Genomic DNA, 141,618 nt, shown 5'->3' on the forward strand with positions numbered 1-141,618 from the left:
CCAAAATCTCACATGAAGTAAGCCAGTTTGAGTTTCACTTCGCGCATGAGCAGAAAGAAGGTCATTATTCGTACTATGTTGTTTTTTTTTTTAATCCCTGGGATAAGCATTAGTGATGTAATGATTATTCATGTAAATAATATCAATAGAAAGAAATTGTCAATACATTCAATGCAAAATAATGAAATGGATGCTTTCCCAAGTAATTATTTATTGACGGATCATTCTGGTCATCTGGTCTACGCAGGTTCATTCTTTGTTTGAACAGGACTGATGGATCCATAAGTCATTGTTACTTAAAGCTTATGCATTCTTACATGCCACTCTGAAAACGAATAAAGTGTCCCTATCCGACTGAGAAAAAAAAAAACCCACAGAGGTAATTCGTACCAATTTGCCCATGAGCTAACTCCGAACTGGCTTATAAATATAAACTCATTAAAGAACGGTGCATACCGAGGTCACTGATGATATTCAACTCTGTGCCAGTGTGCACAACTGATACAGCTGATGAATTATCACACAATGGATATTAACCCCGAGCGCATTCCTTGTCTAGAAACCATTCGCGTGACACGTCATGTTTTGTCTCTTCTCCCAACATTCAAGAACTATGCAACCATCCATAGCAAGTTGTCTCTTTTTGCGTCCTAGTGGTTTGTTTGTTCGTTGGTTTGTTTTTCTTTGATTAGCTCTACAAAAACTAAACACTGAAGAACATGAAAATCGAAATTTTGAGAAGGCTAGATCTAGTTGTCAAAGGAAACCACACTTGACAGATTTTTTAGCTTGAAAGGTACAAAGGTATGTCATATTGCAACTGCATGTCTTCAGTCTTAATAACATTGCAGCTTTATCGAAGCTGCATGAGTGAAGTATACACATCTCTATGCAATGCATATAAACGAGCGGCCAACGAGGATAGAAACTGTCCCATGAGCGTGGGTTGCATCCAGTCAGCATTGGCTCGGGAAGCTACTCGTGAGCAGGAGAGTATAGACCTACACACAGTATCACAGGCGAGCTACCATGCAACGGGGCAGATGTAATAGTCTATTAATTCTGGTCCTCTAATAATACCTCATTTTGTTCAAATTTCGGAAGCATTCTGCTTGTTTTGTTTTGTTTTGTTTTGTTTTATCTTTGTCTCTCTGTCTGTGCTTTTATGCAAAGCAAAAAAAAAAAAATAATAATTGTAACGTTGTTATTTTTTTGGTAATGCTCGTTATTCCGAGGGCTCGTTCATCTGATTATGAAATGAGGTTCGTTATTCCGAAGGTTCATTATTCCGTAACGTGCAATTTCCCTATACCTATCTCATGGGTTCGTTAATCCGAAAATAAAAAGGGCTTCATTGGTCCGAAAATTTCGACTTTATTCCAAAGTTTTGTGATTAAAAAAAAAAGAATGAAATGAGAATCGTCTTTCCGAGGGTTCGTTAATCCAGAAGTGAAATAAGGGTCGTTAATCCAGAGGTTCGTTAATCGATCCGAAACTGAAATAAGGTTTGTTATTTCGAAGGTTCGTTATACCGAAAATTCAAAGACAGTGCTGTTCTAATGAACCTTCGGAATTACAAACCTTATTTCGTTTTTGGATGAACGAACCTCGGGAATGACCACTCATATTTCATTTTTCGAATCACGAAACTTCGGAAAAAGGGACCTTATTTTATTTTCGGATTAACGAGCTTTCGGAATAACGAGCCTTCGGAGTAACGAGCTGAAACCGTTATTCTTGCCCAGGCGGAACAATATAGGGGACCTACACCTAATGACGCTGGACGATGACCGGAAATGAGGGACAAAGAGGGCTCAAGTTCTTGAAGGAGTAAGACAGCAGACTTTCAGGCACTTCTATCGAAACCTCTTGACAAGCATCAGCAACATTGTCAGAAGAGCAGAGACGAAGGCGAACACTCCAATGGAAATGAAGGCTGTATCGAATGATTCCGTAACATCGTACACAGTACCTTTGGAAAAAAAAAGAGAACAGATGAGATAAATGGTGATGTGTGTTAGTATGATAATGAAATCGTTACAACATTTTAGCCAAAGTTAATCTGCATTGTGCTCGACCTTTGGCAAAGTTGCAGCACTCACCTGTTACGTATCCGGAAATGAGAAGCCCTGACCCCGTGGCGAAAAGAAAATAGGAGAGCATTCGCGGAAAATTTGTTTCCGACACATAGACATCCAGAACGGCAAAGCTGGCAGGTAAGCTACCGAAGACGCCGAATCCGACGAAGAAGGAGCACGTCACAAGATGTGCTAAAGACGATCCGGTAGAATAGAGAATAAGGCCAAGTCCTGCAAGGCTGCAGTTGATGACGTAGAGTACGGCGGCTGACTCTCGTTTGCAGTGCAATATGAGAGCAGAGAGTGCCTGATTCACCAGTCCTCCAGCAGCACCGGCGAAGGGAAGATAGGCCGAAGTAGTTTCATCTAGTCCTTTGGATACGGCGCAGGACACCATGAAGAGAGACCAACCAGACAGCGCTAACTCTATAAGGAATTTGCATGGCAAGAAAAGTACGATAAATGGCCATTCCTCAATCACTGCGTGCAAGCACGATTTGTACCGCGAGTTTTGTTCACCCCTGTTTTTCGGTACAGCGAGATCGACTGATTCCGATGAGCTCTGGTGAAACACCACGGAATTCGCGGGTCGGTCATTTTTCGTCAGCCTCCTGAAAGATCTGTGGGTCCGTTCCACGTCAGGAGGAGTTTTGAAAGTCTCCGCCGCGGGCACGGTGTGTAGGAAGATGGCTCCGAGAATCAGCAAGGTGCCTTCGAGTCCGTAGGATTTCAAGGTGTGTGCTACAATCAACGGAAGGATCATACCACCGACCGAGCTGCATGCCATGCACAGCGAGTTCATGCTGCCGAATCGCTCACCAAAATACTGCTGGAGTGTTTCGGTTCCAACTTGAGTTATGGGTGAACCGAAGATACCTTGGAGAAGCAACGAAGAGAGAGAGAGAAAAAAAAAATCTGAAACGCGTTTGTTAGATTTCAATAGAGTTTTTTTTTTTTTAAACCACAGTGTATTTACGACAGTATAGACCTTCTCTTTTAGTTGTCATTGACAAAAAAAAACTTATATGTAGCTAGTTTGCTCTTTGTGTTCAAACGTTTTTCTTTAATCATCTTATCTTCTGAATAGCATATTTTCCTTACTTCTAGCAACAGAAGTGACCTGTGGCAAGACACCAAAAGATGCATGCTCCTTTTAGTATAGACCAGCTCAGTGTGTAAATACAATGTACAACGTTTTGCAAATACCAATGAATGGCATGTTTCCACGTATCATTTGGTCAGGGAAGACGGACTTACTAAACAAGCTTATAACTTACACAGGGAAGGAAATTCACGCGGAACTTACCAACGACAACCATCGCGACGCCGAACCACAGAGCCGAATGAACGAAGGCAGAGATCATGATGGCAAGACCTGCTAAGAGACTGCTGGTCATGGCCAACGCCCTTCGATTCACTCGACGTGCAAGAGCAAACACGAGTGGACCTTGATGAGAGAAAAAAAGTAACATTCTCCATAAAGAGTGACAAGGGCAGGACCAAGTTAAAATTTCGGCATGTCATGCGCTCGACACTCACGAGTCATAACTGCCCAAGAGTCATATAGCCCACGAGTCATATAGCCCATGAGCTAGATACTAAGTGAACAAGGTCCTCTAGCTCGACAACAAATAAGATAGACCCATGAGCTAGGCACTATAGGCAAATAAGGCCCGCGAGCTAGACGCTAGGCAAATAAGGCCTACGAGCTCGACTTCGGCAAAAGGGGCTCATGAGCTCGACAGAGGCAAAATGGCATATGACCTCGACATTACATTAGTGCATATTCGAGCCCATGGACCCCTTTTGCATGGTGTCGTTTGCAATACATCCTTGATTACACTATAAGTAACTGATAGCGAAATTTCGTCAATTTCCCGACGCGAAATTTTGTTACAATATATTGCTGTACGAAATGAAAACAAATGAAGACAATTGCAGTGACACCGATGCTAAATTTGAAATTAATTTGAATGCATCTTTTGTTCTTTTGACTAATTCTTACTCAAATTAGTTTATTCTGTTTCAAATGAATGTGCACAATTTTCATTTTAAAAATGAATCAAAATGATGTATGATAGGTCTCTATTCTTTTTTGATAATGAAATTGCCTGTTATTTTTAAATAATGTACCTACTTTACCTAACCTGCTGCCAAAAGCATTTAATGTGAACCGTGGAGTTGGCCTATATAATGTAAGTAGAAATCATCGCTTCGAATATATGTACAGTACTTATAAAGCAACATGTACAATTACACACTCACACACACACACACACACACACCCTACATATTCCATGTCTTTTGTTTTCCTTTCTTCGTATCATCTAAAGCCCGTCGCACACTATGCGACTCATGACTATTCGGCTGAAAGATTTTGGATCTGAAATAAACAAGCGTGTTTATTCTGAGGCTATTGTGTTTACTTTCGGATCGAAAGTCTGTCAGTTGTATAGTCGTGAGTCGTATAGTGTGCGGCGGGCTTAATGGGCCAGTCACAAATCAGTTGCGATGCGTCGGCGATGGGGAAAAGCCGGGAAATTTTAACAAAATCTTCAGACAGATCTCACGATTCTGCGCCCGTCGGAGGCGCTCTCCGGACGCCTGTGGCTTGTCGCAGATTTTTTAGGCATCGCCACACCCGTCGCGGTCCCTAACTTTGAACTTAAGATTGCAAGATTGCTCGCAAGATTTCTCACCCATTTTTGGCATCCCAGACACAATATCCGATGACCTACGATGCCCTCCGATTAATCGGAGGCGTCCTCCGAATAATCTGAGACTAGTCGCAAGATTCTGTGTGGGATTGGAAATTCAGGTTGAGATTCAATGTCTGCGAGTAGTCTCCGGCGCCCTCCGACTGAATCGGAGGCGCCCTGCGACGATTCGTACGCTTTCTGTGATCGTCTCCGACGATTCGTACGGTGGAATCGTAGTAAATCGCCATGTATATAAGGGCGCCTCCGACCGGATCGCTAAAAGTTTGAGACGCTCTTGCTGCAGGAGGCTGTGACAGAAGATTTTGAAGATGTCAAGGGGAGCACCAAAAGAAGATCGCAGATATCGTCTCCGATCGCGTCCGATGCAATCGGAGGCGATCGGAGGCTAATCCCACGATTTTTCGACAAAACCGGATCAAAATCCTTGAAAAAAAATGAGACAATGTGACTGCTCCACTTTTATTAGGATTGTTGCTAGGATTGTTCAAGGATTCTTTATTTTCTACGGCGACCCCCGGCCAAAACTAATCCCCGACAGATCGCCGAAATTGTGACTGGGCCATAACTCTTCCCAGTGACGAGTTAAAATCTAGTTGCCTCGTGTCTGGCTCGTGGACCTGCTTTACTTGGTGTCTGTGTGACGCGTCGGCTGTATGACTCGTGGGTGCAAATCTCACGAACCTTTTCTTCAATGTCCAGCTCGTGGGATGACTCTATTAAAATCCATGTTACATTTACTTAGACCAATCCAATCAAATTTGTCTTCAATGTTTTTTAAAGTTTTGAATGTTTTTTAATAAGTTACTCCCAATGAGAGGAGACTCTTAAATAAGGAAAATTCCGGAACAGATAAACGTTAGTTTGAACATTTTATTAAGGAACCCCAGGTACAATCTTACAAGCACAAAGGCGAAACTTTGATCAAAGTCGAATACAAATCACAGAAGTTATGAAATTATATGAAGTTTCGCTGATTTTCGCCGAGCAGTTTTTGAGATAGAAAGATATAAATATGTTAATGAGTGAGTTCATGCATGATGTCATCGCCTCATACAGTAATTTGTATACGTATAATTGAAATCCACTTTCTTTTGTTCAAACAACTATGCCATTAGAAGTCTCAAATCTTGTCTCTTCTGACTAATTTATTTAATAACTTCAAAGTAAAGTTGAACCTACATGTCATGAAGCCCAGAGAAGTTGCCAGGGATAGGATGAATCCGATGGTCCCGTACTTTGTCCCGAAGAGAGCGGCAAGGTGAGGGACCAAAACGCCGTAAGCTTTCTGCATGCCGAGGTTCAGAAAGTCTCCTCCTCCTTTTCCCGCCAGAACCAAGTACCGCCACCTGTCTCGAGACACTCCCCGACGTGATCTTACGGACGCTGCCATCATTTCATTCGGTTAGACAAACTTAATATAAGAACGAGAGAACGAGACATGAAGCCTAAGAAAAGAGAAAGAAATGAGATATATGCATGAAAGTGACCGAGTTTCAAATTCAGAAACGGGACAATGTACTACTTCTACTCCCACATGACACATACAGGAAGGGAAAAAAACATAAGAAAGAAAGAGAGAGGGGGAGGGAGGTGATAACAATGGTAATCTAAACTAGAGCAACATAAGAACAAAAGTATTGTGCGCTTGTTCGTGTCCGCTCCGGAATTTGTCCCATTTTATGCAGGAATAAATGGATGTTTGTTTAAAAGAAATCAAAACCCAAAGAGAAAAGTGGATTGAGTGAAAGCAGCAATATTGGTAGAACACGTCATAAAAAGTTTAGGGAAAATCGGACAATCGTTGCAAAAGTTATGATTTTTTAAAGTTTTGGTGTTGGAACCACGGATAAGAAGACTACTAAGGTTCATGACATCATGTGTGGACAAAGAAATAAGAAAATAATTCATCATACTTTAACTTTTCTAGCGTAATGAATGAGTACTTGACTAACCGCTTTCAAAAGCAGGGGAATATACTACCCTCAACATATATGTCAGTATCAAGTTGATGGAATGTGTAATTTTCACGAAAAATGAATTTTTGTGGAATTCTCCTTACATTTCATTGTTGTCCACACATGACGTCATGAACTCTATTAGTCTCCTTTTGAGTCGATTGTCCGATTTTCTTCAAACTTTGAATGATGTGTTCTACTAATGTTGCTGCTTTCACCCAATCCACGATGCTCTGAGTTTGGACTTCCTTCAAGATTGTGACCCCCATATTGTTCGTATACGCGCGAAGGCACGGTTCAGTGCTGTACAACGCTCTCAGAGCATTCATATGGCTTGAGAAAAACTAGTGTTCAAACGCAACTCTCACCCCCTCCCAATGCACTACCAGGACGGCATCACAACCACCACTGACATCGGGGTCAAAGTGAAATTTGAAGTGAAAAAAGTTCTTGTATGGCTATGATAGAACTGTTGATTTTCACTCAGAGATATACACAAGACGTAAGTGCATAAGAAAATGTGTAAAATAATGCTGTAATATCACGATTCCCCTTATAATCGGGAATGAAGAAATTGCTAAATATTAGCCCCAAAAGCTTCGTCGGAAGTCCTGCTATCTCAGAGGTTGCGCAATCATGGTTGCTATTGAGTTTCATAATGCTTGGACGCGATTCGATCATTAGTATTGGGCAGCGTTCTGGGTGTCCACTTAGATTTTATACTGGCAGGGAGGGCGCGTTCTGTATGGGAGAGAGCTCCAGGATTAAAAGTCCGTATACCGAATTGTTGACATTGGAAACACCTTGTGAGGGGAGCTACCGGGTTCATAATTATTCATAAACTCTTTACTTCTGATAATTATTCATAAACTCTTTATTTCTGATACAGAAATGTGACAGATACAGGTACATAGGCATCTGTTGTGAGTCAAATAACAATAGTCTCGAAGGGGTGGGACATAGTACTCCATGTATCTATTTCTTTTTTTTTAAATTATTGCTTCACCTGAATGACTTCTTTCAACAATTCTTAGCAATTCTTCGGTGATCCGACCATGAACTCTGTGCGTATGGCTCGCTTGCATTCACTACCTTTGATCGTATTCTCTCTACTTTGACGGAGATCCCTGGGGCCAGCTCACTGATAATAATACCTATTTTTCCCTCCTGTTTTTCGTCTTTACACGCTATTTTCAACAGCTTTTTCTCATTCACTTTGAACATATTTTCCACTTCCCCAATTGCTCTGTGTAAATGCTGCACTAATTTGACCGACTAATCTGACACCGACATTTTTCCCTTTACGGCCATCGTCATAGTACTTGCTCTTTGCTTCTAACTCGTTTTGGAGAGGATTTAGTTGATATATCTGTCTCATTACGGACACTACCTTTTCTCATTTTTTTTTCTTCCTGACTGTCAACTGTAGATTTAGATCGAGGTCTAACCTTTCTCTTTTTCTTTTTTACTCTCCAACCAGTCTTCATCTTCTGATGCTATCTTCTAATCCTTTCCTTTTCAAACATATACTTACATATAGGTGAGTTTAATACGCACATCCATGGCAGCCTGAGATATAGGTCTCTTAGGCAGATGTATGATGAAGCTTCGTCTGTAAACATACTCAAGCATTCATTTGGCTCTTCTTTTAACAAAGAATATTGCTTATACACTGTCAGTATTGGTATTGATAAAATTGTGCTGAAAGTTGTTACCAACAGGCTTACCTTGACCTTTCCAGAAATTCCAGTAACGGACCAAACCATAATTGAACTGCCAGTCCGTCCACTAGCCTACATCTCTCCACAAGTGTATCAACAGAATCAACAGAAATATCCACTTCATTATTTTATGAAGTTCACTCCGATGGTACTCATTCATCCATTCAAGTATAGTGTACGGCACAATAATGTGCTAATATGGTTGATACCGTTCAAACCTCGAGGGGTATATTAGGCACCATGCGCTTGTTTTCTTGTGTGGGTTGTGGGTGAGAGGGAACACTAGTTCGCTCGGTTCGCACCATGCTTTTTTGCGATGTCAATTGGCTATCATCATCGTCCATGGGCCCCTCATGGGCGAGTTGTCGACCAATACTGAAGGGCAATTCCGTAAAATAGTAAACCTCAACGTCGAAATTTCAAAATCGTCAAATCACTGCAAGTAAGATACCATATCAATTGTCATAGATTATATTTTCATGGACTTTTGTTGATTTCAATTTGTCATGTGTATTTCAAAAATTATGGGTATTGAAGTCGGAGGCTAATTTTCCTCTCATTATTAGTAGAAAAAATAACCAAAATATACTTTTGATGTATCTCTTGAAGAATTCAAAACTATACACACCTCTTATATCTTGTCAATAAGGTTGAAAGGCACACTTTTCAATTACTAATGAAAGAAAACCCCCAGTCTTTTTGTTTTTTAGTAACAGTTTTCCCAGGTTCGACCACTTTGCTGATGTACGTCCGACACCGCGAACATACATTTTTTTAATATTCACATTAATCTGAAGCGAGATAAAACATATCACTTAGGATGCAAAGTAAGTTTGTCATAGGCAATGTAACCAACATCAAAGGTCACTTGTATGCTTTGTCAAAACTGAGATATCATGGTGTTGGACGTGCACTTTGAATGTACGTCCGACACTGTGTACGTCCGACACCATATTGTCACTCCAGTATCTCCTACAATTTCAATTTTATCAGACATGGCACAGCTAAGTTCTTCACTTCAGAGTATTCTGCAATGAATTCATTATAAAATCAAAGCAAATGATCGCACTATACATATTCTATGAGGAATTTTTGAACAGTCAAGTCATAAAAGAGATTTGGAGCATGCAGTTCAATACAGTTACAGCATGCCTGGCAACAAGGGTCTGTGTCGCTAAAAATAGATCAAGCTGAACAAGGTACTTTGATTTTTTAAATTTTAGTACCCCACTTAAGGGCACCAGTATTCAACAGAATGCAGAATTCAGCACCTGATTTGTGGAAAAGCTTGAATTGCTGAAGATTTTTTTTCTGTATAAACAATCTTTAGAATATTTTACACAAAAGATTTTACTGTATGGCTAGCCCTTTGAATCAAGGAGGTGAGAGCAAATTTTAGTCTCACTTCCCTGCTTGAATCCAGCATTTTGTATTTGAAAGTTATTGATTGCATTGCTCTGTTCTTTAAAGGACAAGTTCACCTCCATGCATGGGTATTAGTGAAAGTTTGAGGAAAATCGGACAATCCATTCAAAAATGTATGGATTTTTGAAGTTTCTATGCAGTCACTGCTGGATGACAAGACTACTTTGGTTATGATGTCACATGCATAGAAGGATATAAAGAAAATACAAAGAGAATTCACAAAATTTCATTTTTTTTTATCAGTACACATTCTCCCAAAGGGATGGTCCCAGTTTTGGTTGACATTGGGGATTCAGATTTCAACTTTTTGTGAGATGATTAGAAACCACTTACAGTGTATGAACTATCAAAGAGCATATAATTCTAAAAGAAAATCAAAGTCTTTTGATGAAAATTGGTTATTTGAAGTAGCTTGGATACAAAAAAAACAAAGAAAAGCAAAATTGGTCCTAATAAAAGGTGGGTCCCAACTTTTACTATCAAAAATACATTTTTGTTTTTGGATATCTCTGCCATTTCAAATCCAATTTCCATCAAATAAACTTAAATTCTTTGTAGAATTGAATGCTATTTGATATTTCATAAAAGGTTTCTTGTTATCTCACAAAATAGTTGAAAACCTGAACCTCATCTCAACGAAAACTCAGTGTATTACCATCCCTTCAAGTGTGATATTCCCTCTTCCCTCTCAGAGAGACAAGTCAAGCGCTCTTTTTTATTATGTGAGAAAGGTGGAAACATGTTCAATTTCCTTCATATTTTCTTGTTTAACACATCATAAGCTGTACATAGTAGTCTTCCCATCCAGCGATAACAGCACGAAACATGTTCAATTTCCTTCATATTTTCTTGTTTAACACATCATAAGCTGTACATAGTAGTCTTCCCATCCAGCAATAACAGCACTGAAACTTCAAAAATTCATAACTTTTCAATAGATTGTCTGATTTTCCTCAAACTTTCACTGATGTGGAGTGTTCTATTGATATTGCCACATTTTCTCAATTCACATGAAGGTGAACTTGCCTTTTGATAGTGCCGAAAACTGGTGCCCTAGAAACACAGACTGACAAAGTATGTTTGTAAGTTGTATTATTTAACTTTCTTCTCTTGAAATTCAGCACATACATGAATGTTGCTGGTTAGGAAAGAAAAGGGCATGATCCACTGAGTATATCATACTGTATATATATATTTTTTTTCCAGAATTGATGGAAAGAAAAGCATGTGTGCAATGTGTTAAAGAGTGACACTTTTTTATAAATATCTTATTACTGTAGAATCTGGGTACATGTACATGTGCATGCAATATGATATGGGGTATTAAAAGCAGCCTTGTTCAAATCATTTTTTTATAATATTCTGTGTAAGTCACACGTAGGTGTAATGTAATAATTGCATATTCTGGAAATTCTTTCAGCTATACTATTAAACTCATCTTAAATTTGAACAAATATTGAGGCGTGATTCATAATTACTGTTGCTCAAAAATATAACATTTGAATTCTTATGCGTACATGATGATGCACCTATCTACACACACTTAAGTGCTATGGTTGCAATTCAAATAAACAGAGTTTCATCAATCACTGGAATGATAGGAAGTGTTTGTTAATCTCTCCTACAAGTTGTGTATATGTAAGCTAGGCAGATCTACAATTTGTATTTCTACTAAATGGCAACATTACATTGATCACGCAGTGTCTCTCCAAATACATTGGAGAGTATACATGTACTTACATTGCAACTTGTTGAATTTACATTTTATAGCATCCAATATAAAACATTCTCTGAAGCATGGATAAGTAGAATTTATCTGTTCATGGAGTTTATGATTTTGGGTCTTTACAAGGGCTGTACAATATGTATAGTACATTATGTACATAGTAGGCCTATTAAGTTCAGTTACATTGATCCCAAATAACTTAGTTTTATTGCTGTATTTTGGCATTTAAAACACAAAGAACACAAGTTTTATTTTGAATGTTGAGCTGTGATTTTTTTTCAAAGATTTTGAAGTTGGCTTGATATCAAATTAGACTGTTCACTTGTTCTTTTATGTTTTGACCATTGTTAATCTTTGATAATGCAAAGAAATTTTCAAAATTGTGGATTTTTGATACTTTTTTTGGGGTAATTTACATCAATGTGCATTTGGAAAAATAAGTAAGAATAAAAAGATAAAAGAGTTCATCATTGCTTTTCAATGAATTCAATTTGTTATGAGTACAAATGCTTTTGATACAAGAAAAATTTGACCATTTTTTCTTCAAAATGAGAAATTACATTTTGGTGTTGGACGTACGTTTCTGATTTTCTCAATTTTGTGTGCTGGTTGAAATGAAGATAGTAAATTCCAGTGAACGTTCAATATACATGTCTGCATGGAGTATTACCTTATGTGTCTGAAATATGAATCATTACTTGAATATTCTTTGTACTTCCGAAAATACGGAGTGCCGAAGCGGTGTCGGACGTACTCTCTGAAAATTTCACACGAGTACGTCCAACACCATAAAATGTACGTCCGACACCGACATACTTTGATGATTTACACAACTTTCATAGCAGATTTATATATAATGCTGGTATATGTTATAAAGCTCAATTCTTCATACAATCAAAACTAGTATCAGTTTTACTGTAAGCCCTCACACTTCACAGACTTTTGAACATGAATCTTCAATGTTGAAAAAGTCATTTCGTGCGCGTACGTCCGACACCATGGTATTTTTAACATATAACTGCATAATGAAACGAGGTAACACCATGATAATAAGTGAGTTTATAGTACTAGCACCTTTACACATCTTGCACACTTAGAAACATAGATGCCCCCTTTGACAATAAAAATCCAGGCCTTCAAAGTGTCCGAAATGTACGTCCGACTTTACGGAACTGCCCTGAAGTAAACGCAATGCACTTCCAATAACATTAAAAGACTTAAACCTTTGGGAAGGTCACTAATCGAACTTCATTCCGTTAAAAACAACAATAAATAAGTAAATAATTCACCGAGACATCCAGTGTATATAGTACCGAGTCTATTCAGCATTGTTCAGTCTGCACTGCGTTTGCTCAAGTCATCAAAACTTGCAAAGGTCATTTTTAGTGTGCTTTTATCGTGGTGTTATAAAAAGAAACATAAATAATGTGTCAACAATACCTCCTCCATGATAATAATGTCAGTCGCACGTCCTTGTCAATTCAATCTCATCTCTTGCTTGAAAGCTTTTGTGGAAGTGTCCACTAGCGTCTGATGTATACAGTCATCCAGTGATATTATGGACGGTCAAGGGCACAACACGCCGACTCAGACCATCTCATTATATAGCAAAATGGGTAATGATCATCAAACTCAATCTGAATTGCTCATCCGCTCAAACTATCTCATGATGAAATCAATCACTTGAATTTACCTGTATCATAGTCCGCAGTGATTTCGACAAGACTAGCAATTCCATTGACAGCACGTTCGGGGAATATACCAGTACTGATCACGAAGTCGAGACAGCACATTGATATACACGCAAGTACGTATACGTTCATGAGCGGGTTGGCCTATTTAACACCAACTTGCGGTCAAGACCCTGCTATTGACCCCATCTACCTCCGGTGTTTTCTGTTGGACTTTGTAACCTCGTACACTTTTCCCAACCTCACATACTTCAGTAACTTAATCCTGTAGAGAAGTGCCGCGACATCCACAATGGCACATTGACGTATTATTATGAAGATGCAACGGAGCATGCATCACTGAGCATCACATTGTGTTCTTGTTGAAAGCTTTGAACCTTGAGATGAGGACCTCCCAATTAGCCTAGATGATAGGCTATACCTAAGGTATAGCTATGGAAAACAACAAATAAACACTCGAAGACTCTCCCCTCCCCAACACGTAGGGCTACATATACCGGATTGAATGAAATCAGACATATCCTTGAAGAGTGTAAATCAACGCCATATTCAAGTTGACTTTTTTTTTTTTTAATAGGCCTACATAAAATTAAAACCAGACAAACAGAAGTGTAAGTGTTTTATTAAAATCTTGTGCGAAGTGTATGGCATTATCTAATGAAAATTCCAAGATTTAGATTTTTTTCCCCAATATGATGACATTGTTCGGTTGCAACCACGTAGGCCTATACATGTATATACGTAAGAACACTACTGCAGGTTCTGACGTTATATTTTAATAAAGTCACTAAGACACTCCCATTTCGTGTGGTTATGGGCACTGATCATTGGAATTTCGGGGGTTGCTCCATTGACACAAGCTTGATAAAACTCGTGCATGCATTCCTTTTAGAATTTATGTCAAAATTTCGCGAAAACTCTGGTGTCCATAAAGTGAAAGTCAATGGGAGGTTTTATGAGGCCATCATCTCATCATTGTTGTCTAATATTCTGGTCGCTGCCATCTCTTCGTCAAAACTTGATGCGACTTTTTTGTTGTTGTTGTTGCTAAATTGTCTTTGTACGGTCAAAATAAAGATGAAAAGTTTACAATTCTGCTTGTTTTACTTCATTCCCAACTCAGACATAACAAAATCATGGTGAGGAATTTGCACTTTGATCAGACACCTTTCGTAAACTAATGATATAATGATATAATTATTATAGAATAAAGTTGGTGATGAGGAAATTTCGGCATCCATCAACACGTTGCACAACACAATGTTACACACTGTATGCATGCCTATACAATGCAGTAGGGTAATAGTGATATTATCCATTATTTTGATGTATTATGCCACTAAAGATTGATGAACAAATGTTAGAGGTATACAAGACACACATTCATGATGCTATACTCACATACGTAATTATCGTTTTATATTCACCTAGGTCGACATTAATTTACATATAGGGCCTACATATATTTTATGCATGCAAAAAATACGTAATACATACATTAATACAGATGCATACATACAATGTAGGCTACATGATATAACACAGTCATTACCGATCCATTTTATGTGACTCTGACTAAAACTGCTCCGGGGAAATTTGTGAAACTATTCAGTCCCATGACTTTCTTATGCGTATCTAAATTAAAGGAAACTTCCATATAGTTTTGTTTTGTTTTGTTATATTCTCGTCAAAATCAACTCTGGATGTTTCTTTTTGCAAACATATAAATGCAGTGAATGCAGAACAATGAAACATTCATTAAAAGTGTAAGGGTGTAAGAAAATTCAATAATCTGTGGAGAATTACATGTCTGAAAACTTTAGGTATCATAACAGTGAGGAGTTTTTTTCTTTTCTGAAGGCAAAACAACCATACTTGATACTTGAAATGGTCTGCTTCACATCCAAGACTTAGTGGACCCCACCATGGAAGACGAGGTATAGTGCAGCTGAATATGGACTACCAGCCAAATTTCTCAAATGAAAATGAATAACAAATAAACTATTCCAAAGTAAACGTCAGAGGGCGTAGTACCTCCTCTCTGGCAGCGTTTCATGAAACTTGTCAGTGACTGGTCAAACGACTGAGAAGTTTTAAGCTGCACTGAATCCTTGCTTCTGATTGTCTGAGAGCAAAAATATTGTCAGTGAAAGTCACGGACGAAACACTTGATGAAATTCCCCGAGGGCTTTATCATTCATTAAATAAAAGGAGATTTACTGCAACAACAAAAAAAAAGAAAAAAAGAAGAAGAAAAGATGTCCCTTTTGCGTGTGCTTGAATTTAGGTTTTTTGTTTTTTTTTTAAATGTCTTTCCCACGAATTATGTTTCATTACAATTTAGATACTTGCGCTAAAACATGCATATTTTAAAGCAAAAACCATCGCTAATTGTAGTCTAAGAACAGATTATAATTATGCATGTATGATAATTGCATACATACATACACTGTACATACGAAGAGCTTGTTTGCAAAAACCGATAAGTCCATATTTGCCAAATGGAGATATTTGCGATTAAAGGTCAAGAAAAATAAAGAGAAGTATAAGAAAATTTTTGCTTCTTTTGACCATAACTTAAAAAATGTGCCTTCTGTATAATGTAGTGACCATAATTTAAAAGGTATTATTTTGTACTTTATGACAGAGACCGTACTTCAAAATCTTCAAAATGGACTTATCGGTTTTTGCGAACAAAGTCTTCATCACATGCATGCATGTTATCTGTTATAAAGTGTTGTAGAAGAAGTTGGTCTTGGCGCAAAGAGCTTATAATGTGTAGTGAGAAAAATCTCTTTGACTTGGCGCTTTATCGAGCACAGCTCGTAAGTTATCTCCCTTGGTGAAGTCTCGAATGTGCCGCCCTCTTTAGACGGAACCCGGCAACACCAACTGTCTATTCCTTCACAGAAATCAGGAGATTCAAGGAGGTTCTGCAGGAGTTGGAGTCAGGAGTTCCAACTGGCTGTTAGGCCCTACTAAAACAACATCAGTTCGCTATGACTGCACACACACACACACACACACACACACACACACACACACACACACACACACACACACACACACACACACACACACACACACACACACACACACACAATCCACTGGTGCATGCGTGCCTTTGATCTTGGCATTATTTTGATGTCTCCTTCTTTCTGAGCAATCTGAAAATTCATCTTGAACTCTAATAAAATCGGGTATATTTTGCTTGTTTATTCACAAAGTGAAATGAAATTTCCGAGGATAATGTTAGATCATAAATATATGAGACAGAGGTCGATAACGTCCAGAAAATCTATGCAAAAGTGTAAATCAGTGCTGTATGTTGTGAAAGTGTTTGAAACTGTGCCCTTCTGGGAAAGAGCTCAGGACTATAGAAAGCCGATTTTTATGACTTTTCCGCTTAATTATTATTATTATTATTACTATTTATTCGGCTTTCAATCACAAATACATTTTCGGAAATCAGAAAATTGTACATTGGAGTGGTAAGGGGGCACCAGGTTGGGTAGCCCGGGTCTGGAAAGAGCCAACTAAATGACTTAGGCCCTCAGGCCATCCTCCCCAACCCACCTGGTGCACTCAAAACAGTCAGTTTACAATATAAAAAATACAAATTCCGAAATAATTTCGACAATAATATTGATATGGTAATCAATCTTCGAGTATTCGAGTTCTTGATAAATCAGTGTGTCAGATTAGTGAGTTGTCGAGTAACTATAATTCTTACTTCATCAATGTTAAGCTGTAAACATTATATTAGTCTTATATTTCAGGCATCATAGTCTCTTTACGATTGAGCACATCTCTTAAAGGTATATAGGGATAGCGAAAAGTAGGCCTAATTATACATCACAAAAACACCTTCCTTAGAGAGTGGCTGGTCATTAGGCGATGATGAATCAATCGTCTTCTTATCTGCGTGGTGCAGACCCAGTGTGGCACTTTTTTACTGTACTTCAAATATTTTGAGTAGTGGCATCGAACATGGGTGCAACGTGGAATGAGTCAGTTGTAAGTCCAATCTCCTCGGTCATACTGTAAATGGTCATGAAAGATCGTAGATGATGGCAATATTTTGAGGATCGAACTAAAGCTGTATCATCTGAACTATTCATTGGTCATACAAAAAGTAACAGAGAAAACACGTGCGTGTTGTTTTTTTTTTTGTCAATCCGTATAATTGTGCATCTCGTACAAATTCCAATAACTTGACACGCAAAGGATAGCCTATCACTGATTCTGAGGTGTTTTTTTTTTCTATAAACAACAATAACACGTCCATTTACACTATTTTACCTCTTCCATTAATCTGTCTATGATAAACTGATTATCACAAACTCGACATTTATTCCTACGCCTGTCCTACTCAATACACAGTAGCACAGGTATTTCGTGCGTTAGGTTATACCTAAGATAATGACTGTCGAGGGAGTTGTGTCATCTCCCTTGGTTATCGAACTCGGTGCAACGGAACAATTCATGTATGTACAGACGAAAGACTACATCTTAAGTAGCACTTTTAGTTGCAACCAAAATGGTTTACAGTGGTTACGCAGTGCAGTTGCAGGCGACGTTTCGTACTTTCTGCAATCCTGAAATATTATAAATCTCGAGTGAGTGAGTGGGTTCTCTCCGAATTGATCGTGGCGCAAAGAGGAGGATCAATGGGCACAACTATGGTATAAAGGAGTGCATATACCAAAAGTAAGTAATTGTCTGAAGTGACTCTTTTAACACGATCCGTTTCAAGACGGACGTTCGCGTTAGCGTCTGTTTGCTATGCCCGACGATCCTATTCCTATGCATGCTATGGCTTCCTGGCGGGCGTAGGCCGGCTGGCTGGCTCCGTACTTTAGCGGTGCGGTGCAGTGAACACTCGCACACCTCCACACACGGAACTCATAACAAACGTTTTTTATGCGGTTTTATATTGATATACCAGCTAATTTTGAGCGCGTCTGCTTCACAATCTTACCATAAACATTACTTTGTACTAAAGATTGTAGTATACATTGTAGTAAAGACTAGGGGCTCTAGTATGGCCATGACTTTTGATATTGATGCCAAATGATGGTGGCCTGAGAATAAGCCGTAGAAACTAGAATTTTCAAAAATGACAATAATTAACATTTTGATGTGCAGCAACAGAAGTGGAACACATATCCACACTCCACAGTTTTGATGTCACATAACTAAAGTCATAGCCATATATACTGTAGACTAGGCCTAATCATCATTTATCATAATTACACATTCTGAAAGCCTGTACAAGAATACTTAGGAGTTGTGGAGATGAAGCCTAGATATTAACGATGTTTAGTGACAATAACATACAGTGTAAGTGTATCATTGTTCTTATTTTTTTTTCTTAATCATGTTAATCAAAATCAAACACGTGTCGTAGTGTGAGAAACCCACTCCAAATAAACTTCAAAGTTTGACCTCCTGTGCTAAAATTTAACCACTTGCTAAAGCATAGATTTCTACATGTAGCAGGTGTTCAAATTTTGGACGGCATTATGGTCAAATTATGGGCGGTTTGCTTTTGATTTGGGGGCCCATCTGGGCCAGTAAAGATTTATAAGTGTGTACTGTACTGTAGGGCCTTACTGTTTGTATTGTTTTATGTGTTTTTCTCATCCAGAAAAGGAGAGAATAAATTGCTGCTCATGTATGTATGTTTTTCTTCTTCTTCATGGTACATGTACATGCATCATTGGTAGTTCAGCTTCAAGCACTTTGTCTTCATTGTACCTGACAAGTTTCACATGTAGGTCTACGCGTTATTATCATGATTCTATCATTTTATCTGGTATATGGATGTTTTATGAGATGACTTTATTTTGTTATATTTTTAATTCCTTCCGACCACTAAATCCCTTGTCGCCCCCCCCCCCCCCCAAAAAAAAATAAATAAATTTGATGATTTAGGTGGCCCAAATGGGTCACACTCACACACACCAAAAAAGTTAGTGTGGAGCCTTGGTATAGCAAGTCATGAAGAGTAACTGACAGGGGGCATTTCCATTAATTAAGAAAATTCCATGAGCCATTCAATGTCTTAGTTTATGATCCGCAGTGCATCTGTTCCTCTCCTTCACCAGAGAGGAGGAGTGGGCATAGAGATCATGGCCTCTGTTGGATCTGGCCAGGGGGCCAGCCATTTTGAGAAGGGGCGGATACAGGCACTACAGGAGGAGCGCATCACCATCCAGAAGAAGACCTTCACCAAGTGGATCAACTCACACTTGTCCAAGGTACTCCTGCAATTGAATGTCTTGCTGTGTTTCTTGAAGAATTTACCCAAAGAGATAAGGAGAGAAAGCTGTTTTGGATTGCAGTGGCATGATGGCATATTTAAAGCAGCAGATATGTGAAAGTCTTGGCGAAGCCGAGAAACATCATTGGTTTATCAATTTAACTACCATCAGCCTGTTCAGACCCACTGTGGCAAAATGACGCTTAATGGCAGTGGTGTTACTTTGTATTTTATTATAGCTGTTACTTTTACAATAGTGCAACAAAACATTGTCTTGACTGAGATATCAATGTTGTAGTAACTAGTATGAATGTTTCTGCTCATAACATTTCACGATGACCATGTATGATGTTGATCATGTGACTGACATCTCTTGCATGATTTTATATCATAATCATGATTGTATGTTTCTGTCATTTGTTTTGCACACAAAATTACCTGCTGAGTTTGTTTGAAATCTCTTGACTTTTCATAAAGAGTCTTGTCTCTCTGGTTTTAGGTTCAAGATATAAAAGAATGCAACATCCTAGATGTATCTTAACAGAGTGGGTAGAAGATTGATGATTCTGTGGAGAAAGTGTAGTGTTATATTATTATACAAACAGTTTGTCAATGAAATGAGGAGTCATGGTGCAATAATTTTACAACAGTGACATCAGGACTCAAAGTTTTTTTTTCACAATTACTGGCTTGGAGTTTGCCCAGTTTCTCTTATCTGCAGTTTTGTAAGTAGTGTCCACTAAACAAGCAGACCATTAGGTGTTCATGCAGAGAAGGGTTTGCTGAGTTGAAATGTTCACTTGCTTTAGAAGCCTGTGCAGCCTTGTCTGATCGAACACTTGTTGTTACTGAATCAGGACCTAAATCTTGTGGTACAGGCTTTGCCAATGTGGGAGTCATTAGGGCATTATACATATGTATCTCATATCAAAATGTGGTTTGTAGCTCGAGAGGATTTGAATGAGTGGGAACGGATTGGTGTGTTTAAATAGTTACATGCTAGTATTCTTCTCTCACAAAGTTTCATTTACCCTTGGGTTTTTTCCACTTCCATCTGAGAAGATGGCTGGATAGCTCATATTCAGCTGCAATACCCTTCCATGGGGTCCAGTTGGTCCAGGTGTAGTCTCTTCAATGGTATTAAAAAAAAAATATGCACATTGTTCTATTCTTCCCTTGCTTACCCAGGCAAACCTCCACATTAGTAATCTGTTTGAAGATCTCCATGATGGCAAGATCCTGATGAGACTCCTAGAGGTGCTGTCCGGGGAGTCGGTCGGCAGACCCAACCATGGCAAACTTAGGGTGCAGAAGATGGAAAACATCAACAAGGCACTCAAGTTTTTGTCATCCAAGGTAAATGATCCAATCACAAGACTTTTTTTTTTTATCCCCCAAGTCCTAGAAGCGGCATTTTTTTTCTGGTTTGTTGTTGTTTCTTTCTATTATAAATATTTAGTCTTTATTATAAGTGCTTAAAAACTTTATTAAGAATTTATTTTTCATTTTTAGCCATATTTTGGTAATATGCCATCATTCAGTTTGGTTGCAGGATTATCAAAAGCCTCTAAATTGCCAGATTTTAAAGTGATCCTTAAATTGGCTACAGAAGAGTTGAATCACTGTTTCTGTGTCAAATGACTGGCGTGTTTTGTTTTTGTATTTTTTTTTGTTCTGTTCAGATTTAACTTGTTTTTATCAGTTAAAAGAAATAAAATCTCTGATATCAAGATATGCAAAGGTGCCAGTTAAATATTTCTTTTTTCCAGCAAAATTCCTCCATGAATGATGGATGAGCAGATTTCTATTGCATTGATGCATTGATTGTATGTGTATATCTTTTAGGGTATTTGCTAATTCATACACTATTTTTAGCATACCTGGTACTTATGTATAAGGAATGGCAAGTCATATGTTGTCTCAAAATGTACAATATAGTGTTACACTAAAGATTTATGTTAGTGCTGTGACATATACTGTGCTTTCTGCTGTATATGATATAATCCTTCCATTATTCACGACCATTTGCTAAAATTCTGTAGCCAGCAGACTGTATCTTTTCAACTATTACTTGTGTGACACTGGGAGTATGTTCTGTATTTTTCATTTTATTGGCAATTTTTTTCTGGAATATTTTGTAAAAGCTTTAAAACCTACTGTTTTGAACTAAAGATTGAAACAGTAAATGTATGCCACAGGGTATGCTGTAATCTGTTTGATCGAAATTTTATAAAATTTAGATCGCTGGATGGATTTCAAATCTGAAATGTTCAGGATGTATGCATTAATGAGATCAGTGGACATTGTACTCCTTTAGTTTGTTCACAAGTAACATGTACTGGACAATTTATGTTTCAAATGAGTTTACATATTAAAGAGAGTGGTAGTACAGTGAATGTCTCTTCTCAACCTGACAATCTACATAATGTAGAATGACAGCAATTAGAAATGTAAAACTTTCACCCCTAAACTCAGTTTGTGTGTAGTTCATGATTTGTTAGTACATGTATATTCTGCCTACAATACACTTACGAGTACAAGTATCATCGTAAATTTCAGAACCATTCTACCAGCTGCAGTTTTCCTAAGAGCTATGCCCAGTGTACTGTGTGCATGTTACATTTACTAGTGCTGTTACAATGCACTAGTAGGGTTCAGAGTCCACTTAGTTGTGTCACTAGCAGTCTAGAACTGTGACTGAATCATATAAAACTCATCATTATCTATATTTTATGGGACCTTATCATCGTCTGAAGATTGTGATGCACATTTTATTTATTCTGGTGCACTGTCACAGTTTGATGGGGGCAGAAGGTCAGAGTTGCGGAAACAATTGATCTCTTCCAAGAGTGTGATATTGTATAGCCTGTTCCTTGACCCGTTGAGGACAGACTGATTTTGTTACAACACGCATTTCCCATAGACACTTGCCCAAGTATACTCGGGACTCGTCCTCAAGGGGTTAAGCCATTAAGTCCTGTGGTTATTTTGTCACAGAATTTTGTTGCACAGAGCAACATATTTATGCTGCTGTCCTTTGGATTGTTCTTTAAAAAAAAAAATAAAGAATCCAGAATTGCACTGTGTTGATACATTATGTATGTAAGTGCAATTTTAACCAGAAACTCTAAATAATGAGAAATAAGTTAACAGCAATCTGGTTTTGTTTTGTTATGTTGTTGTTGTTATTTTTTAATTGAAAAAATTGAGAATGAAGTTGAATTCAGTATCTTGCACAATTCGGGCATATTTGGAAGTCTGCTACAATTGTATTTGTGTAGATTTCAATTTAACAACTGCTGAAAATGTAAACTCTCTTGTTTGTTAAAAAAACAAACAAACAAACAAACAAACAAACAAACAAGTAAAGATCTGTGCTAAAAAATGTTGCCACAAAAAATAACAGCATTCTGTGACTGTCAGAACCTGGGGCCAATAATCCCATGGACCAAGTAGTTCTGAAAGTGAAAAACTGCAGTCTGTGGTTGTACAGGCCAGTGTGCCATACGTAATGGGTGTCCATGGTTGGAAAGATCAATGACCGTGATCACTCAAACTGTGGGAACCTTTTAGAGATGAAGTGAGAAATTATCTTGTGTGTGCAAACAAGACAACAGTGTTAGCTGGGAAATGTCTGTGTGTTTCACAATCCCCTCAGAGATTTTCCCTGACAAATCTGGCACTCTTTCTGGAAGCAGACACACAACAGACATTCAAGTGGTTCATTTTGATTGCCATGGCATTGCATGGTTGATTTTATTGATGCTTGAATGTGTTTTAAGGGAGGGGGTGTGGGGGGGGGGGGGGGGGCTGGTTGTGAAGAGATATACAACAGCTTGTGTTGCAGGGTAAACAGAAAAAAAGTGTTGACATTAGCCATTAGGTGTACAGCTTGCTCTGTCTGTAGACATGAATTACAGTACTTTGTATTGAGACCCTGACTTTACTATCAGGGCGCTGTACTCTTTATAGACACATTTAATAGTGATATTGGTCACAGAATTGCAGTGGTACCGTACGTGAAGACATTTGTGATGTCATCTTGTAAAATGTGAAATGGTATCATTCCTCTTTGGATTGAAAAAAAAAAGTGGGATATGCATGAGTGCATTTTCTTCTTCCAGACATGCCTTTTGAAAAAGTGTATTATTTTTAATTGTCTGTATTCACACCACACATCTCTCAAGAAGATACACTGAACACCTTGATATAACTTACAGCAAATGATGTAAACATGCAAATTTGTATCAGGCAAGCTGTCAGTTATATCTTTTACAATATGAGGCAGTACATACAGTTTTCTGTCCTTGAAAAAATATAGTTATGAGCTGCCTTAAAATCAGATATTTTATTAGATTATGATGGAATGATGAAAATGATTTGGTCATTGTATATGTTATTATGTGCGCTGCTTGAACATCATGCAAATACTAGATGACTTTTTTCCATAATTCAAGTGAAGTACATGTACACCAGTTTAGGGAAAACTGAATGTTAATTTTTTCTCTCTGTGGGAAAAGAAAGCATACATGCACATTGATATTGTACATGTTCAACTTTCTAAAAAACAAACAAACACACATTAAGGTGTAATGTAGGCTTCAATTGAGTTGTGTGAAGTAGTGGGTTTTTCAATTCAGTGCAGATCAAATTTTCTCCAATGTGACATGACACAAGCTGAGGCATACATCATGAAACATGCTGTGTATAAATGAGCAGTGTGACACATAGATTTAGATGTTGGGAACAAAGGAAAATGTGTGGAAATGCATATATGCTCTCTGTAAAAGCATATCACGAATGTGTCTATACTTTGACCTTTGACCTGCACAGAAGGTACGCCTGGAGAGCATAGGAGCAGAGGATGTGTGTGATGGCAATCCTCGCCTTATTCTGGGTCTTATCTGGACTGTCATTCTCAGGTTTCAGATCCAGGACATTCAAGTTGAGGTAAGTGTACATACACTTGTACATGATTTGAAGTTGGAACGTTGAACAACAGATTTACTCAATTGCAATTTTACCATGTATTGAAAAAGCATGCCAGGAGATGTAAAAATTGTACTTGAGTGACAGGAAAATATATTAATTACAATTCTTGCTTACATATTGTACATCATTATGTATCAGAAAGAGTTTTTTGCACTAATTGATAGATGACACACATAGACAGTTGTACATGCTCTGCACTGATGCATTCCCTTACACATACACATCCACAGACACATACACTGATGCACACACATAATACAATTACTAGATAGTTACCTTGTTTATGTAATTCACAGTCATATGCTTTCATCATACAAAGTATTGTTAACATGTTCATTAGGTATATATCTGTCCAGTGCTGTGATGGATCCTGGCTTTGAGAGTTGGAGTGTGATCATATGGCATGTGATTATGAAAACAATGTGATATAAGTGAATTTTGATATTTTCAGGATGACGGGACATCTGAAACAAAGTCTGCAAAGGAAGCACTGCTGCTCTGGTGTCAGAGGAAAACAGCAGGGTGAGTTTTATATGTGTTCGTCTTTGTTAAATTTTCAAATCATAAATGATGATAATATTCAATTTGTAGAGACGCATGCCTGGTAATACTGTCATATAGTCTACAGTAAGGTCATTTAACATTTTTTGTACATGAAGGTTTGGATGTTGTTAAAACATAAGTGTACGAATAACGTATACTGTAAACATATGATATAGTATTTCAGAGATGATAATTTTGATAGTTTTGACTTTGAACATAGATTACGTTCAGTCTTATATGGCTCTGTATAATTCCCTAAGGTAGGCAGAGGCATTTCCATGGATCGTAGGCATTTAGTTGAAACTTAATAAAAACTTTTATCAGCAACCAATGTACTGTATGCAGGAAAGGAGTTACGCGTTCAGATTTGCTTTTGCATGTTGCAAGCATTGCAGCTGAATTCTGTTAGCATTGCAATCCTTTGAGAAGAGAATTTGGCACTCCTATGAGCAGAGCATCGTTATTATCTAAGTGACAACTAGAGTAAATGCATGTACCAGCTTCTCAGGACTTGATCTATCCAGAAAGTTTTGTAATTTGTCCATTCATGTGTATACTCGGGGCTGACGATTTATTCATGTTATTAATGTAAGTTTTTATCTGAGGTCATCGTGAACAATCACCCCAAAATCACATGACTTCATGAGGAACTGTCAATATAGCATTTATTTGAAACTTGAACATACAGAGATTTGAATGATTTGTCACGAGATCTCATATGCAAAATTCCAGTATTCCCCAAGATTCAATTTTAGGCTGTTTTTGCAATGACCATTCCTGGATTTTATGTAAGTATGATTTGATTTGAGCAATCTCTGTAGCATGATTGGTACTGCTCTTTGGCAGTGAAACATGAATCTGAGTGAAATTGGTGTTTCAGCATCATATGTCTGAGAGTGTAAGTGGTTCATATGTCAGTATGTGAAGAATGTCATGATTTGCTGGCACTAGATGACACTTTTTGTTCTGCTGAAGTAGGTACTTGATCGAACTCACAACCATGCACAAAATTTCTCATTCTTTAACTGATGGCATCAATGTCATATTTTCTCATCAGATACCAAGGAGTGGACGTCCACAATTTCACATCGAGTTGGCGATCGGGTCTGGCTTTCAATGCCTTGATCCATGCTCACAGGTATTGTTCAAACTCTCTGGAAAACGTCTTTCTCTGTCACAGTTGAAGACTTGTTTGTAGTTGTTCATAAGTTTGATATATATGATATTTTCAGTTTTGATCGTATAAGTGTTTTTTGTCACAAGTCATCTTGTTACGAACTGTTATTTTCGCTCAATTTCTTTATTTGGGATTTTATATGTCCCTCGTGGGCTTTGATTCTCTGACAATCTTTGAATATGTAACTGCCATAGCATCTGTGTCAGAAGTGCAATAGTCCTTCTTTGTCTTTCAAATAGAAGTATAAAATCAAATGACGGTACATGTTTTGGGTACATTGATTATTCAGTATTTGTCTTGTGAATTTCTGTGTATTGCAATCAGTAAGAGGCTTTGTGTAATTAGTATACTTTTATTATTTTTACCTGTTTGTTTTGTCCACATACCTCATTTGTCATTATCTCACATGATTTATTGGCTATCATGCTTCAAAATATATCTAGGTAATTATTATTACTTTTCTCCAATATGATATTATCAGCCAATGCAAGGAAATTTACACCGTAAACATGTTATTTAATGCATCAATCGATGTTGATGTGTTTTGCTTGTACTTTCTCGCTTTTCAGGCCTGAGCTGATCAAATACGAGCTACTCAAGCATCGCACCAATGAGCAGAACTTGAACAATGCATTCAACATCGCCTTTGACAAGCTTGGCATTGCTAAACTCTTGGATGCTGAAGGTAAGTCACCATTTTCCTTCCCAGTGCACCATTATCATCTTGTATTTCAATGTTTAAAATTTGCAATGTGCATATGATTTCATTTCTATTCAATGACTTTACGGTACATTCTATTTTGACAAACCTCTGGCTTTCACTGATTTGTACCTGTTACACTTTGTAAACATTTTATACTGTCTATCCAAACAACTTTATTTCTGAATTCAACCTTCAAGTCCAGTGCTTAACACTTTTTGTTAGTAATGTTTACTACAATGCATTCCTGTTTACTGTTACTGCTAGATCATCAGCCAGATATGGGAGATATATAGCATTCAAATCATTTATTTCTGCATTGATAGAGCAGTTTCTTCTGTATTTCTGCTAATAATTCAAGCATTTCTTTCTCAGGGATGTAATCTCCATGGAGTTTATTGCTTTTTTCAGTGATTAATGTCTTGTGTATGTTCAATTGCTTCCAGAGTTAATTGTCGTGACAAGTACTGTCTTGTTTTTAATGTACAGATGTCGATGTTGATCGACCAGATGAGAAATCTGTAATGACCTATGTGTCGGCTTACTACCATTATTTTGCCAAGATGAAGTCAGAGAAGACGGGTGGCAAGAGGATCGCAAAGGTAATCAACTGTCAGTCCATTTCTTTGTGTAGCTGTTGTTTTGTAAAGAAATGTTTGAAATACCTGAGTAATTTCAACTTAAAGTATGTAGATGTGTTATATTTGATTAATGGTTGATTTTGTAGTCAAAGATCAGATGCATATCTTATAGAAGATTCACATTGATACTAGGTCTTCCATAGCTACAGCCATTCGGCTTTTTATTGCTTGACAGTGGCAGCTGCAGTATGTTTGGGTGCTGTTAAAAGAGCGTTGTTAATACCAGGCCTAGACACCTTTAGTACACAGATGGATATGCAATTGCAGAAAAAAGAACAACTGCATAAACAACAGTTGATGCCCCATGTGAATTTCATGAGGTGATGGTACTCTCATCCGTTCCATGTTTGTCAGTTTAAGTTCATCCATGTCCAGTTTGTCAGCATGACGGTTGATGCCATGAATGCTGCCACATTGGCAACATTTCGTCACCTGTTCCTCCGTCCATCTCAATCACTTGTCCTTCCCCTTGTGCCAGATCATCAGCCAGATACGGGAGATTGACAACCTGCAGGAGGAGTACGAGCGGCTGGTCACCGATCTCCTGGAGTGGATCCACAGCACCACCAGGAAGCTGAGTGACATGGACCTGCCCAACTCCCTTGCAGGCATCCAGGCAGAGATGGCTCGATTCAAGCAGTACAGGATGGTGGAGAAACCACCCAAGTGAGTGTCATTAGACTCAGCCTACTTGTTTGTTTGTAATTCTGTGTTTGTTTGTTTGTTGTTTTTTTTTCATTGGGGAAAGAGGATATGTGAGGGCCTTCAGACATTTACAGGAAGAAAGTTTGGTCCTTATTACCAATTGCTTTCTCAAACTGATATCTTTTTTGCTCATCTCCTGTTATGCAAAGTAAATGATGACATTGCAAGTATGTTGAATTCAAATGCCCCCCGAGTGTGATCGAACCTGAATGTGCTTTAACAGTCATTTTAATTTGTATATTCCCTTCCTTACCTATGTATTATAATTCACTGTTGGGGCAACAAACCCTTGTATCTCAACAATGTCAATTGTTCAGACGATAAAATGGGCAGCCTAGGCATTATAATAAATGGGATTGCCTTTCTGTTGACATGCCACGGTGGCCTCATTTTAGGGGGTTAGACAGCTAGGATTTGGACATTACATCACGTAACTGATTATCTGACAATTAACCCCGCCCCGAAAAATTATTTTCCCCAAAATTTGAGATACAGGGTCTTGTACCTCAGTGATGACATGTACTTTCTACTATGGTATTTCATTGACTGAGTGTGCATGTGTGTCTGCGTGGAAGTTTGTAAGAGAATGGTTATGCCTAAGTTTCTATATCGTCTTTATCCTTGCTGATTGAACTACAAATACACTTTGTATGATATGACAAAGGATTTCAGTGTGACTCTGGCTCATACAGTGCTAAAGTGATTCCCCATTTGCCCACATAGGTACGTTGAGCGCGGTAACATCGAAGCAACATTGTTCAGCATACAGACAAAGGCGAGAGTGTGCCGCAGGAAAATGTACACTCCGCCTGAGGGCAAACTGGTCCACGACATCGAGAAGAACTGGGACCTCCTGGAGAAGGCTGAGCACAAGAGGGAGACTGCTTTGCGCAACGAACTCGCCAGGCAGGAGAAGTTGGAGCGGTTGGCAGAAAAGTTTGAGAGGAAGGTACATCAACACTTGTCAGTGAGATGCTGCGAGTGAAAAAGTGGACAATTTCTTCTCTGCCTAAACATCTGTGTCAAAGTTTTGTGAAAACACTCAATTTTGAGGCAGATATTGTTCTTGGTTCATTTTCAGATATAGAACTACATGCTGCATGTTTGCTGCTATGGGAAGACGTGTATAATGCTTTTTGAAATTGAAGTTTTGATAATCATATTTTGTAAATATGGTGTGTCTCATCACTGGAAAAAAAAGAGAGAATAAGTCTGTATGTGCATCTGCCCCCTCACTTCTACTTGCGTGGTATATTTCATGATTGTGTAAAGTCTCATACACATACAATGTAGTTGTAATATTGTACACTCTTGGGCAGTCACTACTACACAAGGATTTAGACATGCTGCTCAGAGTAAACCTCAGTAAAAAATTCATACAGGTTCTCTGTATAAATCATTGCTGCAAGTACCAACTTTTCAACAGCATTTGAACATATGCACAGAATGGCACAATACGTATGCGTATGTGAGCAGCCGGGGTGTAGCTTCATAAGTTTTAGTCATATTTCGGCAAAGTCACAGAGATTTTATGCCAGACAAAGATGCTATAGTTATTAAGCCCAGCATCTTGTGAGGGGAATCTCAGTATTGTCAGACAGTGAGTTGTGACATCTTGTCAAAGGACCCCTGGAGGTAAGCAGCTTTATGCTATGCTCCGCTGGACCAGAAATAAGAACTTAATGCTAACACTTGTTACAATGGGATTATAAAGTTTGTTCTCTAAGATTAACACAATTCTTTTCAATCTTGTGTTTACATTAAATAGTAAGGATGCCAAAGCCTCTGTATTACAAAGTTCTGTTGCTAGCTTTTGTCTCTTATGTACTGCTGTATCTGCTGGAATGACTGACCGTATATGTTTTATGTTTACTGTAGGCCCTGCTGCGAGAGTCCTGGCTAGTGGACATGACCAGCGTCCTGAAGGACAGTGTGACGCCCAGCAGCGATGTCCACGCTGTGGATGCAGCCACCAAGAGGCATGAGGCTATCACAGCTGACGTCATGGCAAGGGTGGGTCCACGAATATACTTCAAAATCCCTTGAAAGACTCTCTTGTGTCTGCATTTGTGTCTGTGATCTTGGTATATGCAACATTCTGTGACAATGTTCACGTTGTTAGTATTACCTTAAAGGACAAGTCCACCTTCATATACATAAGGATTGAGAGAATGCAGCAATATTAGAAGAACACATCAGTGAAAGTTTGAGGAAAATTGACCAATCCGTTCAAAAGTTATGAATTAATATTTTAAGTATCTGCGCAGTCACTGCTGGAAGTGAAGACTACTACAGTGTATGATGTCACATGCATACAACTATATAAGGAAAATAAAAAGAGAATTTCATAAAACTTTACTTTTTGAATAAAGTGCACATTTCTTCGACTTGCTACTGACGTATGTTAAGGGTAATATTATTCCCCCTGCCTTCTGAAAGAGAGAAGTCAAGTGTTCTTTTGTTATGTGAGAAAAATGGAAATATGTTGAATTTTCTTTATTCTTTCTTTATATCGTTATACTCATGTGACATCACAAACTATAGTAGTCTTTTCATCCAGCCGTGACCGAGCAGAAACTTCAAAAATTCGTAACTTTTTAACGGATTATCCGATTTTGCTCAAACTCTCAATGATGTGTTCTACTAATATTGCTGCATTCACTCAATCCACATGTCTATGAAGGTGAACTTGTCCTTTAATATGGACAACTGCAGGAAAATAGTTCATTCCATTTCTATCATGTAAGAAACTTACAAATGAATCAATCTGTGAAATCGGCCTTAAGTGTTTTTCTTTGAAGTTTCGTATCACACTTCTCCCGTCAGCCAAGATTTGAATAGACTGAGGGCGCACCCTAATGGTATTACTGTTGTGAATAGATCTCCTTGTGTGGTTGTCTTGATTGTAAGATGCAAGTGTAATGAAATGTGAGACATGCCAACTGTGGATATCTCACAAAGTTGTGGCATCGATATGTGAGTTCATTCATGTTACAATTGCGGAGCTGCCAAATCTACCCCATTCTGCAGGAGGCTTCCTGAAAAGTTCAATATCTCTTCATGTCTGGACAAGAGAATACAAGAATCGTCCAGATTTGAGAATCATATTTTTGCCAAGTGAGATACATGTAACATATAAGCATCTCCCTGATTGCTATTTGGAATCTCCTTGTATTATGTTGGGTGAATGTTGGTAGCCCTGCTTGTGTAGATAGCATATGTAAAATTTATGTCTGAAATGTCGCTCAGACACTGCAGTGTTGTTTGACCTCAGAATAGAATGAAGGAAACCACACCATACATATGTGTGTTTTCTCCCTCACTCCTTTGCTATCGATCTATTCACTTCCTCTCTGTCTGTCCATGATGCATGATAACTGCAGAAAGAGCGATTTGCTGACCTGGAGTCCATGGCTAGGGAGCTGGCGTCGGAAGGGTACCACAGGGAACCGGAGATCTCACTGCGGTCGAGGAAGGTGAGCCAGAAGTGGACGGAACTCCTGCGTCTCCTGGACAAGAGGCAGATCGTGCTGAGAGGGGTCAACGAACTCATGGGCATGTTTCGCGAGTCGGACGGCATCATGGCGGAACTGAAGGAAATACAGGTGGGTGTAATTGCCTAGCATGCAAACTCTATCGTACAGTAGTCACATCGTCTCCTAACACTTCAAAGCATAGTACCAGTTTGACTCCCACATTGCTCTTTCCTGTCTATGCCTGTGATGCTATGCCTGTTTTCCTGCAAATTTATGCATTCATTATCTGTCTCATTCTCCTTTTCTTCCTTCCAACTATCATTTTTTTTTTCTCACCACATCACTGTGTTTACATTTATACAGTGTTGATTTCTTAGATTTTGATACTTTCTCACTAAGGACTGTTTGTTCAAGACACACCAGTGTCTATAACTGTATCTCTATTTGATACATCCATGCTGTCCTTCATACTTCATTCATTTGTACATATGATAGTTTTACAATGATCTTCAGAATCTTCTTTTTTTGGTGCTCTAAATCATACTGTACCAACATAAAATCACCATGAGCCGTGTAAACAACAACAAAAAAACAACCCAAAACATCTTTGGACACAATCAGTTACTTAATATGTAAAGCATGAAAGCATTCACTTACAGATGTCCTGTTCACTGGCAACATCTTTAAAATCCCAACATCTCTCCCCCCAACACAGGTCAGCCTACAGTCGGATGAGAGGGGGAAGCACCTGCAGGCCGTTGAGGCCCTACTCCAGAAACAGAGCCTGGTGGAGACCCAGATCTTGACCCAGGGGGAGCGCATCAACCAGGTCAACCAGATTGCTGACCGCTGCCTCCGCCAGGAGCACGCCGAGAGTGCCTCCATCAAGAAGAGAACAGTGGAGCTCAACATCACTTTCAATGCGTGAGCCGAATCTCTGAGCTTTTTTTCCCTCTCACTCCTGCTTTTGTGTCATTTTAGATAATTAACGATAATGATATGGTATGATATGTTCAGGTGAACTCAAGACCCCCGGGCTTCTTGTTAGCACAACTCCACGATATTTACCAGTGAACTTGGTTTGTTTTGCATGTGAGATAAGAGTGATTTTTTTTTTACCCTGTGATGTGTATATCAAGCCATTTTCTTCTGCAAATAGAAGAAGAAAAAAATGATTCATGTTTGGCAAACCCACCACACCTCACTTGCAGGATAAAGGAGGCAAGCAACCTGAGGAAGACGTGCCTTGAGGACTCCCTCAAGTTCTTCCAGTTCATGCGAGACAGTGAGGAGGAGGAGTCCTGGCTGCTGGAGAAGCAGCGCATTGCCAAGTCGGCTGTTACTGGGCGAGACCTGCGCAGCGTCATCAGCATGAAGCAGAAGCATGCTGTGAGTGAGGGATTCTATGGCTGTGCTTGTTGTGCTGGTATCCCCAAGTTGCATTTGTGGAGTGCAAGTTTTGACATTTATTTTCCAGGCATCATCCAACCTAATAGTAAAAACTTTTGCACCCACAAGGGGAGTGATCAAGTATTTTTCGTATCCATTCTACTAGTATGAATGAGAATTCTTCTTGTGGCACAACAAATCTAATTGGTTATACAGGCAGCCAATATTTCACACAGCAAAGTAAACCGTAAAAGGTTTTCATGTCTTCTTTATTAGAATGCATACATTTCTAGTGCGGTCATTTGTTTTATAGTCATTACGATAAGATTCCTTTCATATGTCATTTTAGTTTCCTGGTGTATAAACCTATTATATGCCAGTCTTCAGCGCTGTTGAAGAAATATTGAAGAAAAAAAAGAATGACAATAGTACTTCATTGTCCTGGAAGTGTTTGCTAGATGCAAAAAGTAAGAAATCTTAATCATGCATGAGTAAATTAGTTCATCTGAACAGAAATGAGTTTTGAGAATGTGATGTCGTCAGTAAACAGAAAGAAATGGAGCATGTTTCTATCCGTATAGGTTCTGGAGGCAGAGGTGAATGCCCGGCAGCAGACTGTCCAAGGGGTGGTGGACACCGGTCAGGAGCTGATTGACACTGGTCACCCGTCCAAGAGGAAGATTCAGACCAGGATGGGGAGCCTGAGGGAGAAACTGGAGCAGCTGAAGGAGTACGTGGACATCAGGAGATGGCGGCTCCAGGTGGCTGCCGAGTCTCACCAGGTACAGCATAAACAAACAAACAAACAAAAAGACAGACAAACTAAGAAGGAAAGAAATGCGCAAACAGACCACCTTGTGATCTTTTGTCTTCATTTGCTTGCCAACTATCATCTGCCTTTGGGTAGCCTCTTCCATCTTACCCCATTCCAGAGAGATTTTGTTATCGTCAGTCACTCATTAGAGGCTAAGTTTATCACTTCCTGCCACCCACCGAAGTGTATCGAATCGAAATTTGATGAATCCGATGAGGATCATGTGCGACATGTCTGACACTCACTTGATATTTGACCAACCAAGTCGGATTCATCAGACTGTGATCCGATACACTTCGATGGGTGACCAGAAGCAACAATCTTTGTTTCTGATGAGTGACCAATAAGAAAAAAATCTCTTTGGAATGGGGGTATATGACAAACTGCTCTTGCAGAAGGCTTCCCTGCTGTCGTTATCACAGAAATCGCCAGATGCCCCTGTTCAGACGTGGGTAATGAAAGACAGACATTGTTGATGAAATATCTTGTCCAGATCTTCATAGATGTTTGCACTTGCCAAGATTTGAACTTGGTATTTCAGTTATAAGAGTTTAAATCTGTGTTCACTATAGCACAGTCTTCACACTGTGCTAGATAATGTTTATGTCTAGTCTATGTGAAATGCAAATAGCATGTTACCTGGTCTTGTCAGTGTGGTTGCTAATGCAGGCCCACTAATCTGGTGTAGGTCGTATATAAAAAAGTTGTCTAAGGCTGTGAAAACTTGCAACCGATGCTACCATGAAACAGTTTTCAATATCTTTCCTTTTGCTTTTTTTACCCTCTAGAAGCTCTTATCATAGGGTATTAAACTGGACTTTAATTGTGAAGCACTCTACCTCTGAATGTAAACTGAAATTATTGAAGAAGAAACAGTGGCATATATGCACCTCAGCATTAAGTGAGATGGTCATATGTGTTTTGTTCATGAGTTCACCACCAATATTATCAGAACTACCGTATTACTTTCCATCAGTACTACATTGATGCCAATGAGGCGGAGTCTTGGATGCGGGAGAAGATGCCCCTGGTGTGCAGTGATGACTACGGAAGGGATGCAGACTCCGCCAAGAGCCTCCTCCAGAAACACACTGTCCTCCATGAGGAGATCAATGCCTACGAGAGCGAGGTCATCCAGCTCCGTGACAACGGGATGAAGATGATGACTACTATCAAGTCCAACCAGGTATGAATGAGGAGAGAGCGTAAATAAGGGAATTACCTTGACACAGTGGTTTTAGTGACCTACCTTTATCATTATGTTTTATAGTATTGGCAGAAAAATTGAATGCACAACTGGAAATGTGAATAATACATATGTTGTAGTCTTATTTGGTACCCGCAGGGTAGCCTCTACATCATGAACACTGCTTTTTTTAGAGAGGCCCTGCTAAGATAATTAGTGAGCTTTTGATCAAAGGACGGTAGACAAAGAGGATGGTAGGTAGAGCATTAAAGTGATCTGCGCGTGCACAAAAGTGAACGTCTCTCCATCCTGTTGATTTTCAGGACAGTTGTCAGTAGAAATAGCACTCAGTGTGTTTTTATGCCTCCGCAACGAAGTGGCCGGAGGCATTATGTTTTCGGGTCGTCCGTCCGTCCGTCCGTCCGTCCGTCCGTACGTCCGTACGTCCGTCCGTCCCGTTTTGTTTTTGTCGATATCTCAAGAACCGTGTGGTGGTTTTACATCAAACTTGGTATGAGGGTATATCCTTGGGGGATAATACTTTGTGTGGATTTTAGGGTCACAGGGTCAAAGGTCAAAGGTCACAGGTTATTTTGTGAAAAAAAGAATTGAAATTTCATGTTTTTCTCCATATCTCGCAAATGGTTCAAGGTATCTTCATGGAACTTAGTATATATGCTTGTACCGATGGGCAGTGATTATCTAGGGAAGTTGGGGGTCATGGGTCAAAGGTCAGGGGTCAAAGGTCAAGGTCAACTCCTCAAAATATCACTACTTTCCTTAAAATGCAATATGCCTGAAGGTTTTTTTTTTTTTTAACTTGATGTATGGCATGTATTACCCAATATATATTTTTGGGAAGTTTCTTGCCAAAAGGTCAAAGGTCAAAAGGTAAAAGGTCAAGTGAAAGTGCTAAATTGCACTTTTTCCTCCATATCTCGAAAGTAACTCAAGGTATCATCATGAAACTTACATATTTATGCATGTTCTACCTAACAGTGATTCTCTGTGGAACTGTGAGGTCAAAGGTCAAACGAAAGGTTTAGATAATGCTATTTTCCCATTTGATACTGAAATTATACTTTTTCTCAATACCTTGAAAATTACTCAATGCATAAACTTATAAAAGGGTCAAAAGTCAAGTAAAAATCATCAGTTCCCCAAATACCTGCACTCTGACATTTTAATCATTCATCCAATTGAACCTAGTTCTAGGAAAGTGAACATTAAGCACATTTGTGTCAAACCTGTCATTTTAATATTTTGCCAATTGTGTGAAACTGTCATCACACATTGTCAAGACATTGTACTATACACCAATTAGGAGAACCATGCATTATGGCGGAGGCATATCAGTCGCCGTAGCGATATATCTAGTTTACTCAAAGTTCTTGTTATTGTGTATCAAGTTCCCACGCATCTATCTTCTGCCATGTCCATGCCACCAGGCAAAGATGCAGGACCGGTCATCGCCTCCCACAGATGAGGAGGAATACACGGAGGAGGTGGTGGACGTGCCCTACGAAGTGGAGGAGGAGGAGATCGTGGAACGCGTGGTCGTCAAGGAGATGATCGAGGAGAGGAAGTATCCTCAGGTCAGAGCCATGTACAACTACAAAGGTCAAGACATGAAAGTGGCCAAGGGAGAGGTAAGCTGTAGGTTAATAAACCAAGTGATGAGTATGATCGCAGAAGTGCCATCCGTAAACATTTTAAAGTAAGTCCATCATCAGAGCAAAATAGCACCTTTCCAATAATACGTTTGTTGTTAGATAACAATGAATATTCTTGGAGTTATGATTGAAAATATCCCATATTTTTGTATTTTTACCTAGTTTTCAATAGGTTTAATTGCAAGTATCTCAAATTGAGAAGAAAGCTGGTAGAAAGCCTAACCCTCACACTACTATTGCTAAAGAGTTCAGTATTGCATAATTTAGTTAGTCGCTGCATGGGACCAATGCAATGATTAGATACTCCCAGCGGCCATCATGTTTAGCTTGACCTGCTTGGAATAGAGCTTTACTGATTGGTTGTGATTTTTGCTTCCTTATTCTGGTAGCAATAGAGAGATAAGTTAACACCACACATTCTTTTGCTATCACATTACTTAAAAATTGTGAGCTTGGGAATATCAGACTTCTTAAATGTTTGATATGCCACTGTTTTTGTTTTGTTTTTTTTGCAGCTGATGATTCTCATCGGAAAGACCAACAGTGATTGGTGGAGTGTGAGGCGTGCCAACGCCCAGGAGGGTTTCGTCCCCGCAAACTACGTGAAGGAGGTGGACCCGAAGATTGTCAAGAAGAAGGTCAGGAGGAAGGTCAAGGTTCCTGAGAAGGTTATGGTCAAGAAGACAAAGGTCAGGCAGGAGGTGGTCAAGAAGAGGAAGGACAAAAGTCGGAAGGGAGTACTGTCCAGATCTGGAAGCGGTGAGATTTGAAAGTTTGATGTACCTGTAAAGAAAACTTTTTTTCATTTTTTTTTCTTTTTTTCTGGATTCAACTCTCTGGCTTAGTGCAGTCATGTGATATTATTGTGTACTTTTTATGACTGCCATGATGATGGTTGATACCTGCTCATCATCATCTACACAAATTTTTTTGTAATCTGCTAGTTTACCAATATGTTACTGCATATGTATCACCAGTGCCAAATTATCAGAAAGGGATACATATGCAACCAGGAAATATCTTAATGAAAGAAAGATATTTTTCAGGGGTGAGTTTCTTCAGTTTGTCTCCCTCTACAAATTAAATCTGTTAGATATTTTGCAGGCCAGTTATCGGGACATTTTACAGAAACCTATGCCATCTAAAATCAGTCCATCCATACTCTGTCACTTTGTATCACATGAAGTTAAGTGAGAAATAAAGAGTCATTTCTTGTATTACAATGTGTTAAAAATGTCAGCATATCTGTGAAAAGACGAGTTTGGCATTATATTATCTTTTGTGGTTGATCTGTTTCCTACTTTAGCCATACTCTGTATTTCTTCTTTTTTTTTCAGTGAGGAGACAGAGTCATCACTTTGATGAAGACAACATAGAGATGCGGCTAGCCAGCATCAACAGCACTTACAAGAGGTTGCGGAAGCTGAGTGAGGCTCGCTGTAGGTACCTGGAAGATGCCATCAAGCTCTTCACCTTCTACCATGACTGCGATGAATTCCAGGACTGGATGAGAGAAAAGGTTACTCTTTTTTCCTTCCCCTTCTTTTTTTTTTTCCTTGTATGTTAATCAAGCACTGAATGGATGCACACCGTGTTTTCCAATTGCTGTTCAGAAATTCGTACTTTTCAGATGTACGCAAAAGATCAGCTGGTGTGATCCAAATAAATCTTGAAGATGAATTACTTATGGAATATTGCAGTGTCTGAGCAGACTTTGTGTGCTTACATTTTGGAATGGTGAATGAAGAGCTATTTTTTACTGACATCAAATATACAAAGCCAAACAAAAACAACAAAAATTTAGCAACCTGCTTATGGTAAAGTAATCTCCACAGCTGTATTCAAGGTGTTTTACACTGTAGGTGTTGCTTTGTTTGTTTGTTTGTTTGTTTTGTTTTGTTTTTTTAAGAGATGTATTTCAGAGGTTTGTTGTAACATTATCTTTATTCTCTTCATGCAACTGCTAACTGGTTGACAGGCATGGATGCAGTCATGGAATCAATGACAATTTAAATTAAGTTCTTGTTTATCTCAAATGTACATACACGTAGATTCCATTGTCCCAATCTTAAGTTGTAATAATTTGTATGTATAAATGTGTCTCTGTGTATTTGATTGTATGGTTAGATGACTTGCTTTAATGGGAATGTTACAAAATCTACTTACACCCAATTTGTTTTATTATGTTAGATAATTGATTAATTTGATCATTGATCATTGCATCATTTTAAGAACATGGTGAGGAAAATAAGATATTACTTTTTGATTAACAGGAAAAAGTCCTCAAGAAGAAAGAGAGCTTCTCTGAGAATGTGGAGGCCACAAGGAGGAAGTTTGAAAACCTGCTAACTGACCTGGTGGCTAACCAGGGTCGCGTGGAGCGCATCAACAAGCTAGCAGACCGGTTCGTGGAGACAGGCCACAGCAAGCAGGCGGACGTCAGGAGCAGACAGAAAGAGATCAACGACCAGTGGAAGAGGCTGCTGGAGCTGAAGGCAGAGAAGGAGAAAATGCTGGAAGGAGCATCTAGGTAGGATGGAGGATAGTGATGATGGAATGACCTATACCATTGATGTTGAAGGCAGTGATGATGATGATGGTGATGATGGTAATGGTGATGATGATGATGGTGATGATAGTGATGATGATGGTGATGATGATGATGTCAAATGATGATGATGATAATGATGATAACGATGATGGAATGACTGATAGAATTGATGTTGAAGACAGTGATTGTGGTGATGGTAATGATGGTGATGATAATGATGATGATAATGATGATGATGGGATGGATAGAGTTGATGGTGAAGACATTGATTGTGAGGATTATGATGATGATGATGATTACAGACATGAGAGAGTGATGGTAAAGTTGATCGTGAAGACAGGGATTTTGAGGATTGTGATGACAATGACGATGATGATGATGATGATGATTATGATGAGTGCTGAGAATGCTTCCAATACAATGAGAAGCAATATAGTAGAATTGTTCTCATGCACACAATGGTGATGGTGACGTTACTGATGATGATAATGATTGTTACAATGTTTAATGAACCAATTGATAAGAGAGCTTTGAAAACTACGTGCCAGTGCTACCAATTCAAGCTGGCCTGATATGCATGTGTCTCCAATCCACACAGTATTGAGCTGTACAACCACTCTTGGGGGGAGACCAAGGAGTGGATCATGGATAAGTTCAAGGCCCTGACGGCCGATGACCCCGGCAAGCAAGCCCTGCCCGCTGAAGCCCTGCAGAGGAAGTATGAAAACCTGGAGAGGGAACTCACACCTGTCATGGACAAGCTCAGGAAACTAGGACTCCTCGCCAAGGCGTAAGTCAATGAACCAAAAAACAACAACAGCAGAAGCACAAAGAAACTGCTCAATACTAAAGACAGGATGAAAAACAAAGAAAAACAAAGTGTCTACTGATGTTCATTTCACTTTGGCAGTTACGACAGCAGGACCCCGTTTTATCAAAAGATAAAATCGATTTTAAATTTCCTTACCACACAGGCTGCCATAGACTTACAGTTGAAATCAACTTTAAAATCAATTTTAACTCTTCATAAAACAGGGCCCTGCACAACTATGCATCTGATTGACAAATTGCCTTTCATTCACGCAAAGAAGCCCCAGTGTTGGTTCTGATCCCTTACAGTTGCTGGTACTGTGTACAAAATCAAACTAACGAAATCTTATGTCCAGATGTTTTTGTTGCAACTGATTAACAAATTGCCCTTCATCAACAGCTTTTCAAAGGTTGACAATTCTTTTTTTTTAATGAATTGAACAGTGGTATTGCAGTTACGAACATGGCATCATGAACCAGTGTTGAATATGTTTTGATAACTCAATGATCACAGCGTGCCAAGTGATGCTGCACTGTAGTCAGTTGAATCATGCCATGTGTGTCTTTTGTTTTGCTGGCACAGAGTGAAGACGTCCTACCCGGACGAGGGGGACCATATCAGCGGTAGACAGGATGAGATCCAAAAGCTGTGGGACAGCCTGGAAGACAAAGCCTCTGAGAGGAGAGACCAGCTGGCTCAGTCCAGGGACATCACCACATTCCACAATGACTCCAAGGAACTGGTAGGCACACTGGGAACAGACAAACCCTAGCCCTGTTGCAGTCAGAAAATCAAACCTAAGTCAGATATCAGCAAATTGAAATTGAGTGTTCACAGACTTATGTTTGATTTCTGACTTACATTTAATGTCAGCCTTTATGCAACAGGGCCGTGAGGACCTAAAGGGTTCCTACAGGTTAAAGTCAATATCAGCAAAGGTTACTTAGGATTTGATTCATGAAAATTTTTTCGGACACGGTGTGTATAGTGGATGGAGAATTTCTCCGATAGCACCATGTAGTCTAGTCCTTCAAAGGACTTAAGGACTCATGAGATATCAAACTCACCTAACCTTTGTCATCGAAAACTTCTGATCTAAATTTACTCATAGTGTTTGGGAAGCATGAATTTCATTACCTTTGTGTCATGTCGACAGTGACTAATTTCAAAGATTCTGATTATGCTTTGATGAAAACAAAGTAAAATAAACACTGTGCAGTGCTGCACATTTTTAGAGAAGAAAGATGAAAGCATTTGATGATTATGCATGAAATGATAATAATGATGGTTATAACAATAATGGTGATGATCATGATGATGATAGTATCAATGATAACACATTAATGATGTGTGGCTTATACCCACTAACACACATTCTAACTCGTGAGTATGCTGCTCTTATCTTGATGCTGTGTCTGCAGTTGGCATGGTGCAATGAGATGAACGGCAAGCTCCTGGACACAGAGCAAGCAAAGGATGTAGCAGGATCTGAGGACTTGCAGAAAAGGCATCAGGACCTCCTACAGGACATCCATGCACACAATGAGAAGTAAGGACTGATTTATTTCATTTTTTAGCTAAGCTGAGCTAAAGGCTCAAGTCAATTGTTATGATATTTCATTGCCAGATGTGCTTTGTCCATTGTGCCTGTTGTGTAAACTTTGTTCAATTTCAGCTTCTTCTTGAAAACCCCATGATGTATTTTCACTGAACTTGGCAGATAGAATCCATAGAGTGTTAGGATCTCAATCTGTTCATTGGCTGGCACCATGCCCACCTTGATCTTGATCAAATTTCTTGTAACAATGTAGATAACAGATTCAGGTAGCTCTTAGAAGTGTACAGATTGAACAAGACCCAACTAAGATCAAATTACTTTGTGACAATTCCCAGATTCACAACTCTGATAGTACTCGGTGAGAAGCTGCTGAAGACGCTGCCGGAGTCTGTGACCATCGCACACAAGGTGGAGAAGCTGGCCTCCATGAAGGAGAGTCTGGTCAGCCGTTGGGACAAGAGGAACAAGCAGCTGGAGGATGCCCTAGATCTAGCTGTGAGTAAACCTCTAATATACAAATGAACAGACACTGGTAAGAGGGCGTTCAGTGAAAATGCTGTGCACTTGAGGGTTTTTGCAAAGATGCATGCCACATGCATGACATCGTGAATATACCTGAGAGTGTGCTGCATCTCCACTGACACTGCAAATTTAAACCTGTGCATTATTTGTTTCGTAAAAATGGGTCTGTGAACTATGATATCAGCTAGTAAGGCTTTGTATTGCAATACTCTAGGGGCTGCTCTTCGTTCGGCCATGCAGACAACCATTTGAATCAAAGCATTATGGTTTTGGTTCGTTCTGCATTTACAGCTGCACAGAGCAATTGGTGGTATGCGGCAAGATAACATGCAGTGTTGTTATACTTTTTTTGCTGTGAATTTTTTCCATTCCTGTGCAGTTTTTGAACTTCTGTGCATTCACAGAAAAACAAATTAAGAGAGCACACGTTACTCATTTCAGCACTTCTGACTGGCTTCATTCTTAAAAACCCATTTTATAAAATCCTCTCTTAGTCAGAGAAAGGAGTAGATGTCACACTAATCTACATTGGTTAAGATGAATGGATTGCTTCATTCATGGGGATCAAAGTGCAGGTTAGGCTGATGAAATGGGAATGATGTGAACCAGGCCCTGAAACATGCACATTCTCACACACAAAACATACACACATAGAAGGATAGCTACTGGCAGTTCAGTGATTTCCGAGTGTGTTATCGTACTGATTTTCAGCTTGATTTGAATGCACACAGATGTTCAACAGGGAGGCAGATCAGATTGATGCAACTACAAGTGGTCACGAGGACTTCTTGGATTTTGAAGCCCTTGGGGTAAGTTGGACAGCATGAAGTTTTGGTTGAATCTTATGCCTCTGTGCTGTAGCAGAATGTATGTCAGTTGGGCGTGTATAGTGATTATTCTGTGGAGATCTCAAAAGTGCCATCTTTGTCATTTGACTGTAATGTTTCTTTAAAATACCTTCAATTATTTGTGACAGAAAGTTCCACAAAATTTGACTTGTCTTGACCACTTAAATAAAAAAATGATGATGTGTGTCATTGCTGGATGTTGGAGAACATATAATGTCCTTGATAACATTTTAGCGTAGTCACAATAAAAAAGAGGGAGATACATCTCTCATTGTTTACAAAATGAGAAATCAGTTCCATTTCACAAAAAAAAAACCAAACAAACAAAAAAAGAACAAGAGGAGTCATGGAATGCTGTGAATGATGACAATTTGTTTGTTGCACTGTGTTGTAAAGCATTTCCTAGGACATGAAGGATACTTACAGTGTTACTAGTTGCTAGATGTTGGACATATCGCACACTGATCAAAGCATAGGACACATTAAAGTTATTTTCACTAAGGTTGGGAAAGGGATAACCTCGCCATGGTCGTGGCACGCAAAAAATGTATGCAGTTGCAGTCAGTCACGTTTTTAATTGAACAGTCTCGCTTCGTCACTGCAAGTGCTGTAGCGAGAATGAATTTGACAGACCCACTTCGGTGCAGTTTTATGTATATGTGCATGTGTAATGATGGACTACAATGTTAGATAACTTTGGACAGTATGCATATTGATAAGGTGGTATATTTTTGCAGAATGTAATATTATATATCGTTCTTTGGATTGCCATCTCCCATCCTGCAATCTCTTCCTGTAGAGTACTGTGGAGAGTGTCCTCTCCCTGCTGAAGAGGCACGAAGACTTCACCAAGAAGCTGCATCTACAAGAGGAGAAAATTCAGGGACTGAGAGATATGGCTGCAGCTCTCCTGGCTAAGCAGCACCATGCTAAGAATTTGTGAGCCCTTCCCTGAAATAATATCAGATAATGACGCTCGATAGTAACCTTTTTGTCGCCTAAGCAGAGAATGCAGTGACCAAGGGCCACTTAGCACTCTTTATGCAACACCTACAAAGATTCTTGCTATCCATTTGATCAATTGCTCATCATGTGACATTCCCTGAAAAGAACCATTGCACACTGTCACTATTGAGTGTGCAATTTTTGTTGAGCAGTTTTAGATATCGCACTCTGACATAATCCCTTTTCATTTACTCCCAGTTCGTCTCTCAATCAACCCAAATTTTTGCACTATCACGCTTAGTGAATAGTGTTTCATCTTTCACTTCATGCGAAATCTTGTGCCATCACAAATGTGACACTTCACTATTTATATTCTATATTGAAAGATGGTAATTGTTGATAGGTTATCTATATGTACATTCTATCACAGAAGAGATTAGGCAAACAAAAAGAAACCAAAAATTGAGCATGAGGTATCAAGGTGTGCTTCATAATTTGATTATTCCTTTGAAACAGTTGTATAACAACTGGAGGATAACTGCATATTAGGCTTTCATCTATTTCTTGAAATTGAGAGCATAGGAATCAGTGCTTAGACATCTACTTAAGACACATATATGCCAAAGTGTGGAATAGGGACCATATCATAATGTGAATTTTGTTTTTATTTGTCTAGGAGCTTCGTTTTAGCTGTTTGTATTCTTAAAATTCTTCATTAAGGCTTCATTTTTTAATATTTTTTATTTCATTATTATTGTTAATATTTTTACCTATTTAGTTTTTTATATTTTTAATTTCATTATTATTGTTATTATTTTTATCTATTAATTTATCCATTTTTTATTTTTTATTATTTTTGCTTAAGCATTCCTCTAGTATTTCTATCATGGCATGGTTTTCTAATATTGATTTTAACCTTACTTGGATGCTCTTGAGTGAGGTATATTTTGTTTTTTCGTATTACCAGATCTTCTCAATACGTACACTTCTGTATGATGTCCGACTTAAGAAAAAATAAATGACGGCCACAAGGAAGAGTTACTGCATAAAGCTCAGTTTTGTCTCATTAGTGCACGTACTGTCAGTGTTCATACATTTGCGTTATCAAGGGTATTTGTTTATTGCTTTTTTTAAAATTTTCATTTCTCCTGAAAAATTCTGCAGTATCATCACCCGTAGGGATGAGGTTATTGACCGGAGGAATAAGGTCAAGGAGAAAAGCAAGCAGAGACTGCACTCTCTCAAGGAATCTAAAGAGTACCTTGAGTTTGTTAGGGATGCAGATGAAGTAAGTTTTTTTTATGTGTGTGTTGATTATTTGTGCTAAAAGCTAACCATAGGTGCATATACCTAGATTTCCTCTTGTTTGTTTTTTTCTCTAATTTAATTATGAGGGAGACAATAAGCAATACACAATGCTTCAAACAATTATTTCATAGCTCTATTTCTAGTGGAAGAATAAGAAATGCAAGAGTTAAGTAGCATGACGTAAAAAAGAATTGTCCGAAACCCCCAATTTATGAGCCAAACTTATATTTCATTGTCTTGATCAGCTCAGTCTTCTTAATTGGCTATACATTCAAAGGTTTCTTCTACATGGTTTTATATAATGATGATAATAAGAATGATAATAGTGGCTTCTTTTAGAGCACATGTTCATTCAAACAAAGTTGCTTATGATGCTAGAGAGGATAGATGACACCAGACACAGTGAAATAGGACAGTATTAATAGCAGCAAACAAACATTGACAGGTAGGTCCTACATATGAGATAATTACAGAAGAAGAAGATTATGTACCATGCTACAAATCATACAGATAGGTCTTCAGCTGCTGCTTGAATATGAGCAAGGAAGGTGCATAACATAAAGAGATAGGGAGATTATTCCACAGTGTGGAACTGGTGTGATAGAAAGCTCTGTCCCCCAAGAATAAGTGGTTCCAGGATTTTCAAAGAACAAAGAATTAAATGGTCTTATCTTTAATACATGAAGGACTACACCTTATCAGTAAAACTTGCATGTAAGTGGGAGCTACTGGTGACTGTAGTTGATGGATGGCATGGTAAACTACTATCATCAGTATCTTGACTCTAATTTATATCAAGGCACTACAGCCCTTTTCAACAGAAAGTCTCACCCGTTGTCTCTTTAGATTTCGTCCTGGATAGCTGAGAAATTCGCCATCGCTGACGATGAGTCGTACCGAGAGCTGACCAACCTCCCTGGCAAGGTGAAGAAGCATGAGGCATTTGAGGCAGAGATCGCGGCCAACAAGGACAGCCTGGATAAACTCAATGAGGTAAGGTTGAGTAGAGATGGAGAAAGAGGATAAGGAGGAGGGAAAGCTATGAGGTCTGCTCTTGTAATGTGAAATCAAAATTGTCAGCGCTAGGACCCAAGAGTCATGGAAATGAAGATATATGCAATAATGATTTGATTATTTCCGAGATGTGATAATGATTTATCCAACATATAACCCTGAAGACATAGAAATGAGGATATCAGTGATAATAAATTTGAAAAAAAAAGAAGAATTTCTTGCCTTGGCTGCACTGTATTGTGAAAGGTGAAATATAATTTCTTTTAGCTAGTTTGCAATTCTGAAACTTTCTGTAGTGTATATTAACCCGTTGAGGACGGACTGATTTTGTTACAACACACATTTCCCATAGACGCCTGCCCGAGTATACTAAGGACTCATCCTTAACGGGCTAAGGGTTTTTTATATCTTGACTATTTCAAGGCTGTGATGTGAGATTACAGTAGACTAGTCGATTGGCCTCATATACATTTACACAAAAAGCAATAGTAAAAATAAATCCTACTTATGTGTTATGTTTCCTTAAGGCAGATAAGTACATGAGATAGTAACTCACTCATAGACTAGTTATGCCATAAACTCTGCCTAATCCTCTCCATCATTTCCATTGAAAGAGGAATGTATGACTACCAGGTACTTAAGTTTATTAGATATCTGCATGTTATAATGTGTTTGTACTAGTTTGTATATGTGTGTAGTTCAATAGATCAAAGATATCATCCTCTTGGTTTTGTCTGTCCATTTGTTTCAAATATAACGCTTTTGTATAAAGACATTTATTGAGGATATCTTGCTTTGTTTTTTGTAAGTATACATACAGTAAACATGAAATGTGTTAAGAGCAGCCATCAAAATATGAACATGAATGTCACAAATAATAACTATGTTTCTCTGTGCACCAAGGCGGGGAATGCCCTGATAAAGACAAAGAACTCCAGGTGGGAAGAAGTCCAGATCCTGTTACATGCCATCAACGACCGGTGGGCGGAGCTGGCTGCCAGGGCCACTGACCGCGGCAGGAAGCTGAACCAGGCGGTGCAGGAGCAGGAGCTCATACGGGGAGTGGAGAATGCGGCAGCCAGCATCCAGGAAATGGAGGTTGCCATGGCAGCACAGGACGTTGGCCAGAGTCTGAGGAGCGTCAAGAGCCTGCTCAAAAAACAGCAGGTGAATGTCTGTCTTGTTTTGCCTATACATGCTTTGTTGACATTGTATGAGTTCAGCCCAGAAGTGTAGTAACCGCACTCAATAAAGGTTTATGGAGGCAATGCTCCTCCAATTCTCAGGTAACAATGGGTTTGCATTGCCGCGCGCTTACTGTGTTGAGCAATATTTCAGCTTCAGCTACCAGCAACATATTGCAATTAATTTTGAAATGGCACTATGATTAACACATGCAAGGGATGTATGAAAATGATGTCACTTTTGATATTAACATTTTACCGCTAATTTGCTAGTGCCACTCCAGTAGTGAGATATCTTATCATTTTTGGAAGTGAGTTTGTTGCAGGAGAGAAACGACAAGAAACTGCCATTAGCTGGCCAGCATTTTGCTCTCTTTCTGTTTTGTTTTGTCTTTTTGATCAACCTTACCATGTGACAAAGAGTTTTACATCACTATTTTCTTCTGTGCATCGTGTAGATTCTGGAAACTGAGATGGCAATGCAGGCAGAGAAATTGCAGAAGATTGCCAAAGAGTCGCAGGAGCTAGCCGACCAGGGGCACTTTGACTCCGACAAGATCAAATCGGAGACAGCTTATATCACACAAAGGTAAATTGTTACTTGCAGATTTGCCTGTGTGCCCATTGATTGTAGTTCACGTCCTGGACTTCAGATTATTTTTACTCAATTTTAGATATTATTGTGTTTGTGTGTGTGTGTGTGTTTGTGTGTGTGTGTGTGTGTATTTTTGTATGATCGTTTGTGTTTGTGTGAATGTGAAATTCAGGTCTCTTCAGTTGAGCAACAAGGTGTAATCATAGTTTTGATTGGAATGAAGTTGTCCTGGTTTAGTAGAGATTTAATGATGATTGTGTGGGAAGCTCTAAAAAATATATGAAATCTATGTACATTTTTATGCCAGATCGCAGATGTTTGTTGTGCATGTCCAGCTTTATACGCAATTTCAATTCTGTCATTCATAAAGATACTGGGATCACAATCAGTTCTTACAAACTTGAGTTTCGTTGAATGAGATAAGCAGCTGATGAGCAGTTTCATTAGGGAAAGCCATCTGTTCACGGATCAGATCATTTATAGAATTCACGTTCTCCAAACCACTCATCGCTTCTGTTCCATGATAGGTTCAGCGAACTTCAGGCTCCTGCCAAGAAGCGGCACAAGAGGCTGGAAGAGTCGCTGTGTGTCCAGCAGTTCTACCATGACGTCGACACGGAGCTGCAGTGGATCAGGGATCACCTACCAGCAGCCAGCTCTACCAACTATGGCAGAGACTTCACTTCAACTCAGAGCATGGTCAAGAAACATCAGGTGGGATTTAGCAATGATATCTATATTTGCCAGCAATAAGGCTGCAACACTGTACCTGCTACCTCCCAATTTTGGTGACTAAAAAAAAGAAATGAAAATAAGTAATGAACAAACAAGCAATAAAAGGCTGTAGAATTCTTTTTAGATAAAGAAATTTTCATCACTTTTCTAAATTTTGATAATAAACTTAATTTGTTCTGCATGTCTTTGCATGCTAATGACAATATTTTGGAGTTTGTTGCATTTTAATGTTTACAAGTACATCGATGACTGTATGTACCACTGGCAGCTATGTTTACAAATGTTGTAAACTCTTTTGCTTACTAGGATTTGATAACTGGAAGCTGTTTACAAATTGCCACTCTTGGCACTGCACAATAACATGGAATGAATACTTTGATTGTAAATCGCCAAATTGTGTTCTCTAAAGGTGGATTCATACCTTTGTGTTCCATAGAAACTGCATGCTGAAATCAGTGGCCATCAGCCCGTCATTGACCAAGTCCTCAAGACCGGTCAGCAGCTCATCGACTCTGGTCACTTTGCCCTGGAGGAAGTCCAGGAGCGGTGCCAAGACCTGTCCCTGTCCTGGGACGAGCTGCTTGACCAGGCCGAGGCCAGGAAGAAACAGCTGGACATGGCGTTTGAGGCCCAGCAGGTATGTACCAAATATGTGACCATCCAGCTCAAAACCCACAAAAACTAGGCTACAATGAATTTCCGCTTTTTACATAGTTTAAGAGAATAAGCTCGACGTTAATGATATATAAATTGTTGAAATCTGATCACCGTAACCCATTCAAAAAGTGATCAAAATAAAAGAGAGGTAGGAGGTGCAATTTCACAGAAAAGGGAGAAATGAGGATTTAAAGATTAGGGTCACCCAAGTATATCAAAGCATATCAATTTCCCAGTGAAACAGCTCCTGTCCCAAAAATATGGTCCAGAAAAACTGCTTATGTCTCGATTTCAATTTTGTCTTAAACTGCCAAAGTTTGACCATAGGTAGAGAAAGGATTACTCTCTCAGGTAAGACAAACTCAAAAAATTTGATTCGGTCAACTCAAGTGAAATAGTTTGGTTCATTACAGAGAATCCCATTCTGTGACTTTTTGTGGGTTTTATGCTGGGCGGTCAAATATATTCAAATACATTGGCTCATTTTTGTTGTTGTAAGACATTGACATTGACCACGAGATGTGCATTTTGCTGACACAATTTATTGATTTGACCAATTGATGCTGGCACAGGAATGTTCACAAACCTGCATTGCACTGTTCTTCTTAATCTAGTCTAGACTAGTCAACGGTACATTTGAAGAATGTGTCTCAAAGCAAGATTGATCCATCTTCAGTGGATTTAATTGCATCCTCCTCCACACACCAATGTCTGGCCCAATGTTGGGAAAGAGCATTGTGGATTTACTGTGTGACTGGTTTCCTCTCTGTGTGTGCATCTGTCAGTATTACTCTGAGGTGGCCGAGGCTGAAACGTGGATGAGTGAAAAGATGTCACTGGCCAGTCTGGAGGACTACGGCAAGGACGAGGATGCCACGGAGAAGATGACCGCCAAGAACAGGGTGAGTCGGATCGAAAAAGGCCATATCGCTAATATGAGGAGGACTTCTCCCAAGTGTGAGTTTAGTCAGAGCGAGTGTGATCGAGAAAGCCGTATAATTTGATTAATTGTGACCCATTTTGAATACTGTCGCAGGTTTCCAAAAGTTAGTTTGCATTCCTAGCAATGAGGTTTAGATGTGCGTAACCCAGCACTGCTTCTGCTCCATGAACAGGCACTAGAACTGGACATCACCAACTACGAGGGTGTGCTTGATAGACTGGAAGACCAAGTCAGCGAGATGGCTTCGACTGGAAACCCGGAGGCAGAGAATGCTTGTGAAGCACAGGTCAGTTTTTGTATGTGGCTAGTAGTACCATGTGCCTCATTTTGTCATTGTCATTGTTTCCTCTGTTGTTTATCAGTCACATCTCTCAAATGGTAGATTTTTTATTTCAATGTCAATTGCAATAAGCATGATTGTCAAGCTCATTGTAAAGAAATTCAAGATATGCTGTCTGTTTGGCCAGCTTAAAAAACAAAAAACAAACATGCAAAAAAACACAAAAAAACAGATTGTCAGATGCTGAGCCAATGTTTGATAATGCAAGATATCATGCTCCTTTGTATGATGATCAGTTGGAGGGGGGACCCCCACCCCCTTTCCCCCTTTTCTCGCTGATGCTGCTGCCCCGCAAAATCTTACACCTAGCTGCTCTCTGGACATTTCTGCCCCCACTCCCCATGGTTTTTCTGATCAGGTTGAGCTGAGGCAGCAGTACAAGAACCTGGTGGATCAGGTCACTCACCGCACCCTGAAGCTGGAACAGGCCAAGCTCATGCACCAGTACGTGAGGGAAAGTGACGAGCTGGGGGAGTGGATCGAGGAGCAGTACCAGGTGGCCAGCTCTGAAGAGTACGGCCAGGACTATGAGCACCTTGAGGTGAGCTGTCTTCCAGAGATGATCCTGTCTATAAGAAATAGATCAACTAAAAAAACTGCACGTATGTGATACGTCATCACGAAAGCCGTATAATGTCGGGAAAATACATTGTAATTTTTTGGTTTTGGGCAGATAGAAATTCATTAGATACTAAGCTTGTATATATAATTTTCCCTACTTTATTACGAGGAAAATAATTTAAATTGAAAGTTACAAAACTCTAAAGGGTATACTGCCAAAGTTGGCTTACATAAATTTTTCTTCCTTTTATGATCCTGTCTGTCTGTCTGTCTGTCTCTTTCTCTTCTTTTGTTATGTTGTCACGCTCATAGACCTTTGATCTATCCATGCTCTCTCTGAACATTGATCCATTGTATTCGCAGGAGCTGAGCAAGAAATTTGAGGAATTCTGCCGCCGTGTGGACGCTGGTCTGGAACAGTTCAACCGATGTGAGCAGCAAGTCCAGCGGCTGGTGTCTGAGAGACACGAACAGAGTGACTCCCTGATAGAGAAACAGGACAGCCTCAAGTGAGTGTTAGCTGATCGAGACTCCAGTGACAAAGTCTCCTCTAGTTTTTATTGAATTAGTTTCTCGTTTATGTCAGTAGTAATAATGCCACCATGGGTACTGCTTAAACATATGAAGTTAAACTACAACTTTCAAACTGTGATTTTGAAATAAGTGAGAGAGAAAGAGAGCTTTTTGTAAACTGATTTTTGAAATAGTGAGAAAGAGAGCTTTTTTTTACTGTAAAAGGGGAAATTTTCACTGTGAAAATTTTCATGTGACCAGAAACTCGCATGAAAATGAAAACACAAGTATTTTTGTTTGCTACATATACCACTAATTAATGTCTTGATTCCTTGGAATTAAAAAATGTTAAACTCATCTTACCTGGCTGAGTGCAAAAAAAAAAAAAAGAAGAAAAAATATTACTCACAGGACAATATCCACTCTAGTACATGAATAATTTGACCTACACTTCCAAATACTTTTTTTTTTGGGGGGGCCATTTTCATTTACTTTAATTTAGCTGAGGTGCTAAGGCATGTAAGTTAGGTAATTGTCCGTAGAGATCAAGGAATTGTGGGTTCGACGCTCATCAACACCTGTTACCTTGAACCTACAGCAAGACAACTTTGAATATGGTAGTTACATTGATGTTATCTGCTCAGGGGTATGAATGAATACTTTGATATTAAACAAGGGTAAGTGTGACTTGGGGCCCTTTTGATAAAGATAGATTATAAGATTGATCTTAGGATTGATGCAATTCAAAAAAGTTATGCACTCCATCTGCTAGAAACTAGTACTTGAAATCAAGCGTAAGTATTTTCATAAAACTGAATTTCAATCAATATTGATCTTACGTTCGATTCACAGAGTTAGGCTTGATGAATTCAGCATGAGATTAGTCATAAATATTTATGAAACTGGCCCTAGATTTGCCACATAAAGCCATGATAAGCACATTGGCAGAGGAAGCTCCGAAGAAAGGAGAGAAGATTGGTCATCAAGTCTAACATATAAGTTTCATCCAGAGAGCTGGCCTACGTCTTGTTCTCAGAGACGTCTTGTATGGAAGTGCTCTGAAAAACTTTGACTGTTGATGATCGCATCTGTCACCCTCTGTGGTTTTACAGGCAAGCACTTGACATGCTGATGGAAAAGATAAACAGCAGGAGAGAGAAGCTGGATGCTGCCAGGCAAATCCACAGCTTTAACAGGGACTATGAAGAGGCCATGTCAAGAATTCAGGTGAGAGGCACAACCTACACACTGTATTTCTTTTGATTCTTACTACCGGATCCCAAATATAGGGTGATCACTTCTAAAACCCTACCACAGGGAGTGCAGCGGTACACTTGTAACTAAGGGTTTATCAGCATGTGGGTGTCAGAGTTCTACTGAGGCACTGGAATGGTATATTTCCACAATCTTTCCTAATTTGAATGCTACAAACATCTGGGGATAGAGCTGTGTTAATAAACCACTGAAATTTGTCTGTTAAGAATTTAACAGCAAGAATGTGACAAACTCTGGAGGTATGCAGATGCACATATATGTACAAACAGCGTTTTAGGAAGTAGAAAGTCGGAAGCCAGAATATATGCATCTTTGTTAACCCTTTCTGTGCATGAGACTGTGGCGAGAGTGTACAACTCTATGGGGTTATCTGTGCCAATGGGCACTCAAAGCACACAAATTATGATCATATCATAATGATGATATAACCATATTATAATTATAATGAAATTATGATCATATTACAACAATGACAGTGGCAATGAAAGTGTGTCTAGATACAGACTTCATGTACATCAACGTAGCTTCCCATCTTTTTTTGAGCAAAGCCAAGTACAATGAGCGAAATGTCCCGTACTATTCGTTTTCCTCCGTAGGAGAAGTATGCCATCATCCCAGCGGACTTGGGAAAGGATGTCAACTCAGTCCTGTCTCTGGTCAGGAAACATGAAACCTTTGAAAACGACCTGGTAGCACTCGAAGGCCAGGTAAGAACTTTCATCCCCTTTTAAATAACATTTCACCTTGTTTTCAAATGTAAATATCATCTCTCTCATGCAGCAATTACCTTCTGCCTTTTTCCCTCTCTCTCTCTCTCTTTCTCTGTGTAGAAGATAGGAAGCTAACATGTGCAAATGTGTGCATGAAGGAAAAATATTAAGTTCAGGCATGAGATTTCTCCGCGGATCCGCGGATTTCCGCGGATTTTGAAATTCTGGGGAGAAAATACACAGTCGGGAAAATTTCTGTGATTTTCCTCTTTTTGTTTTTTTTGTTTTTTTGCAGCCACCATATCTCGCCGTGTGTGAATGGTGATGAGTGCATTTTGTCAGCGGGCAGCTGTGCGATGTTGCATGTTTCATGCGTGGTTAACGTGCGTGTCGATCAACTTGTAGCTACTATACTGTAGCTTGCAGTGTGGTGTGATATGATGCACACGTGTGTTACGCTGTAACTGCGTATTACCAGCACCTCCCTGGTATTACATGTATCATTACTATCAAGGAGCTTCGGCATGCATGCTGCCGCAGCATTCAGCGCGATGCGTTGACCGAAAGATCGGTCTGTCCGTCGGGGAATGTTCCACGGAGACTGCGTCTGGCTTCACGGATCTCCTCCGTATACGGAGGACAGCGTTATGGCAAAATATAAAAGAGTCCTCCGGACAGACAGATCTTTCTACGCGATGCGCTGCTTTTGTATCCCGCTGATTACGTTGGCATGACCTAACGTTACATTTGTCATCGTGACTTTGTGGACCGGTGAGAATATTTCTTTCTTCAACGAGAAGATGAAGACCCTCGATAAGGATGACCCTCGTGTAGTGGATATTGACACAGATGTCTCCAATACTGTAAGTTCAAGTGGCAGTAGTTGGAATATGAAGTTGATCTCCCAGAACCAGTTTCGTCTTCTAACCAAGTTAGGCCAGCGAGTCAATCGACTTCCTCGGGACCTGGAACTTGTGATACATCATCCGCCGCAAGGATTCGCTTTACATTCTGGACTTCATCCAACAATACTTCATTTGCTTGGTCTACCGTTACATTAGCTGTTTATGGACTTAACCGGGTCTACAAATTTTTGTACCTCCTGTAAGGTATTTATAGGCAGTCTAAGTTAGCTGAACATTGCATGGACGTAGAGACAGTCAACAATGCTGAGCTGCATGTATGATTTATTTCCAGCTGTCTTACATACATGATTCTCTACTAGACTACATGGACCAAGTACAAGATCAGCAATACTTTGCCTGGTCTGCGCACTGTAAACTGTTAATGGACTAAGGTAAAGACAGCCAACAATGGCAATGCTAAGCTGTGATTTATTTTATTTTTTTTTTGTACCCGTATGAACTGAATCCAGCAAGACGTCACCTGGGTGTACATTACTGTGATTTATTATGGCCTCACATTTGAGTAGGTCCTAGGTATTCAACAGTTAAGCATACTATTCCTTCCTTTAGATTTTGCAAGTGTCATTCATGAGTTCAATTATCACAATGTTTCTCTGTAAAATGTACCTCATAACAATAATAAAAATAGTAAATTTCAGTTGTAAAATACATTAAAATGAGTTTTTTCATACCTTGAATTTCAAAAAGTCCTCACCGTGGCACACCCTCCCCCCACACCCTCCCCCCGCTCGGTTGCTACGCTCCCTCGCAAACTCTCTCCTCTTTTTTCAACTTTCCTCAGTCTCATGCCTGTAAGTTTGTAAGAGGACATAATTTTCATTTCATTTCAATTTGTGCATTACGGGAAAAACAGAATTACATGGGTATAGCTTTGATTTCTTTTGTAAACTGTTCAATTTAAACAAATTTGGCTATTTCAATTAAAACTTGTATATTGAAATATGGTTTGTAATTTAATTGAATTTTGTCTTGGAGTTGAGCTGTGTCAAAGCTGTCTTCATAGTGTTGACGAACATTTACAACCCATTTTAATGCTTTTTAACCCAAACATGCTTGCATGGATTGTGAGGAGTTACCACTCCATCTATAACACTCCCCTGCCACCATGTAGGGTCAAAAATAACTGCAAACTTTTGCACCCTTGGTGTTGCTTGTTTTGTCTTGTTTTGTTTTTGTTTTTAAATGGAGCAATTTTGGAGGAATACAATACTCTAATCCAAGTATTTGTATAGAACAATACACCCAAGGAAGCACGAATACAGTTTGCCACTTAGTGTTGACTGAACTCACCTGAAGTATTGAATGATACAGAAACAGAATGCCCAGACTGTGGAACAATGAACCAAAAGCAAACCAATTGATACCCCCTCCCCCATCCTCTCCTCAGCTTCAAAGCTTGGTGAACGAGGCGGCCCGGTTGCAAGAGGAGTACCCCGGGGAGAACGCCGTGCAGCTAGAGGAGCAGCAGTCAGTCATGGTGTCCGACTGGAACCTCCTCCAGGAGAGGGCTACGGAGAGGAGGCAGTCCCTCCAGGCAGCAAATGACTTCCACCGCCTCATGGCAACGGTACGTATGACATGCCTCCTCCATTCTCATAGCCCCCTTTCTATTTTTCTCTGCTTGTGACTGAGACAGATGACTTGTGATGGGCAGATCCAAAAAAACAGTGGTCTCCATTCTGAGGATATTTTATATTGTGTGATCAATACATAAAGTCGTTATAAAGGTAGGACAGTGCACTCCAGTTATAGCGAACAGGGTCAGAACAAAATTTCATTGCAACAAAGTAAAAATCCAGGTCCCAGAATTATTATCTATATGTCTTTATCTGCTGTAATTGTTCGGCTATAACACTATTACGATTTAACAAAAACAAAACAAAAAATTGCTGGTCCCAAGGACTTCATCATAATGGGAGTCACCTGTATTCTAGCTCCAAAGCTGTTGATATCAGTACAATTAGTACACAAGATTACATAGATCAACACATACATACCAAGGTACTTGAGTCCCTGCAAAGTTTTACATCAGTAAACATTTATGTCCATTCTAGGCCACTGCCAGTGACACTCAGCATAAATAGATAGTAGAGGGAACTTTCAGTCCGTAAGTTGTCAGTTCCTGTGGTCGCTTACTTACATACATACAAGCAATCAATCGCCTCTGTAGCAGTCTCATAAAAGCAAGTCACAATTCAAATTCAAAAGACACATGCAAGAATGACACCTTGCAAAAGAGCAGTAGCCAACGATGAAAAAATCTTATCAGATTGATGACAACGTACGTCCCACAGTGTACTAGTATAGCAATGATTATTATTTTTCAATATTACTGACAACAGATCATATTATAAACAGAGCTTGCAAATTCGTTATCAACAAAGATTAATCAATATCAAATAAAAGGAATATTTATGAAGAGAAAAATGCAGCAGACTGCATATCGTAAGCCTTTGCCTGAAGTGATGGCGGCCTGGGAATGGGGTATTGAAGAGAGGGTAAACAAGAAAAACAGTTTTAACATATGTATGAATATGAAAGGACATATTATACAAATGATATACAAAACAATATACAAAAACATGTGTAGGAATTTTTTTTTTTCTTGACACCATCTTTGGCAGTGCAAGGACCTGATCAAGTGGTCTGAGGAGATGAACGTTGAGATGGAGGCAGAGGAGGAGAAGGGGCAAGAGAAAGATGTCTACACCACCATCAGCATGATAGACGATCACCACCAGCTGAGGTCAGAGATAGAGGCCCGGGAGGACAACTTCAGCTCCTTGGTCCAGGCCGGAGAGATCCTCATTGAGCAGCAACACTTTGCCAGTGCTGAGGTACTTACTAGCAATTCCTCTCATCTTCATCCCCCATACCCCCCCCCCCCCCCCCCCCATTGACTGTGTTTATAATGAGCAATAGTTTCTCCATATTCAAAATTGAACACTGGCATTCGTTAGATTTGTAGAAAGCAGACACCAGCAAACAAAGCTTTATGTGATTTTGTCTTCTCAGTTGCTGTAATGATTTGTCCCCCTGAGTCTGTCAAGAGTAGACCATTTCCTGTTATTTCCTCCCTATCTCATTTTTGTTATATTTTGCTCCAACCCATCTCAGCTCCTGCAAAACGAGGAATGTTCACTTGCATTTTAATATTGGGAATTTCGCGAGAGCCAAGAATCGCAAAATTGAAATGCATGCGGAAGTTCTTGTCTGCACTATATGTATTGAATGCGGCAATTCATGAAAATTTCATGCCGCAAAAGAGGCCGTGGGCTCCAATTAGCGAAAATTTCATACCATGAATCTATTATCATGTTTTACAGTATTCCTCTTTTTTTTATATACACCAGATGAATGAGGTTTTTGTTGTCCTGTTGTTTTTTTAAGAATGAATGGCCCTTTTACTTTGAGTCAACAATATATTCATGGAAACATCCCGCATGAAAGCTTTGACTGTAAAATAAAGAAGAAAGTATTGTCCATGAGGTGATATCTTTAAATACATGTCAGTACAAGTATCAATTAACCATACCAACACAGAACTGGAAGGCAAGTGACTCTTAACCAATGTGCGTTTTGCAAGTATCAAAACCGTTGCTATTTAAAATGCATTTTTTTTTTTCAATCAGGACTATGGGTAAGATAAACAGCTTGCAGATTGTGTTTGACAAATGTTGCACAAACATTTAAAAGTGCTGCTACTATTGTAAAGCAAACAGGATGTCAAGTTGTCACATTTAGGAACAGGTAACTTAAGAAAAAAATGTGTTTGTTACATTACCACTGGTATTTCAGCTATTGCATATATACACACCATTCTCACCACTAGATCCAGGAGAGGATTGAGGCGGTGCTACAGGCGAGGGAGGAGCTTCACGCTGGCTGGCAGACCAAACAGGAGAGGCTAGACCAGTGCCACCGCCAGCAGCAGTTCTACCGAGAGGCCAAGACCTTGGAGACCCTCAGCAGTCAACAGGAGGTGAGTTGGGCCACGGCTGTCCCCTTCCTACACTGGACGCCCACAGTGATATTTGCTTACTGTAAACGTGGAAATTTTCGCGGTGTTGAAATTTTTGCGCATTTCGCACGGCCAGAAATTAGCATGAAAATAAAAGCATGCAAATACTTTTGCTTGCTACATGTTCCTGTGGTTGATGTCTTGATTCTGTGGAATCAAAAGCATGCAAAACTTATCTTACCTGGCTGAGTGCGAAAAATAAGTCGTGCGAAAATTCCACTTTTACAGTACATTTGTCATGTGATGTACGGATGCCACTGATTTGATTGACCAACTGACCCACATTGACGTAATTAAGCACTGAATTGATTGGTGTTTTAGTAGTAGCCAAGACTAGAGAAATCATGGGCATACATGTTTGAACAGGATTCGAACCTGTAACCTCCTGATCTGTACAACCTTCAGCTTCTGGTTCTTGGATGATAATGTGCTTCATGAGTATTACTTACAACTAACCTGTACAGAGTAATAAGTGCATTAATGCTGTTAACTGTAGCATAGATTTAATGGACAAGTGCACCTTTATATACGCATGGATTGAGAGAATGCAGCTATATTAGTAGAATGGTTCAGTAAAAGTTTGAGGAAAATTAGACAATCTGTTCAAAGGTTATGAATTTTTGAAGTTTTGGTGCCACTGTATAAGGTTTCTGTACAGCTTTATGGGAACAAGATTTTGATATTATGTATTGTCACCAGATGCATGCCAGTAACTACACTGTAAGTTCCCAGTCAGAGATATTTCCCATTGCTAAAAATCACACCCAAACCTAAAACCACACAGAGTAATGTGTGGTTCACAGACACAACTTACAATGTATGCTATAAAACTAAGTGATGAAAAAAAGTATTAAACATTCACAAGTTTAATGCATTTTGGATGGATTCCAAACATTTTCACAACAGGTGCAAGAATGATTAATCAGTTAACAGCGGTCTGTCTTTGTTGTGTTATGCAGGTCTACCTTCAGAGCAGTGATATGGGATTAACAGTGGAGGAAGTGGAGGCACAGATAAAGAAGCATGAAGCATTTGAGAAGATCCTTGCAACACAGGAAGAAAAGGTGAGCTTTCCTCAAATTGTCAAATTGAGATGATATCATAAGCTCACTCATTTACGTATTAATATCAACACTTCAAGAGCTGTTTTGCGAAAGTTAGCAGATCTTTGAATGTCCTTACTTTTGATCCAATATGAACAAATTTTCACTATTGTGCTCATCATATTTCACCCTTTCTTTTCAGACTAACTTTGAACTAGCCTGGAGTTTCCCTTTAAAAACATATGATGCCAGTTAGACATCATGTTGCCATCAAGGCTTTGTAAGATGATAAGTGCTGTATGTCCGCTGACAGCAGCAGTTGTGCCCCTCAGGTAAAGCACTTTTTCCTTGTTGCCAAGTCCTTTAGAGGGGACTTGAAGCCCTTGGTCCTGTAGTTGCTTCCCTGCTCACGAGTATCTATTGCTTAAATAGCAGCCACGTAAAGAAAATTCTCATGAATCAGTTCATGATTGCATGTGATGACCTGTTATTTGCAGGTGATGATCTGTTAGTTGGCAGGTGATTGAGTTCTAACATGTTTTGTAATTGCACTACATGTTTCAATTTCCTCCCAAGACTAATGCCCTGCAGGCTTTTGGTAATCAGCTGGCAGTTGATGGACACTTTGATGCTCCTGCCATTCAAGAGAAGCTGAAGGAAGTCACCAAAAGGTGAAGGTTTCTTGCACTCTTTACTTTGTGTACTCATACTGTTGTTTTATAGTTGTTACAAACTGAACAGGTGCAATGCCAGTCGCAGTCTAAAGACATACATTGTTATGAGTAAAATAATGACTCAATTTACCAAAGATTGTGCATAATTAGCACGTTTTATAGTGGACTTGAATATATAGGTACAGTGTCTTACCTATATATTCACTGATGTGACTATTGTATTCGTGTTTGCAAATCGTGTGCTATTGTCAATGTGTACCGGTGTTTGTATTATTTTTTTTTATATCCTGGAGATGAAGTGAAAGTATTCACATATTCTTTACTGCCAACCACAAGTAGCATATGACTCAAATTATAGCCAGGAGTTATTTGTTATGGGTTTTGTTGTTGTTTTTGTAGATTGTGTTGCAGTTGAAGTAGTATAGAAACTGAAGTTTCCACTGTGCAAATGTGAAAAGATTTGCATTAGTATGTCCTTTGCCAGGTGTCTCTCTTCATAAGAGCTAATTGTATCTGACAGTGGAGGTTGGGATAGCTAGATTTTTACTAGCAAATTCAAAGATTTGGAATCTGCTAGGGTGAGTACTATACACATTTGTGGCATTTTGTTTTCTTGCTCTTACTGAGTGACTTTACAGAATACAAATGAGAAAAGATGGTATCTAGGCTGGTGGTTATTTCATCAAATTCTTTATTTATCATTTTTGCAGGCGTGCCAGACTGAGGGACTTGAGTGCAGAGAGGAGGCAAAAATTATCGACTGCTAAGTTGTATGCCCAGTTCTGCAGAGATATCGCTGAGGTACAATTCTTTAACCATTCGTTCATTGCATGTATACCTTGCTCAAGATTGCAATGTTATATCATGTGGTGCAGTTTCTGAAAAATGGAAGGTAATGAATTGTAAATGTAATTACACAAGATTTATCTAATGACTGTATGTTACAGTATAAAAGCGTGAAGGTTTGCTGGACAGACAGTTTGATTTTGTTTGCTTTAAATGTGTCTCCCTGTCTTTACAAGAGTAATTGAATTACTTTCTATACATGTATATAGCTTGTGGTTTTGATGTACTAAACTAAGAGCAAGAGTGTTTTCTCACTATCCATGCACTTATGCATTGAAACAGGCATCATTGGGATCTCCTCTTTTGTGAAGCGTGAAATATTTTGTGTCCTACGCGCATTAATTTAAGAAAATATTGTTTTCCCTTTCCATAAAATGGTATTTTCAGTAGCTCTTCGGGTTTGGGCAAGACAGTAAAAATCTTCTGAAACCAGATTTTGCTGGAATATCCTCCTCCATAAAAGAGTAGGTGTATTGCTATCATGGATGATTCTAAACCATGTTCTTTCACAACCATTGATTGCAGGCCCAGGCCTGGATTGGCGAGAAGTGGAAGACGTTCGGTGATGACTCCTTAGACGCCATCACCAATCTTAAGGAGAAGATGAAGAAGCTGCAGAAACACCAAGCCTTTGAGGCAGAGATCAAGGCCAATGAGAAGCTCATTTCAGACGTCAAAAAGGTAGAGTGTGTTTCCTTTGGTGTAGGGAAAGTTTGAACTCCTGCCCTTGATTGAAGGGGAGCCCTTCACATCAGTCTCTTCACAAATCTTGGTTTTGTTTTAAGTCCTTGGAACACAGCACTTACAAGCACTACTCACATAGGTATATTTGTTTTTGTATGAAGTCTGCATACCTTATTAAGAATCAAAAGATTGAAAGTACACGAGGTATTTTGTCATACTTACTAATTCGAACTGCCAAGGAATGTTTTGAGAGTTTTCCATGATAAAGATCCTCATCTACAGTGTAGTATGCCCTTTCTAAATGTAGCATATTGTCAAGATATGTTAAAATATATACTGGTTTGTATGTATGTGTGCGTATACATTTATATTAGTGCATTTACATGTGCACATACACATATTTCAAAGATTAATTCTGAGTTTTGCATGAATGCAGTACAATGAGGGAGCTATTACAGTTTTTGACTAAATCGTTCAATTTTGCATTCCTTGAAGGAGGGTGAATCCCTCGTGAAACAGAACCACCCGGACTCGACCAACATCAAGCAGAGGATGTCCGAGATGATGACCTCTTGGAGCGACCTCTGTCAGGCATCCGCCAGACGAGGGCAGCATCTGGAGGAAGTGCGGGATCTCCTCGAGTTCAACCAGAGGGCGGAGAAAGTGGAAAAGTGGATCAGGGAGAAGGCAAGTGTCATTTTTTTCTCTTCTGTGTCTGTCATGCTTGTTGTCAGATGTATTCTCTGATACCAAATCAGGGGTGCATTTCATGAAGGAACTTGTCGGATAAAATATCTGACAAGTCAATTATATCCGACAAGTTTTGAGAAATTCTTGAGTCTGATTGGCTGATTTCTCTGAACTTGTCGGATATAATTGACTTGTCGGACATTTTATCCGACAAGTTCCTTCTTGAAACGCCCCCCAGATCATCGTGTATGTGGGGACATATGCAGGAAAAGTTGAGGGTAGCTGGGCTGTTGCCCCCTCCCCTTCCCCCCCCACCTCCCAAAAAAAAAATATATATATATATAACTTTCAGAGTTTCCCAATTATGCTGCAAATATTGTACTCTTCTTCAAATTAAGTTGAAGTTATCTTAAAGAAAACAATATATCAAATAAAGAATGTGAGATTGCAAAAATATTTGAGCATAGAAGGAATAGGGGAGTGCCTTTTCCCCTCCACCTTACAAAACTCTGTTTTACACAAAACCTTGCCTCTGTGTTATATGAGTTGGCGTAGATTTATAAGTGGTGAGCTGTACTTAACTGTCTCTGTTGCCTTTTCTCTTCTATCATTATACACAGGAGGTGATGGTGTCAGCTCATGACGTGGGGACCGACTACGAGCATTGCACAGAACTGATGAAGAAACTGAACGACATTGGCTCCGTAAGTTTCATCAATATACCAGAACTGAGACAGAGGGTCAGACGCCGTTGTGCATCATTTTGTAGTGTAGCTCTCAGAGGGTTATGCAATTATGTCATATGAATTAAGGCCAAAAGTTAATATATTCCATCCATTTTCTTGTGATGAAGTATATCCTCTTTGTGTATTTTCATTGTCTAATCTGGTGCTTGTTGTTGCTCCTATTCTTTTCAAGTGTTAGGTAATATTACATCTCACATCAGTAAAATGCTGTTCATTGATTCTACATACTGTCATGTGACCAAACGTAACAGTGCTATGGTGTTGATGGTGTTGAAAACGAAATGCTGATGGAAATAAAAGTGCTACTATGTAGTATCACCCTCATAGACCCTGTGTAAATTCCATCTGGGGCAGTACACTGCCTGTTTGCACTGCAATGTGTAAACATTTTTATTTGAGTAATCATATTTATTTCTTCAAAGATTCGTGAAAGGGATGTAAAATTAACATTCATCCATTACTTCAAGCCACTATGGATTCCTCTCTTACAGATATGGCATTATTTCCTTCAGGGTTGTACCCCTCAGCTACATTCATTCTATAGTCTCTCAGTGCATGGTCTATTTACTAAGTATACACTGCAGTTTTGTTTGTAGTCCCTACATGTGTGCATGGTATATTTTGTAATGATACTGTCAAGCATGGAGCATTCCCAAGTGAGATGTCTGGCAGTGTGATGTAGGGACTCAACAAATCTTTTGCATCTGAACCGAAGACCTATCTTTTCCAGCAACTTTGTGATTGATGTGTGACAAATTGTGGGAGCTGGGCACCTTTTAATGTATCTACAGATGAACGGTGCTACATGAATGCTGTTTGGTCATCATTATGGGTTTTTGCGTGCTTTCACTATCAAATCACATGCTCTTTTTGGTCTATTCTATTTATACAGGATCTGTCTGTAGATGACTCCTTTGTGACTGCTCTGTGCAAGATGGGAGACAAACTGATCAGGGAAGGGAGCCCCGAACAGAAGAGTAACATTGAGAAGAGAGCCAGAGATGTTAAAGCAAGGTATGTCATTCACAGTTAGCAGTATCACGAGGAAAGTTTTGTTTATCCTTTTTATTTCTCGTACTATTGTTTACATATCAAATGTTTTACAGCTCATTCCCAGGTCATGACAAAATTGGCTACCCAGTGTAAATTTTAAAACAGAATGAAATTTTGAATTCGAACGCCATATCATCCACGTCATGAATACAATTAGTTTGTGTATTTATCGGTATTGTATTCTTTATCTAATTCTGTCATAACATGCTGATCTGTGAGTTGCACAGTAAATCGAGCAAGTGGAGACTGGACTTGGTGATTGAGTTTTTGCATGAACTTTACAGTGTCCTGTATGTCTCAGGGCTCCTAATTCTATTTTAAATCTTGCGCTCCTAAGGGAGGATGATAATGAAGAAGAGATGGATGTGTTGCATTGTTATTCATAATCTTCACTTTGATTCCTGTCATAACCGCAGCTGGCAGAACCTGCAATCTGGCCTGTCAAAGTACCAGAAAGAACTGGTCGATGCGGCCGAGATCCACGCCTTCAACAGAGATGTTGACGACATCAAGGAGAGGATGAGCGAAAAGGTAAACAAACAAAACAAACTAACAAGCCCATGACTCAGACAAGCTCAGACAATCGACACCCATCAATATATGTGTGATATGATCGGTATCGATCAACAGCATGCGTCCATTGATGTATTACTCAATCTTGTGATTTGCACAGAATTTGAAAAATTGTCACTGCGATGGTACTGTGATATTGTCATGTTAGAAGCTGAGAGATTTTGGTCTTGATACAGAGTGACTGTTGTTGGCACCTGTATGCCACTTTATCTATTCCATTCACACTGAATTAAACTAGAATTTCTATTGTTTTTTTTTTTATTGTTATGGAAATTGAAAATGAAATTAAATATCAATGAAGTCATTCATTTCCTATGTATAAAAATCTTGGTGAAGTAGATTATAAAATTTTCTTCCTCTCTCTCTGTATATCGCACATGAAATATCATTAGTAATAAGTGTAAGTTCTGTTGGTGTTCAGATGAATCTGTGATTCTCCTGGTAATATTCAGTCTCATGATATTTATGTCTTAACAATGGAGACACAATGTGCATGTGTGCAAGTTGTGATGAAGGAGTAAATGTATGAGTGAAGTAATAAGGAGTGAAAGATGAAGTGGGATGTATAGTCCATAAAAGAGATGGAAAAATTTGATTTACAGACTTTCCTGTCACTTTCCGCAATTGTTTTCCTGACAGAGAAATGCCATGGACAGTGAGGAGCTGGGTAAAGATGTTAGCTCGGTGGAGTCTTTGCTCAGACGGCATGGAGAGTTAATCCGAGATACAACGGCTGTTGAGACCAGGCTAGAGGCAAGTGTCTGGAGAACTTGTCAACATTTATTTTGTCATCAATTTTAGAGACAAACACACAAACAATTCTGACCAGACTGAGTCGAGTTATAGGTAGAGAAGATCAATGTACAACTGTGCACTGCCAAAGACTTAAAATTAAAGCTTGTACATGCAGGTTGCTTAGCACATATTTCATTTTGGATCAAAATTTATCTTCTTGTGACTGGTTGAGAGAGCTTCATGTGATTATAGGTATTTTCAGCTATGTCGGAATGTTGGCATGTTTGACACTCCATGGCGTACCATTTGCAAAATGACATCACTTTTATGAAGACATTTTCCAAAGTATGTACTATTTGGAAATGATGTCACAAAGCAATTGTGACATCACAATGCAATTCTGACATGGCACGCTGCTTCGTACCGTCACTGCTTTGTACCGCCACTCTATGAATCTTCCCCCCTCATTGCAGGAACTGAAGAGTGAAGCCAAAGCCCTGGGCAAGAAGCAGCCCTCCAAGAGAGCTGCCATCCTGGCCACTGAGAAACAGGCCACTGAACAGTGGGAGGCTCTCTGTCAGCTCAGCCATCATCGGCAGGAGAAAATCAATGACTCTCTTAACCTGCAGAAGTTCTATAGGGACTACAGGGAGATGGTTAGTGACATATTCACTTTCAGCTTTTCTGTTCCGTGTTAAAAAAATGTTCTACACCAATGCAATATCCCAATTACATGATTTCATTCAATTGTAGAGTTTATTACAAAGCTATAGTTTTAATGTCTGTTCATGGATTTTCAATTACTCTAGATAATTCCACAGGCAAAATTTTGGTGATTGTAAATCATGAAGCAATATATGTCATGTCTTTGATATTCATATGCACATACGGACTTGCTAGAGTAGCTTCATAACCAGCATTTATCTGAGCCACATATGCACATTCATCAATGGACAATATTTCTCTCTATTGCTGAAAGAGATTTGATTGTTAACACTAGCCATATTTTCATTTTACGAATGTACGCAGATGTAGAGAGCAATCTTCCTTTTCTTTGTGCACCAGGCAAACAGTATGATCATGTTAATTCTGTATTTTGTGTTGCGTTCAATCAGTTTTATCAATTCAATCTTTCTCATCAAGATGTCCTGGACTGGTCAAGTGATGACCCAGATGACCACCGGAGAGTTGGCTAAGACTTTAACTGAGGCCGAGAGCCTTTGTGAGTTGCACAAAGAAAGAAAGGTATGAACTCTATGCTTGCACTTGTTGAATTTATTGTAAAATATCTTATCCTACCAACTTTTATTTGCATTCTCATAAGATAAGATGAAGACTCTTTGTGAACTGATGTTTAAGGGAAATATGACTAAAGGGACAAAATTCCACCACAGTGTATATCATATCTTCTTGATCAAAGTTCTAGAAATGCTTTTTATCCTTTTCAGAGACTTTTGAAAATGGTATCAGATAGAGCTTGGGAGAGATTGATACTTCAACAAAACGTTTCATCTCCAGATTTTAGAAATGCATAATAAGCGTATATCTCCCATTTTCCTATATCTCTCATTTTCTTATTCTGGAATCTTGATGCGTATGCTTGAATTTTATCAACAAGAATATCTGTCATACTAGAGAATATCTAGAATATCTATCATACTAGAGAATAGTGCATCCATAACATTGAAGCACTAATGACAATTGTTCACCATCAAAATGCTTTACCTGTTACGTCTGTAAAAACCACTAATGAGAAATATGAAATATGGTCAGTTTGAACACTCGGGTGATCTTTAGACATAAGTCTAACTACATGCACAGAGTCTCATTATTTAGGTGGTCCTGACATTCCTTTGTTGATGAAATGGGTTTAAAATTGTCTCCATGCCCACTGGCATACTATCTGCATCCCCAACAGGCGGAGATAGACGGCCGCAGCACCAAGTTCGACTCGCTGCAGGAGATGGGGATGGAGCTGATCCGGCAGGGCCACTACGCCGCTGGCGACATCCAGCAGAGCCTGGAGCAGCTGGAAGAGAGCCGGATCCAAGTGGATGCCGGGTGGGAGGAGCGCAAGAACGTCCTGGCCCAGTGTCTGGACCTACAGGTCTTCAGTGAGTACATGGAGCAGGCAGAGAGTTGGCTAACCTCCAAGGAAGCCTTCCTATCCCAGGAGGACACTGGGGTGAGTGTTCTTGACCTTGACCCTTACTTTGCTATGTTTACTACTCGGCATGCATGCCAGAGCTTTTTCTTCATGGATTGGCACATTTGTCTGGAAACTAATTGAAGAGTTTGATCACAAAATGGGCTGAGTGTCATTTTTAAAAGTGTTTAACTAACTCCATCATCATATAAAGCAAAATAGAACCGTTTAAAGTGATACCTCATTTGTAGCATTATAAAGAATGTACTTGAAGTTGTGATTAGAAATATCCCATATTTCCTTTATGTTTCCTCTGTTTTTTATCAGCTTTAATTGCAAATATCTCAACTTAACTAGACTGGAGTTATCTCGTTTTATGATAAAAGTCTTTAATTATCAGTGAAAAGATATTACTTGATTCCCCCCTAATTTCTACTGTGTCATCGCCATGCCCTTTTGGTTGGACTGAAGTACATTGCTACACCGGAGTGGGCTTGTTTATCTATGACTATTTCAAGTTTGGATGCAATAATGAATGCTGATGAATATGCTTTGGCAGGTTAAGCTAAGTGCATAGGCATATAAATGGCAAACAAGGCTCTGGCTTTTATCCCCCTTTTTAAAGAATCAATAATACTCGAAGCGTGTATTCATTTATATCCATATGTGTAGGTACAGTAGGTACCTTTTACATTTTGCTGTCCTGAAAGATATTGCTGTAGTCTTGCACGATGGGGTAGTTAGAACTTATGCTTGGATTCTTTCCTCTCTTTTATTTATCTTTACATTTTACTCTCAAATAAACACAGGATTCTCTGACCACAGTGGATTCCCTAGCCAGGAAGCACGAGGGATTCGAGAAGACGTTGGAAACTCAGGTGGAGAAGATCACAGAGCTCCAGACCTTTGCCTCCCAGCTCGTCTCGGGAGGACACTACAACTCTGATGAGGTGCAGGCAAAGTGCCAGAACATTATAGACAGGTAAACATTGATGAATTTTCTGTGTGTCTCTCTCACATCTGTCATATCTTACCCCAAAACAGAAGCCTCCATTCCCAGTCGCTTTCAATTTTAATGTCAACCCAACTACAATGTAATCCTCCCCTCCACCCCACCCCCCCCCCCCCAAAAAAAGGGAATGAAAAAAAAAATAAGATGAAAAACAAATGCTAAGAAAATTGCTTAGTTAGTGGACATGATTGTGATGGTGATCAAATTATGCATATGTACCTATTGCAAATGTTGTTGCTGTTGCACATACTGTTGGTATTTCTTGATCAATGAAAATTTGGGATGTAAGAGTCAAGATGAGGCTCCAAATGATATTGCTCATTCACAGTTTTGCAAACGTTATAAGTTGAGTCACACAGGACACTTTTTTTCTGTGCATAATGTATTATTGATCATACTATAAAAAGAGCTCAGTGCAATACACAGTGGAACTTCCATCATAACGTAGTTACAGGTTAGTATCCATAGGCACTAGAGTGGTGCCTACATGCAGCTGTATGTAGGTGATCTGTTAAATCCACAAATTGCTGAAAATGTTATGATTTCTATCAAGATACTCTGGGGACATCTTCAGCAACTAGAAGTGCAAAAGAAATGTACAGAAAACTGTTAGATGGTAATTACACCGTAGTTTTCATCAGGCATAACCAATCAGTACTTAACAGATGTTGAATATCTTTAAAGGGTCACCAAATTTTCTTCAAGGAGAGTTCAGCCATGAAAACTATATACACCATATGCTTTACAGGGTTTTGATTTTCTTGAATTTCACGATATGAGTGTTATTTTTGAATTTTTTAACAGTACGCAAAAATATTAACTCCAATCCTGATATTAATGCATTCTCATACCAGTACACAGTACACTGCATATCAACAAGATGTGTGATAATACAGTTTTGTAGGCCTAATCCTTTACGTGCCTGCTGTGTGAATAGATGCACACACTTCTCGATTTTTCCATCCATTGCTGTACTCGATGGTCATGAATTCAACTACTTGTGAAATTGTCGAAAAGTCCCGATTCGCAAAAAAAGTAGACTTGCCAAATATATAGCATACAGTCTATACAGTAGTTCAATAGCATATAACTCATTCCTGCTGGTGTTCTCTCTATATTTTGCTCCACCTGAAGACGAGACAAACTGAGGACAGAGACTGAGAGCAGGAGGCGTCGGCTGGCGGAGTCCCGCGAGATGCACCAGTTCCTCCAGGATATCTACGAGGTGGGTTCCTGGATTGGCGAGAAGACCCAGGTGGCCTCGGACGAGTCCTTCCGGGACCAGAGCAATCTGACCCACAAGCTGCAGAAGCACCAGGCCTTTGAGGCAGAGCTGGTCTCCAACCGAGGCAGGGTGGACGCTTGCAAGCAGGTAGGGTTCAAAGTTCAAATTCATGACGGCGATGGCACTGTGACACTAAAATAGATTTTACTAGATGAGACACTTTAAATAATCGAAGGACAGATTTACGATGTCGATGACAATAATATGCCAAAACAGATTTTACAAGATGGGAGACTGTCAACATTTCCTGAAGTTTTTCTGTCCCTCAAAGTTATATTCTTGAGCAAACTGGTAGCAGTGTATTTGACATGACGTCCAAAGAGAAGGGAAATTTACGATGAACTGAGCTGAGTGTGCATTCATATACCCAAGTTTGTTAAGGAAGAGATATATCACCTTTTCATTGCGGTTAGAAGTGAAAACATGAACAGGCACAATATTGTGAACATTGTTGTAGATAGATATATGGATCAGTGTGCAAAAAAGAAAAAAAAAATGAATTAAAGGTCTATTCTATATGATGAAGGACGTAGACAATAGTTTACCATGAACATTTACTGTTGACTTGGTCTTGTTGGCAATTGAATGGCTAATATGGGATACCTATCACATGTCTATTTTTTGGTTTTGATGGATGCTAGCTTACTTCAAGCACAAACAAGCAGGAGAAGTTTGTTTTGCAAACATTCAGTGTATGGCTGATGATTCTATTTTGTTTTGTTTTTCTATAAATCAGCTTTAATGTATAGGTGGTCCCAGATCATCTTAAAAACTGTGTGTTGACTTGAATGAACAGAAACAGTGTCTATGTGTACTTTAGCTTTGAAACAGTGTGTGGGAAATATAGATAATATGATATGTATTAAATGGTCTACATAAATACCTGTGGGTGATTGATCATTATGCAATCATGTGACCAATGTAGGGAGGGTCGAAATTATTCTATTGTAAGCTGTGATGTCACATCAGTTAATGTAATTCCAGAATTTGACTGGCTGCTGATGCGACATAAAATATGCAGTTTTGCAACCATATGAACTGGTGCGACTCCACGCTAAATATGCAGTTTTGCAACCATGAGAACTGGTACAACTCCACACTACCATGAAATGATATGTATTTATGTAAACCATGTATTATAACAAATGTTGTCATGTCTATTGTTGTAATCTAATGTTCGACAATCCCTTGGGAGTGATATTTTTCCTGTAGAAACAGTAGTTTTCCTCAGCGCTGTGTGCTTCGGGAAATTATAATCTCTTGGTGAAAATATAACTCTCGCAGGGATGTCAAGTGTTGTATTACACCTCTAAAAAGGTGATATTTATAAAATGATGTATGTCTGACAGCAAGGGGAGGCCATGATTGAGCAGGAGCACCACGCCTCGGAGGAGATCAAGGAGAAGCTTGGTGAGCTGGAACAGAGGTGGCAGTACCTCATGGACCGGTGTGCCTGGAAGCAGGACCATCTCCAGCAAGCATACAAGGTGAATAATGAGGACCGTATCACATTTGAGGGAGAGGGGGTTGCTTAGTGATGATTGCTTTAACATTAAGCGAGAGGGAAGAAGTAAAAGAGGAGTAGGAATGTGAAGAGTTAGACAACCTTTTTTAGGTTAAAACCTCCAGCAAGCCTACAAGGTGAATGAGGACCCTATTACACAGGAGGGGGAGGGGTCACCAGAGGTAATTGCTAACTAAAAGAGAAGGAAGGAAGGAAGGAAGGAGGAGGGGAGTTTAGATGACCATTTTTAAGTTAAGAACCACAAGCCTACAAGGTAAATGAGGGCCGTAATGGATATGAGGGAGAGTGGTCACCAGAGATAACTTACTGAAAGATAGGGAAGAAAGGAAGGAGGGCATTGGGGAGTGAGAAGTTAGATGACCTTTTTCAGTTATAGCCATCTTTAACAATTCTACAAGATGAATGAGGGTGTATATGAGTAGAAGGAGGTAGGTCGCTGAAGGTGAAAATAGAAGGAGAGGGAAAAACGAAGGGGTAGTAGGTGCCCTTCTGAGTTAAGACCATCTCTGACAAGCCTACAAGATGAGCATCTATCAGATTAGAGAGAGCTGGGCCACCAAAGATGATTGCTTGATAATGGGAGAGGGAAGAAAGTATGGGGGAGAGGGAGCGGTAGATGCTCTCCTATGTTAAAGAATTTTTCCAGGAAGCCTACGAGGGGTTATCTATCAGATAAGAGGAGGGGGAGGAGGAGGGGGTAGGCTAGGGGGAATGGATGGGGGAGAATTTGCAAGGGAACCAGTGACCAATGTTTGACATAAAACTGACTGAATATTTTCAATATTCATTTTCATGTCTATTATGTCTCTCCCTTGTACTGTCTTTTATGAATCCACCAAATCATGTTTCCCCTCCTCACTGCTACTTAGTTCCAGTCACTTAAGGTTCATGTTTCAGGTGATCTATCAACGTGTTGCACACATTTCACATAGAGGTAGTCTACTTCTTCTTTGGATGCGATATATATCTAAACTGGCTTTCCTCTGCTGTGGATGATAAAGACATACCTTTGTTTACATTAATTTATTTTATTCATTAATTTTCCCAGGCCCATGTGCTCCAACGCACGCATGATGACATCTGTGACTGGCTGAGTGAGGTTGAGAATCAGCTTCAGTCTATGGACACAGGCAAGGACATGGCCAGCGTCAAACAACTCCTGAAGAAACAGCAGGTATGGTGATGTTACTGAGACCTTGGCCCCGTTGCTTAAAACTGACTGGTAACTTTATTATTAATGGTGACTACCATGCCGACACTAGCTATTCCACAGCCACTCGAAGCTAAGAAATCACCGACGGTTGTCCTTGATTGCAGAGCTATTGATTGTAAAGCAGCCATAGTTTAATACAACAGGCCGATAGAAGAATTGGGCAGGAAATCAAAGTTAGTATCTTAAGACCAAGATACAAGGAGCTCATTGGTCTTGCGGTGACTTGGTTCTTCCTGAGCTAATACCGGTTCTCCATGTGCTTGCGAGATGAGAGCGGTAAAGACACCAAATTAACAGAGATTGACTCACTTCAGCAGCTTTAGACATGTTTGGAAATGTGGCATATGATCATGTACTTTGGCTGTTCGATTCTGAACAAGCAATTTTTGATGTGATATTTGGCTTCATGACAGGCTCTTGAGATGGAGGTAGAGGCATATGAGGAGAAAGTGATCGAGATCAAGCAGACTGCAGAGACCTTGAGATCAGAGGAAAATTTCCTGGCACACGAGATGATCAGCAAAACTGATGCAACTTACGTGAGGTGAGTGTTTGTGTTTGTGTCTGAGTCTGTGTCTGTGTCTGTGTATGTGTTTGTGCTTGTATGCTTTCACATTTGTTTCAACTTTCATATCTGTTTAGTCCTCCTATCTGTGTATATATGTGCTTGTAAAATATGATCTTAGTGTTTTGTGTGGTTCCCCCGTCTTTCCTATTTTCGTTGAGGATTGTGAGTGTACATTATGATTTTGTATGTTCAGTGTACCTGTGTATGCAGTTATGCCATTCAATTGTGTACATTTATGGGATCTGTGATTTCTCAACATAAAGCCAAATGGTTGGTCAAACCATCCGTTAACATTTAAGTGTGATATTTCACAAGTCAAATCTGACCAGCAATTAAAAAAAAAAATCAGATATTATGCATTGAACACAGAATTTTACATGATAGCTGCAAGTCATATTTTGTTGCCATTTGTGCATGGAGTCATGCACTTGATGCATGGGATCTTAGTTTGATGATGGACAAGAGCACAAATCTAATGTGTATGTGTAATTTTCTCTTGCAGATACGACGCTGTTACAGAGCTGGCAAGGAAACGCCACACTCAACTTGAAGATGCCTTCGCCTTCTACAAATTCCTGAGGGACGTTGATGATGAGTTGTCATGGATACAAGAAAAGATGGCTTTAGCCTCTTCCACTGACTATGGTCAGTCACTCAGTTCTGTCCAGAGCCTCCTCAAACGTCATCAGGTAAGTCTGCGTTCATAAAATCCGGACAGTTAGATTTGTATGTCTTGCAATCATCCACAAGTCCATATAGCGGATGTATTCCACTGTTGTCATGTGTACGTGTAGTGGGGTGAGAGCCAGTTGAATGTCAGAAGAAATATACTCCAGAAAATTTGCGTTCCTACTTTATGTTAATATTTGCGAGTCCCTCTGACCTATCTGAAATTAAATGAAGTCATTTGCAACTGAGAATAGTAAGGGAGAAAGACTTTTGTCTATACATTTGCTAAGTTTTGTGGAAATGAATGCTACTGAAACACACAACTTTGCAGGTGACATATACCAGTGAGCTCCTTTGGTCATAAAATGAAGTTGAGATTCCACAGGTGGGCAGTAATATCAACATTGTCCTGTAGAGCAGTCCATATAAAGCATCTGTACGATCAATGTACATATTTACTGTGGTGGCTTGATGTAGAGATTGACATGTCACATCACCTGCCCGTGTCTTCCAGCTGCTAGAGACGGAGGTGACTGCCCACGAGCCCCTGATAGCAGCAGCGTCCAACGTGGCCCACCAGCTCCTGGACGCTGGCCACTACGCAGGGCAGGACATCAGGGAGCAGGAGGCCAAACTGAACACGAGGTGGAGCCAGCTGAAGGCAGCGGCTGCTGAGAGGAAGGAGAAGCTCTTGGCTGCACTGGAGATCCAGAAGGTATTTCCCTGTCTGCACTCTCTCAAAGAAAAATGCAACTCAAATATATACATTCTGACCTTGATTATCTGGCCCTCTTTTATCTAGACTTCTCTGTTATCCAGACACCTCCAAGCAGTGAAGATCGAGAAACAGAAAAAAAAGAAGAAGAAGTGATTTCAAACACAATTAAAGCTGCAAGAGAATATTAAGTGGAGGGGTGACAGTTGAGGTTTGAATTTTCTTCAATATGTCTTTGTTAGAGGGAGACAAATGTAACGTTACAGATCAGCAGTTGCGATCTTACAAATTTCATTTGTTAGAGGGAGACAAATTGAAGAAAATTCAAACCTCACAATTAAAACTCCTACAAAACTCACACACTTTGCCTGTGATATTCCCTGTTGAAAATTGTTATGGAATTTACGGTAAACTGTTCAATTTTAATGCATTGAGTTACTGTCCTGTATGTTTGCAGCCATTGCCACAATAAGACACAATATCGTCAGCTGAGAACCAGAAGGGTGTTATTGCGTTCTAAGATTTTAGTGTAAATAAAAATGAAACAGTTGATTTTCAGAGAATGAAAAGTTTATTTAATCAAAAGTGGGTAGATTTATGTGCATTGTCTTAAATATAGGGTAAAACAATACCCTTGTAGTTTTGATTTTTAACATTCTACTAGAAATGAAAATAATTCAAAATTGACACCATAATGTAGTGAAAATTGTGCTCTATAAAATGATACCAATAACTCAATGCCTCCAAAAATTGTGATAAAGTCCTTTTGGCTCTCAGCTGATGATATGCATGTGTAGTTGCTATTCTACATGCTGAATAGAAAATTATGTGTGACTGGCGATGCAAGGTCATATCCGTCTTTCTGCACTTATTTGCCCAGTTCTTTTCCGAGCTCGCTGAGGCGGAGTCGTGGATGGACGACAAGCGCCCCCTGCTGACCAGCGCCGACTTTGGGAGGAACGAGGACTCGGTGGTGTCGCTGCTGAAGAAGCTGGACGGGCTGGAGCTTGACCTGGAGAGCTACGTGGCCACCATCCAGGCTCTGGCTACCTCGGCCAGCAACCTGGCGGACTCTGGGAACCAGGAGGCCAAGAACATCCCAGTGAGAAGGGTAAGGGAGGCTTCGACATCTGGGCAGTGTTTCATGGAACTTGTCAGTCAGTGACAAGTGTTTTAAGCTACTGAAATCCTTGCATCTGATTGGCTGAGAGCAGATTTTTCAGTGAAAATCTCTGACAAAACTTTTGATGAAATGCTCCCCTGATGAGGGAAGAAGAAGCAGTTTGGAAGATCATCATTTGAACACAGGGATGATGGTCTCAACAGTTGTTGAGAACCTACCTGCATAGCATCCTCCTTCAAGTTTACCATTTTTGGTTCATGTAACGAGCAGGGATTTATGTCATGTAAGGTAAACTTGCCCATGGAATCTTTATATTTATGATATGATTGAGTTGTATTTTGGTCACTTTTTATCTGCATATAGCAATGCAATATTCATTCGCTGTTTTTTATTTTTTTTTCTAATACTTTCTATGCATGATATGAGGACAATGACACTAACAGTCATATAATGATGATGTTGATGATGATAATGGTCGTGGCAGGTGGTGATGATGATGATGATGTGTGTCAGTATCAATTACTCTTAATGATAGGGGTGACAATGTTATTGTAGTAGAAGTAGTAGTAGTTCACTGTAGTAGTTTGTAGTAGTAGGAGTAGGTATAGTAGTACTAGTAGTAGTAGTAGTAGCAGGAGCAGTAGTAAAAGTAATATTGTTTGTTTGTTTGTTTGTTTGTTTGTTTGTTTGTTTGTTTGTTTGTTTGTTTGTTTGTTTGTTTGTTTGTTTGTTTTTATTTCCGAAACAATGAAATCATATAGAAGATAAACAATGTTGAACATGACATAACTGAAACATGAATCAAGATTGAAGTATCAAAACACAATGAAAACAAGTTGACATGTGACAATGATCATAACATGTAACGGTGAACGGTGGATAACATGTAATGGTGGATATATTAATATTATTAATAGTAGTAGGAGTTACTGTATTATCATTATCGTTACTAGCTGTACTAGAAGTAGCAGTTTGTAAAAGCGATAACAATATTGCAGTTGAAGTAGCAATAGTAGTAGTTGTCAGTAAGACAAGCTGCACAATGGCAGTTTGAAGCAGTACCATTGCAAGGTATCTCATCTTTATTGTCCAGTTTGATTTGCAATCGCACCTGAAAGCCAATGAGGCGTTTATCCATTGTTTCATTCCGTCCCTCTTTACTGCAGGCTGAAGTGGAGAGTAAGTACCAGGAGCTCTTAGAGCTTCTGGCTGCCAGGAAACACGCCCTGACAGACCACCTGAAACGGTTTGAGTTCCTACGGGAGATTGGCGAGATGATGGACTGGATCCAGGAGAAGGAAGTCCTGGCACTGTCCGAGGACCTCGGCAAGGACTTGGAACACGTTGAGGTGACTTGTTGCCTAATGATTGTGTAATAGTGCTAACATGCTTTGAGATACAGTCAAACCTGCCTCAGCAGCCACCTGCCGTGTGCGACCACTGAAAAATCCGCTCGAGAGAAAAGCCATGTTAAAGGCCCTGTGTGTAGTGGGCAGCTGTCTAACGCAGCCAGCAGCCACCAATATTGTTTCCCGTGGGAGATAACCTGCGGATAGCGGCAGCAGACCCATATGGAACTACAGGAGAGCCAGTAATTCAGTAGTTCAGTGATAGCCACCACTGCATTCACCTGCCATTTAAGCACATTGTGAAGCATGTAGAGCTGCTGTAAGATAAGAGTTAACCCATTCCTTACGGGAACCTGGTATACCAGGTTCCCGTGGCATCAACCGATATACAAAACCTGGTATATCACGTTCCCAAAATGTCCTGAAAGCACTAAATCATGGCCCTAGCTCGATGTAAGACGAAGTTTCCAGCCTATCTGTTATAGAAGTTGTACAGAGCTTGTAGAAGAGGACATGTTCTGAATGATTAGGCTGGACTCTTGTAGAATTAATCGCTCTTGGGAATGAGTTAGCGTATCGCCGTTAGAAGTTCTATCTAGCTCTAGCTCTCCATCTGGAAAATGTCCGTCTTCAAGTGCAATTGAAGACTGTGGACAATTGGGGAAGAGAGATGTAGATCTGGATCTGATGTTTGAGTTGTTAGACCGAACGATTAGACCGAGAGACCCTAGTCCATCTTCAGATCCTGATGTCGAGGTGCTGAACTTTGTCCCTTGTAGTTTCTTTGAGATATTGGCACTATTCTTTTTCTTGTCACTGGTTCTGGCATAGCTTTTCAGAGATGATTCAGGTTTGTGCCCCGTCACTGCCATGATATTGCGACTCACGAAACCTGCATGATCTAGCGTTGTTACTGTCGTTCCTCTTAAGCTGTGATTTGTGTAGCTGTTGACACATCCAGCAGTCTCGCAGATCTTCTTCATCTTATTTCCCAAAGTACTAATCCCCAATGGGACATTGCCATACTAATGTCCTTCAGATGAAGTTGAAGACTTGGGTCGCTGACAAAAGATGGTTGTTTTGGGGTTCAAGGAAGATAGGTACTTGAGCAATGAAGTGACTGGGCATCTCGAAGAGCCAGGTATTTCATAGATGCGACCACAAAATTCTTCGTCTTTATTTTCATGACGGGACTTTGTAAGCGTATCGCGATGTTCGAAGTAAAGATGCCTGTCTTTGTCAATGTGTAGGACATAGCCGTGAACTTTCATATCACGAAGATTTTCATGGCCTCTTTGTCCAAAATATGTCATGACATCTAGAAACACCTTGTTTTTGAGACTAAGTGGTGTCTCTGTGTTGACGGCATTGAAAATCTTCACCATGTCACTGTCAGTCACTGCTGTCTTGTGGTTAGCAAACCCCTTCCCTTTCTTCTTAAGCTTGACCGTCATGGCTCTGAAGACACTGTTACTTTCCGGAAATTTCACTTGGTCTGTAATGTCTTCTTGCTTTGCGGATTGAAAATGACGACGCACCCCATACTTGATTGAATGCATCAATTACTTGGTGTGTAGACTCCCGTCTTCCGTACGTACAAGTAGACGGGCGTAAAATTGGGAGAGAAACCGATCCAGTTCTGGCTGAGCAAACTTTCTATTTCAGGTTGTGAGGTTGATGCACATCATGCGAAAGATTCTAACCGACTCATGGCAAACTTGATGTTTCTCTAAGTATTATGGACATTAAAGTCAGAGAGGAGGTCCTCCAATTCTTGGTCTGTTAACAAAACAAAACTTGGTCCTGCCACAATGACAAAAAAGAAAACCGAGGTGAATGTACATTGTCTGCTTACACACGCCGATTAATAAGTTAAATGAGATCTGTGTGCTGCTGTGCTGCATAAATGCATGCACTGATCTTCTGTACGTACAATGTACACACTACACGTATGTTTGATTTCTTTCTATCGATATATCTGCTTCGCACTCGCTACTAGAGTCAAAACACTGCATGACGTAGAAGTACAAAGTGTATGTGTGTGATGTCAGAGCTGTACGGTGGAACAAAAACTTGGGAGTTGAGTTAACGTGGGAGTCAATGGAAATTGGTGACATCAGTCATGCACTATCCATTTCTGCTCAAACAAAATTGCATGGCTGGTAGCAACAGCCTGTGAAGGAACTTTTAACTGAATGTCACATGATGGGCAATCGACCAATTGGATAGCTACATTCTTTTTAGGTGTTGTATAAACGTTGTTAATGCCCATATGCATACTTTGTAATGCTGTGATATAATTGTATCTAACCAAGTAATGATGAAATTATGCTGTATTAAGTTTATCTTTACGCTGTGATGTGACTTCCCCATGAGCAGATTCTTCAGACGAGATTCAACAGTTTCACCCGCGACATCTTGGCAAACGAAGGGCGCATCCAAGCCATCGGGGCCAAGGGGGAATCCCTCGTCAAGAGTGGCATCGACGGAGACGGTTGCATAGCAACCAAATGTCAGGAGCTTGAGGTCAGATGGGATGAGCTCAAGGAGGCCTCTAATGCCAGAGCTCAGGTGAGATTATGCTTTCTAACTACAAATTTTTGTCTCTTCTGATATCAATCATGCCTGGTTGTAGTAACAAATGTTATCTTTTGTTTGATATGGCCTAGAGCTCCGCTTGTCAACCAGTAGGCCACAAAGCCCTCTCAGGTGGGCGATGTTGTCAGCCAAAAAATAGATAAAAGATATTTGTTGTCTATCTAACTGGGCCTCGAAAAAACTTATAGGTGCCAAAGTGGGCCTCCGCTTAAAAAATGTTGAGATGCATTGGACTAGAAGACAATTCATTTCCAGCACTCATTGTAGTGACAATGACATTTTATAGGTCACCATGAGTGAAAAAATGAATTCAAGTACAATTTCTTCATCATATCATGAAGAAAAAATAACTAATGGAAACAGATTGAGGGTCCTAGCTTGTACTGGTAATCATGTCTCAGCAGTTGCTTTGATTGATTTTTACATTTTATTTACCATTAAATATAATGGTTCATTGTGAAATTTCAGGCCCTTGCTGATGTGCGTGTTGTGCATGCGTTCGATCGCGACATCGCCGAGACCCTGGCATGGATCCAGGAGAAGAAGCAGGCAGTGACCAGCGAGGATTACGGCCATGATCTGCCCAGCGTCCAGGCATTGGCCAGGAGACACACAGGTTTTGAGGTACGATGTCATTCAGGGGGTTGATTCCTTCATCATTTCATTCTATTCCCTCCTCTCTTACCATCTTCCCATATCTTTCCAATATCTTTCTTTGTTTCTGCAATCTAACAGAGTCACTCCATGCAGTGTATGGTGTACATTTTTTCCCCCCACTCCTGTTCTGATTTTTTTACTCTGTGGAAGCTGAAGCAAATAACATATCAATATTGCGCACCACAAATGTTCAAAAAAGAATGCCTACTTGGCATATAGGCGCGGTATGCCTATATTTCCTTACCTTCATGCTTGATGTACATTTAGAGTGTCTCTAGCCTTGCCTCCCTTTTCCGTTCTTGCAGTGTGCCAGTTTTGATGACAGAAAATATTGCCTGCTAAGCTACTTTGTCTGTGCTTGTCTCATATTATACGAAAAAGAGACTTGCCCTGTGCTGTAAGAAGACCAAATTCAAGCAGAAACAGCATGAAGGGACATTAGAAACGTGTGTGATCTGCAGGGGATCCATTATGGTTTAGGTTTTGAGCTTTCTTTTTGAGATGCAAAGTTTACCCATGAGGAACAGCAAGAGTATACTCAGTGTTGTATCCTGCATCTCAAAGAATTTGTGAAGCATGATTGGTTTAGAACTTCTCATGTGACTTCAAATAATTTCACCATGAAAAAAACAAAACAAAAACAATGCATTATGGCGTGATATCAGACCTCGGCATATTTTTTGTAATGCCAATATTTTGATGTCATTTTTTATTTAGCTATTGATATCTCAGCAAAGTGAATCATGAGCGCGATGAGGCTAAGCCAGCGGCAAGCGCCTGTGCTGCACTAGCAGTGCCATTTACTTTGTATATGATCTGCTGTGCACTTTGCAGTGATATTCTGCAGGCGACCCTGGACCACTCTGAGTTGGATGAAATGTTGTCATCATTCCATGCTGGCACTCAGAGTTAGAAAGTCAAACTATTCAGCGAAGACATTTTATCTAGATCAAAATTTTTCTGCTATAGGATGTGAATCAAATATGCAATGCACTCTTTTTGAGGTACCAGCTGAAATTATTGAGTCTTTGGTGACTGGCATACATGTAGTTACTATTTTTGTCTCGCCCACCGGAGGTGAAGGCGAGACTAAGGGATCCAAATGGCGTCCGTCCGTCGTCCGTCCGCGTCCGTCGTCCGTCCGTCGTCCGTCACAAATGTTAAAGTTTACCTGCAAGACTCTCTTATGATGCATAACTTGACAACTGTTACAGCAATGGTAGCCACACTTGGGTGATAGAAGCACTAGGGGTATCTTCATGTTATGGTGTTGTCAGAGGTCATGTGATGATGTCAAAGGTCATTTGAGGTCATATATTAAAGAGTATGTGCAAGACTCTCTTTTCTGTGTTAAAGTTTACCTGCAAGACTCTCTTTTGACAAATAACTTCACATAAGTTGCTTGGATTACAACCTAACTTGGGTCATAGATGCACTGGGGGTACCTTCATGTCATGGTGCCGTTGGAGGTCACTGGATAAGGTCAAAGGTCATTTGAGGTTATACGTTAAAGTTTACTTGCAAGACTCTTATCACACGTAACTCGACACATGTTGCTACAATGGCAATCAAACTTGGGTGATGGATGCACTGGGGGTACCTTCATGTTATGGTGCCGTAAGAGGTCACATGATAAGGTCAAAGGTCATTTGAGGTCATACATTAAAGTTTACTTGCAAGACTCTCTTATCACACGTAACTCAGCACATGTTGCTACAATGGCAATCAAACTTGGGTGATGGTAGATGTCTCTTGGGAAGTTAAAGGTAGCCACAAGGTCAAAGGTTACAGACGGGGGTCAACGAACTTTTAGGGCCCAATGTTAAGTTTTTAGGGCGCATTTCATTTATGGCTCATAACTTTTGATCCCTTTGTCCGTTTGTGACCAAACTTGGATAGAAGATGTCCCTTGGGGAGGTGATGGTCATCACAAGGTCAAAGGTCACAGACAGGGGTCAACAAACTTTTAGGGCCCAATGTTATGTTTTTAGGGTGCGTTTTGATTGTGGCTCATAACTTTTGATCCCTATGTCCGCTTGTGACCAAACTTGGACGGTAGATGTCCCTTGGGGAGTTAAAGGTCATCAAAAGGTCAAAGGTCACAGAAAGGGGTCAACAAATTTTTAGGGCCAAATGTTAAGTTTTTATGGCGCGTTTCGATTATGGCTCATTACTTTTGATCCCTTTGTTCGTTTGTGACCAAACTTGGATGGTAAATGTCCCTTAGGGTGTTGAAGGTCACCACAAGGTCAAAGGTCATAAGCAGGTCAATTAACTTCTGGGAGTTATAAAAATATTAATTCCTTGTACGCGAATGGGCGAGACACAATTTGGCGATTGCCTTGTACTCTGGAGCTGTGCCCCGCAGAAAATAGTGCTATTCCAGTTACCTCAGAATCTATGATTTCATCTGGAACCTCTCAGTGCATCGTATATTTAATCATAAATGTTTTTTGTTTTTGTTTTTTCTCCCACTCACTTTCTCTCTTTGTAGAGAGATCTGGCTGCTGTGGAAGAGAAGGTAAACTCCATGTCGACCATGGCGGCTGAGTTGGTGGAGCGGTACCCAGACGCCTACCAGCACATCAGCAATGAGAACAACTCCATGGTGACTGCCTGGAACGTGCTGCTGGAGCAGGCGGCTGTCAGGAAGGAGAGACTGAGCCAGGCTGAGCAGCTGCAGCTCTACTTTGACGAGTTCAGGGAGCTCAGGTAGGGATCGTCGGTTATTGGTGCAAACTCTTCTTACCCAGCCAAGTGCAAAAAATTAGTCGCGCGAAAATATCCACTTTTACAGTAAGTGGTCATGTTGCACTTTTTTAACATTAAGTCACATAATATGATGATTTGACTATTAGATGCAACATTGACCGAAACTGTTATATTGCAAGCAGTGACGTCACATCAATGAATATAATACCAGAAATTGACATGGCTGCCAACAGGGCTAGAATGAAATAATGTATATTCATGCAGGCCATGTAATATAACAAATCTTGCCTTGTGTATCGTTGTAGTATATCATTTGACAGTCCCTTGGGAGTTACATTTCCTCTCAACACAATATATTCCCTCGGCACTGCACACTTCAGGAAAATATAATCAATCTCTGGGAGAAAACATAACTCCATGGGGATTTGAAGTGTTATATTACACCTCTAAAAAAGCAACCCTGATCGCGGCGATATGAAGTGATATATCACACCTCTAAAAAGGCAACCCTGATAAAATGTCGCTATAAATCTCTGCCCTGCCCCCCCCCCCCCTTCACCCATTTAGCACATGGATCAACGAGATGAACGCTCTGCTGTCGACGGAGGAGAAGCCTCATGATGTGACCAGCGCGGAGGCCCTGGTGAACAAGAACTCAGAGCACCAGCTAGAGATTTCCCTCCACGCCATTACTGTGAGCAACTTCATTGATGCAGGCAAGAAGCTGATCGAGGAGGATCACTTTTTGGCGAGCGAGGTGAGAGGGCCTTCATGAACCTTTGCCTGCAAAATATTGTTGAGCATGTTCAAAGGATGTAGTAATGTCATAGAAACTCAACCAATTTTCCTTAAAATTTCATGGATGATGTTCAGTAACAGTCACATGGCATGCATACTTGTGTTGTTATCAAAGTCCTGTGTTGTTGTTATGAGAAAAACAAGGATCTTCGATGACCATCCTTTTCTCTTTTCAAACTAAATTGATATCACTGTCACAGTTAGAAAAATATATCATCTAATTTTGCATTCAAATTTGACAACCTGGGTCATCAAAGACATTTTGTTGGTATACATTGTATGAATATTATCATGTAAGTACTGGTAATAACCTTAAATGCCTGTGCAGTCACTTACTAGTTTGGATCTTTCAAAGTGGCCAAAGTATTTAAACAGCCCAAGGAGTTTGGATAGTATTCTAAATCTTGAATATGCATATATGGATTAGAATTCTGTCTTAAAGCTGGGATAACAGTGAAAGTGCCAAGAAGGTGACACATGAAAATACAAGAAAAACCTAGATGCCTGAATACTGTAGTTCATTCAAAGCAAAATTGATTTCAGCAAAAAATCAAAGATGTGTGAACTGATGAACATACACACAGAAACACACAAACACACTCAAAGCAATCCTAACATGCGAACTTATGTTTTCTGCCACACTGTATTACTAAACTGAGCAGGCAATTATTGCTATGCCATGGACTCCCCAGAACATTGTAGTCCTGATTATTTATGACGAGATTCTCTCACTCTCACTGTCTGTTGATCTGTCTGTGTGTCTGTCTCTGTCTGTCTGTCTGTCTGTCTGTCTGTCTGTTTGTCTGCCTGTCTGTCTGTCTGTCTGTCTCTGCCTCGCTCCGTCTCTCAGGTCCAGACCAAAGTGGACCAGCTGGACCAGGCCTGGAACGACCTGCTGAGCCGATCGGAGGAGAAGCAGACCAGCCTGGAGGCCAAGCTGGATGCTCTCCTCCTCCAGCGAGACCTGGATGCTGCCGAGTCGTGGCTTAGCAACCGGGATGCCATCCTGAAGGACCAGTCCTTCTTGGTGAGATGCTGTGGCAAAAGGTTGCATAATGCCAGTAACAAACCCACATGTATTTAAAATGATAAACAAAACAACAACAACAAAAACAACAACAACAACAAACCAAACAAAACCCCAAACAACACAAATGTTTCTCTGAATATGAGCATTTAGATTCATATGTGCATGATGATATTAACCCAAGAGTGCCATGTGGTATGTTAACCCATTGAAGACCAATCCTGAGTATACTCTGGCAGGTGTGTATGGAAATGCATGTTAAAGCAAAATCAGCTAACGTTTACCCTTTGGTATGTGGAGGTGCATACATGTACACATTCCAGTAGTTTAAGACCAAGCCAGCTCTAAAATTCCCCTTCAGAGAAGTCCCCCTCCTCTTCCTGTGTATACCTACAAGTGTACCGGTCATCCACTGCAGGATGTCAACACATGGATTTCACGCTTGAGTACACCCATTCAGATCCCTCAGATTGCAATGGACAGAAGCCTTTATAGTCTCTGTAGAGTATTGTAGCCCAAGTGTTTGCTAAGCTCTGTCATTACCATAACAAGGATGACCTGTAACAAAGAATGGAATGTGTCTGGTTGAACCAAAATTGAGGTCACTTAGCCAACACCTAGAGCGAGTGAGTTTTTAGGATTTCATGACATCTACACTTTCAGTGAATTCCTCTACCCTGTTTTAGTTTATTGCATGTCATGTTTGTAAAGGCATTGGTTTATTTCTGCTGTGATATTGTCGTCATTTGCAGGGATGCTTACTTTTTTTTGTGTTGGAGGTAAACTATTCACTAAGTTACAAAGACTTGAACAGTAACAAAAGAGTCAGCCAAATCCTTAACGTGTCAAACTATTCAAATGCCACCAACAGTGCTCACAATTGGTACTGCAATTTCCCTTCATTGTATTCGTGTGAAAGAGAGAAACAAAAATAGCTTTATCACAAAAAGTGCTAACATGAAAGTTGTCAAAGTGATCCTGTGCAAGACGTTAAGGTTCATTATGTAGTCAAGACCCTGAACTGATGGTGGATTAGTGCAGTGGCATTACAAAGGAAAGATGTCACACCTTCATGAATAGCACACCCATCAGGGAGACAGAAATAACATTGGAAAGTCAGCCCATTGTTATCCAAGCCATTGCTAATCCATCTATAAGTCTCACTCTTGAAGGGGGGGGGGGGGGGGGGGGAGGGGAGGAGGACAAAACGAGGAAAATTCTTCTCTCATTTGTTCAAGTGAAACAATTTTCACAATACCAATGAGGTAAGAGAGAGAGAGAGAGCAAGCCAGAGAACCTCCTGGTAGGCAGCTGTGTGCTAGCTATGCAGGAGCTAAAATGTGTTGTGGATAGGTTCTTTCCCCCCTCTCCGTGCTGTGGGACAAATCTGTGCCAAGATGGATGAGGCTGTCATCCTGATGAGTTCTCTCCTCCGTTTGCTCTCCCAGGACGACTCCTGCGACATCGAGGAGCTCCTGAAGAAGCAGGAGGACTTTGAGAAGATGATTGAGGCCCAGGAGGAGAGGTTTGCCGCCCTCACGAGGCTCACGAAGGTCAGTGCGCAAACCCAGACTGTTACCTCAACCAAACCATACAGATATACATTGTATTTGTTACGCCCAGTCATATTTTGCTCTGCGGCTGTTAACTTGTGTTAATGAAGCTCCTCAGTGATAGAATTCAGGTAATCTCTGTTATCACAGTGATACCCAATGCTTCTCACTTGTTCTGTTTTATAAATGACTAAGATTCTACATTTTACAGGCACATCAAAAGGTATTGTAACACTTGCCATTTGAATGCTGTAGTTTGCAAACGATTCCAATTCATTAGGCATATTGTTAATATTTTCTAACCTGTTATTAAAGAAAAAAAAATATATATATATGTCTCAGATTCACAGCAGGAAGATTTGTGTTCATTCCACTGTAAGGCCTAATGAGATGTGGAATTGGTTGCTTAGTGATTTTAGTGTTCATTGTAAAAGAAATCTGAATAGTTTGTTCAGTGCATTGTATGAGGGTATTTTAGTTCAGCAACTCTGTCTCATTTAAAAAAAAAAAAAAGTTTCATGTATGAAAACGGGGTATATTACTGCCATACTCCATAATGTATTTTCATATGCTATAAAGTGACAGTATTATTCACAATAACTTTATTATGTCACTTGAGTCATACCAGTCTCTTTGTATCATTTGTCTCCTGAGGGGTCATTACAAAGTGCTCTCAAGGATAACTCTGTAATGGGCCACAGCATTGTAGCCCCATGTGTATCTTTACTTGTTTGTTTCCCTCCCTACCTTCCCCCTTTCATCTCAGTGCGAGACCCTGTCCAATGCCAACCACACCACCCTGGACGATGTTCTGCGGGAGTTTGACAAGGTGGAGCAGATGGGGGCGCCAGGCGGTGGGCGGGGCCTCCTCGCCAGTCAGTTCACCATTGAGGAGGAAGATGAGGAGGATGCTGAGGTGATGGAGGAGAGGCGTCACATGATGGAAGTCCAGAAAGAGGTCAGATGGGTTTCCCTTTAAGAAACAGTAATATTAGACAGGTTTCCTCTTATGAGAGCAAAATACAATGACTTCGTTATGTTTGACCTTGAATTTATGTAGTGTATAAGCATAAGTTGCAGCTTTCTTTCATTCTGATTACTGGCATCCCTGCAAAAAATATTAGTTGCCTCCTGATATGTGTCCACAAAACAGTGCAGTTTACCTGTATCAGTCTGTCTTCAATATTGATCTTCCTCATTACAGGGATAAAGTGTCGACAACAAGAATACCATTTTTCTGGCAGAAGCCTGAATTCAGCCCATTTCGTACACAAATCTGCTTCTTGTAAACAATTTTCAGGTCCCTTCTTTCATTCTTACTGGCATCCTTGAAAAAAGAGGTACTACCACATAGTTTTCTTCAGATACCCATCTGTGCACGGAATAGTGGAGTTTACCTCTGTCAAATTGTGAAGTCATGTCTGCCCTCAGCACAGTATATTTTCCTTTTGGGGGGCAAGTAGTTACAGCCTTTTGTGCTCTGTTGGAAGAGGGTTAATACCCTTTCTTAAATTCCTCATTTCAGATGCTGCAGAATCCAGACCTCGGTGACATGCTGGAGGAGATGTCTTCCCCAGCATCAGTTAGTGTGGATACAGACAGAGGAGGAAGCGTGGAAGGTGAAGAGAATCAAGAAGTTGATGAGGATGTACTGTCTGCTGCTCAAGCAGCTCTTAGCAAAGCCACACCAACAACTACAACCACACACAGGACTCCAAACATGTCTCCAATATCAATGAATGGGACCAAGACCTCTGCATCCATTTCTGTTGATGAGCGGCGACAGATTTCATCTCCCTCGGTGAACAGAACTTCTCTGCCCTCCCGAAGTGATCACAAACCAGTGGGCGGAGCCAGCGATGAATCGTCAGGAAGACACCCAGCGAGCGTGCACGCCGCACTGAGAAATGGAAGTCGAGGTGATGAGGACGAGGTCGCGCCCAAACTGCCTGGGACCACTCCCACCATCCCAAGCATCAGCGTCACCATGTTTGAGGAGGAGGAGGAAGAAGAGGGGAAAGAAGACAACTCACTGCAAACCGTTGCCATGGCAATGGATGATGACAGCCAGGATTGGAAGATGGCACAGAGTGACAAGGTTGCCGAGCAGAGGACAGCTGAGAAGGAACGTGAGAAGAAGGAGGAGGAGGAAGAAGAAGGTGAGATTATTGACAAATATCCACCCTTAAATAGAAACTGTTGTAGTTTGCTTATTTTCATCTGTATTTGGAAGATGAACAATTCGTCTGGCCTCAATAACTGTAGAAAATTACAGCCATTTAATTATTTGATTATTCTCAAAGAGTGTCATCGGAATTATGCAGATGGCCAAAATATAAGTTGCATACAAAAAGTATACTTGCCCTTACAGTTCACAGAAATGCTTTTCTGAATATCTGAATTACAATTGTAACATTCAATGAAGTAGAGATACATCTAAGTGTTGAAGTTAAAATATCAGATGTAGGCACTGAAGAGTTGTTTTTTTTTTTTCACTTTTGCACACAGATGAACTCCTTGACGACTGTCCACTTGATGATGACTACCCACTCGACGATGATGATCTGGCTTTCCAGGATGGTGACGATAGCTTTGGTGATGATGAGGAGGAAGAGGATGTGGATTTTGATGATGATGATATTGATTTGCCAGGTAGTGGAATCAATCTTTTGCTTCAAGAAAAAAGAAAACCAGTTCAAGAGAGAAATACCAAATATTTGTCATCTTTCTTGCATGGGGTAAAAAAAGTAAATCTTCATAAGACAAACTACTGTCAGTGTTATATTGGCAAGTAAGTTAAAATAATAATAGTGATGTCCCATTATCATAATGCAAGTCAAGTCATAGTGTATCATGTTTTTGATGAGCTGTCAGCAGAAAATGTAAATGGATATAGCAACATCCACAACTCTGTATAGTCCTGCCCTTGATATCTTTCTGTTCTTTGTGCTACGTAACAAAAACTGAAGAGTGCTTGTTTTGGAGACAATTTTTCCATGACTATACCTGTTTTTCTTCCTCTTCTTCTGTTTTAGATTTGCCTGTTTCAGCACCGCCACCAAACTTGAGCAGGGACAAGGAGGTAAATCTATATGTTTTGACACAAAATCAAAGATAGTTTTTTTTTCCTTCTTTTTCTAAACAGCTTATTGATGTGCCTCAGGTATAAATTCAGCATTCTGACACACTGCTGCATCATATTAATATATGCACCGCATCATCTTAGCTTATTCTCCATGTTCATTCATGCTGTCATGCAATCTGCCATTTCTTTTTATCCATCCAGACAAGACTTTCAAATGCTCCAAATGTTTGCGGGATGTTTTGTGAAAGAGTGGAGCTGGGGGGGGGGGGGGGCAGGAAACCCATCTGCCTTTAATCAATGAATGGGGAAGTTATTTCATCTGCTAAAGTGGATATATTTTTGTCGGCATTGGTTTGTTTGTTTGTTTGTCTGTCTATTTGCAAAATAACTCAAAAAGTTGTAAATGGATTTGGATGAAACTTCAAGGGAAGTTGATTATGACCCAAGGAATGGATGATTAAATTTTGATAGTGCTCTGGACCCCTGTCTGGGTCCAATATTAACTATATTTGGATTTTTTTAAATGATTATCATTGGCAAATAGGGCTGACAAATGAGGGTGTTCAAGGTGCGCTTACTTAATAGGTGTGTATACGCGCACTGAGCACACACTTTAGGCACACCTCAAGAACCTGAGGTACTACCGGTAGGTCATTCCCAGTGCCCTTGATGGGTAACACAAATGCTGTCAAACTGTCAAATGACTTTACTTTAAGGTATACTCTCCCAATGGCTAGTACAGTAGAAGGCAAAGCTTCTTTATCATTGAGAAACAGGGCAATTTTCAGCATGTGTGCATGGTTGAAAATGAGCTGCCTGTATGTTCTCTCTGAGTGCTTTTCTAGTTACCATGTGTAATCTTGATTTTATAAACATGAGAAATAATTTTTGTGTGTATGGAAATGTGTGGTAGCCTCATGCATGCTTTACGGTTGCTCATGTCTATCCATACATCCTACATTGACATCCTTGCTTTTTCATCACAATGGATATTTAAGAATATTACATTTATCCATGATTAAAGATCTGGAAGGCCTACCAGGAACTTATCCCCCCAAAATACCCCCCCCCCCAAAAAAAAAAAAAGAAAAAAGAAAAAAAAAAAGGGTTTCATGTGCATAAAATCAACAAGATTGAAACTCAATATTTCATTTGTGAAAATATATTTGTTGGATATCTGGCTGACATTAGTGAAGACATGACCACTTGCATTTCAGTTTGTAATGAAACAGCACCAGAAAATAATGGCCAAATTTAAGTGACATCTCCATACATCTCATTTGTTTTGCTCACATCTACAAGTGTATTTTTGTACAGAGAGGCCTAAAATGTTGATTCTCACTGATATTGTCTTTAAAAAATTGGACTTCCTTTATAATCCCATGTAGAGGATATGTGAGAAAGAATACAATGTCCTCTCCTTTGTCTCGACTCAAATTGAAAAGAAAATGTTTTCGGGGGGGGGGGGGGGGGGGGGGGTGAAAATGCAGTTTACCATAACTTGTCCCTGCCCTCACATTTAATCTAATCTGAATTGCAATGTAAAATATTGGCCTACCAATCATTGTGATAAAACTGATAAAACCACCTGTAAACCATGCTTTTTCATGTTTCTTTGTTAAATGTGATCACACAAGTGCAGCCCCTTTCATTGCTTATGGCAGAGTCATAGTCTCCTAGCAAGCATTTCATATTTTCACAATGCTGATTGCTTAATCATGATTCCTTCACTACATTGCTTGCCATTGCTGCTCCACATCGAACAGGCTTCATCATCCGCTCACACCGCATCATCACCATCATCAGCATCAGCATCACCAGCATCATCAGGAAGAGCCTTGGGGTCTCAGTTCTCCGCCCCTTCCGTTTCCCCACACAGGGCAAGTCCAGTGGCGTCTGGTGGCGGCAGCATCAACGGTAGCCCCTCGGCCGCGTCCGGTCCCACCAACGTCCCCACGGCTCCCCCTCGCAGGCCACAGGTAATGAAGGTCACGGCCGCCCCTCCACCGCCAATCCACGTCGTTGGCCTCAGTAAGGGACGACCGCCAGCTGTGGGCAAGGAGAGCGGAGCAAAGGAGAAGAAGATATCTTTTGGAAGCATCTTTAAAAAGAAGAAGTGAGGGAGAAAAGAAGTGAGAGGATCGGTTCCTTCTTTTTACTTTTCAGTGACGGTTCAAGTATCACCTTGGGCAAAAAGTGCCGATGAAGAATCAAGTTGTGTGTTCGAAAATTGGTCTGCCATATTGCCTATACATACTGGGTGAAATGTAATGTGTATACACACAGAGTGCTTTATGAGTGCAAATGTCAATGCTGTATGTAGTCTCGCCAAACTATTACTGTGCACTGACACTGGACTGTTTCTATGGCTGATGATTTTCATTGTTTTCTATGCTGCAAATGTGTCATGTAGTATCTCCTGTTGATTTGAAATAGTGAATGAGGGAGGGATACACTGTAGGTCAAGGTGTAGTGTTTGACTTTGTAGAAACAAAATGCCTGAAAGTGGAAGAGAAAGTGTACATGCCATCCCCATAGATTATGTCATGTTTGTACATTATCACATGTATCTGGATGCATCCCAAGGGCGTCATGGTTTGTCTCAAAGAGGTTGTGACATTCTGCAGAATGAGCTGCAGAGTTAAAACAGATGATTCTTCTCGCAATACAAAAGTAACGCAGTTTTTCTTCTCTTTCTTTTCTTTCCTTCTTGTTGCAAAAAAAAATGCATACTAAGAAGTTTGTGCCATTCGCTATCTACTACAATTTACAAACTACTTGTACATTGTAGCTTCCACAGACAACCTAATTTGCTTCAGTCTGCCTTTTTTTCACACTTGTGTGAAGTGGATTCCTTGTTTGAAAAAAAAAAGAAGAAAATATCTGCATGCTCAGGCTATTCTCCATTGGTACTACAGTGTTTCTTGCCAGGTTGAAGGGATTTTTTTAAACATTTCGTGTGTCTTGTGCACAGACATGATCTCCTTTATGCACTACTGCCTGGTCAGCACAACAAAAAGTTGCCTTTTACCCTGTTTAAAAAAAATGTTCATGTATCAGGTGCATTCATATGACAAGTGGGCAGGGGGCTTACCACTGTGACAGAAATAGTTATTATCACCTCATCAGTGCTGATTTTACAATGTGCACAGTATGAATCGTGTGGAGCTTCCAAAACTATGGCACGAGTAGCCACACAGGAGAAGTCGGCAATCAGCTGTAAATATGTCTTGCAGGCACATTCTAGTATGCCCAGCTCTAACTGTGTGACACATATGTTTGTAGCAAGGGCTTCTAACACTGAGAGGAAGAATGTGTAAACTCATGGGGAGCATGTACTACCAGTATTTCATACAGTCACAACAGAGAGTTTACCCAGTACTAATTTTGCAACGACAGACTAAAGCTAGAGTCAGCCATCCTGTTCAGTGTTTGCTCTGTTTGGAAAGGCGATATGCATGAGAGTGGTTATATATTGAATGAGAGTTGAAGTTTGTTATGATAATGAGATTTGTAACATGACATGTAGGTTAGTTTAATAGGTTGAATGTGAAGGAGTTTTAGTACCTGTTTGATACAGTAAAACTCTCTGCAGAGATTTGCAGTGTGTATTGGAGGTTTTTGATGAATAGATTATTTGAAATGAGTGCCTCTGAGATAAATATTGAAATTCTGAACCAGACATCTTGAGCAGGCAGTACTAAAATTTCTTCTGGCAAAGTGTGGTGAGCATTACTACCCACTCCACTCCTTCATACGCAAAATGAAATTTGGCCAAATTGTTCATTTCTTTTTAAACCACAGTTCATAGAAATATTTGTTGGTACAATCGCTGATAGGCACATTTAGGTGTTTTTAATATTTAAAAGTAGTACATCAAGTCTGAGATGAAGTATGCACTGTCATGGGAATTTGTTGTTCTCAACACTGAGTAAATCTTATGATATGATTGCATCACAGTTTTTCTTTTGATATTTCTATTTATTGAATCAAAATGTTTCTTGTATCCATCCCTGCTTAGTGTGTGAATTCTTCCTACATTTGAGCCTGAAAAGTCATGTACTGCATACCATCCTTGATGTTAATGTCTGATGCCATCAAACATGATAATGATACTACTTCTGCTGCTGTATATTGTAATGGTGATGAAGATGTTAATGATGATGATGATGATGATGATGATGATGATGATGATGATGATGATGATGATGATGATGATGATTGTAATGTAAATGATAATAATGATAATAATGATAGCTGTAAAGGATAGGTAGTATAAGCTACGCATATTCCAAGTTCTGAAGGAAAGCTATTTTTCCCTTTTTTCCCTCTTTAGCACCAGTATGGATTTTGGAGAAAAAAAAAATGTTTTCAATTTCAACATCACTCATGCATGTATTTCAGCTCATTGTGATTATTATTCAGTGCTGTGAGATTTTTTTTCTCTGTTTCCAAAATTCATTGATTTCCATGTTCTTTCAACTTTTGTACTGAAATATATTCCAGCTATTTTCATTTCCAACTTCCATCTTTTTTTTTTACTATAACATTGTTGACTTCTATATCAATTTTGTGATAATGTGTGGTTATTTGTTGTTTTCATTTTTACAAAAAGCATAAAGTTGCTTTATAAAAAAATCAATTATATATCCAATATTTCATTTACATGTACACCATATTGTCTAATAATGAAAATCACAATTACCTGTATCATAAGTGGAAAGTAAAAAGAGATATCCTCATGAAAAAAAGTTATAATCATCTTTCCCCGAGTAAGTATTCAGTGGCAACAGAATGTACTACATTTTTTATTTTAAATGTGATTTGGTGAAGCAATAGTCGTACAGGGTCTTTTTTTTTTCTTCAATCCTCTTGCTTCCTTTGACAACTCATCATTTTTCAAGTATAAAGATGAGAAATATCCTATGCCTTTTTGTCATCAGTGCATATTTGACATCTATTTTACAGTCTTTCAGAGTGAGATTAAATGTTTGGTAGATGAACATGTGACTGACCCATTTCAGGCTATTATGCAGTGGCACTAATCAAGTTAAATTTGCCCTGTCAATTTTGAACTTTTGGAGCAGATATTGAGCAAATCAGCATTTGTATTGTTTCATCATTTTTTTTTTCATACATTTTATAAAGTCAGTATGTTAAGTCTGTATATGCATCGGAAACATACTAAATTGACTTGAAACCTATAATGGATCTGGTAAACAAATATCACTGTTTGTGTATTGATCAGGCCGTTATATTTGCAGTTACAATTAATACTACAACCTTATCGTAAAAACTTTCTTCAAAAAGTATCAATATTGCGTACTAGGATGTGTATGAAAGTGACCATATATAGACCTTGTAAATTATGAAACTGAAATGGAGTGAGATGTTTTGTATATATTTTGTTTGAAACCGATAAATGACTGTCTAATATTTAGCGTGTTGTAGCATCGTTATCATATGTATCCCACTTTTTGCTTTGAGTTGTGTATTTGATTCGTGTTCAGCAGGAAGATATTCGAACAGTATACTAGTAGATGGCTTTTGTAAGTGGCTTTTACCCTCTACTGCTAGCTTTTCTTCTACACTGGCATTCTTTGATCAATGTTCAATAATCAGTAATAATAGTCATGGCATTACTGTTTGATGATTAGCTATAGTTTGTGACAGTGGCAATAATGATATACAGCAATTCTGTTTTTGTTTGTTCTTCTGACAATTCATGAGTATGTGTAGATGAAGAGTGCATATATTTGTTGTTTTTTTGTAGTCATCGAGTATATTTATTTGTGTATTTCTCTGTAAGCCATGTGTTCAATTCATGCAAAGACATCAAAATTGTGATGCCATTCACTGTGAGCGATGGATCCAGTAATTCATTAGAAGGGGTTATTACATTAGCTTGCAGTGGTTTGTTACAGCTAGACTATTTTATAGAGCTTGGGTAGTATTGTTGGAAAATTTGTTAACTTACACACTTCTGTGTGACGGCTGGTAAGAGTAGAAAAGGTTTGAAGTGAGCCCTCCTGTGCTCAGATATAGTGTGCTAATAATTCCCGCAAATAGGTGTGGTTTTAATGTGGTGGCGTCCTATCTTGCAGTTGTACTGGGCCAAAGAAATTGCTTCTGCCAAACTGGTCACCTTGACAGATGGAAACACAAGGTCCAATTTGAGTCTTTTGTGTGCCTTTCTCCGTCCTTTCTGAGATGCATTCCAGTGAAAAACAGTGCTGTGACCATTTTTGGTACTGCCTGTGTTTTGTAATTGTGTGAGATAATCCAAGATCTTCTTTACCAGCTTGAATGGTCATGGATTTGAAAAGTGTTGTCTCTATTCTACTAGAAGAAGAAAAAGAAAAAAATTCTGGCGAGCTAATCTCTTATGTGATTGACAAAATAGATGAAGAGGATTGCTGCAGTGCTTACACTTGAATTTGGGTAGGAATTTTAGTACATGTACATCTGTAATGCCCAGACCGTTAGCAAAACTTTTGTTTTGTTCTAGTTTTTGAATTGTGTAAATTTAATGTGAAAATGACACTTATCTTTTCTGTCAAATGTTCTTCGATACACAAGTGAGGACAAAGTCGGATTGTACACAGTTGATATATACGTTTACTAAATCGTGCCTCATTTCTTGAACGAAGGGCCTAAAATTCATAAATGACCAAATAAAGCCTGTGACAAATGTGACTGTTAATAAAAGTTAGATCCTACACAAATTGTGCAATCTGTTAAAGAGAAAGGTTTATGAATCATGACTTAAAAATATAAGAAAGATAAAAGTTAGCCATAAAGATAGAATCTTGTGAGAGATGGTTAAAATTTCCCTCTTTCAATGGTGTATCATTTGATTCAATTTGTCATCAAGTTGAAACCCCCCCCCCACAAACAAACAAAAAGAGGGAAAAAATATCAAAAAATGACCCAAACTCTATTGTGTAGAGCGCAGAGTCGTTGAGTTTTATTAACATACATTGCTTATAACATTATTATGCACCTAAAGTTCATGTTGATATGGATTGTTAAGTCTCTGCTTTGATAAGAGCTTACTACAGTCACTCTAATGATAAATAGGCGATTGTCTGACTTGGCCTTCCATAACTGTACGAGGCAGTCAATTAAATTTCTCTTCGCTAAAACCATGACTGAATGATGAACATGTATAGGCTTTTTGACAAGACCAGTCTGTAAGGAAAGCTGTTACTGACGTTGGCCCATGTTTTGACCAACATTTCACCCATGGATAACAGAACACATATATTTGTATTGTAAGAGTACTTGTTCAGGGGTGGATCCAGGGATTCTGTAGAGGGGGGGGGGGGGGGATGTGCAACTAATATTTCTGGTGCCAGTTCCGGGTTTCATTCCATTTTTTTTTCTTTTTATCTCTTTTGTTTTACTCGTAGCGAAAGATAAAGGGGGGGGGGGCATGCGCCGGTTGCGCCCCCCTCTAGATCCGCCACTGCTTGTTGGTAGTGTGTGTTGAACACGGTTCAATGTCAGAATGACATCTCTGTAGAGAGAAAACTCACATAATGTACTGCATGTTTTATGTACCTTGAATTTTGTACTGAGCCCTATTGTTGGTCAATTGATAATGTATTCCATGATGAATTTGAATTCCAATCAAAGAAGGGAGGAAATTACCGAAGTGATTTACGCAACAAAAGTAGTTCCCTATGTGATTCAGAGATTTGATGAAATTAAATTCTAATGTTTGAAATGTGTAAAACACATTATTGTATTCCAAGAAACATGAATGTATTCAGTTGAAAAATAATAAATTATTCTCTATCATTCTTTTGGCTGCTGCGTCACTCTTTTTGTTCTTTTGTTAGTGTGTGTGTGTGTGTGTGTGCGTTCATTTTTTAATTCTATTTTGAATGACCCATTGACTGTTGTCTGGGTGCCAAGAGGCTGAACCTAGTTTTACAGTTCACCTGATGTATTTTGATGGTTTTACCCTATTGGCCAGGGGCGGATCCAGGAATTCCTTAAAGGGGAAGCGCCTTTACAATATCAAAGGGGGAGCACACCCCCTATGTGCTCATCTTGAATATATCTAAACCCTCAACGCTACAAGATCCCCATCATCCAGATTTGGATTCAACACCTCTATGACCATGTAACACACACACACACACACACACACACACACACACACACACAAATAGGGCAGATGGTAAAACAAAGTTTGTGCTCTTTTCTCAGGATACAGTCTGTACCAAAAGAAGTGGATATGAGTGCCTTCCATTATGAATGTGTGTATCTCTATCTCACACACACACATACACGTTGCACACACACACACACACGCATACACACGCACTGATGCACACATGCACACACAAACACACACATACACATAAAGGCAGGTCTTGAGACAGAGACACTTGTGTATATGTTTCAGACAAGATTGACATGGTTTGGTTAAAAAAAGTAATGTGTTTGGAGGAAATAAAAGACATTTTTTTTTTTTTACACTTTGATGAAAGTCCCACATCACTGAATCTGTCCTGGTTGTCTTCAGTGACTATTGTTTTGCTCTGAAAAAATTGTTAGGAAGTTTTGCTGCTCTGTATGACTGTGATTATGTGGACACCGTACATGAAGGACCATGTGTGGAGCAAAGCTGAACAGTTTTCCTTGGAATATTGTGTATCACATTTGACATTACAAACACTATGGGGTTGATGTAATATTTGGGTGCCCCACTGGTGTATCCAAAAAACAACAAACAAACAAACAAACAAACAAACAAACAAACAAACAAACGAACCTGTTCCTTGTCTTTTCTTCCAACTCTGTGAATAACTTCACACATAACACTGACACAATTATCTAACAGCAATTATGCAATAGCCAGAGATAGCTCAATACCCCTCCTCATCGTTGCAATAAGCAATGCAAGGTACACTGCAATAAGTTTGAGCAATATGTGAAGCAAAGTTTATTACGAAAATAATAATCCATGCTTTGCAATAAACAAACATTTTCCACATGTGTTAAGAATGAGTGATTACCTTGTGTCTCACAGACTGGTCCATTTAATTTGATTTCACTCTTGCAGAATGGGTTTTAACCCTATTGAAATAAAGCACACACAGTGACACTGTCTACCAGGCTAAGTAGCTTTACATTTTCTATAAAAAACACAAGACAATTAACCACTACCACACCCTGGAAAATGAAAAATGTATTTAGTCCATTCTTAATTTTGGATGATACCATCAGCAATTATTCAAACACAATTTATGCAAATGCATGCGACATGATTACAAATATATTGCAAAAGTAGGCACTAGTACAAACATATGGTACATACTCAAATATGAGTGGATAGAGAAAGAAACCAATCCTTATCTCAAATTCAAACTCATTAAACACGCACGGAGTTTGATTTCTAGGTAAACAACATGTAAATTCATACTTATGCTTTCAAAAAGATAAATAACTTTATTGTTAACACCTTTCATCATTTCAGTGTAGTATATCTCTTGTTGGTCTGATACACAGAATTTCTGCACTTTCTCATTCATGGTTTTGACAAGCAAGTCAACAACTCTACTATACATGCTGAAACTAGTAGCAAGGTTCTGTAAAAGTGAAGGTCACATTAACTCGCACAATGTCAGAAATGAAAATATCATTACCACAGACACTTATCCAGATAGTCATATCACAAATAGTTACTTAAAATTCCTTTTTTGGTTGATTCATTAATTTGTAAATTATTGTGAACCATTATTATTAAATATTCTTTGAATTGAAGGGGTCCCCCCAAGCACATTAACTGGATTCATTGATGCTCCGAGAAACACACTGGATGAATGACTTGCGAAAATGTGAATTACATCACAATAATCCACTTTACGAGGGTCAAGAATGAGAAGAATTTAGGACGTATGATGGACTTCTTGTAAGAAGCGTTTACTCAACAGCCACCAGCGTCACATAAAGTTGTGGAAGGCTCACAAAATAACCAACAAATTCTTACTCGTATTGTGGAATTCACTTCTATCTACAGTTTTATCAAAAAAGCAAATGAAATATAAAAGTGCAAGTCTAATAGCAAGTCCGCTCTGTCCGCATCAATCAAATAATTATCACGTAACATGACGCACACTGGTGGGGGAATATATGAGAATATCAGTTCTCTTGACTATGACTTACAGTGCCAGTGAATTGCAGTCTTACTGGAGCAATATTGGTTAGTATGCCCTGAAAATACACCCTGCTGATAAATAGAGTACCGATACTATTCATTTTTTTTCTCCTGCAAGAAGAGAAAATTTTGTTGGCACTTTTGCAAATAAGTGTAACGCCTGTGATTAAAAAAAAAAAAATCCATTGCAAAGTCAACTTATATCCTTCCAGAGCAGTGTTAGCAAGTCTTGGTCTGGAAAAAAAAAAAATTTTAGGAAAGAAAGGGCTTCTTCAGCTTCACCATCTTCACTGGGTTGATATCATGGACGAGGATTAAATTCTTTGCTCACGTACAGCCAACCTGAAAGTATCTTACAGATAGTGAGCCCTCACTAACACATCAACCATTTAGCTGGCTGTTGTGTGGGCCAATACCAACGTGCAATACATCATACCTTGCTAAAGATGTCAAAAGGTTGCAAATGCAGTACGTATAGGGTGCAGAGCATAAAGACAATATGATGTTTATGTGTTGTCTGAAATATATGATGATAATTGTAAGAGATTTAGCTTGCACATAATTTCATCAGAGCACAGAGCATAAAAACAACACAGTGATAAGAAAATTATGTCGCACACACTTGCATTAGAGCGCAGAGCATATGAACGGCACGATGATGAGAAATTCCAGTGCATGTGCATGAAGTCAAACCAAGCTTTTGACTGCCTGAAGCTCTGGTCACATTTTTATGTGTTCCATGGCTCTCGTGCTGCAAAACATACCAAACATAATCAGCCAGAATATAACAATGACACCCTTATCTTGCATTTAAAAAAAAAAAGAATAAAAATCATGCTTCAAATGAGAAAGACACCATAATATGGATCAGATTTATCTTATCATGACATGAAATGTATTAATTTTGGAGCTTAGCTACTGGAGGAAAGATTACGCATGACGGTCAACACTTGATTGGCATGAACACACAATGCTTTCAATTCAGGCAAGATGTACAAGATTTTAGTTTTCTCTTTGATAATGAATTTGCGAGCACTTGGCTGCTCATAAACAATATGCATGCACTTTGGAAAACATGCCTTCAGCACCCTTTGGGCCTGAAGCATAAAAACAACTATCAATAAATCAATGAAGTATAACTGAAATGAAATCTCTGTACACTTCACTTTTACCATCAAGTATTGGAACTTACAGTCCCTTGTCAAAAATCAATTTATCAATAATGAAAACCAAAGCTTTCATAAAATTCTGCCACCTACCCATATGGTATACTGTTCCACTATTGTAGATACTGTATATATGAACATAGTTGCTGCATGTACCACTCATTAGATTTAATCGGAGTCCATGACCATGTCATAACCATTAAAAAAATAAAAATATATCTTTACTCTCAAATGAACAATACGAACAGGTCTGAAAGAGTTGATATTACACCATACACATGGAAAAATTAATGAATACTTAATTCTAAGGAGCCAGTGTAGTCATCCTGGTGATATTCCCTAACAATGTGGTCTGAATAAATATAAAAACAAATATTCAAAACCAAATTTCAAAAATTAAGACAATTGCTGCCACCTTAAACTACTGCATGTTTTGTCTTAATCTCGATAAGCATGCAGATACCTGTACCGCTATTGATGTGCTCTATCAGCTTAATCAAGCATGGTCTGTTACAAAACAGACAAACGTTGAACATCATATTGCCGTAATTGATTGCGACTCTTTGTGGATAACACATAGTGACCCACATGGTGAAAAGAATACTCTTCTCTCCTGTGCACAAAAATGTTGCAAGAAATCCTTCCACAAAGCCGGAAACTTTTCGGTGGTGATTAGACGAGTAGGTTTGCAAGCTTTAGATGGAAGTCTGCGCAGAGACGACAGAGAACTCTACGTTGTGTTTGTTGAGGCGCTCGAGCAGCGAAGTTTTGGCAAATGCCGCACCAGGGGTGAAGACACCACCACTGAAAGAATAACAAGGAAAAGTAGAAATTACGCGGTGCGTAATATATGTCCCTGCCGGAAGTAGCATTTTGTAGCAAAATGTACAATATAGGTCAAAAATCAAAGTCAAAGGTCAAAGAAGTCAAAGGTCAAAATTCTGTGTAGAAGTTTTAAAGCCCTCACCTGGTGCCATCACATAAAGCAAACGGAATCGAAATCGGGTTAGAAATGGCGAAGGAGTAGCTCATTTTGTAGCAAAATGTACAATACAGGTCAAAAATCAAGGTCAAAGGTCAAATAAGTCAAAGGTCAAAATTCTGTGTAGAAGTTTTGAAGCCCTCACCTAGAGCCATCACATAAAGCAAACGGAATCGAAATCGGGTTAGAAATGGCAAAGGAGTAGCATTTTGTAGCCAATGTACAATATAGGTAAAAAATCAAGGTCAAAGGTCAAAGAAGTCAAAGGTCAAAATTCTGTGTAGAAGTTTTGAAGCCCTCACCTAGTGCCATCACATAAAGCAAACGGAATCAAAATCGGGTTAGAAATGGCGAAGGAGTAGCATTTTGTAGCAAAATGTACAATATAGTTAAAAAATCAAGGTCAAAGGTCAAAGAAGTCAAAGGTCAAAATTTTGTATAGAAGTTTGGAAGCCCTCACCTAGTGCCATCACATAAAGCAAACGGAATCGAAATCGGGTTAGAAATGGCGAAGGAGTAGCATTTTGTAGCAAAATGTACAATATAGGTCAAAGGTCAAGGTCAAAGGTCACAATTGAAATTCTGTGTACAAGTTTCAAAGCTCCCATGTAGTGCTATCATATAAAGCAAACAGAATCAAAATTGGCTCATAAATGACAGAGAAGTAGCAAATTGAACATTTTGATCACACACGGACGCACACACAGACAGACGCACGGACGCACGGACACACACACGTACGGAGCCCGTTTCATAGTCCCCTGCTCGAACTCGTTCGGCGGGGACAAAAAACAGTCATTTAGTTTCACAGAAAATACACATAATGCAACATGGTTAACAAGACAGTGCAGGGTTAAGATGGACTGATCACAGATGAATTAATAAATTATGATACTATTTTTTTAAAGTGCCCTGCTGCAAATCTGTATGGCAGTGTCAGTTTCTCTCAATATTTCCCTGCAAATTTGAAATTGAAGCCATGATTACTTTAAAACCACATGCATGTGTGCCATACAATAGGATAAATCTGTGGATATGTTTAAAGCCAACAACAAAGCACCTAGTGTAATACAGCTTTCAAATTTTCTATGAAGATAATTTACAATGCAGTGAATGCAGCTATGGAATTAAAGTAAATACTCAATGTAATAAAGCGAATAGTAAACTAGAAAAACACTCGGAGAGCGCAGACCTACGCCAAGCTATCAACTCATTTCCACCCATTCATGCATGCAAGTTCCCAATAATTGATAGAAGCCTTTTGTTTATCAAAGCTGTTTGTCATCAGCTTCCAGCTGCACGGCTCCTTGCCCAAGCAGAGCATGTGCTTTAGTGCACGTATGTAAACCTCCAGTATGCGTAGCTAGAACTCTCAAGTTCACTGACTGTACATGTATATGTAAAAACACCAAAAACCTTTCAAAAATCCACAAAAATTCCTACATCACTACCAAAATTTAATCATCTGTTCTTTGTGTCATTATTGACTTTTCCTGCAAGTTCCATTTGAATCTGTTCACAACTTTCAGAGTTATTTTGCAAACAGACAAACCAACGCCGATGATCACTTAATCTCCTCCTTCCTTGGCAGAGGTAATAAGTACCAGTAATTAAAGGGAGTTAAACTACAAAAATTCAATACTTACAATATTACACTATACAGACAAACAGAAGCTCTTCTGCCCAGAACCTGTGCTGTTTGATGAGACCTTTGGAAACCATAGTCTTAATAGAGTCTTAACCTGTTGAGGACGAGCTATTTTTGCTATAACATGCATTTCCCACAGACACCTGCCTGAGTATACTTGGGACTCATCTTCAACGGTGTTATGGAGAAAGAGAGGACATCTCTTCACATTATTTGGAGGTGTCTATCCTGAAAGTTTCCCAAGAAAGCTGCACCTGATGCAACTATTCCAGTCACCAACTCACTGCTCACTACAGCATAGCTCAAAGCTAAAGGCACAAAGATGATCTGCTTAGGCCATGAGTCATAAAGATTAACCCATCGAAGATGAGCTGATTTTGCTACAACACGCATTTCCCACAGACACTTGCCGAAGTATACTCAGGACTCATCCTCAACGGGGTAAAAAGAGAGTGAGAGTGGCAAAACTCACCCCTTGGGTAGCTTCTCCTGTTCATCCAGGATCACGAGAGCGGCATGGATCATCACGATGGGTGTGGCCACGTAACCAGGCTCTGGAAAGATTAATGATTGACAAGAATGTTAGCAAATTGCAGAATGAAACGAGAGCAATGTACATGCAGCAGGCAGTTGAGTGGGCTGCCTCTTTTTTCTCACTACAATCAATGTATTCCAACACAAGTATGACCCTTCAGTTACATTTACATGGACATTCACAGATCTTGACCACTGACCTAGAGGAGTGACCTGTATCCCCTCTTCACACAAATGAAAAATGTCTGTATTTACTTCTATCCATCATATCAAATGGTAGCATTGTTTGACCTTTTATATTAAAGTTATGGTCAGACAATATCTTTCTCTTTTTTTTTTGTGCTAAAGTTCAGTGACCTCTGACCATGACTAAGAGCTTTCATCTGTGTTGTCTCACACAAATTATTGCTGATTTATATCTGTCAATGCCAAATGATATAATCACTGGGCATTCCTAGTTGATATGGTGTTCCCAAAAAAAAAGAAAGACATATTTTGTCAATGTAGAGTGACCACTTACCTTGACTTTGCATTGCTATCATTCCATGGCAACTACTGTCTATTCATTTCCATTATCATACCAAATATATAAGAATATATAATACAATAATAATATATAATATATACATATATATATATATATATATATATATATATATATATACGAAGGTTTTCAGATTTAAAAATGTTTGATTTCATGAAAAAATTCTATATAATACATGTACCGTCAACATTAACAACAACAACAACAACAACAACAACAACAACAACAACAACAACAACAACAACAACAACAACAACAACAACAACAACAACAACGACAACAACAACAACAGTAAAATTGATGATCATATTGAGCAGACATACCTGGCCCTTTCACTTGTGTGGTGATCTTGGTATTATGCTTCCCACCCTTTTCTGCCTCCTCGTCTGTGAAGCCCTCTCCCTGGAAGGTGATGCTGAATGAACTCCCCTCCATCTGCTTCCTCGTCGGACCCGCATGGCTGAATCCCCCTCCAGAAAACAGCCTGGGGTACTGCAAGCAATCAAAGGTCAGGAAGTTGTAGTGACAGTGAGGATGATGACAAGGAGAAAGTGGAATAGGTGGAGGTGTAAATGTCAGTAATGAGAATCACGAGTACTGGTAAGAATAGTAGTTTAACATTATTTACACTTAAACTAATATGTCAGTATAATGAGAATCACGAGTACTGGTAAGAAAAGTAGTTTAACATTATTTACACTGAAACTAATATGTCAGTAATGAGAATCACGAGTACTGATAAGAAAAGTAGTTTAACATTATTTACACTTAAACTAATGACAAGAATAAAACTTCAAATAATGATGAAGGTGATATGACGATGACAATAACTCTGATAGGAGATACAATGATATCATACTACTACTACTACTACTACTACTACTACTACTACTACTACTACTACTACTACTACCACTACTACTATTACTTCTACAACTACTTTTACTACTACAACTACTGATAATACCGTAAGTAAAACAATTATGATACTAATAACAATAAGAAAAAATATGATAATGGAAAAAAATGACAATGATAGTGATCATTATAGCAACAGCTACAATAAGATTAAAGTACAAGAAGCATTTAACAAAGAAAAAAAAAGGAAAACAGAGGAGGATGAAGTAGTTGTGATGATGCAAATCTTGGCAATCGTGGTCCCTCTCACTGCTAACTGGCTGGTGACTGTCTTTCATTCCAGGGTATTAAATACATTTTATATCCTCCTACAACTTGTCCAACATCATCCATGAATTTACATTTAAACGGACGTATAAAATCAAAATCAGACATCTTCATCGAAGAGTACACACATACTTGGGTGTTGCTCTTTGTTTCACTAGTACTCAACTACACAGTCTGTCAAGAATGGAAACTCACAGAATGAAACATTTGCTCATAAATTTGTCTATGTTTTTTGCAAAGCCCATGATATATCCACAAATACCAGAATTTTCTCATGTCAACCTGAAACAAATGAGAATATATTTACAATCTAAAGATATATTCATTTCGATATGCTACCTTTTCAAGGAGGTTTCTGCCAGTCTTGTACTTGGCCAAGAAACTGAAGATGGCTCCAAAGAAGATGGTCACGATGAGCCAAAACAGACTGCCGACTGTCATGTATGCTCCAAACTGAATCTAAAGGGGGAAAAAATGGAACCAAAGAAAACAGTGACACATGGGGAAATATACTATTACATCATCCTTGGCTATTGCATTAAGATGGTGAGAAACAAAAATACTTATTTTGAAGTTTTCCTTCCAAATTCACTTCATCGATCCTTGCCATTTCTTGCTTGAATATGTTCAGTATCAGTACATCTAGCAGATTTGATATCTTTTAAAAGAATGAAGTTGTTGAGACTTTCTATCTCCAAACAGCAAGCTACATGTGGACCGAGCAACTGTCAAAACCTCTATATCCATACAATAGTACATGTCCATTATGACCTCTGTTGTATAATTTTACTTCAAATTACAGCATTTCATCTTCTCATGAAACTGTTTATAAATATCAACCGCCCATTGAACCATTTTCCCGTCTCCCTTGGATAGTCCTTATAAACATAAGCCACTGAATTCCAAAGTACACACATTTACACTCACACATACAAACACCGCAAATATGGGTGAAATTTAATTCATGTACCCACTGTTCATTCCATGTGGTTCCAGATATCTAAACAAATTTGCAAGTCACAGACTTACCGGTCTCTCCTCATCCTTTTCATACAGGAATCGCTGAGTCCGCCTTACAACTGAGGCATCTGCTCCAGGAAACATGAGGCTCCATTTGTTGGCATCTTTGCTGAAGAAGACCTGTGGCCTATGGAGAAGACACATATTAACCCATTCTATAATGAATTTGGAAATAGCCATTGACTTAATACACAGGCCACCAGGTTCCCGTATGATGGGTTAAGGAATACTGGTAATCAAGAAATTAGGTCAATACTAACTGGAAGTGCATGTTCACTCAGTATTGACAAAATAATTATATTGAATATATCATTTCTCCTCCTTACTCTGCTCTCCCTCCTGAGAGAGCAGTAGACTGTGCTATTTCTATGCCAAATTTATCAGCAATATCATCCCTTTACTGTTCTAGTTAATAATCTATCTACGACTACTTCCATCTATCTAATCACTGACTCATCAATCCATCCACAAATACACTATTTAAAAATAGCCCATCCATCCATTTACTAATCTATTATAACTCAACTATTCATCTTTACATCCTTCATCAATCCATATGCACTCATACATTCATCCTTCCACATGCTATTGTCTATCCATTAATTAATCTAACATTCCTCCATATGGCCATCCATCTCTCTGTCAGCCTGGCAATTCATCCATCCATTCAACAACCCATTCATCCATCCATTCATCCATCCATTCAACAACCCATTCATTCATCAACCCAACCATCCATCCATCCATCCAGTCAGCCATCTGTAAACCCAACCATTCATCCATTCATTCATCCATCAACCGAACCTTCCATTCCTGTAACAATTCATCCATCCACAATTTTATTCATCCATCCAGAAACCCACCTGTCCATCGACCTAAATCTGTTCTTCTGTCAATCCAGCTATCCTCCCATCCATCAAGCAAACCATCCACTCCTCTACCAACCCAACTATCCATCCATCCATCCATCCTTCTATCAACCAAACCATATACAATGAAGAGTATTCCTCCATCAACCCAACAATCTATCCATCCATTTATCAACCATCCATTTCACCATCAACCCAACTATCCATCCATCCTTCCATCAACCAAACCATATACAATGAAATGTATTCCTCTATCAACCCAACTATCTATCCAGCCATGAAGCAAGCAAGTCATCCATGCCTCTACCAGTCCAATTATCCATCCATCCATCCACTCATCAAGAAACCATATATTTCTCTACCAACCTAACTATCCATCCACTCATCTATCCATACATCAACCAAACCATTCATTCTTCTATCAATCTGACTATCCATCCATCCATCCACCCATCGATCCATCCATCCATGTACCACACCATCCATTCCTCTACCAACCAAACTATCCATCAATAAATTCAATGCACCCATCTATCTGATCTATTCATATATCCACAATCCTTTATACAATTTCACTTAGCCAAACAAACAAACAAACAAACAAACAAACAAATCAATAAATCAACTAACAGTTCATCACAATACTGATAAATTGTATGTTCCATCTTGCCATCAGCTTATCTGAGAACCCACCCACCTTCGAGTCAAACGAGGCGTGTACTTGGGGAGGGGTTTATTGTTCATGCCCTTGCGCAACGTGGCCAATTCTTTGGCATTGGCGAATCCATGAATGGCTGACTGCCACGTCGCATAATGACCACAGAAACCCTGTAAAGAGACCAGAATGTTAACATCACTAATTGCTACGTGGAATGGAAAGGAGAGCACATCTAAATACACCTTCATTACTTATTCACATTACAACTGGCAATGCATTGTGAAATCAGAGCGATCTGCCATAGAAAATTACACTTGTGAAACACAACACTCCCTGATGAGCCTCCTATCTCCTAATGTGGAAGGAATTACCGCCACGTCAGACAATGGTTTAGGAAGCGAGGGTCGCTTTTCGTGTTTGCTTTGCAAAATGTGAGAAGGGGTGCTCTGTCTTGCGCTCAGATCCAAAACAACCTCCTTATTTATGTGTCACTAGTGATAGATATGTGTAAGAAGAGATGGGTAAACAGAGAATGAATGTATGTTGCACTACATGATGTCTCCATTGTTGCAATTGTGGGCCAAATTCTCTCTTCCATGACAACATGAAGTAGAGTTGAAATATATACCGTGTCCGTTGAAAGAAAAGCTATACTGAGAAGCCCTATCAAGTATCAGACATTGATGAATAACTGAACTACTCATGAGTCACCTCCTAGGCTCTTGCTCCCCTGTAATTTTTCCGAGACCTCGTTGATCATGAAAAGAAGACATCCATACACTGTCAGCATATTGTACTTTACTTGTATTCTTTCAAATAGGCATCAAGGATTTTGTGGTTAAGGATTGTGTTAAAGTTGAGGATAGGAGTTATGTACATCATTGTGTTCTCATAGTCTTTCTTATGGCTATCGCTAAAAAAACCCAACAACAACAACAAAAACACTGAATAATCAGGTGTGTGTTTATGTCGATGAAAGGCAATTTGTCAATCAGTTGCAAGAGTTATGTAGTTCAGGGGATAGTGGCAAGAACTAGGATTTGGCTTATGGCTTGGAAATCAGACTCTTCCAATAATTGGTAATAATAGGAACTAGACGTACATGTAATTTAATGAACATGTGGGCACGCATTAGATGCAAATCATCTCTTCCTCAATAAAAAAAATAAAAGGATAGTTGATGTCAAAAAACCAAAATTTTCAAACTTAACATTTTCTGATGACACAAAGAAATCCTAGAAAATCCTGAAAGTAAAGCGTATCAGTTCATTAACTTACTTCTGATCCTGAATTGAAACTAAGGTAGCCTTCAACAGTGTTTAGGATACCTGCATAACACAAAAAGGGGAAAATGATATCTACAATAAGAACTCAGTAGAAAATAGTAAAGAGGTCATGAAGGTATTTCTTTATCCAGCATGACTCATTCCTTGCAAATTTTAGAGTGTACGGTGTAGTTTATTGCAGGAAGAACAAGACATGCTGGTAGTCTAAGAAAACTCTCTAAATAATGATGCAGTTTTGGTGGAGAGTCACAAAATGAGCACACATGGAAGTCAGTCATACAAATAGCACACACAAAGCATATATCCTGCTGTTTCCGGTGGTATTCCCAGGCAATGTACAGTGAGTTCAAAAACAAACAAACAAACAAACAAACATCAAACACAAAAACACAATTTTCAGCAGATGCACATGGATGGCCTTTAATTTCTCACAGGAATGTTCAAAGAAAATCAAACGTATACTGGAGTGAGCATCATGAGTGAATCTGACCTTTGAACTGCTGCTTGGTGTACAGGACGCCCATGTCTGCCGGGATGCTGTCAAAGCCGCAGGCACCGACCACGTAGACGCCAGCTTCCTTGGCCTTCTCGCCATAGTTGACTTGGATACCTTCCAGAAACTGGCAAAGGGGAAGATGGTGGTACAAGTGTATGTGTACACTAAAACTAAAATCATTGTGGAAATGTTTGACAGGAGTGTTCTTCTTTGAAAATGTCTAACTTCATGTGATGCCGATGATTCATCAGGCTGAGGTCAAACAAATAATTCAAAGTTGAATATCTAGAATAGAAGGCTATAAAAGTGGTCTGCTCTTTGTGATAAGTGAATGTGTATACATATGTGTGTGTGTGCAAAATGAGCAAGAAAAAGAGTATGCTTGGATGCTAAAATAAGTGTTTGATATACAGTAAATTTATCAACTTTACAGTTCTACAGATTTGCAATAATTTGTTCCTTTTCACATAAATAGGTGGTGCACACACATATACACAAAAACAATATGTGAATACAACTTCTAACTTGAAATTTTTCCACTTTTATTAAAAGTAGGACTACTGATTTCAATGTCTGTTCAGATCACGACTACAATGATAAAATAACCATGCTCTTTAATGTTATTCCCTGTTTACAGTGCTGAAAGAAGACAGGTTACCACAACACACTTTTGTTTTTGCTTTTGTTTTCACAAACCTCACTACTAACACAAAACAAACTACTGTCGGCATGCTTCACATTCTAGACCTGCTCATTTACAGACGGTACCAATGAACAGGAAAGTGTCATCTACTATATGATCAAAGAAAACATTACATGTACTTTCAAAGCTATACCGGTAACCCAAAATCTTTGTATGTTTTCATTCATTGCTTAAAAATCACATGACCCACCTGTGGTTCGCCAGATATGTCGACATGGTGACATCCACTCTCGATGCATGCCCTCACCACTTGCTCCCCAAAGAACCTGTACTATACTCACACAAAACAAATCAGAAGTTGGGAAATACATGTAAGTCAGAAGAATGGTTATTCTTCTTGTCCTGGACATGTTCAGTTTCTCCCCACCCCCCCCCCCCCCCCCCCCACCTCGTGATGAGGTAGGATACATGGTCATTGGTCATACTGCCCTTTAACACTGTCATCAGGCACTCAAATAGTGTTGCACTGGTAATGTTCCTGTGCCAGCATAACAAAATATTAATTATCAATCAAGGGTGATATAAAAACAGAAATTATAGTCTCAAATTTCCCAATTTGGAAATAAAATGTTTCTTTAATGCAAACATGTTAAGAGATATCGGCCCTTGGTTAGAAAAGTAAAGATAAAAAAAAAACTAATGATGTGAAAATGACAGAGGTTGATTATGCATGAAAATGCAATGCACCATCTTTCATCCAAATCTTTGCTTACTGTTTGAAGATCAGTCAAAAACAAACAAACACACATTAACTGAACTATATGAATATTAATATGAGCTGGGTCTTTATACCCACATGCTCTGGCAACAAAGACTCCAATGGACTGGAACATTGTAAAATGAATGGGCATTTGCCGACAGGAGTAGAGAGTCCTTGTCCAAATTGTACAGTACTTCAGTAATTTGAAGTAGGTAAATATGCTGTTATGAGGGTCACCTTTGCAATTCTATTCATGTCTTTGCTTTATCTGTTATGCATTAGGTGTAAATAGTATGTCCACATGCGTGTTTTACATGACATACTAACAGCTTGAACACATTTCCTTTAACATGAAGTCCTTTAAATTCACTCTACTTTTTTTTTTTTGCAAATCAAGGAAAAAATGCCTAAAATGAATAGCTTTCATTTAATTACTCACAAGTTACTTTTGTACAACAGGGATTATTTTCTCAGTCTGTTTTAGACACACATAAAATATTACAGCGATGTGATTTTCTCCGTATAACATGATATTAGCTAGCAACACACATGAAAACAATTTTCTTCGTAGGATGCAATAATTTATGGCTTCTAAACTTACTGGACCGACACAGTTGAGGATAACCACTGCCTGGCTACACATGTCATTCAGAGACTCCATGTCATGTACGTTGGCCTTTATCATGCCCACTTTACTCAGGTCCTTGTCTGGGGGAGATAAGGGTATAGATTTGTCTGATGTAGTAGAAAAAAAATGAACACTTTTGTATAGAATGATCACACTTATAACGTTGGTGTCTAGCCCTAATGGTATGTTTCATGATATTCAGACTGTGTTGGGTGACAGCCTGCAGAAATAAAAGTCAAGATTTATCAATTTGTAGAATGCAAATACTGCTGATACAGTGACATCTGTGTTTAAACAACACACTCAGATAAAGGTGACCTTGAGACATGGGCCTGCACATAAAAGGGCAGACAAAATAAAAAACAAAGCAAGACTGTTCCCAGGGCATTGTTGTAACACACATGTACCGCATACAGCTGTACATATGTACTAGTATGCGAACACATGCACACATACAAAACACACTATGCACATACTTGGTACATTGTATACAAAAGAAATGCTACAGGATCGATGACTTCTACAGCAATTACCATGGCAGCTGCAGTGGCTACTGCGCAAACATTTCATTATTAAAATCTTTTCATCAGAATTGGCTTTGGATGTAGGGGAATATTGTAGTTTTACTGTGCAAAACAGCGTACTTGAGCATATGATCTGGATAAAAGTTGATGTACAAATTTGCTGCCTAACAACACAGGATTTCTCATAACCTAAGGATGAGTGGAATTTTGTGCAGAGTACCAAGGACATGTATGTTATTTTGGAAATGTAAATCGGCACAAACTTTTAATGTCTTTCCTTCCCTTTAAAATGCCCAAAGGCCCAACAATTACATTTTCTAAATGGGATATCATCAATTTAGTGTGTTCAGAGTGAAGAGATGACAATCTCTGCATAAAATGTTGACATTCTCAGAACAACGAGAATGGCTGCCTGGGAATGTACTTATTGTAAACGCTACAGAGACCAGAAAAAAGAGATAGGACATTATAGAATTACTGGATACAACATTAGCATACATGTATCATATCATTACTGAATATGAATGTATGTATTGTACATTTATTGTATGGTCAAACAGTCATGATATCCATCTCACAGAGCATAACAATACCAAGAATGATATATATTTTTTTCAATTAAATAAGCTAAGAATACTATATGCTCAGATGATAAAACAAGTCACATGTGTCAGGTAATGATACTGATATCCATCGTCATTCAAATGATAGTTTTTAAGGCTCATTAAAGGACATTATAACCTAGTATGTACCTATTCATAAGTCACATCTAAAATGAGTGGAAGTCTATCATGACATTGATGTTATGGGAGAGGTCATCTTCATTAGCTGTTTGTCTGAGAACTGACACTTCAACAAAATTTGAACAGCAATAGAAAAAAAGAAAAGAAATCTTGATCAATATGAGTGATGTAACAATTGGACACTAATGTACATGTACTTAACCCTTTCACTCGCATGTATGTCATCTGATCAGCAGAACCTGCCCTTTGATTGGATGTGCGAGAAATTATTATTTTTTCATTAAATAGCAAACAGTGTTAGCAACCAAGGCCACTACACCCATTAATATATGGCCTTTTTTACGATCAGTGGTGTAACTTTTGTACTCGGAGGGTCAAAATTTCAAACAAAATATTTTTTCATTATTCTGTTTGATTCCTGTTTGAAAGTATTCAAATTTTTGAAAAAATAACATTTCAGACCTTAAAGCTGAAGGGTTATTGGTGTAATTTAAGGAAAACCCTGGCACCTGAAGTAAATTTAAGCAAAATTTTGCTTTCATGAATTGCACCATATTGACAAAACTCTGTAGTCAAAATTCACCATGCAAAGGTTATATGGTTAACAACAATATATAGTTTGTGAATCAAAACTATTTGGGGGTTGAATAAAAAGTGAATTTAAAAAAAAATACATGAGATTTATAAATTTTTGCTAAAAATACCAATTGACATGTAATTTTTAAGATTTCAACTATTTATTGGAGGGCAGGCCAAGTCAAACTCTTACTATGACAAGTCTTTAAGAAGGGCTACCTTCCTATGTAGGTTAAATGAAATTCCAATCATTTGTTTAAAACTTGGATTTTTCACACATGGATGTTTCGGAGGTGACAGTTAACATATTAGAATGTTTCGGAGGTGACATTAATATTAACACTCACTTTTTTTGAGAATAAGTGAGAATAACACAAAAACTTCTTCTTTTTATCAATGTTTCTAATAATTGTAACTCGAGAACAAGAAATTAACTCCTGTTTCAAGCAGATAAACCACACAGAACAAGTGTTTTTTTACACTTCATTAATTAGCACGGGTACCGGTAGTTTGCCTTCCAATTGGACGAAGGATGTAAGCTAAATATTGAAATCTTAAGAAACATGGCATTCCATTTTCTACCTTAACTTGAGATGAGGGTGTGAGATCATTTTAGTAATGTTTCTTTGCTCTCAGAACATTTTATTCCACAACACCAGGGAAGAATCACTTCATTTCGGAGGTGACATTCAATGTTAACATTGTTTTAAAATATTAATTTACAGTAAGAATTTAACGGACATAAACTAGATATTGTAACCCGAAGAAACATGGCATTCCATTTTCTACCTTAAATTGAAATGAGGGTGTAAGATCATTTCAGTAATGTTTCTTTACTCTCAGAATATTTTATTCCGCAACACCAGGGAAGAATAACTTTGTTTCGGAGGTGACATTCAATGTTAGCATTGTGTTCATGTATTCATATAGTTTGTCCCCCCCCCCCCCAAAAAAAAAAAAAAAAAAAAAAAAATTGCAATTAGACTTTTGCATTGATAGCACCCAATATGATTAAATCAGCTAAATTCTACTTTGGGGTCTTAAATCATAACATCTTAGCTCTATTTTGCAGAATGCCCCAGTCAATTTGGTTACGTGATCTCAAAGAAATGTGGATTGTTATAAAGGATGTCAGGAGTCTGATTCTTCCAAGTTTAGCACTTGGATGCTCTTGGTACTGCATGTTAATGTGTAAACACTTGCAGAACTTGGAGGGAAGGGATTCCTCACATGCTCTACAAAAATCCTAAATTCTCTTTGACCTTTGAAGCAAATTGAATGGGGTTTTCTGTAAGGTGTGGGCAATGAGTTAAAGTTTCAATCCCTCACATTGTATTTTAGATTGATTCACTATCTTTAAAGTTATCATTGCGGAGGAGGATACCACTGTAATTTTTTGGCGGGGACATACGGTATGAATACCAAAAGCAAAAATTCTTATTTGACTTGTGTACGTTTTTGTTTGCACATAGTTTTATAAATAGATTAATTCAAGGATGTTCATGAATTCTTCATCATCCTTGATAGCCACTATACAAATGTTATAATACTGGTGAAAGGTGTTTGGTTCATCTGGGATAAATTTTCTATACACCAGATTCATTTAAACTGTTGACACTACTAAACTATATTTCACATATCATTTTGAATTGATTGAAAATTACCTGCAAATCATGCATATTTAACAGTCACTTTTGAGAGTAAAAAGTATAAGATAAGAAAACCCATTTTATTGTTTTTGGGGTGACACAACACAGAGACAACCCAACTTCTCAGGTGTTAACTATTTAGTGAACATTCATGTCTTTCCTCATGGCTTTAATTTTCAAATATAAGCTCTTTCTTTCAGTTCTTACTTGTTATTTTGTTTGTTTATTCTCTTTCATGATAATAGATACCAGCTCATATTTTCTTTGAGATTGTAATTCATACTAATCTTTAACAGGTTTTTACAGTTTGGTTAAGACAACAGTTTGTGTTTCCCAGCTGAAGAGAGCAGCATAATGCTTTTCTGTGAACTTGAGGGGAAAATTTGTTTTTGTTCAGTAATTTTCCCCATCAACCTAACAGAAGGTCCCGGACACAAACTGGTCTCAAATAAACCTATGAGGGACCGAAACTGGAAAAAGACAAGTTCACCTCAATAGACATGAGGGTTGAGTAAATATAGCAATATTTACCCATCAGTGAGAGTTTGAGGAAAGTAAGGCAATCCGTTCCAGAGTTATGGATTTTTAAAGTTTCTGCTCAGTCAAAGCTGAATGAGAAGACTTCTATAGCTTGTGATGTCACATGTGTACAAGGATATAGAGAAAGTATCAAGAAAATTCAACATTCTGTATTTTCACTTTTCTTGCATAACAAAAGAACACATGACTTCTCTCTTTTGGAAGGCAGGGTGAATAATATTGCCCTAAAATACATCAGAGCAAGTTGAAAAAATGTGCACTTTTTTCAAAAAGTAAAGTTTTGTGAAATTCACTTATATTTTCCTTATATCGTTGTATTGTATGCATGTGACATCATACACTGTCGTAGTCGTCTCATCCAGCAGTGATTGCGCAGATATTTAAAAAACCCATGACTTTTGAATGGATTGTCCAATTTCTCCCAAACTTTCAATATGTTATACTAATGTTGTTGCATTCACTCAATCCACATGTATATGAAAGTGGACTTGTCCTTTAAGAAACCATTTTCTTTTCCTTGAAATTCCAGTACTTAAAGCCAAATTCTGAGATAAAACATAATAACAAAACAAGGTAAACACCTCATCAAAATTATACTGAAATAGAACTACAAATCTTGTTTTTTTATCTTTCCCTTTCCAGTCCTCGGGACTTGTTCCTCTGTTCACTTTAGTTGTCACATAACTTGAATAATCTTAAAAAAATACAATGTCATAAACAGTTGGTTCAACTTGGAAAATGTAATAATTATTGTCATATTAAAAAAAAAAAATCACATACTTTTGTTTATGATTACCACATTGTACGTGGAAAAACAACAACTAAGAATTCAAGAACAAGTTGTGCACCAGCTATAGGCATGTGGCCTTTTTGTGAAGTTTGATTATTTGATGATTTTGTTTTTTTACATTCTTTTTTTTAATGATTGTGGATTAGGGCATGCATGAACTGCCACATGTCACTTTGGTATCAAGGGAATTCTGGTGAGCTATGTATAAACAAGTCACTTCTGTTGTGAGGATTTTGTAGATATTAAAAGTATTAGAAAATGTTAATAGATAGTGACAAGGAACTGAAGTCTTGCCTTTCACTATCACATAACAATATGGTGTTAACAAACAATGTCACCTCCGAAACACAAGAAAAAGCAACCTACATGGAAAGCTGTGATTGGTAAATCTTCACAACTAAATTGCTTGTTGGAAATCAAGCTTCTAAGATGAAAGCATCTATATGTTTACTTTAACTAAAGCAGGAGAAATGATCTTGATTACAATATTATATATACAACAGAAGGGTGTATTTTGTGCATTCTCATTGTTAAAAAAAGTGAAAAAATGTAAATTTGCCCTAAAACGTACAGTCTAGCAATAAAAAAAAGAGTGAGAGTGTGGTAGTTGATTTCTTCACTTTGAGACTTATGTTACTAAAATAAATGAAACCATTGGTGTACATGATATGGTTTCTCTTCAACAGAAATGAACAAAAAATCTTGTTAACAGTGTTTTGTCACCTCCGAAACAGTAATTTTTAGTTTTTATTGGATCTTTTTTTAATCCCTAGAAAATTCTCACTTCCTGTTGCCATATTACTATTGTCATCCAAAAGAGATTCCTGTCAATTGGGCAGAATCAAACAAAATTGCTTTGTCTGCAAGAAATTATCAAATATAATATGCTTGTTGTTTCGGAGGTGACAAGTGTTTCGGAGGTGACAAGTGTTAACGGAAAATTGTAAATTGCTCCAAAATGAAAACAACAGGCTATATTTCTACTACCTTCCTTCAGAGATAATGTGAGGGGATATGTTACATTTTTGCAAATGTAATGTATAACTGATGTCAAGAATAAAAAAAATAAATACATAAATCCGTTGTCTCGGAGGTGACAGAAATGTTAACGGAAAAGTTACATAAATTTATAAACGCTCACCAAAAAATGATAAGTTATTTGAATTAAATAATCTTTGGATCAAAGTTAAGTCAGATTGATTACTATTTTGTTTTGATGGAAATTAGCAAAGTTGAATTTTATAATTGTGAACAAGAGCTAACTCAAAAGAGGGGTTAATTGTTAACGGAAAATGTCACCTCCGAAACATAAAGTTTGGACAATTTCAGTATTTAAAGAAGACAAAGCAGAACCTGGTAAACATAATAGTTCTTAATGTTGGATACCTGTCTATCACAACAGCAACAAAAATAATGAAAAGGAATAAACAATTTAATATGCTAGCTCTGACAAAAATACTTTGTCAGAGTGAGTACACCAAATGTGTTGGATTTCAAGCATGTAAGTGCCTGCCACATCTGAAAGAAAAAGAGAGGAAAGTTCATTAAGGTACCCAAGGTAGACACTGTGGGTGGTAAGTTTATGAGAAAAAATAATGCATATCTGTCAGTGTATAAGAAAGTTATACACCAATTAGTGCCAACACTGTGTTTTACACCACTGATTGTAAAAATGGCCATATGGCATGTATTACATTAATGGTAGTGAGTTTTACCAAAAAAGCAATTCCTGCATGATGACTGTAAATAGTGTAATGATAGAATGTTAGTAACTAAAGTTTTCATCAATTGCCTATAGTATAATGATTCCAAATTGAATCTCACTGAATTATGCTTTGTTCTACTACGTGGTTGCTAAAGAAGTAAAGAATGCTTGTAAAAAAGCAACCATTAGGGAGTGACAGCTTGACGTCTCCTCTGAAGGATGACACAATCAATGATAACATGCATTGCTCTGGGGCACAAGCAAATTATCCATTGCTGTGCTGCTGCTTGGACTTGAACCTTGGTCTCATTCATGAGTAATAGGTACAGCTGTAAATAGTCCAGTAAAAAAGAAAGACATCCTTGTCATCTCATCAAAATGATTTTCAAACTGAAAAAAAAAACAAAAGCTAAAATTGTCATAACAGCTGCAGCACCATATCCCTCCTCATGACGCTGATGGTTGTACAAGTTTTTGCATCCATAGCATATGTAAATATCTCGAATTCCACAGCATGAAATTGCACCAAACTCACAGGAAATACTTAATAGCATAATACTATTTCAAGTCACTCACATATATTTGAACCAATTAATAATGGGGTTCAGGAAGTGTTGATATTGGGGTCTACTCTTTATGTCATTTCTCAAAGCAGCTAACTCTTCGCGAGCAATTGCAGCATACTCTGCCCTAAAAAGGTACAATCTGCAACTGAAATTAGTTAATGTTATGCGATATATCTTTCAACTGACCAGGATCTGGAGCTAGCCAAATATCCCAAAGTACAAATGATTACAGCCAGTTGAATGAAGTTGGTTAAGAAATGCAGTTCCTCGAGTGCACACAAACTCAGACAGACGGACAGAGGATCTCAATTAAATACATTGTAGATGGCCGATGGTGGACGTCAGGTTCAGACTACGCAAGTACTCCGACAAGTGGCCCTTGATTCCATAGGGTTCCATGAATAGACCACTCATACAAATAAAAATTCACTGAAATTCATGAATGAAAAATGGCGCATATCAAGTGCGAAATTCAAACTATGCAACTATCTCCACACGCGTTCCGAAGAGCACAACAGTGGGCCACGTCGCCGGACCCCGAAATCATTGTCGCGACCCTCCCGGGTCAACTCGCATAAGCAGTTCAACAGGTAAGTAAACAGGTAAGTAAAGTTGCATAGCAACACATACAGACTCGTTTCATTCCAAGTTTCGAAGTTACTAGTCCGTTTATCTGCACTGAATCTGTACCTACAGCGTGTACACCTACAGCCATGATGGCAGCCATTTCTGAGATAACTTGAGCGTTTACACGAAATTTATATTTTGCATGCCACCCGTGCCAGAATATGCGGTATCGCCGTGGTTCGATCGCAACGTGTTGCGTATGCGTTGAATCTCTCGCACAGCGTGGAGTACATGGAGTACCGCGCTCTCGTTTCGCCTGCACGTGGCACGTGCGCTAATACATTCACATAGGCAGGGCGAGTGCACGGCCCGGTACGTCGCGAATGTTGAACCACGGACACCAGGTGCCGAACAATAGTCACAGGCGGTCGAACAATGGTTGCAGCGCAAGCGTACGGATCATGCACGCTATTTTGCTTCCGCAACTTAAGATGTCGAATCAAGGGCCACTTGCCTTGTATGCTGCAATTGCTTGCCAAGAATGATTTGTTTCAAACGACAACATGAAAATCAATGTTGATATCAACACTTCCCACGCCCCATTAATGATACACAGCCCTTTCGCTGTACACTGGCGCGCAGGGACGCAATGCAAAGCACAGCGTTTGGTCATGCTAGCGCACCATCAACTTATTTCAATAAAATATCAAATATATTTCATGAAAGACTGGACACAAGATAGACAGTCACTTTCTAGATCTAGAATCTATTTAGTATTTCCTGTGATTTCAGTTCGGGAAACCCACTCACAAGGGGGGCCCCTCCTTATAAGTAACCCGTCCCCCTTATAAGTAACCCCGTCCCCCTTATAAGTAACCCCCGGGGCACCCCTTATAAGGAGTCTCCACGCTTTTTTGCAATGCAACGCGAAAATGAAAGGACTGCGGCAATTCGCTTGATTATGTCCATAAAGCTTCACAAGTTTCCTAGTTACTCACGAAATTTGAGCAAAATCGGTTTGAGGCATCATATCTAAAATCATGGATTTAAATGCGATGTCAAACGACCCATGCGAATGCTGAAATGCGAGCGATTACTGGCGTGAGTGTCGCCAGGCGCGGCGGCGCGGCAATGCTTGAGTGCAGACGTGGCGACTGAGTCGCCACGTCTGCACTCAAGCATTGCCGCGCCGCCGCGCCTGGCGACACTCACGCCAGTAATCGCTCGCATTTCAGCATCCGCATGGGTCGTTTGACATCGCATTTAAATCCATGATTTTAGATATGATGCCTCAAACCGATTTTGCTCAAATTTCGTGAGTAACTAGGAAACTTGTGAAGCTTTATGGACATAATCAAGCGAATTGCCGCAGTCCTTTCATTTTCGCGTTGCATTGCAAAAAAGCGTGGAGACTCCTTATAAGGGGTGCCCCGGGGGTTACTTATAAGGGGGACGGGGTTACTTATAAGGGGGACGGGTTACTTATAAGGAGGGGCCCCCCTTGTGAGTGGGTTTCCCGAACTGATTTTGGTGGAGTTTGGGTTTCCAAAATTTGAGATATCGACACATATATGGAAGAAATTTACCGCACCTCCCCCCTCATTAAATTAAGTTTACTGATATTAAGCTGAGGGAACTTATAAATTTACAGCCTTTTTAATGTTAAGTTATGATGTAAAACCAACTTCTAGCTGGCCCTGATGACACAAAGTCACTACCCCTGTCTCAGATTATTATACTGCCATTATTACCTGTTACTGTCGCTGCTTGTGCCACGACACTTTCCAACTTTTCAAGATTTCTCCCTGCCACAGCCCATGTCAGCGCCGGCTCCTCTTCTTGGTGTCTGGCTAACTCTTCAACAACAAATTGCCCAGTGAAGCCACTGGCTCCGAACACTACCAAGTCGTATTTCTTGGATGGTGCTGCCATTATTTCTTGATCACAGTGTGAGTACTGCAGCGTCAAGTCGGGAGGAGATAAACAAAACTTTCGGCTCGATTTGTAGCAGATCGGTTAATGGCTTCTGTGAGTTTCCGTCAAAGAGATGATGGCATAAGAAAGAACCCAGTCTCTTTATCAGACAGACGGAGGAGTTATTGACCACAGTCTACAGCAACGGTGAATGATCAACATGGACGTCAAGATCTAAGAGTAGGCTCCTTGCTGTAAGCTTGTGTGCAGTTCACTGCTGTGGCGATGTGGCTACGCCTGAAATCTCGACGACGAGCCTGGGGAGCTGTGTGTGTGTACGTGACGTGTAGGTGAGAGGCTCGTTGCGTAATCGTATGTCGAATGAGTCTGTCTGTCTGCACGTGTTTACCTGCTTAGCCGAGGCTGTGAGAGTGAAGAACCAGACACTGAGACAGCGAGAATGGGTAAGAGAAACTATCGTGGGAAGGGTGGATCAAAGAAAAAGAGGAGGAAGATCAACTTGGTGAAATTAAGCAAAATGAACAAGGAACGAATCGAGCGGGAAAAGGAAAGGTAGGACGAATCTTCACTATGTTCCCCATTTCATATCGTGCATTTTTACTTTTAGTAGTCCCACGTATTGATGTTTGAGTGTTGTTTTCCTAATTGTACTTGTTTATCCATGACCATCCAATGTCCAATGACCGCGACTGAAGCGAAGGCGGCTAACTAAGTAGCACATTGCCATTTTTGAGTGCGATTGGCATAAAGACCATCAAGGTCAGATGAAAGATATAAAGTGAAGAGATTACTATTTCTGATTTACGCCATAAAGCGTTGTTATTTTCAAAGGAAATCCATCCTCCTGGTGCGTCGTATACTAGTATGCCACTAAATTTATTTTTGATGCCTCAAAAAACAAAAACAAACAGGGGGAGGGAGGGGGAAGGAATTATAGGATCTTGAAAAACAGATGTTTGAAAGTGTCACGTGACATTTAAAGAAACAATCCTTCACTAATTTGTCCCAATAAGATTCATTCATATATTCCATGCAAAGTTTTCTTCATGATTTAGTAAAAGGATTTCCTGTTGGCAAGAGATGTTGGTAACCACCCCTCCCCCTCCCGGCCTGAAGTTCCACGTTTCAGTCTCTCACACAAAGGAGAGATTCCACATTTGATGATTACAAGTAATTGCTTTTTATAATCACATGAATACCAGAAGTGTTTCATTCAGTTTGGAAAACTTGATGTAGTATATATGTGAGGCTGGTTCTCTGCATATTGGACAATAATGTGAATATATGCATACATACACAAACATACAAACAAATTAAGACCAATGAGCAAAATGTGTGAATATGAGAGTGTTTGCTATCTGAATCCTTTTTATTGAACAGAAGTTTATATGGCTACAAGGGAAAGGACCAACCATCAGTTACTGCTTCAGCTCCAGAAACAAGGGTAAATATGCAGAGATTTTTTAGATGTCTGCAAAAAAAGCTAATAACATCATGAGTGCTGATATGCACATTTGCCACAAGATCTTAAGTATGTATCTACAATTGTATCTGGTCCAGAAACATGTAATTTGCTATTTTCCACCACTCAGTGTCTGTCACAATTGCATTGTCTGAGACTTGACATTGCAATGTAAAAGTGAAACATATGTGTAACTAGTAACCCAGTTCTTTTTTCTTTTCTTTTTTTTTTTGTGCCTCATTTCATGTCTGTCTTTCATTAGGTGATCCGAGTATCCTTCGGATCACCTTCTGTATCTGTACGGATTCTTTCTTCTTCTTTCTTTCTTTATTTCTCCGCAAAAGTTGTGCAGAGGTTAGCTCAGAAAGTCCGCTGCCTATCAATTTCAAAATTATACCATGTATGCATCATGTCCCAAAGACGACAAATCTAATGTATCATTGTGATCAGTGGACCGTGACGTCACTATGACGTCATTATATGAAAACACATTCTCAATCATATCTCATTAATGGAATGAAATTTTTCAATGAAATTTACGTCACATATATTTCAAATTATGCGCATTCTACTCATGTTCTCAAAATTCATATTTTCTCTTAAAACGTGCGCGTACGCGCGCGTTGAAATATTTGTATGCTCCAATCGAGCTCAAAATTTTTTTGCACACGTTTCAGACCATTTGGAGCATTTTTTGAAAAATTGAAAAAATCGGACGGACGCGTACGCGCGCGCGCATATACGCACGCACAGCTCATGTGCAATTGAAATTTCCAGTTTTTTCACTTTGATCGGATGTCTGAAATGTTAAGGAATATTTATACCAAGTTTCAAATCAATCCGACTCAATATGACGTCATACGGGCCCGTCAAAGTTGAAATTCCGCGCGCGCGTCAATGGCGATATACAGTGCAACTATGCCAAAAAACTGCCAATTTTAAATCCGATTTTACTCGTCAGGATGGACGGTGACCCCCCATTTTCTGTACATATTTTGAAAGCTGATGAGTTGTACATGTCATTTCATGGGGTGGCAATGCTGACAAAATGATTAAAAGATATCAAATTTCTTAATAAAGTAAAAAAAGTAAATTTTCAAAATGACGTCATCAAATTTCAAGTTCATTCGAGCATATCTCACTAGTCCTTAGTCAATTTTCACCCAGATTTCAGTATGATGTAGCTTATTTAATGTTCTTTCAAACATAGAATTACAATATTTTGATTGGATAACGGTATCACCTCGTAAAAATGGATTAAAAGTAATCTTGTCAAATTTGACCAGTTTACGTGTTATCTCTATGGGAGTGCAGTTTTTCTGGAAATGAAAATTGACATGACTATCTTTATCGAGCACTAGCTCACTTAAGCTTCGGTAAATTTCTCCCAGATTTTAATATGTTGTAGCTGAGACTTTACGCTACCGTAAGTGTGCCCTTCGTTTTTTCATACGATGTCAAAATCACGTCAAAAAATTGGGTTGAAATTCAGGCTTATCTTCGATGTATTGAGATATTTCTTTCTTTCTGCAACTTTCTTTGCAATAACTCAAGAAAAACGGCCTCTATCACTTCTATATTTTGCACATGTTTAGTTCATGTCACGTGAATTATTTCATAAAATAACAGCTACTTGATCGGACACCATCTTGGGTATGTAAATTAGGGTCAAAGGTCATAGGTGTTTCACCCTGTATCTTAGTGAATACATGTCTTATCTTTCCCATATTTTGCACACGCAAAGACCATGTTACAAGGATCATTTCACAAAATAATCACTTTTTACTCAGATGCCATCTTGTCTGTGCAAATTGAGGTCAAAGGTCATATGTACTTCTTTTTGTATCTTCGTTATGACGTGTTATCTCTATGGGAGGGAATTTTCTTTAATGTGAAAATTGACATGATTGTCTTTATCGAGCACTAGCTCACTTACCCTTGGGTGAATTTCTCCCAGATTTTAATATATTGTAGCTGAGACTTTGCGCTATCGTTTCATTTCCTTCGTTTTTTCATACGATGTCGGAATTACGATAAAAAATTGGTTGAAATTAAAGCTTATCTTCTATGTATTGAGATATTTCTTTCTTTCTGCAACTTTCTTTGCAATAACTCAAGAAAAACATGCCCTATCACCCCCATATTTTGCACATGTTTAGTTCATGTCTCGTACATTATTTCATAAAATAACAACTACTAGATCGGACAACATCTTGGGTATGTAAATTAGGGTCAAAGGTCATAAATGTTTCATCTTGTATCTTAGTGAATACCTGTCCTATCTTTCCCATATTTTCCACACGTATAGACGATGTCGCGAGAATCATTTCACAAAATAACCACTATTTCATCAGATGCAATCTTGGGAGTGCAAAGGTGGGTCAAAGGTCATATGTATTCATTGCTGTATCTTCGTTATTCAGTGTATACAGAATTTGGTACCAAAGATGGCAGATATGACTCCCTTTTCTAAATGAGAATGCAAACATCACACGGCCAATGTCTCTAAACACAGATGAAACTTGTATGGTCATGCCTATTGCGATCAGGACTCGAATCATTGATAAAAAAAAATCGGATCACCTTAATTTGTCAGTGATGACAAATTACAATCTCTAGTTTCTAATTGATGTACTTTTTGCTAGGAATGTGCTTTTCTACAAGAGTAAAATAACAAAGAAATCAAAATACAAAGGTGTTCATACCTCTGAAGTTAATACATTCAATTCTGAACTAACAAGTATTGAATTTTAAAACACAATTTTATATTGGCTGTACAATAGCACATTTCAAACAGAACTCAGTCTTGTTTAGGCATTATGTCTTGGAGGTCAGAGGGTCATATGTTGACTTCTACTCCTTCCCCAGTGTGCCCCTCCATTCCTCCTCGATCTCCTGTTTCAGTAAAGCATACCAAAGTAATCTGGAACACCTATTAAAAATCCCACATGAAGAAGAAATTATATCACTCGGCACTATGGAAGCATAAAACAAGTTGGATGCCGAAATTCCAAACTGTCATCAATTTATGCTGACATGTTCACTTACCTTCCAATCTAATTGTGTACCAGGTGATGTCATCTTCTGAAGATGAAGAGGAAGAGAGAGAAAAATTGTCCTCATACCAGGAGCTTCTTGCCAACCTGGGATCACAAGACAATGATGATGAGCTGGACTTTTCAGGTTTGTTTGGTACCTCAGAACAGCAAAAAAAAAAATGTTTGATATGCATTTTTCTTCATATACTCCACTCTCCACATAATTTAAAGGTGTTTCGCAAAGCATTTCTGAATCCACCCTCTGGCTCCCCCCCCCCCAAAAAAAAAAGAGAGAAAAAAACAGAATTGACCAATTAACAAATACACATGTTTTTCTTTTCATTCAAATTGTTATCACATCTATTCTTTAAAAATGTGTTATGATGATTGATAAAGAAAATGTTAAGTTGAAAAAGTTCTAACCATTCAGCCAGAGAAACTACTTGAGTGTCTCAGAGAAATGTATTCACTCTGCAGCTTTCTCCGTTTTATCCACATCGTATGTGCATCATAATGTGCTACACTATTCATTTCTGCAGCACCCAATCAGACTAGAAAGGGTACGCATATGCGTGACATATAACTCTCCACAGAGGGATTACGTTGGGTTTGCTGATAGAGTCATTTTCGTCACCACTCATGCGTATTTCAACCACGGCCTTTGATTTTTCTGTCACATACCCATGAATACACGACAGATAAAACGAAACAATAACAACAACCACAGTATCACAGAAATTTCTATTGACTGACCAAACTCCCTGAGAGTCACGTGATTGCACTTTGAACTCTTATTTGCGTATAAATGTTTCTGTTCAGATGAGGAGGAGTCAGAGGAAGAGGAAGAGGAATACCCGAAGGAGGAGGAAGATGCAGAGGAGGAGGATGCTGATGAAGAACAGTCTGATGGTGGTGATGTAGATGATGGAGAAGATGATGAACTGCTAGCAGCAGATGGGGATGATAGCGACAAGGAAAGAGAAGATGAGGAGGAGGTAGGAGCGGAGGATGTTGCCGACAGTGAAGATGGCGGAGACAGTGATGATGCGGATGCTGATGAGGATGAAGACGGGAGTGATGCAGCTGATTTGGAATCCGAAGACTCCGGATCCAGTGATGATGAGCAGGAAAATTCAGGGACAAGCCTTCAAGGTGTGTTTAAAGTTTTATTTATTTTCTGTACGTATCAGTCAGTATTAATAATACAGCTGTCTTGTTATTGTTAAGAGCTTCTCAGGATGCTACAAGTTTATTAAATGCATCACTGGTAAGTGTTGTTCCTACAGGAAGAGATACAATTGTATCTTGTTTATGACTGTTTGATACAAACATTTCATGTGTACAGAGAATTTCACGAAAGATAAAAACATCTATTCTCAGTTTCTCATTTTATAGACAGTTCCGACCAGTTTCAGTGTTTGCACTAAAGAGAATATTTTCTTCTCCATGTCTTCATAACAGATCCTTTCTACAAGAGAGTCAACCATGAGCTTGACGAGAGGTTTGCAGAGCTCCTGAGTTCAGCCAAGCCCTCACACAAGCATGAAATAAAGGTACAGTAATGATTTGAATTAGTTTTGGGTTACAGATTTAATTTGTTGTGTTGCAGGAAGGCCATTAGGTTATATTTGTCTTTATAAAATGGGTTCAAGAATGTAGCCAATAGGAAGCGCTGAAATGAGTCACATGTGCTTTGGTTATTCTAGTCCCATCGCACTGTGTGTTAAATCCTATTGCCGATCGTCTGTGCGCGTGGCGGCTCCTTTGAATTGCATGCATACAGTACGCGCTGTCAATCCTGTAAACAACTTCTAGTTCGGGCTGCCGGCCAGCCGGCCTTTCTTCCCTTGTGCATAACATGTGTGGCGTACGTACAACGTATACTCTTATACGTACACTTTGCACAGTACAGTAGACCAAGCGTTGTGGGACCGGACGCGTACATGGAGTCACTTTGAAGGGCAAATCCAACGATTTAGCAGGTTAATTCTCACGCCGTTTTCAGAGTATGTTGTCTAGTAGGCCTATATGAGGAGTCTATATCAAGTCTTTAAGGTAAAGGGTGCATATTCTATGTAAAATAAGTAAGTTTTCATGCGGGAACTTAAGTGTCCGGAAACCCAACCCCCCATCATACTTATACTGTATGTGCGGGATTTCCGAGTGCGACGTGCGTAAATGTTTGGGACGAACATCTTCGGACGTCTTGACCCACAAAGGTACGTGAAAAATGCTGAAAAATGCTGTTAGTTTTCGAATTTTCGACCCATTTAATAAAACAAATGATGCACAGGATTATTTCGTGGCGTTAGTGGAGGCGTAGCTCACTCTCGGGTATTTACAATGTAGTGCATGTTTCACAATTGTAAATACCCTCGAGTGCGCTATACGCCTTCACTAACGCACTCTATCCTGTGCATCATTTGTATATTATAAAATGGGTTCAAGAATGTAGCCAATTGGAAGCGCTGAAATGAGTCACGTGTGCGTGCATTAATTTCTTAGTAAATGCACGGCCGGGGCCTGACGTACGTCACAATGTTTACACTAGCAGTGCGCACTCAATCAGTTGTTACAAGTGCGTCACGCGCTACTATACGCGCTGTCAATCCTGTAAACAACTTCTAGTTCGGGCTGCCACAACAGCCGGCGGCCTTTCTTGTGCATAACACGTGGCGTACGTATACTCTTATACGTACGTACAGTACTTATGTGCGGGATTTCCGAGTGCGACGTGCGTAAATGTTTGGGACGAACATCTTCAGACATCTTGACTTTTGAGCGAGTGCTACATGTAGCTGACTGGTATTGACCCACAAAGGTACGTGAATAATGCTGTTAGTTTTCGACCCATTTTATAAAAGAAATGATGTACAGGATTATTTCATGGCGTTAGTGAAGGTGCGGCTCACTCTCGAGTATTGACAACGGTTGCAAACATGCACTCGGCTGCGCCTCGTGCATGTCGCACCATTGTCAATACTCTCGAGCGCGCTGCACCTTCACTAACACACTCTATCCTGTGCATTATTTGTATAGTATTGAATCATTGTATTTAATGTGCTGATGTGCTATATTTTTTGGTGTAATCATATCCTGGTTTATATTATGGTAATTTTTTTTTTTTATCCCAAGAATTTGATAATCTGTTAGAAAAGTCTCTCATTGACTGTTTATTCATATCAAACACCCTGCAGATAATCTGGCTTTTATGATTGTGTATTCATGTACAATGAATGCTTGTAGTCGCCCATTTTGCTCATTTGAAAGTATTTGATGCACCTTGGATTGGTCTGCCATTGTATATGTTCCAGTGGCCCTGCATGGGAAGACTCTCCTGCGCCTCGTATGGAAAGGAACATGGAGCTGATGTGAGCTTGTGCAAGGAACAAGACTTGAAGGCACTTCATGTAAGATCCATTCTCTACTTCCAACATTTATTGGCGTCAGCAATCAGGTTTATAGAAAGTTTTTGATATGCAGGTCTGTTCACCCATCATGCAAGTCGAAGTGTATCTCATGAGGGGCCATGTCACAACAGCCCCTGTAGTTTCCTTCTTCACACAGAGCAAACGTTACCCTTTGTTATATTGTGCATGTGTGTGTGTGTGTGTGTGTGTGTGTGTGTGTGTGTGTGTGTGAGTTTGTAAAGGTTATTTTCATGTTTATATGTGATATCTGTGGTTCTTCTGGATTTACTGCAGTATGCAACTATTCTGGTACTCATCCCACGGTAGAACTGCAGTTTTGTAACTATCCGTGATAAAGGGGAAGTAAAAATATGGATGATGGCACACAAGCTGCATATGATTCACTCTTGCATGGAAAATTGATTGATACTGCTGTGGTCCAATTTCTCGATTGTCAATAATCTATTTTAAAACATTACATACCAATCACGATCGTATATGTTTTCAAATTGCAATAATTGTCAGCTTACCAAAACCTGTTTTGCTATTATTTGCATTTTCATTGCCACCCAACTGAAATTTTATGTTATCACAGCATTATTTCTCACATTTTTTATACATATGTATCCATTTTTGAGTAAAATTCAAAAGTTTCTGCAGGTGTATGGAAACTATATTTCACCTTGGAATAACGGTTCCTCCCTCCAAATTAGTCCTGCCACAAAACCGGTCCATTGATCCTCTTTTTTTTCCCATTCATCTAAACTGGATCTTTTATACTACTGGTCCTACCCTCTGATTGCTCCACCAATCAGCTTTTGACACTGTTGGATGTCTTGATCCTTGACTCTCACAGATACCCAAGCGTGTGGCAAGTGCCTGGAAAGAAGCCAACAGCGCCCACTTGAGGAAAGACAGCGATGAGGCTCTGTCTCCTCTCCAGAGGGAGCTCTTCTCAGTCATGAACTCTTACAAAGTACGATAGTGGATGAAGTGTGTGTAGATTGAAAAAATGGTTGGCCTGCAGGCTTTATAACTGACCGCCTAGCTCAAAACCCACAAAAAGTCGCAGGTTAGGATTCTCTGTAATGGACCAAAATGTGTCATTTGGGCTGACCGACTCAAATTTTTAAAGTTTTCGCATCGCTGAAAACAGTATTCAGTGCTTACGTTCTCAGGGGAGAATAGTAATGAAACAAACTTCGTGAAAGGAAAAAAGTTAGAAAAGCATTATGTAGGAGATTGATGTTTGGACAGTGAACCGTGATTAATGCAAAAGATATAGCAAAGTTTATTTTTTTGCCTTTATTGTAATATTTCATCTACACTTGTACCTGCTGTCAAAATTTGGCGGTTTAAAACCAAACCGAAATCAAGATTTGAACAGTTTTTCTGAACATTTTTTTTTTTGACAGGCACTGCTTTCATTGTGAAAAGAACATTTCTAATTGATACTTCTGCACAGCACCTGCGAGTGACCCAATCTTTAAATCCTCTTTTTTCTGTTTTCTATGAAACTGCACCTCCAAACTCTCACTTACTTCAATCACTCTTTGAATGGGTTAGGATGGTCTAATTTTAACAAGTTATATATCATTTTAAAGCATAGAGCTTACTCTTTCAAACTCTGTAAAAAAGTGGAAATTCATATTGGCCTACTTTTGTGGGTTTTAGCTGGGCAGTCACACATTTCCTTTGCCAGGAAGGATAGGTGCAGGTATTTCCTTTCCAAAAAGGGATTTCCTATCCATTTCTTTCAAAGAAAATGTTGTAGAATGCTCATTTCCTGTTTACAAAGAGGTATTAAATTTTACTCTGACTTTATTGTGTTCATTTTTTTTTTTTTTTTTGGCTTTGATTAGATCAAAATGTAGTCAAGTTATTGTAGCTCGCTTGAGCCTGACATTTTCTGTCTTGTAATAACATTGTAAACCAATGAGGGCTGTATGCATTATTGTTTTATAATGGCAGATAGCATATATACACAACCACAACTTATCGAAATATTTTTTGGATGCATTGCACACACGCTTTGATCGTCTTTCTGAAGTCTAATATTGTCTCACAGTGACCATTACATGTATCAGTGTTAGTAACTGTACAGTTTCTGTGGTTATAGCTTGGTAACTATAAATCTGGCGCAACAGTGTTATCTGTAGTTATTGCAAGTAACTCTTGATGTGTACCTCCTTGTGAACTGGAATCCTGAAATGCTTTTTGTTGTGACAATCCTGATTTTTTTTTTCTCTCTCAGGATTTGCTGTATCCACAGAGGACCTATGAGAATGCTGATGAGATTCGGCTAGCATACTGTTTGCACATCCTTAGCCACATTGTCAAGTGAGATGCTTCTATTTTCTCTCTCATTGTTTATGTCTATAAAAGTTTGCACATGTGAACATATCCTCAAACAAGTACCAGTATTTCCTGATTGCACAGAGCAGTGTTGATATGTAAAAGCTCGCACATATGTGATATATAGTATGTTTATATCCTCAAAGAAGTATTTCCTGATGGCAAACAAATAGTGTTTTACAGTATTTTTTTTACAATGATGTTTTACAATATTATGTTTCCCTTTCGTGAAGGCAAAGTTCAACCTGATCAGCCATGGTGAAATTTTATACATCCAAAGTCTTCAAAAAGTAACTTTTTAAGAAAGAGAAATAATTTTACTAGTCCCATATAACCTTCTTCTTGTTGGCATTTCCTAGTACCAATATACAGTTGACTCTAACTTGTTTGGACCAGGAACATAACACTTTGTTACACTTAAAGCTTGGTATGTCAGGGTTGGAAAAAGATACAAAGGGACTTTCAAATCTGGCCCCCAAAACAAAGTACTTTCTGATGACAAAAGTTTGTTGTCTTAATATTCTTTGTAACAAAATCTGTTGCCTCCTTTTTGTCTTCACCAGGTCAAGGAATTGTGTACAGAAGCACAACAGCTTGTTAACAGCCAACCCAGACCTTGATACTGAGTGAGCATGACTTTATTTTTGTGAGAGAACAAAGTTTATTTTTTTCTTGTTTTTTTAAAGTCCAAGATGGTTATTAACAATGCTGTACTTGTTTCCACCTATTACATCATAAGCTTCATTCAATTCAATTCAATTCAATTCAATAGAACATTTATTTCCAGATCAATTCGTATAACAACAGTAACAATTCAGTAATGACAAACTGGAGGTGACAACTCAGTAAGCACAGCTTGAAGTGAGTGCACCTTTAACATTTGAAAACGTAGTTGAATCTGATTGAAACATAGCTAAGAAGACATTAATATAAATTTACAAGATGAAATACAGATTCACAAGAGACTAAAGCTAAGAATGCAGGAGGAAAACAGATAGGAAGAAGGAAAAAGAGAAAGAAAAGAAAAGAGAAGAAAGAAAAAAAAATACATTAAGGAGAGGTAAAGAGAACCCAAAAATATACACGTATAATACTAAAACAAACAAGGCAACATTGTACATACATGTACATGTATAATGCATTTTAGTAAATCAAGAGAAATTTAGCAGCCCTCACTATAAACTACCTTATATGGATGAATACAACTTTTTCTTGAGTCTTATCTTAAAACAATTTTGAGATGGTGCATTTCTTAGGTCTTTAGATAAATTGTTCCATTTCTTGGGCCCCATAAAATGAATATTATGTTGGTAAGACAAGGTTCTGGGTCTGGGCAAATGCATTAATGACGAGGAGCGTGTATTGTAATTATGCACATTCTGATTGATATCAAACAATTGAACAAAATGGTCAGGCATAAGTTTGTTGACACACTGATATACAAAAATACATTGCTGATAGGTGGTGATATTTTTCAAAGTAAGCAAGTTTAGTTTTGAGTATAACGGGCCTGCTTTAGATTTCGGGTTTGCTCCATGTATGACTCTTACTATTTTATTTTGCTTTGAAGTCAATTTCTTTAGTCTGGACTGTAAAGTACTTCCCCACACCATGTTGCAATAAGACAAATAGGGCAAAACAAGAGTGGAGTATAACATCCATAATACATCAGTAAATAACATGTAGCTTAGTCTGGATATAATACCAATGTTCTTTGATATTTTTTTCTCTGTATCTTGTATATGAGGCTTCCATGTTAATTTTGAATCTAAAATAACACCAAGAAATTTAGTTTTCTCTACCCTGGGAATGTGAACATCATTCAATTCCACTTTAACAAAATCGTACGATGAGGTATCGGAATTAGAAACATTTACAATATCATTTATGTATAATATAAACAACAGTGGTCCTAATAAGGACCCTTGTAGAACTCCACATAATATTTTCTTTAAGTCTGATATACAACTGTTATATTTTGTACATTGATATCAATGGGAGAGGTAGCTTTTAAATCAACTGTATGCTACACCTCTAAAACCATAGTGCTTTAATTTAGCTAACATAATATTATGATTAATTGTGTCAAAGGCCTTTGACAAGTCAACAAAAACACCAATAAGAAAGGAATTTTCCTCAAACGTATCAATATTTACATTAACACATTTACACATTTACCACCTCTATTCAAGAGTGTATTTATGAGATTCCAAGTTGCTTTAATATTACTTCAATATACAACAAATTTCCTTTCAAAATATTGTTTCTTCACATTTCTTATTGTAGCATTCAGAGTATTCCTAAAGCGTTTATATTTTCACTCATTACAGTTGCTTGGTTTATGCATATATTTCTTATATAACAAATTTTTATATTTGATAGAACGTAAAATACTGTCAGTCATCCAGGGATTAAGCCTTCTTGCACACCGACTTTTTTTCTTTAGGGGAAGGTGTTTATTATATAACCTTGACAGAACAGACTCAAAATAATCATAAGCTTCGTTAACATTTTCCATAGCATACAAATTATCCCAACAGTGTGAACCAAGTTCATTCCTGAAAGTGTCAATACTGTCTATGTTTACAGTTCTCACATAAATATCACTACTTGGTCTGTCACTTCTTATTTGATTTAGATCAGTTAGCTGGAATACAGGTAGATGATCAGTAATATCACAATACAACAGTCCACTTTGAACAGGCTTATTGAACTGGTTGGTAATTGTCCAACAGAGTAGTAGTGGCATTGGTAATGCGTGTAGGCCTCGTTATAAGAGGGAGACAATAATTACTAAAAAGTGTGTTAACGAAATCAGTTACATCATTATCTGTGCTATATTTTAATAAATCAATATTAAAATCACCCATAATATAAACCAATTTGTTTTCTTTCAGTAGCGGTGAGATCTTTGAATCAAAAATAGCATTAAAGTTATGCGTATCTACACCTGGAGGCTTATACATAGTGCCTATCACAATATTTTATCCTACTGATTGACAAATCTCAATAAAAACAGACTCACACATACCATCATCACTAACCAGATCAGGTCTCTCAAAATAGGAGTAAGAGTCCTTTATGTACAAACCAACTCCACCACCTAATTTTCCACATCTATTATAACACACAGAGTTGTAGCCTGGTATATTAGGCAGTTTGTCGGCATCTTTGAGCCAGGTTTCAGATAAACCAATAACATCAAAGTCAAGTTTGAGCAAGTCTAAGAAGTTTAACATTTGATCAACATTCTTCTGAACACTTCTAGAATTGAAATGTATTGAAGAGACAGAAGCTTGACTAGCATTAGCATCCTTAAGTTGACTAACAAAATCATCAATATCATAATACTTGGATTGCAAATTATAGCAATTTTGAAAAAAAAAAATTTGCATCGGGATCATGACCCTGATTTTGTAGTAGGGTATCACCAGCTGAGAGATATATAGATATACTTCCAGCTTTCATATAGATATACTTCCAGCTGTTTTGTGTGTGCTGAGTTTACTTCAAGTTCTGTATGAAGTTCTAGCACCCTCCCCCAATGAGTTGTAGATAATGATATCATACACTGTTGTACTACGTGGTTTGATGATAACTTGACACAGGACAATTAACCACAGTAAACGTATTTTGTGATAATAACGTGGGAACACAAAAGTTGAAGTCTTTATTCTTTGACCGCCGGGACCAGTGTGTCGAATCAAGTCAAATCACACAGTGATGACAATTGGTATAAATGCGCATTGAATAAATGTAGTTCGTGCCCATTTGGCCAATATCACAATATCCCCCTTGTCTTAGAAAAAAAAAAAAAAAACTATAAACATACTGGTATATACATTGTAATGTGATGGGAGATTATAGCTTCATGTAATGTCGCATACAGTGCTATGCTTCATTCAGGTTTTTATATTAATTGACGGTACAAAATAGTAAATGAATGAATAAAATCCTTGCGCATCTACAATTCAAATTAAACAAACTTGTGGAATCAAATTTTGAAACTATACAACTCTTGTAAATTGTTCAAAATGAAAGTGTTATTTTTTCATTCACAGCTAGTGCCTGCTAATATTGATAACGTGCAGGTTTTTTACTGATGCGCCCAGAGCGGGTGATGTAGGAACCATTAGGGCTATGAGGCTGGCGGGGTGGGACCTCCTCTCCCACCTTCTTTTTGAGAGGCAGCACCCTGACTTTGTTCAGGGTCGTCAAGTGAGGTAAACAGAGGCATCTGTGGTATGTCTCTCAAGTGCACCCTATTCCTCCTGAGCTTGTTGCCATTGGGAGTAGTGACTACGTATGATCTGGCATCGCATACGTCTGTCACCTCGGCAGGGATCCAGATGTGGGACCCTTGATCCAGTACTCGGACCTTCTGCCCAATCCGAAGGGGGTGCAGATCTTGCCTGCGTCCAGACGAGTCGAAGTCCTCCTTCATACGAGCCAGTCTAGGTCGTTCCGGTAAATATTCAGGGAGCTCATCATCACTGGTGTCTCTCTCGGCCGGGCCAGGCAGGATGTAGACAGCCGATCTCCTCTGTTGGGGATGGTGAATAATGGCTCTTGGGGTAAGAAGATCCGATGGGAGCTTGTGGACCTTTTTTTCCCCATCCACTCTTGCGAACGATATTTGCTTTCCATGTAGTTGGGGAAAATGATCGTTCAAGGTTTGAAGAAATTAACTTTCTCCCATATCTTGCGGAAGGGTCAGTCTTTTGGAGATGAGACGGCCATATTTCAATTCAATTCAATTCAATTCGTTTATTTCCATTTCAATCACAATAAAAACAACATGAAGCATTCGGTATTACAGATGAACATAAAAAACAATGACATGTAAAAGAAACCACAACAACACATCAGAATTACAGTCATGAATTGTTCCAGATTACAAAAGGCAACAAGTAAAATGGAAAATGGTATACACATAAAAAGCCAATAAGGCCTGTAGGCGCGCACACCGTTGTTACAAATCATGTAGAATTGGAATCAAAGTTGTTTTCAAAAATCATAAATCAGTTTTATACAGAAGATACACAAAAGAACATCAGACAAAAAACAAAAACAAAAAACAAAATGAACATAGAAAGAATTGTTAGATACATCAATGCAATCTTAATAAAAAGATAAAAGATATCTTTTATACTGCTTCTTAAATAAATTATTATGTTGCTTATTATAATTATCTGGGTTAATAATTGCATTCCAAAAAACTGGTCCTGTATGACGAAGAGTTTGTTTTAATTTCGTACTAGGACATTTCTATTGATGAACTTTATTGCAGCTCCGTGTGTTATGAGTGTGTATATTTGAATTTAATGTGAACATATCTATGATGTAAGGAGAGAGTGTATCTGAGTGGAAGCGTTGCATGAAAGAAATTATTTGAAGTTTATTTATATCGTGCAGCTAAATGTGGAGATTTTGTAACATTACGAATTGCTTTCTTTTGTAATTTAGATAACGTATCAAATCTGGAATTAAAAGTGTTTCCCCATACGACATTACAATACAACAAATGAGGTAATATAAAAGAATTGTAAAGAGAAAATAAAACAAAAGATGGCAATTCAAACTTCAAACGATTTAAAACACTTACAAACTGCGCAACTTTTCTGCATACATTTTCTGTGTGTTCACGCCTGTCAATATTTTCATCCAGAATGATACCTAAAAACTGAACTGATTTACATCAAGTTATCGGCTTTCCATATATTTTTTATGTCATTTATGAATTGCACATTTCCCTTCTTCTTTTGAAATAACATATAATTAGTTTTATCTACATTTAATGACAGTTTATTGCACTGAAACCATTTCACAATTTTAAACACAATTTTATTTACAATATCATATAAAATATCTGTATTACTATGTGAAGCAAGAATAGTGGTGTCATCAGCATACAAGATGAAATCAAAATCAGGGCAAGAATTAACAATATCATTGATATAAAGCAAAAAAAGCAAAGGACCTAAAATCGACCCCTGTGGGACCCCGGTGCAAATCGTTTTAAAATCAGAAAAAACAGAATCAAAAACAGTATATTGCATTCTACCAGAGAGATAAGACTTAAACCACTTCAAACAAATACCTCTAATACCATAATACTCTAATTTCTTTAATACAATAAAATGGAAAAGAGAATCAAAGGCCTTTGAAAGGTCCATAAATATTCCTATTACACTTTTATTAAAACATTTATTTCATTGATTATTCGGTCTTGTATTTCAGTGATAGCCATTTCAGTTGAAAAACATTTTCGGAAACCATACTGACTAGGATATAAAACATTTTTGGAAAATAAAAACTTATAAAATCTATTATACATTACTCTTTCGAGGATTTTAGAAAAACAAGGTAAAATTGAAATGGGTGTCGATAATTACTAAAAACTTGAGAATCATCTTTTTTAAAAACGGAAATCACTTTAGCTATTTTCAACTTATCAGGTACAATACCGTTAGAAAAAGACAAATTCAAAACGTAAATTAATGGTTCAATTATTGCATCAATTACCCCTTTGAACTACTTCACCATCAACATCATGAAATCCTGAACTTTTCCCGGATTTTGTTTCTGCACATATATCCAGGATATCCTTTTTTGTTACAGGTTTCAAAAACAAACTTTCATTTATAGGTGTATTCATATATTCAGAGAAAGCATATTCATTTTCAGAAAAATTCTCATTCATTTTTAAACCAATATCAACAAAATATTCATTTAAATTATTTGCTATAATATCAGGGTCATATATAATATTATCATCTATCTTAAATGAATTACATAAAGTTTGCTTACTCTGTTTACGTCTAAGTACATCATTTATTAACGACCATGTCTTTTTTAAGTTATTCTTTAGATATGAAAACTTCTTATAATAATAAGATCTTTTCGCTCAACGTAAACACAAGTTCAATTCATTACGACATTTTTGATACATTACTTTGTTTTTTTCAGACGGGTTTGTCATATATCGTTTAAAAAGCTTATTTTTATTTCGTATATCTTTCAAAATAGCAAATGTAACCCATGTTTCTTTATAATACATTTCCGTTTACTTTTTTTCACCTTAATACATTTGTCATACTTTCCATTATATGCATCATTTTTTTCACCTAACCAATCAAGACTGCAAAATATTATTAAATTTCAAAATATTAATTTTGTTGATCTCTTTGTGAACAAGTTTACTTTTTCAGTGTCTTTACCATGTGAGGGATATATTATGCTATAAATTGGAAAATGGTCTGTCATATCAGTCAAAAAAATTCCAGAATGAATAGATTTATTTACAACATTTGTCATTATATTATCTATAAGAGAAGCAGAGTTTCCTTGAATACGGGTAGGTTTATCTACTAATGGATACACACCGGCTGAAAACAAATTAACAAAATCACTTACATAAGAAATATTATACACATTGAGTATGTTGATATTGAAATCTCCCATAATAAATACAGATTTATCTTTAATAAATTCATGATTTAAAAATGTTTCAAAATAAGCAATAAATGATTGCACATTACATTTCGGCTGACGGTACAAAACTTGAACAATATTATGTTGACAAATTCCAGATAATGATTCAATACAAAGAGATTCAAGCCCTTCACATTCTTGCATTGGTTTACAGACTCTGTATTTCATATCTTTCCTGATGAACATTGCAACGCCCCCTCCTCTACCTGAAGACCTGTCAGAATGTATAAAATCATACCCGTCAATATCAAAAGAAAGTGGCATGCCAGGAGATATCCATGTTTCAGATATGCCTATTATAGAAAAGGAAAAGTCAAGGCACGCAAGAAAACCGCAAACTTTATCAAAGTTACGTAATAAACTTCGTGCATTTATATGTATAAAACTTAAATTTACATCTACTTCATTTACTTTAACATTAAATTCAGCATCAGTTACATAATCTACAGTTCTTACATCATAAATTAAATTATCATCACCATCATATAAGTTAAACTGAAATCTGCTTCCCAGATTGAGATAATCCGTTTCTTTTCTGCATGCTTATCAAAATTTACAAACTCCTCATCGTTAACGCCAAAAAAGGGTAAATTATTAAATGAATTATCATTTTCTACATGACCAGTAATAGTTTCATCACAGCTTAAAAAATCAGATTGTAATGTACTTGCTGAGTGTGACATACAGAAACAATACCTCAAAACGTTAGAAAAACAAACAACATCAACAACAGACGAAGATCAATATATCAGAATTGTAATTACTGAAACAGAGCAAAAAGACAACAGAGCATGTACATATGTGAAAAAATAATCATCAAATTGTCACATTGTCGTTTAACAAAACAAAGAGAAAGCTATCAAAAATTGACCAATGACAAATCGCTATATATCACTTGGCATGTACTTTTTTTAATATGATTCATAATTTGACCAATTCATCCCTGCCCCTAAAAACCTTCTTCACAAACTTCCCATTTGTGGCGGGCAAGAGTACGACAATGCGCCCGTCAGAGGCCCAAGCCTCCTTCACTTTCATGTGTTTTTTCGCGTCCCACAGTAGCTGCTGGTTCTGTGCCGTGAGGGCCTCGTTGATCCCCATGCCTGTGCCCGCAAGCTTCTTCCGTGCGCGCAGCACTGCCATTCGTGTTTTGTACGAGTGGAACTTGGCGATGATGACATGCGGACGTGCCCTTGGTTTAGCGCCATCTGCGGTGGACGATGTAGATTTGGCACCAGGCTGAGTGTGTCTCGGATCGATTCGGTGAGATCGGTCCAAGTCGGTCACAGACAAAGGCACCTTCAGTCGCTGGGACATCAAATTGCAGATGAGATCATCGGTGTTTTCATTGTTGCCCTCAGGAACACCGTAGAACTTTAGGCAATTTCGTCTAGAGTATTGTTCCATTTCGTTGATGGATAGCTGGAGGTTGTGGATGGAATCTGCCTGCGAAGCGAGCTGGCTATTCAGGTGATCAATCTCACTCACCTTGGCCTGAATAGCGACTTCGTTCTCCATTGTGGCGCTTTCACTCTTCTCCAGCCTCGTCATTATTTCCACATTGTGTTTCTCTAAACTCGCTAATCGGTCAGCAAATTTCCCCAATTGTTTGTTGATTCCCTTTTCAAGGGCCTTTTCAATGGCTTCAAAGAATGCATCGCTTTGCAAGTACTCTTGCATGGCATGTACAGCGATAGCCTC

At 38.7% G+C, this 141,618-nt stretch overlaps 4 protein-coding genes and 1 pseudogene across 4 annotated transcripts in view; 2 read left to right on the forward strand and 3 right to left on the reverse strand.

Annotated features, from left to right (window-relative positions):
- Positions 1-1,856: 1,856 nt before the first annotated feature.
- On the reverse strand, positions 1,857-6,188 carry LOC139744661 (monocarboxylate transporter 2-like). The gene is made up of 4 exons (XM_071655086.1): positions 5,978-6,188; positions 3,385-3,525; positions 2,103-2,954; positions 1,857-1,972 (listed from the first exon to the last, which is right to left on the reverse strand). Exons 1-4 carry the CDS (start codon positions 6,186-6,188, stop codon positions 1,857-1,859), a joined length of 1,320 nt encoding a protein of 439 aa, XP_071511187.1.
- An 11,691-nt stretch (positions 6,189-17,879) lies between these two features.
- Positions 17,880-92,093, forward strand: LOC139744662 (spectrin beta chain-like). Its single transcript, XM_071655087.1, has 73 exons — positions 17,880-18,026; positions 19,427-19,579; positions 20,770-20,937; positions 24,415-24,531; positions 25,025-25,095; positions 26,174-26,254; positions 26,863-26,978; positions 27,483-27,595; positions 28,113-28,300; positions 29,063-29,288; positions 30,218-30,352; positions 31,723-31,944; positions 32,531-32,739; positions 33,027-33,204; positions 33,786-33,986; positions 34,995-35,204; positions 36,653-36,853; positions 37,393-37,636; positions 38,215-38,396; positions 39,151-39,407; positions 40,027-40,218; positions 40,822-40,981; positions 41,661-41,788; positions 42,133-42,292; positions 43,051-43,128; positions 43,967-44,106; positions 45,277-45,400; positions 46,267-46,413; positions 47,338-47,601; positions 48,077-48,207; positions 48,741-48,927; positions 49,385-49,585; positions 50,391-50,507; positions 50,721-50,834; positions 51,247-51,429; positions 51,813-51,958; positions 53,075-53,189; positions 53,834-53,944; positions 56,261-56,440; positions 57,498-57,710; positions 58,706-58,855; positions 59,854-59,958; positions 60,514-60,608; positions 61,322-61,412; positions 61,983-62,138; positions 62,637-62,828; positions 63,452-63,535; positions 64,470-64,591; positions 65,047-65,161; positions 65,843-65,956; positions 66,412-66,594; positions 67,082-67,183; positions 67,857-68,123; positions 68,894-69,066; positions 70,231-70,468; positions 71,731-71,868; positions 72,955-73,080; positions 73,533-73,663; positions 74,190-74,376; positions 74,871-75,071; positions 75,952-76,182; positions 77,361-77,543; positions 79,923-80,114; positions 80,610-80,765; positions 83,293-83,510; positions 84,078-84,267; positions 85,159-85,335; positions 86,784-86,888; positions 87,655-87,846; positions 88,414-89,047; positions 89,397-89,483; positions 89,924-89,970; positions 91,740-92,093. The coding sequence occupies exons 2-73, from the start codon at positions 19,451-19,453 to the stop codon at positions 92,091-92,093; spliced, it is 12,075 nt and encodes a 4,024-aa protein (XP_071511188.1). The 5' UTR covers positions 17,880-18,026; positions 19,427-19,450.
- On the reverse strand, positions 78,023-79,558 carry LOC139744648 (uncharacterized; annotated as a pseudogene).
- Positions 92,094-101,477: 9,384 nt separating the features above from the next.
- Positions 101,478-122,286, reverse strand: LOC139744652 (saccharopine dehydrogenase-like oxidoreductase). The gene is made up of 11 exons (XM_071655079.1): positions 121,975-122,286; positions 112,537-112,643; positions 111,426-111,506; positions 110,527-110,656; positions 110,029-110,078; positions 108,790-108,920; positions 107,233-107,350; positions 106,543-106,662; positions 105,342-105,510; positions 104,413-104,494; positions 101,478-102,114 (listed from the first exon to the last, which is right to left on the reverse strand). The coding sequence occupies exons 1-11, from the start codon at positions 122,153-122,155 to the stop codon at positions 102,006-102,008; spliced, it is 1,278 nt and encodes a 425-aa protein (XP_071511180.1). The 5' UTR covers positions 122,156-122,286; the 3' UTR covers positions 101,478-102,005.
- Positions 122,287-122,597: 311 nt separating this feature from the next.
- Positions 122,598-141,618, forward strand: part of LOC139744663 (U3 small nucleolar RNA-associated protein 25 homolog) — a 37,884-nt gene continuing 18,863 nt past the window's right edge. Inside the window, exons 1-9 of the mRNA XM_071655088.1 lie at positions 122,598-122,710; positions 123,539-123,602; positions 126,692-126,803; positions 127,478-127,810; positions 128,120-128,211; positions 129,973-130,068; positions 130,925-131,044; positions 132,323-132,408; positions 132,987-133,049. Coding sequence (XP_071511189.1) covers positions 122,598-122,710; positions 123,539-123,602; positions 126,692-126,803; positions 127,478-127,810; positions 128,120-128,211; positions 129,973-130,068; positions 130,925-131,044; positions 132,323-132,408; positions 132,987-133,049 — 1,079 coding nt within the window. The remainder of the gene's footprint in view (positions 122,711-123,538; positions 123,603-126,691; positions 126,804-127,477; positions 127,811-128,119; positions 128,212-129,972; positions 130,069-130,924; positions 131,045-132,322; positions 132,409-132,986; positions 133,050-141,618) is intronic.

This window comes from Diadema antillarum, unplaced genomic scaffold (assembly GCF_040938485.1).
Source record: "Diadema antillarum isolate AM-2024a unplaced genomic scaffold, OU_Dant_1.0 seq00001200_RagTag, whole genome shotgun sequence".
Lineage (NCBI taxonomy): Eukaryota > Metazoa > Echinodermata > Echinoidea > Diadematoida > Diadematidae > Diadema > Diadema antillarum.

What these genes read in the sequence shown, in the direction of transcription:
- LOC139744661 (XM_071655086.1), bottom strand. Translation starts at nt 6,188, where the DNA reads ATGGCAGCGTCCGTAAGATCACGTCGGGGAGTGTCTCGAGACAGGTGG. An exon ending in TTCTCTGGGCTTCATGACAT is followed by an intron (nt 3,526 to 5,977) that starts GTAGGTTCAACT and finishes TCTCTCATCAAG; the next exon opens with GTCCACTCGTGTTTGCTCTT. An exon ending in CGTCGCGATGGTTGTCGTTG is followed by an intron (nt 2,955 to 3,384) that starts GTAAGTTCCGCG and finishes TGCTTCTCCAAG; the next exon opens with GTATCTTCGGTTCACCCATA.
- LOC139744652 (XM_071655079.1), bottom strand. Translation starts at nt 122,155, where the DNA reads ATGGCAGCACCATCCAAGAAATACGACTTGGTAGTGTTCGGAGCCAGT. An exon ending in TCCTCAACTGTGTCGGTCCA is followed by an intron (nt 111,507 to 112,536) that starts GTAAGTTTAGAA and finishes GTGTGAGTATAG; the next exon opens with TACAGGTTCTTTGGGGAGCA. An exon ending in GCAGAAACCTCCTTGAAAAG is followed by an intron (nt 105,511 to 106,542) that starts GTAGCATATCGA and finishes GATTGCTTGCAG; the next exon opens with TACCCCAGGCTGTTTTCTGG.
- LOC139744662 (XM_071655087.1), top strand. Translation starts at nt 19,451, where the DNA reads ATGGCCTCTGTTGGATCTGGCCAGGGGGCCAGCCATTTTGAGAAGGGG. An exon ending in GCCTGCTCAAAAAACAGCAG is followed by an intron (nt 47,602 to 48,076) that starts GTGAATGTCTGT and finishes TGCATCGTGTAG; the next exon opens with ATTCTGGAAACTGAGATGGC. An exon ending in CCCTCACGAGGCTCACGAAG is followed by an intron (nt 86,889 to 87,654) that starts GTCAGTGCGCAA and finishes CTTTCATCTCAG; the next exon opens with TGCGAGACCCTGTCCAATGC.